General features: G+C 29.2%; 16 protein-coding genes, 1 long non-coding RNA gene and 1 pseudogene across 20 annotated transcripts; 4 read left to right on the top strand and 14 right to left on the bottom strand.

The window, feature by feature from the left end:
* Positions 1-617: 617 nt before the first annotated feature.
* Positions 618-1,175, top strand: LOC124932479 (auxin-responsive protein SAUR50-like). The gene has a single exon (XM_047473114.1). The coding sequence runs from the start codon at positions 699-701 to the stop codon at positions 1,044-1,046; it is 348 nt and encodes a 115-aa protein (XP_047329070.1). The 5' UTR covers positions 618-698; the 3' UTR covers positions 1,047-1,175.
* Positions 1,176-5,518: 4,343 nt separating this feature from the next.
* On the bottom strand, positions 5,519-9,872 carry LOC124928803 (filament-like plant protein 4). 2 transcript variants are annotated; one of them, XM_047469050.1, is made up of 7 exons: positions 9,682-9,872; positions 9,340-9,468; positions 8,868-8,998; positions 8,546-8,786; positions 6,257-8,465; positions 6,146-6,188; positions 5,519-6,069 (listed from the first exon to the last, which is right to left on the bottom strand). In XM_047469050.1, exons 3-7 carry the CDS (start codon positions 8,985-8,987, stop codon positions 5,695-5,697), a joined length of 2,988 nt encoding a protein of 995 aa, XP_047325006.1. In that variant the 5' UTR covers positions 8,988-8,998; positions 9,340-9,468; positions 9,682-9,872; the 3' UTR covers positions 5,519-5,694. The 2 variants fall into 2 exon arrangements, with proteins under 2 accessions (XP_047325006.1, XP_047325005.1); XM_047469049.1 differs by lacking the exon at positions 9,340-9,468.
* Positions 9,873-30,865: 20,993 nt separating this feature from the next.
* Positions 30,866-31,734, bottom strand: LOC124932389 (auxin-responsive protein SAUR50-like). The gene has a single exon (XM_047473006.1). The coding sequence runs from the start codon at positions 31,665-31,667 to the stop codon at positions 31,224-31,226; it is 444 nt and encodes a 147-aa protein (XP_047328962.1). The 5' UTR covers positions 31,668-31,734; the 3' UTR covers positions 30,866-31,223.
* A 29,488-nt stretch (positions 31,735-61,222) lies between these two features.
* LOC124929375 (auxin response factor 5) lies at positions 61,223-65,326 on the top strand. Of its 2 annotated transcripts, none has more exons than XM_047469722.1 (12): positions 61,223-61,736; positions 61,820-61,932; positions 62,030-62,128; positions 62,212-62,268; positions 62,355-62,507; positions 62,581-62,665; positions 62,744-62,834; positions 62,918-63,082; positions 63,190-63,530; positions 63,623-64,632; positions 64,730-64,917; positions 65,011-65,326. In XM_047469722.1, the coding sequence occupies exons 1-12, from the start codon at positions 61,631-61,633 to the stop codon at positions 65,117-65,119; spliced, it is 2,517 nt and encodes an 838-aa protein (XP_047325678.1). In that variant the 5' UTR covers positions 61,223-61,630; the 3' UTR covers positions 65,120-65,326. The 2 variants fall into 2 exon arrangements, with proteins under 2 accessions (XP_047325678.1, XP_047325677.1); XM_047469721.1 differs by having other exon boundaries at positions 61,224-61,736; positions 61,817-61,932.
* Positions 65,327-66,416: 1,090 nt separating this feature from the next.
* On the bottom strand, positions 66,417-71,803 carry LOC124928937 (zinc finger CCCH domain-containing protein 6-like). Its single transcript, XM_047469191.1, has 4 exons — positions 71,744-71,803; positions 67,601-67,810; positions 67,293-67,417; positions 66,417-67,212 (listed from the first exon to the last, which is right to left on the bottom strand). Exons 1-4 carry the CDS (start codon positions 71,801-71,803, stop codon positions 66,417-66,419), a joined length of 1,191 nt encoding a protein of 396 aa, XP_047325147.1.
* Positions 71,804-74,793: 2,990 nt separating this feature from the next.
* On the bottom strand, positions 74,794-78,260 carry LOC124930795 (protein IQ-DOMAIN 32). The gene is made up of 6 exons (XM_047471151.1): positions 77,987-78,260; positions 77,125-77,442; positions 76,856-77,044; positions 76,708-76,767; positions 75,234-76,629; positions 74,794-75,086 (listed from the first exon to the last, which is right to left on the bottom strand). The coding sequence occupies exons 1-6, from the start codon at positions 78,059-78,061 to the stop codon at positions 75,067-75,069; spliced, it is 2,058 nt and encodes a 685-aa protein (XP_047327107.1). The 5' UTR covers positions 78,062-78,260; the 3' UTR covers positions 74,794-75,066.
* Positions 78,261-80,651: 2,391 nt separating this feature from the next.
* Positions 80,652-84,719, bottom strand: LOC124931687 (protein RCC2 homolog). Its single transcript, XM_047472211.1, has 16 exons — positions 84,311-84,719; positions 84,175-84,236; positions 84,026-84,093; positions 83,805-83,926; positions 83,576-83,681; positions 83,404-83,455; positions 82,874-82,991; positions 82,753-82,783; positions 82,611-82,634; positions 82,380-82,504; positions 82,194-82,275; positions 81,926-82,048; positions 81,782-81,835; positions 81,634-81,703; positions 81,518-81,554; positions 80,652-81,177 (listed from the first exon to the last, which is right to left on the bottom strand). The coding sequence occupies exons 1-16, from the start codon at positions 84,504-84,506 to the stop codon at positions 80,834-80,836; spliced, it is 1,614 nt and encodes a 537-aa protein (XP_047328167.1). The 5' UTR covers positions 84,507-84,719; the 3' UTR covers positions 80,652-80,833.
* Positions 84,720-87,487: 2,768 nt separating this feature from the next.
* On the bottom strand, positions 87,488-88,486 carry LOC124928935 (bZIP transcription factor 29-like). The gene is made up of 2 exons (XM_047469189.1): positions 88,242-88,486; positions 87,488-88,029 (listed from the first exon to the last, which is right to left on the bottom strand). The coding sequence occupies exon 2, from the start codon at positions 88,019-88,021 to the stop codon at positions 87,488-87,490; it is 534 nt and encodes a 177-aa protein (XP_047325145.1). The 5' UTR covers positions 88,022-88,029; positions 88,242-88,486.
* A 2,856-nt stretch (positions 88,487-91,342) lies between these two features.
* Positions 91,343-93,196, bottom strand: LOC124928870 (protein BASIC PENTACYSTEINE6-like). Its single transcript, XM_047469119.1, has 3 exons — positions 92,901-93,196; positions 92,412-92,561; positions 91,343-92,329 (listed from the first exon to the last, which is right to left on the bottom strand). Exons 2-3 carry the CDS (start codon positions 92,463-92,465, stop codon positions 91,499-91,501), a joined length of 885 nt encoding a protein of 294 aa, XP_047325075.1. The 5' UTR covers positions 92,466-92,561; positions 92,901-93,196; the 3' UTR covers positions 91,343-91,498.
* Positions 93,197-98,241: 5,045 nt separating this feature from the next.
* Positions 98,242-102,852, bottom strand: LOC124928872 (annotated as a pseudogene).
* Positions 98,429-99,283, top strand: LOC124928871 (endonuclease 2). Its single transcript, XM_047469120.1, has one exon. It carries the CDS (start codon positions 98,429-98,431, stop codon positions 99,281-99,283), a length of 855 nt encoding a protein of 284 aa, XP_047325076.1.
* On the bottom strand, positions 102,821-103,619 carry LOC124928934 (SKP1-like protein 7). The gene is made up of 2 exons (XM_047469188.1): positions 103,152-103,619; positions 102,821-102,847 (listed from the first exon to the last, which is right to left on the bottom strand). The coding sequence occupies exons 1-2, from the start codon at positions 103,617-103,619 to the stop codon at positions 102,821-102,823; spliced, it is 495 nt and encodes a 164-aa protein (XP_047325144.1).
* A 2,923-nt stretch (positions 103,620-106,542) lies between these two features.
* Positions 106,543-114,284, top strand: LOC124931055 (MADS-box transcription factor 27-like). The gene is made up of 6 exons (XM_047471444.1): positions 106,543-106,741; positions 111,602-111,680; positions 112,791-112,852; positions 113,906-114,005; positions 114,095-114,136; positions 114,207-114,284. The coding sequence occupies exons 1-6, from the start codon at positions 106,560-106,562 to the stop codon at positions 114,282-114,284; spliced, it is 543 nt and encodes a 180-aa protein (XP_047327400.1). The 5' UTR covers positions 106,543-106,559.
* Positions 114,285-117,100: 2,816 nt separating this feature from the next.
* On the bottom strand, positions 117,101-119,935 carry LOC124931056. 2 transcript variants are annotated; one of them, XR_007098690.1, is made up of 4 exons: positions 119,672-119,935; positions 119,460-119,536; positions 119,271-119,367; positions 117,101-118,501 (listed from the first exon to the last, which is right to left on the bottom strand). It is a non-coding gene; the product is annotated as an uncharacterized LOC124931056 (long non-coding RNA). The 2 variants fall into 2 exon arrangements; XR_007098689.1 differs by lacking the exon at positions 117,101-118,501 and having other exon boundaries at positions 119,123-119,367.
* Positions 119,936-120,657: 722 nt separating this feature from the next.
* On the bottom strand, positions 120,658-123,308 carry LOC124928933 (oligopeptide transporter 4-like). Its single transcript, XM_047469187.1, has 6 exons — positions 122,832-123,308; positions 122,612-122,709; positions 121,948-122,511; positions 121,623-121,875; positions 121,354-121,536; positions 120,658-121,281 (listed from the first exon to the last, which is right to left on the bottom strand). Exons 1-6 carry the CDS (start codon positions 123,306-123,308, stop codon positions 120,658-120,660), a joined length of 2,199 nt encoding a protein of 732 aa, XP_047325143.1.
* A 516-nt stretch (positions 123,309-123,824) lies between these two features.
* On the bottom strand, positions 123,825-125,538 carry LOC124928932 (amino acid permease 3-like). Its single transcript, XM_047469185.1, has 5 exons — positions 125,457-125,538; positions 125,158-125,391; positions 124,982-125,075; positions 124,541-124,904; positions 123,825-124,457 (listed from the first exon to the last, which is right to left on the bottom strand). Exons 1-5 carry the CDS (start codon positions 125,536-125,538, stop codon positions 123,825-123,827), a joined length of 1,407 nt encoding a protein of 468 aa, XP_047325141.1.
* Positions 125,539-127,139: 1,601 nt separating this feature from the next.
* On the bottom strand, positions 127,140-130,875 carry LOC124929215 (beta-galactosidase 16-like). The gene is given in 16 exon segments (XM_047469516.1): positions 127,140-127,282; positions 127,350-127,701; positions 127,796-127,941; positions 128,094-128,195; positions 128,258-128,362; positions 128,470-128,576; positions 128,670-128,761; positions 128,855-129,392; positions 129,473-129,557; positions 129,659-129,767; positions 129,854-129,948; positions 130,030-130,173; positions 130,274-130,366; positions 130,452-130,518; positions 130,587-130,699; positions 130,778-130,875. Coding segments are annotated over 16 exon segments (2,358 nt in total). The 5' UTR covers positions 130,874-130,875; the 3' UTR covers positions 127,140-127,168.
* A 7,939-nt stretch (positions 130,876-138,814) lies between these two features.
* On the bottom strand, positions 138,815-143,718 carry LOC124928931 (beta-galactosidase 16-like). The gene is made up of 17 exons (XM_047469184.1): positions 143,554-143,718; positions 142,214-142,309; positions 142,025-142,137; positions 141,887-141,953; positions 141,565-141,801; positions 141,387-141,481; positions 141,205-141,319; positions 141,047-141,131; positions 140,849-140,967; positions 140,408-140,751; positions 140,229-140,323; positions 140,045-140,151; positions 139,851-139,955; positions 139,689-139,790; positions 139,456-139,601; positions 139,015-139,369; positions 138,815-138,925 (listed from the first exon to the last, which is right to left on the bottom strand). Exons 1-17 carry the CDS (start codon positions 143,716-143,718, stop codon positions 138,815-138,817), a joined length of 2,457 nt encoding a protein of 818 aa, XP_047325140.1.
* Between the last annotated feature and the right edge of the window lie 461 nt (positions 143,719-144,179).

Here is a 144,179-nt window from a genome sequence, read left to right as displayed (position 1 = left end):
CAACTTTGAATTGTAATTAATGTTTAGAGAAAAAAAATAAAGAAAAAAAGGAGGAAGATGGGACCCGATGTCCAATGAGGGAGCAACACGCTATAGAGTAAACACCTTTTTTTTCCCTTATTTATTTATTTTTATATATATATAAGATAGAGAATATATATATATATATATCATTTTAAATATAATTCCTTAATTTATAAACTAAAATATTATTATTTTATTTTTATAAAAAATATAATATTATAGTAATTCTACCGATTAAAAACCCAAATAATTTTGTTATAATACAATTTTACTGTTTTCCAAAAAAAATCCCAAATGAAAACATGTTCTTTGAAGCTTCATACTATACTTTGGTCCTTGTTTAATCTGAAGATTAATCTCATTCAATATATATTAGTAATCAATTAAAATACAAGATTTATATAGTTTAGAATGTTTTAGAATATATTTAGAATCTTAAATTAAATCTAAATGTCAATCCGATATAGCCTCTCTTTTTCTTGTCCCCACAAGCCCACATGCCTTTGTTCTTCTCTCTTTCTCCCTTAAAACTCTCAAACATTTCTATATATATGTTCTTCACCCTCACTTCATCATTTACCACCAAATTAATATCCATCGATCATCAATCAACAAGTAGAGCTTTTTTTCTCACAGACACAAAAGAAAAGGATCGGAAGAAGAAAGAGAGAGTGATGGGGATGAAGAACAAGACAATGTTGAAGCAGATTGTGAAGAGATGTTCGAGTCTGAGAATTAAGAAGCAGGAAGAAGATGAAGAAGAAGAAGAATGTCTGCAACTTCCCGATGACGTACCAAAAGGTCATTTCGCTGTTTATGTTGGAGAGAATCGAAGCAGACACATAATCCCCATCTCCTTCTTGTCTTATCCACAGTTTCAGTCTCTTCTCCATCAAGCAGAGGAAGAATTTGGCTTTAATTATCTCGACAATGGCATCACCATTCCCTGTCAAGAACATGTCTTTCAGGCCCTAACTAATTCACTCATCTCATCCCACCACCTGCATACAACAAATTCATGATCTTCTTAATTAATTTATAATATCTAGCTAGCTAGCTAACCAGGTTCAGTTTCAGCTGATCGATCGATCATATGAAAACCCATGATCAATATTATTGTAATCTCGTGGCTTTCTTATATGCACGTGTCAGTGATCGATCGATATACTATCTGTCTTCCTTTCTTTTTCATACTTCACTTGTGATGATGAGATAAATACTTCTATATATATATAAATGCATTTTGCAGATTTTAATTTGTGTCTTGTATGCAAGCAATTACTATATATATCTATCTATATAATTTTAATTAATATTGTCCCAAAACCATGCTTATAAGAATATTGAATTAGTTATTAATTAACGGTTTTAAAGTCTTTACACAAACACTTATAAAAAAAAAATGAATTTAAATGGTCTCTACATTCAACTATGATTTTAATTTCACTCATTTGCAACCATTCATGTATTGCTTTTGACTCATTTTCATCCACTTATAAATATTTATATTTTATTTTTATATTTTGGTTTGAAAGAGAGTAAAATGATTGGTTTAACTTTGACTCATATAAAAAAATTCTATCATCATTTTCATTTTAACTTAAAAACAGATTTGTAAAAATAAAATTATAATGTTTAATTTGTTTAATAGACTTACTTTTATCAAATTAAAGTAAGAGGAGATAATTAACCAATAAAAAGTAAAGTAGGATTCTTCACTTTATTTTTATTTGAAAATATTATAAATCGTTATATTTAACAGAAACTAATATTTTTAGTATTTATATAGGCTAGTGGAGGTGGAATTATATGAAGTCATCGATCGGATGGATCAAATAGAGAAAAAACATATTTGTAGTACGAAGACATATATACCATATAAATTAACACCACTTATTATATATAGATTATAATTTGATTCCAGTTTATTCTCTCCACCGCTTTTGGTCAACCATATTCGATTAATCATTTTTTAAAGCTCTAGTTTATTTTTATAAATAATATATAGACTTTAATATGTAATATTTTGATTTTTAATCTACGTTCAATAATTATAGTGCTAACATTTATATTTGCATTTATTATATATATATATGTATATTTATTTTTAAAAGATGAAACCAATTCTATTAACCATTTTTTTTTCAAGATAGATGATAAAAATGTAAAAAATCATTCAAAAATATTTTGATATAATTTTCTTATAAAAAAAAACATTAATTCCAAAAAGAAAAATAGAAAGAAAGTAAAGAAAAAACTAACATGATGAAATAAGTTTGTGCTTCCTAAAATAGAAATTATTATGCTAGCTTCTTTAAGGAATTTTCCATAAGATAAATAAAATATTAGGGTTGATAACTAAGAGCTTGTTTGATCTTGGATTTTATTTCAAATGTTTTTTCCATTATATTACTATTTTTTTAATCATTAATTAATCAAAACATTTTTATTAAATTTTAAATATACAAGATTTTTTTGAAATATATTTTTTTTAAATGTTTAAATTTATTAAAAAAAATAATAGACCAAAGCTTACGTTGATTGAACAAAACTGTGAATATTTTCCCCCACAAGAGGGAAAAAAAGTGGAAATTCCTTGGGAGGAATCGAAGTACTTGTGGCCCCAAAATTATGGATGGTTGAGGAGTTTTGGGAATCCTTTTTTTTAATTGATTTTTTTACTTAATTATTTATATTTTCAAACATTTTTATCTAGTTTAAAAATACACACATATATATTACTTGTAATCTTTGAAATATTCAGTTTTATTTAACCTTTTTTCCTTAAAAATATATATTATACCAAATATTTTGTAACTAGCTTTAATTTTTTCATTAGGGGAGAGTAATGCTATATAAGTGAGTAAGTGACATGTCCTTTTTTAAGAATAATAATAATTCATTGAAAACTAATTGTAGTGACTAGATATATAATTAAACATATACTTTACAGTTCATTCAGAATTGTAATCTTAGCAATATTAGCAAAATTCTCAATGGTGCATGACAAGCAAATAATTTACATATAAAGATGCTATTGCCGCGTTTAATAAATAAGTTATAACATGTCAATTGACGCGTTAAAGTTGCATATTGAAAAGAAAACACATAAAAATGATTGCCTATATATGGGTACTCTACACACATCATTATTTGGTAAATTTTTACCACTTTTAGGATTGAATAAAAACATATTTTATTATAAGAACTATCAAAGATTAATTATTCAAAACATTGATTGATTTTCAATGTAATGTTCTTAAATGATTGCCTTTGTTACTTATTCAGTTTCAAATTTTATTTTTAAATATTTTGTTCTATAATTATATGGATCAATTAAGTCACATTTAATCTATTTTCCTTAAAAAGGAATTTAATTAATAGCCGTCCGACATGATAAAATTAAATTTGTTTTAATTAATTAATTAAGGTATGAACTCAAGACCCATTCAAGTTCACATTAGGCTCAATGGTTTCTCTGACCATGCACCCTTAATTACTCCTCATATAATCACCGTCATTTTCATTTTCATTTTATTTGAGTCAAGATTTGAATTTGGATGTTTCAAGAACTTTCCAGATCAGTGGGATAAATATTTGACAAAAAGAAAAAATTAATACAAATATTTAAAAAAAATATAATTTCAAATAAATTTATTGACAAAGTTTTAAATCTAAATTCATAACAGATCTGACTCGAGCTATGTTCATTATCTATAATTTATATGCACAAATAATTAATTTTAAAATATAATAGTGTCAAAATTTTAGACATGTACTAATGTGGATTTTTTTATTTATTTTAGTGTAACATATAAATTAAATGAAACAGTTATGAGGAGAAAAGATCCGTAACCCGATCCACAACCCGACCTGACCACATCCACTCTCGCCCTTCCAGCTTTTCTTCTCTAGTATAGCTAGCCTATTTATTACTTTCGGGTAAAATATAACTTGTAAATATTATGATTCTAAAATCTAAATAGACTTTCATATATTTTTATAAGCCCATTTCTTTTGGATTTACTAATATAATTTGATTTTTCTTTAAACCCAAAATACTTTGTATTGGACTTGACTCACATGGTCCATTAACGGGCCATATAAAATAAATTGTTGTTATTTGAAGGTCTTGAATCTTGATAGATATTTTGATTATTTTGAAATTATCCGGTTAATTTGAAAATGTAAAGATTTTATAAAATATTATAAAAAATAAAAAATTCATTTGACTATTAAATAGTTTGATGAAAAGAAAGTTATAACAAGATTTTTGATTTATTTTGAAAAGATTAACTCTTTTATTAATTATTAAGGTGTTAGAGTATTTTATTTTTCTCAAAAAATAAAGAAGGTGTTGGAGTATTTCAATTTATGTTTTCTTTTATTTAATATTCAACTAATCTAATCTTACCGTTGAAAATATCTAGGTTTGAGCAATAAAAAAAGAAAAAATAATATGAGTCTATTATTATTATTTGCTTATTAAATAAGAATTAATTGGGTTAGGACATGCTTGGGGACAAACAGATATAGTCAGTGCAGAAATCTTTTATCAACTATCTTGTACGAACTCTTTGAAAATTAGGTCCATTTTTAATACCAATTTTTATTTATTATTATTTTTTACTCAGCTTGTTTAAGGTCTTATTCAGTTCAAATTATTTAAATAATCTTAAAGGAAAGAAAAAATAATTATTAGTGATGATTTTGAGGAGAGATATATTTTTTGGTAAAAAAACTTAAAAGGTATTGATATATTTAATAAAATAAATAATAATAATTTAAAATAAAGGGTATTTTAGTATTTTGGTTAATGAATTGACGAATAAATAGAGAGTGAAATGATACTTGTTTTAGTTGAATTATTTGAAAAATCCAAATTTGAACAAGGTCTAAAACTTTAAAATCATCTTCCATATCAATTATAGTTATCTATCAATCAAATATAATTATGAGTGAAAAAGTGTTAGAATTTGATATTTTAATCCTTACTAAAAATTAAAAACAAGATATATATGAATAAGTGTATGAGTAAATATTGGAGGCATTTGTTCATGTGGAAGATAATTATTCATTATTAATTTTTTTATATTTATACAAATAATTATATTTAAATGACTCGTATGGAGAAATTTAACTCTTAGTAGTCATAAGTTAATGTCTTCATAGCGCACCCAGAACATTTAATAAATTTTGTTTTTGAAATATGGTATAAATAAAATGAACGGCCATTATCGATGAGTTGAAGAAGCAATGGTCCAGTTTGAGTAATGGAGTTTTGATGCCATGGGCCCATCCCTTCCAATCACCATCATCATCAAGTCCTCCTCCTGCAGCCTACCTTTTCATCATTAATTAATTATATAACATTATTCTACTTTCTATTTTTTATCCCACGCCGACAATTGCACTTTTTTATTTCTTTCTTTCTTCCTTCAGAATAAGACCATCAATCACCTCAATTTTATAATAATAATAATAATAATAACAAAACAAACGAATACAGATTTGTGTATTTATTATTATTATTATTATTATGCGCACCTAAATTAAACACATTCCCATAATTGTTAGCCTCTTCCCCACAACTTGTTCAAATTACATTACACAACAAACACTCCATCATCATCATACAATACTGAGAGAGATCTTTATTCATTCATTCATTCATTCACCACTCTTACCACCTTTCGAATTGGAGCCGGAGCTGGAAAAGAATCTGCTGAACCCTCGAGAATGCTTCTCGGGGGTTGGCGTACCAGACTTGTTACCCGAATGTTTGGGTGACCTGATAGTAGGTGTGGTTGTTTCGGCATCTGAATGCCATGTTTCGTCTATGCTTCCACTCTCTATAATAACGGACGGGTCCATCTCATGTTGCACTGACTCCCCCCCTTCTTCTTGTTTTTCATTTTTATCTTGAAATGGCCAGCCAACATATTCAGTTTGTGGGGGACGCATTGCTTTCAGTTGCTTTCCCAGTAGAAATATGTTTTCTTGACATTCTACCAACTTCTCCGCTGCTGCAGCCAACTCTTTTTCCTGTCGTCAATTTCAACTCAACATTAACAAATTAAAATAAATTAAATTCTGCAAACCAAAACTAACATTCACTTACCTGTTGATTATTGCTTTCAGCTTCAGCTGCAGAATTCTCCATCCTTTTTACAAAAAAAACAAAACAATTAAAATATGTTTGACTAACTAAATAAACAACCAACCAACCAACCTCTGTAATTCATCCTGAAGGTCTTTGCACATGGCCAATGCATCCTGATGATTTCTCTTTTCCTCTTGAAGCTCCATATCTATATTCTCTATCTTCGTTTGTAAAAGGTTCACCTCCGTCTGTAACTCCTCCCCACGTTTCTCAAGTGAATTGTAAGACTCTGCCATACATTTCAGTTGTGTCTCGGCCAATCCATTCGTTTTCTGAGCAGATGATAATTGAGATTTAACTTCCGCCAGAATCTGTTCCACTTCGTGTAACTGGTTTTTCGTGGTTTCTAGATTTTGAGTACATCTCTCTAGTTCGACAAACAGTTTCTCCTTTTCGAGTTTCAACTGTTCAAACTCCTCAAACGAGCATTTCCATGGCAAAGCCTTTGATTCAGAGGTTGGAACAAAGCTTCCTTCGTGGGGAACATCGGGGTCAGATGTCGAGTCAGAAGAAAAGTCACCACTTCCGTTGGGGTATTCTTGAACAGGCTTGTTTTCGGGTAATGCAACCTTGTCTATGTAATCGGAAACAATTGATTCCACTTCATTGTCTTTGTAACCAAGGACATTAACTTGAAGGTTGCTGCTAGCCTTCAGCAGAACATGTGATAGGTCAATTAAAAAATCAATCAAGCTTGATTTACAGTTAATAACCTTATCGTAGGTGTAAGAGAATTCATCAATTTTTTTGCTCAATCCATCGGCACCATCAGATGATCTTCCCTGAACAGACATGGCTTCCTTCCCCAGAACCAACACAAATTCATGAATCTGAGAAATTGCAGATACTGTTTCTTCAGTTATTACACAACCCTTGTCGCTCACTGAAGAGATTTCTTCGGCTGCTGCTGCTGTATCGTGCATGCTACCTCGTGTTTCCTCTACAAGATGCTTAATGCTATCCAGAGCTTTTTCTATCTCAGCATCTTTCACTGTCGACTCGATCAGCTTGGATATTTCTGATTGGAGCTTCACCAAGGGAGACAGATCTTCACCAGATTTTGAAGAGGCTTCTGACAACCTTTCATGTGCATCTTGATTTTTGACTTCAGATGTTATATTGCTTGAAACATTCGAATCTGCAAGGTCTCCATTTGCGAGTTTCTCCATCTCCAGAAAATCATCCATTAGTTCCAAGTGTTTACTGTTTTCGACCTTGTTAGGTTTCTCAACAGTCTTTTCCTTTTTCAAATGAGAGAGTTCGGAGACCAGCAGTGCAGCATCATTATCATCTTCAGACATTGATGCAATGCTTGGTGGACTGCTGACATTTTGACCAAGGGACCCTTCATATGAAGTCCGAAGATAAGATTTTGAGGGACTTTGCTGTTGGGATTCTAACAACTGGAGCTTGGCTAATGTCTTAGCGCACATATTTCGTGTACCCTGCAACTCACTATTGCGGGTAGCTAGAGCTTCTTTCAGCATCTTTGTTTCTTCTTCCATTGTGAATAGTCTTTCAGTGAGAAAGTCATTCTCCTTTTGAAACTTTTGAATGCTGTCAAATGAAAATTCAGACGTGTGAGATGGATGTGGACTAGACGGCTTGACTGGAGACTTCTTAAGTCTAGTTTCTCCATAATCCCTTCCTCCCAAACTCTCAACTTCTAACTTCATTTGAGCCAGTGCTGCAGGACCAGGCAACTTCTTCTTCACAAGACCACGTAGCCTTTGGCATTCTGCTTCTAGCTTAGCTATTTTCTTGACTCCTTCTAGATGCTGTTTGTTTGCCACTTCTGCAGATCTTGCACTCATATTCTTTTCCTCGTTACGAATTTCAAGCTCTTTGGTAGTAACATGGAGCTCGTATTTCAGCGAGTTTATATCTTTCTCGAATATTTCGATATTGCTCTTCAGTAATTGGATTTCTGCATCTGCCCGAGACTTTTGTTCACTTATTTTCATTAACATGTTGGAACGTTCCTGTAATGACCTTGAAATTGCCCCATTCTCTGCTTCTGATTTGAGAAGTTCTTGATCCAAGTAAGATACTTTTGATTCGAATTCGGTTCTTATTTTATCCAATTGCTTTGTGTGGGCATGAACTACATCTTGCAATTCCTCTTCATGATCTTCCTTCAAGCTACGAATCTGCCTCATACATTCCTTGAGTGCACCGTCCAAATGTGATGCTCGATCTTCAGCTGTAAGTTTGAGTAATGTAACAGATTCTAGGTGGTTTTTCAGAGCCAAAGCCTCTGCCTCTGCTTTCTCCCAACCTGCAGTATAGTGGAGAGAATTCAAGCAAGAATCAGCTAAGAACATGAAAAAAATAGTAAAGAAAGATCTGACACTGAACCTGAAACAGCTTCGTCTGCAACTTTGGCATGTTGTTTCACTAGGGTTTCCTTTGTAGTTATCTCTGATTGAACTTCGGATAATTTCTCATCTAGTTCGGTTATAGTTTCTTCTAAACTCTTTACTTGATCCTCGTATCCATTTACTTGCTCCTCGTATGTCTTTACTTGTTCCTCCAATCCAGTTAGATGTGAATAGGATTCAATAGAAATTTGAACGTAGTTTGGCTTCTTATAGTTATCCTGTAGTAGTCGATGAGAGCATCAGTGTGTTCATAACAAGGAAGAACAAACATACAGCAGGCAAGTGTTTATGAAAAGTACCTGTTCGCTCTGAGAACCAGTTGATGACAAAGCACCGGCGGCCGCCTCTAACACAGCAACTGCTTTCTCAGTTCCAGATTTGTCTGACCTCTTCTTCCAAGGCCAACTCCGCCGATCCATCTCTAACTAATCTTCACATGCACAAACAAGTAAGAAAAATTGTAAAATGTTCATCAATTTCAAGATACCCTAAACCTCTGTATGATAACATGCACTGCATTTACAAGCTTCAGTCATGGACAAGGAAAATAAAATAAAATAAAAGGCAGTCATGCTTAGAAGGTCCATCCAAAGGCACGAGACTCGTCTCATATGCAGACATTTTGTCCGTAATGAACGAATCCCATACATACGGAGAAAGACGAATCTGCTCAGAAAATAAAGGAAATAAACATATGCTAAATAATCTGGAGAGAAAGAAAACAATCGTATCACTATTAGAAAGAGGAATCAAGTTGAGAAACTGTAGAACCTCCAATAAGAGCAAATGCTAGAGAAAGAAAAGCAGTTATCCAATTTCCGGAACAGCGACCGATGAGTTTCACCGTCGTCGCTGAAGATGAATTACTAAATTCGGCCGGAAAAGAAGAAAAATATAGTTCTGTAGCTGAAGAAATCAACTCGCATAAAGCACCGACAAAAGAATAAGTATGAATAAGAGGAGAGCGACAGTAGAACTAACACAAAAACAAAAGGAAACGAGTTTCATCAATATAAACAAAAGAAAGAGAGTTGGTGGATGAAAAGAGTAGTGCATCTAGTCCACTGAGCCATTGATGAACCTTCAAAAAAGACGAGATTGCAAAAAACTCACCGCCAGTCCAATGTAGGCTCTAGTGAGAAAAGCAGAAAACAGAGAAAAGTCTCCAAAATACAGAGGCGTCAGAGATATGTACTTCTCAAGGCTCAGCTCCTAGTTCATATAATCCTCTTCCTCATCTCATCTTCTTCATCAGATAGAGAGAGAAAGAGAGAATAGGTGTTGTTGATAACAGTAGAGAGAGAGTGGTAAAAATAATAGTAATTAGAAAATAAATAAATAAATAAAATCACCTTGAAGTTGTTAATTAAACTTGTGAAGGAGGATACAAATGACACATGTGACCTTGAGTTGGTTCATTCTTGAAACGTGTAGTGGGATTTGGAATTTGTATTAGCTGTTACCCCGTAACAAACTAAATTCAGGAACTGCTTACTTTTTTATATTATAATAATAATAATAAATATAATTGGTGTTAATGGGTTTTGTTACTTTGTGATGATTATTTATAGTAAGTTGAAATTGAGTATTAATATTTTTAAATAAAATTATGAAATTATAAAAACTTAATTGGGGATCATGAGGTGATATATCACAGTCTAAGAATAATACGAACTACCTTATATTAGATTATTATTATTATTTATATAGGAGGAGGCTGAGCCTACATGTAAGTTGGTGAGAGCTATATTAATTAATGATTATTGGCTAAATATGTGTGTCAATTGGGGTCATTTGCATCACTACCGACTATATATGGATACCAATATAATTAATAATCAATTCCACTAAAATAATAAAAAAATTATTTTTATTTTACTCTAAATAATTTACAGGGTAAAAGTGTGCTCTTTTGTGAAAGTAAAATAATACTTTTAAGAAAGTTGGACAAAAGTTAAACTAAAGGGAGTTTGACATTATGGGAAGAAACCAAATGAACTCAATTAACTAATGCATTATTATTATTATTAAGAATGATTATACATGATTTCTATAGTGTTTTTCTTTAAATTATATTGACTGGGTTTATTACCTTGAAATCACTAATTTAACATTAAGGTGGGTATATTTTTTTTTTAGTAATAAGTGTGAATATGTTTCCATACCCTTATTTAGTAACTTATAGTGATAGACTTTTGTTGTGTCCTTTAAAAACATAAAAATAGTAATAGGCTTCTTATTGGGATATACTAATTTTTATATAGAATGATGTAGTTGTAACCGAAAATGGTAGAAGGAGCTAAAGTATCCGATGCATTTAAATTCTAGTTGTTAATTCAATAGTCGATATTCTTGTTAGGCCAATGAACTATAAAATATCTACTCTAGTTAACAAGGAACGACGATAATGTTTCTTATAAAACTACATAATTAAAAAAGTTTTATAAATAAAGAGAAATGTGTTATGATATTTTAGCACATGAACATAAAAGTTAAATTGTTTTTTTTTTCTTAATTACAAAATATATAACCTGCTTTTCAATTTTTAACTAACTGTAATTTTATTTTGTCAAATATAGTAATGATCTCTTTCATTTGTTCTTATTTAAATAATCAACTATAAATTTTATATTCAAAAAATAAATTATACATTCAATGATGCTAATGAAATAAAAATTGTTTAACAACAAGACAATGAGATCTATGACAAACCTTTGTATCTAGCATTCTAAAAATGATATTTTTTTTATCATTTTATGTTGATATTAATATAATCTATATATTTATTTGAATAAAATTTCTGACTCTATTGTTTTATTTAAGTTTATTCCATTTTTAGACATTTCAATTTGGGTTAAATTTTTATTTAAAAAAAGGTTAACTCCAAGTTAAGTTAATTATTATGTCAATTATTTTAAAGTTTTTAATATTAAAATTTATATCATTACTATAGAAAATTTCAAATTTTATTAATATTAAAATAAAGTTAGTATACATATTCAATTGATATTTCTAAATAGAAAGATGCATATTTTAAGTTAAAATAGTATTTTAAAAAAATAATAAATTAAAATGTTGGGTTATTAAATAGGGTGATTTGAGGTTAAAATAGATATTTCTAAACCTTAGAAACAAACTTGCTGTAAAAAATAATAGAATCATATTGACATTATAGCCCTTTGTGGACAATTTAGGAGATGGCGTGAATACTGGGATGGCCCACCACTTTAGAAAGTTGAATAAGTGCTTTACAATAATTTTTAATATTAATTCGATTTAAATTAATTGTATTTTTAGTGGGGAATTAAACTTAACACATTATCTCTGAGTTAATATTAATTTATGCTACATTAGTGAGTTTTAATTAGGAATTAATTATTTTTACAAGGTTTCAAAAATAAATTAATTTGTTTAGTTGTTTGATGACGAGTCTAATCAAACAAGTCCTAACTGTTTTACTACAGTACTAACAGTTCAGATCGATCGGTTCATTAACCAATCTGCTCTGCTCTGTCACTGACTCCAATGTTTGTCTGCGTTTTCTTTGGATACTTTCTTAATTTTTTTTTTTATTTCAATTGGTATCAAATTGAATTTATTTTTAATATATCCAAATTTTAAATTAAATCAAATAACAAACATATATAAATGAGCAATTAAAATATTGATTTATATTAAAAAATCGCCATGAACACGCACTCCTCAATTTATATAACAAACGAATCACCTAAGCATTCTAATAAATTTGTAACAACCTTTTCTTATTACCAAAAAAATTATAAGAAAACAATTATTTGGTAAAATAGTTTATTAATATTTAATATTTACTTATTTTTTTAATATAATTTAATTATACTTTGATTAAATCAAATATAAAGAACATTATTTTGTTAATTTTTAAAATTAATTATAATAAAATAAGTTTACAAGGATGTAAACTTTTTGTATCATATTAAAAACATTAATTCAAATAAAAATCTATAATGAACTTTAATCTTTTAGATTAGTTGAGTAAAAAAATTAATAATCATATAAGATACAAAATATATATGAGTGGATATTTAATATAATTTGACACGGTTTAACTCGGTTTAACTCGTAAACCAACTTTTTAGAATCATTTAACAATTCCACTTAAATCCATTTATATTTACATAACAAGGAGTGAGTTTTGGTGCCTGAAATTTGTGATGCAGAGTTAAGTGTCATTATAGATATAATATCATTTAAAAAATATTAATTATTTATTTACGATAATTATTTATTTTAATTTAGAATGTTTTTTAATTAGAATAGAATATGAGCCTAAGATGGTTTTCATTTTAGTTATCATACATTTTAGTCCATTAATCAACCAAAATATATTTATTTATTTATTATAAAATAAAATTTAAAATACAAAAATATTATAATAATTGACCTATATAAAAAATCAAATAATATATTTTTTATCTATTTTTTTATAAAATATACTAAAAATTATAAATAACCGAACATCAAACTCTTAAAATATTATAATTTAATTTTAAAAAAATAATACAATCTAATCAAATATTATTTACTTTCTTTTTTATCCATAAAATTATATAATTTATTGATCAAATTAATAAAATACCTTTTATTTTAAAATATTTTAAATAGAAACATCCAAATATTTAAATAAAAAATTTATAATTACATTATTTAAGAATGGGTTCTATTATCTAAAGTTTAAAAAAATTATAAGTATATAAATGTAAAATGTATAGATTATATTGAAAATTTGAAATAGTATAACTTTATGTAAGCATAAGTAATAAATAAATGAAAATATACAAGTACAGTGGACAATGGAAGGGAGGAGGTGGTCCCACAAGGTTCTATCACATTTGTTTTGAGTCGCCTATATTACATAGCCTAGTGGTAGGCTCAGCTCGTAGCTCACAAAATAGCAGTCCATATGCTGCCGCCAGTCAGCGAGCCACCATCCTCTTTCCGTCAAAAACTGTGGCCGCAAATGGACCACTCTTATCATCATTTTTATTTATTTATTATTTTTTGTTTTTAAAAGTTGGATTTAGTTTTCAGAATACGAAACATCTATTATATCCCATTAATTCTATAACTCACATTCTTAACTATTTAATCAGACCGTCTAACTGGTTTAAACTCAACTTTTCATAATTTTCAGTTTTTTTATTTATTTTCTTCAATTTAGTAATAAAACAAAAAATGTAATTAAAATTATGATCAAATATATTGATTTACATATAAAAAATTGTTAAAAAATATAATTTTTATTTAAAAAATATTCATTTAATTCAATTGTATGTATCATACCAAATATAAATAATATAATTTCTGTATTTTCACCAAATTTTATTTTCCAAACTAAAACGATTGCTTTGTCATTTTATATTCAAATACAAATTTTTCTGTATAATTTTATATATTATTTTTATTTTATTTAAAATATATATAATGAATTAATATTTTATTTATTTATTTTGTGTTATATATATATATATATATATATATATATATATATATATATATATATATATATATATATATATATATATATATATATATATATATATATATATATATATATATATATATAATGATGCTTAATTTTTAAAGTAACCAGATTGTCGGGTCGAGTACTGTGGTTAATTTGGATATTTGGGTCGGATTGTGGGTTGACCTGCCCATAAACTTAAAACGATTAAAAATAAAATAAAAAATACTAAAGGTATGTTTCAAATTTGCAACATTACAAAACAAGTACAACCCTTTAACCAACTAGGTTATTAAGACTTTATATTTTAAATTCAACACTAAATTTGATGAAGGTGGAACGTTTTAACATTAATATAAGTTCAACTTTTTAATTAACTAATATATATATATATATATATATATATAATCATGCTTAATTTTTAAAATGTTCGGATTATCGGGTCGAGATCTGTGGTTAATTTAGATATTTGGGTCGGATTGTGGGTTGAACCGCCCATAAACTTAAAACGGTTAAAAATAAAATTAAAAATGCTAGAGGTATGTTTCGAACTTGCAACTTAACAAAACAAATACAACCCTTTAACCAACTAGGCTACTAAGACTTTATATTTTAAATTCAACACCAAATTTGATGAACTTAAGACGTTTTAACATTAATATAAGTTCAACCTTTTAACTAACTAATTTATATATATATATATATAATGATGCTTAATTTTTAAAGTGACCGAATTGCCGGGTCGATAGCTGTGGTTAATTTGGATACTTGAGTCGGATTGTGGGTCGAGAACTGTGGTTAATTTGGATACTTGGGTCGGATTGTGGGTTGACCCGCCCATAAACTTAAAACGGTTAAAAATAAAATTAAAAATGCTAGAAGTATGTTTCGAACTTGAATCCTAACAAAACAAGTACAACCCTTTAACCAACTAGATTACTAAGACTTTGTATTTTAAATTCAACACCAAATTTGATGAATGCGGGACGTTTTAACATTAATATAAGTTCAAATTTTTAATTAACTAATATATATATAATGATGTTGAGTAAATGGATACTTAAGTCGGATTGTGGGTTGACCCACCCATAAACTTAAAACGGTTAAAAATAAATATAAAAATGTTATACATAATTTTTTTAACGGTTTTTTATATTTTTACTCGTGCAAATGAACGGGTTAAATGCTAGTTAATATAATGGAGTAAATTTAATAATTTAAATGAAAAGAATAAGTTAAAAAGATGTAATCAATGCTTATAAATGTTATTTAAATAATTTATTTGCTTATTAATTAGTTTCAAATTATGAAAAATTGAAAAAATTATAATTTCATATTAATATTTAGTTAAAAATATTTTTTTTATAAACAAAAATAATGGATATTTTCGTGATAAGTTGGTAGGTTATTTGAATAACTCCTCCAAATTGTACAAGGGGAGGTAGGTACACAATTATGATATAAGTTATAAGTTATAACATATGATCCACTTAGTATAAACATAACCTTCCAAAGTTAAATATTATTTTAGTATAGGTTGTAATATTCTTTCATTTTTATAACACAACCAAGCTAAACTTATTATATATATATAAACGTTATTTATTAGCATTTATGATTTTTAAAAAATGATTTATGTATGTTAAAAATAACATTAGTTACTTATTTTACCCTATTTTAATATATATAGTTGTACATCTTCCAGCATAAGTCCAAACTTATTTATCAAATATCATGGACTTATTGTTATGTTAATTTTTTTTTGTTTCTTTTATATAATATATAAGTTAGAGGGGTTAAAGTACAATAAAATTTGCTTGCATATTTTGTATTTAAAATGAAGTCCAATGTAAGAAAACATGTAAAATATGTTTATATAATTAATTTTGTTTTATGAAATTGAGTTTAAATTATTTTTTAATAGAATAAGATTAAATTTTAATAACTATATTTGTTTTTTTTTTTTTTTTTAAGAATGTTGGGTTTTGTTTTTTTGGTGGGATGAATCCTTACCGTTAAACACATAATTTGCAAATACAATCAACAAATTTAACATGATGTGTGGACTGAAATGCTCAAATTCAGGACTGTAAGAGTGATATATTGCATATTTTGCAACTATATTAGAAAATGGAATAAATATATGAGTTTTTTCTTATTTTATTTATTTATATATATATATATTTTATTTTAATGTCATTATTTGTCATTATATTTAAATAATTTTATTTTTTATTTTTAATATACATAATTCTTTTTAAAAAAATAAAGAAATTAAAGAGGAACTAAAATTTAAATATCTAAATATATTTTGACATTATTTAGGTATATTTGACTTAACATTTAAGAAATTTTAATTTGTGTTATGAAAAATAGTATTATTTGAGTAAAAATATTAACGGATAAAATTATATATATACATATATTAAATATAAGAGTACTCTAAATATAAAGTTATTTTAAATGAGGTAGTTGGTGAGTAAAAAGCAGCTAAGCATATTTAATTATTTGGTTTGGGTTGGTTTGGTTTGGTTTGGTTTGGTTTGGGTTGGGTTATTGAAATAATTTAAAAAGAGAAAAAAATTAGATTGGTGATGATTTTGAAGAGAAGAGATATTTTTTTGATAAAAAAAATTTATGCCGGGTTTCGGTCGAGGTTATTAAAATAATCTAAATAGGAAAAAAATAATGATTAATGAAGTACTTTTGGTAAAAATACTTCGAGAATATTGATTTATATAGATAAAATAAAAAATAAGAATTTAAAAATAGATGATATTTTAGTATTTTGGTTAATAAATTAATTTATTTGATCGATTTGATTAATTAAAAAGAAAGTAAAGTGATGTTTAATTTTTGTGGGTTACTATAAATAAGGCCGAAAAAAAAAAATCAAAAAATTAAAAGTCAAGTCAAACTCAGTTTTTATTTCAAAACTCAAATATTATATCAACAATCTAATCAATACTAAAATTATCCTTTAATTTTATCATCTCTCTTTAAACCACCGTTTTCTCACCTAAACCATATCCTCTAAAGTTAAATGATAAATTAGTCTTTAAATTTTAAAAACAATTTTTTTCATACTTTTTAAATAACAAGAAAATCTAGGTAATGCAAAAAAAAAAAAAAAAATTCTCACCCAAGTCCTTATATATGATTATATCCTATTATTTAAATATATATATATATATATATATATATATATATATATATATATATATATATTATATTGTAAATTTTCAATATCTTGCCATGTTACATGGTTTAGATTGGACATTGCATCATTAAGATATAAAATTCAACTTGATTAGATTATTGTCTGTCTACGTGAACTAGTAACCCACGACCTAACTGATAAAAATAGTGAAAGTATCATACGAGTTTAATAATAAGTGCAATGCTTAATTATAAGATTATACAAGTTTATGAATTAGAGAAGGATGAGAAAAGAACTTGAGATGTCATTATTTAATTTGTTTATTTATTTAATTTAAAATCCCACACAAATTACTTTCACACTAACTTAAAGTATATATATATATTGAAAATTCAACCGATAATTTAAGTATTTTAGTCACAATTTTTTATCACTTAAACTATATATATAGTGAATTAATAAATAAAAAATGTTATATATATATATATTACACTTATTATATATTTAAAAGATGCAATTAATTCCACCCCCATCATGCCGTGTAGCAAAAAAACAATAATAATGGCCATGGCTAATTAGACATCATTGTTAACAACCGGACACTATAAAATCACATGATAATTCTCTACTAATCACCTAATAATTAATGACTTCCTAATTATATTCTTGTAATTAATGTAATGACACCAAGTTCCAAACAAAACTTTTAATCACCAACCATTTCTCTACTAATCTAATTTTATTTTGAAACCCTTCTTGAAATTTGATATAATTCATGAATGTATATGATTGAATTACAATTTTCTTTTCCATATTTATCTGCATATGTATTTCATTAAGTTATACTTTTGATACAAAGTAAATATATCTAGACTCAAAATTTTTAAAAAAAATTATAAGGATAATTAGTATTTTTCCTTTAAAGAAAATTTCAGATTATTTTCTTAATATAGTATCTGATTTTATATTTAAATACAAGATGAGAAAATGCTTAATATCTTTAATAGTTGATTTAGCCTCAATAAAATACATAAACTTTAAAGGTTACTTTTAGTTAAATATATATTTTTATTGAATGTACCTTTTTTCTACTTTTTTATGTAATAATATAATTATCATTTTTCAAAACAATAATATTAATTATAAAATAAAAAAAGTGTATCAACTATTTAAAACATATAAAATATATATAGATAAATTATTTTTTTATTTATTAATATTTTAAAATTATTAATTATTTTACAACTATTGATTATTCATATAAATATATATAAATAAATTTATGAAATATATTAATAATATTTAGATAGAGTGTTATACATAAATAGATCTTGGTGGAGGAAAAAATGATATATATAGTTTATAACCACCAAACCCAGTGAACTAGTCGTAAAATCAGACAAGGTTGATGAAAAAATCGGAAATGAAATAACCCAGTTAAATCCAACTAACTTGTCGGTTGGACCGGAAATCCGGCGGCCCGGATTAATCCAGCTGGTGTATCATATTTTTTGTAAAATAATAATTTTTTTCTCACCACCAAGGTAGCCCAGTGATAAGAGTGAGCTTAAGATACTAAAATGTCACATGCTCAATTTCATTTGGAAGCGTTTTGAGTTTAAGCGGGGAATCATGGTTGTGGGTGTTATGCTAGTTCTCTTTTAATTTTCCAATTTTTTTTATCATTATCACTCTCTCAGTTTCCCTGTCCCCATTTTTTTTATTCCCATTTGATTTATTTAATTCTAGTTCCATGTGGGCAGATTGTCGATTTCTAGTTTTAGACACTAAGAATGACAAACTCTTTCATTCATCTAAATTTTCACCTCTTACTTAAACCAGTTGATTCCGCTTTTACTAAACTAAAAAACTATTTAACGTGGCATTGTAAGTCATAACTTAAACCTAAATTTTTCTCTAGATAAAAACATAATTATCAAAAAATCGGAAGTTGTAGTTTGATATGAAGCTTTGTCTCTCACATAATCTAGTTAAGTCTCTTTTATTTCAACTTCTTTTAAATTATTGTCATCATTTTTTTAAAAAAATTGACTTATTTTGAGGATTATAATGCATATAGTTGATGAAAATAGTTTGATATTATTTTGAGGTTCATACTTCATATAGTGATTATTAGGTCTCTAGATTATCTTTTTATGTGTAGTTTGATAATTGATAGTGACTGATCTATGTAGGGTTCGGCCCACCCAAAAAATTAAAAATTATTATTTTTTATTTATTTGGGATAAAATTTGACATTACCCCATAATTCTTAAAAAAATTCACATAATTTACTATTTGTTTATCTAATTATTAAAAAAATTGTTAAACTTACATTTATTTACTTGTTTTATTCAAAATTTCCTCGTTATTTTTTAAGCTCGCCATAATTTTTTTCAAGCCCATCCCAACCCTAAATTTTGGACCGTCCTTATGGATTCTGTTGGAGAAACACCAACAGATGCAACACCAAATTCTTCAAGTATATAATCTCAAATTTCTGAAAGAGAAAAAATTGATCATGCATGGGCTCATTATAGAGAAGACTTAATAATTAACAAGTATGAAAAGAGACTCATCTGTCTCTATTACGGAAAATTAACAGGTGGAGGTATTCATTAGTTTAAACAATATATCATGGGTGTCAAATGGGATATTGCAGATTGATATATATATATATATGCAAGTTGGAGTAGAAAAGCCCACTAGTTTAACTTGTTGACCCACCGATTGAACTAGTGACCCAGTCCCTTCACCGAGTTAATGACTGAGTTGGGTTTTAAAACTACGGCAAAATGTGTTGTGAAAAGGTGAAAGTGTCACCTCATTTGATTTTACATTGCAAATGAGTGACTGTGATTTGGAGCATAATTTGGAAAATGATTGCATTGAATGAGTGATGACTAAGTGAATTATTGGTTGTTGGGATGTTTGGATAGAAACTGCAAGCTCGATTGAATTGAGTTGATGGATTTCAATCACAATTATTTTTTGGTGGACTATTTGGCTCGAACGAAACCGTATATTTAGGGATGACAATGAGGCGGTTCGGGGCAATGCATTTACCATCCCCGTCCCGTTTACTTTGAGATTTTTTTCACTACCATCCCTGTCCTGTTCAGTTTCGAGGAATTCCCATGGAGCACCGTTTATACCATATTTTCTAAACAAAATAAAAATTTATATAAACATATTTTTTTAATATAATGTATATTGTAATATATTAAAAAGGAAAAAAGCTCACTTAGACGTATGTACTTGTACAACTAGCTCACTTAAACGTATGTACTAATAAAAAGTCATTTAAACGTACGTACTATCAAAAATTGGCTCATTTAGTCTCTTTTAATAACCATGGTTAACTTTTATTTTTAAATTTATATATTTATTAATTAAATATTAATATATTTTCTCTCTCTTTCCTCTTCATTTATTATTTCATTTATTACTAATAAATGAACTCTCTATTTTTATCTTCTCTATTTTTATCTTTTTTATATGATTATTTATGATTGATTATTTTAATTTTATTTTATATATACGTTCATCCTTAATTATTTTAACTCTATATTTCTTTTTATATATATATTTTTTTATATTCACATTAATTATTAATTATTTTAAAATTGTTTGATCCCAATAATTGAATATAACAATCAAAATTCTTTCAATAAAAAAAATATTTCAACAAAAAAATAAATTAATTAAGAATTTAAGAATTGAATAATAATAAAAACTAATTCATCAAACACTAAAAGAGTAATAATCAAATATTAGACAAAACAATTCTTTTACTACTAATATAAGTCGTGAATAAAAATTAAATAAAAAATTATTAATTTCATTTTTATTTATATTAAACTAAATAAGAAAAAACCCTTTTTCATTTTTATTATATTAAATTAAATAAAAAAACCTTCAAAAAAATATTACATTGAAACATAAAATTCATAAAAAAGTTGTTAAATTTTTTTAAAAAAATGAGAATTTAAAAAATATGAGAAATGAAAACTAATAAAAAAAAAGAAGATGAAATATAAAAGAGAAATTAATATTAAAATAATAAAAAATTTAAAAATAAAATAAATTACCTAATTTAATTAATGAAAAAGAAAGAGAGAGAAAATATATTAATATTTAATTAGTAAATATATAAATTTAAAGATAAAAGTTAACCATGATTATTAAAAGAGGCTAAATGAGCCAATTTTTGATAGTACATATGTTTAAATGATCTTTTATTAGTACATACGTCTAAGTGAGCTAGTTGTACAAGTACATACGTCTAAGTGAGCTTTTTTCCTATTAAAAATTCATATTACTATAAAGAAAAAAACTTTAAAATGAGGGATATGAGAGAGAATAACGTGACATTACATTAATGGTTGAAAAAAGCAAAATATGTGAGGAAAGAAAGTATAAAGATAAATTCTTTTATTTTGTCTCTAGTAAGATTACGCTATGTCATTTTCTTTCTCATTCCTTCTTTCAAATTTTCTCTCTATCATTTCTCTAAACTTAAAACTTATATAAACTATAATTAATAAATAAATATATTGGTGATTTATTTAATTATGTTTATAGTGTTTAGGGCAAAATTAGGGTGAAATCGGGGCGGGGGACACAAATATTATTCCCGCAAAACTAGAACCATTTCCTGTCCTACCCACCTTTCAAACAATTTTTCCCAAACTACCCACCTTTTCATTCACATTCCCAAACTACCCACCTTTCTCTCTCTAAATCATTAATCAACCCATTAATTAACTCACTCTCTATCTTAACCCACTAATTAACTTCCTCTCTCTCTCAACCCATTAATTAACTCCTCTCTCTCTTTCAACTATTAATTAATATCCTCACTTTTGAACTATTAATTAATTCAATTAAAATATATTATATAAATATTAAAATAAAATAACACATATGTTTTATTTTTATTTAAATCTATAAATATAATATATATAGTTCAAATTAAATACACTAAATTAAATAATTTAAATAGCTATTATAAATTAAAATAAAATAGAATACATTACATAAACGGGAACTTGAAATAAAATATATTACATAATCATTAAAATAAAATACATTACATCACAATAAAATACATAACATAAACATTACAATAAAATAAAATACATAATAAATATTAATCACGTTCAATATACAATAAAATGCATATTTTATCTTTATAATTCAATTTTTTTTATATTTGAAACTGCGACGTTTAATGACCTTCAAAATGGTCAAACTTATTATCAAAGGTCAAACTGCGACGTTTTATTTTAATGTTTATGTAATATATTTTATTTCAAGTTTTCGTTTATGTAATGTATTTTATTTTATTTTAATTTATAATAGCTATTTAAATTATTTAATTTAGTGTATTTAATTTGAGCTATATATATTATATTTATAGATTTAAATAAAAATAAAACATATGTGTTATTTTATTTTAATATTTATATAATATATTTTAATTGAATTAATTAATAGTTTAAAAGTGAGATATTAATTAATAGTTGAAAGAGAGAAAGGAGTTAATTAATGGATTTAGAGAGAGAGAGAGAGTTAATCAGTGGGTTAAGATAGAGAGTGAGTTAATTAATGGGTTAATTAATATTGTAGAGAGAGAAGGTGGGTAGTTTGGGAATGAGAATGAAAAGGTGGGTAGTTTGGGAAAATTTGTTTGAAAGTTGGGTAGGACCGGAAAGGGTTCCGCAAAACTACTAGTCAAACCCGGAAAAAACCTCCCAAAACGGGGTAATTCGTTTCGGTTACCGCGGGATGGTTTCAAATTGTCATCCTTACGTTGACGTTTAGTGATCGCGATCGACCAATACATTTACTCCACGATGCTATTATTATGACAATATGTGAGATCCTTTCTCAAAAATTGTTGGAGACAGTCGATTAACTCATTAATCTTTTCGAGGATTTATGAGCTCATTAACATTAAATTTTATGTTATGCTTGTTCGTTAGTGACCATTTTTTTTTGCTTATGTATTCATTGTTGTTCTCAAATGATTAATCTTGTTGTGTTTTATTTGTGTTTGATTACAAGTTGAACCCTCATAATTTTGTATTATTTTTTCGTAATATTTAAACGACTATTCATTTATATTGTATTGTAATAATTTTTAAATATAATAATAATAATGAATATTATTAATATATATATATATATATATAAATAAATAACAAATAAAATAAGTAATCATACTATATTTTGATATTTTAAATAATTATTATATTAAATTAATCCAAATAGCTAGGTAGTTGATTTGTTAATAGTGATTCTTAATAGACCTATTTAGTATGTGATTCTAACTTTATACATACATATTATATATATATATATATATATATATAAATTTATAATTAAGAGTGAAATCTATGATCTTTTATAATTTAGTATAGCATTTACAATAGGTTATAAGCCATAAAAAAAAAAAAAGCATTGCTTGCTACTGCGCGCAAAACAAAGATTAGAGACTCACACCAAAAATTAATTTTATTAAGTCATATAGTACGAACCACCATGAGTGTTTTCAATTCTTTAAAAACTAGAAAATATTGAATAATCATCTACACAAGAAAAAAAATTAAATTAAAATCAGTAAATATGTTTAAAATATATAATAAAACATGAATAAAATGACAGACATATAAACGTTATGTATATAAACATATATAATGACAAAAATTACACATCACCATTAGATTCTAGGTAGTAATTATAAATTTTCCCTCATAAAAGCCTAGCTATCAAATACATAGCTAGGTAGTAATTAAGTTCTAGCTAGCTAGCTATATATAATATAATAAATGAATAAGCATAGCGTTATAATTAATGTATTATAGTTTTTAAATAAGTTTTTTTTTTGGGTTAGTAATAATGGTCCTTCTTCCATTTAAAACAGTTTAAACAGAGTGAGAATTGAACTGACATTTGTTCTTTACGTAAAACTTTAATATTTGAGTTAAAGTTTGTCTTTGTTAAATAAGTATACTAAAGGGAAGAAGAGCATAATTAGGAAAACAAAAGCATAATTAGTAGTTTTAATGGGAATCTCACCTTATTGGAAAACAGTCTGTCATTTGTTGAAAATGAGATATAATAAGAGAAATTACAAAAACAACTTAGATCACTGTATTATAATAACCATACCATAAATATTACATATTGGGTATAATTAGAATAAGACAGACATGATAATTAATTCAAATCTTATCAATCTAACTACCAATATTATTCTCAATCATTATATATTCTCCTTTCTCAAATATTGTTTTATACCTTAATACACTCCATAACACATATATATACAATTAATTAAGAAGCTTTCACTCACATCATAATTTTGATCATAGATGATTCCAAACTATCTACTCACTATGTTATAATTCACTTGAGAATATGGACCAGTAACAACAACCACAAAAAATGAAGGTAAGAATCATTTTTAATGCTTAAAATATATATATAATTATCTGAAATTAAAATATGAATAAATTATATTATAATGGGATACAGGCAGAGGGAGATAGTGGTGGATAAGAATGATTAACTTACCCATGCTTATGGGCATGCAGTCCTATTTGAGTATTTGTTTCTACCCTGGACCCTTTCTTTTCAATAATAATACATATGGCCATTTTATTTTTAACCTATGCTTTCTTTGTACGAAAACAAACATATCTACTACACTACCTACTAGCAAATAGCAATGGTGGTGGAATTTTGCTAGCTCTAGTGTGCTAGCTCATCATGTACTATAATTCGATCTTTTATTTTATGACAATAGTCGATCGATGTGTAAGAGATTAGACCGTTATAAGTTTGATTCTTATTTAGAACGTGTATACTTGTACCCAACTGAATAATAAGGTTGAAAAATAGTCAGGGTTGATTTGGTTTTTATTAGTTTTTATATATATATTATGTTATTTACTTTTTTAAAATTAGCTAGTTTGACATAGTTAAATAAATAATGTAACCTTATAATAATGTGTGGTTGTTGGGTACTGCAGAATAATGATTGTTAAAGAAAAAGGAAAGAAAAAAAAGAGAGAAGTAGGTCGATAATTGAATTAAACTGAGAAGAATGCTGATCCATTCTTGGCTATTGATGTGATCCGAACCCGTCTGCCCATACCTGACCCGGGGCCTACATCACAAATGCTAATTATTTATTTCCTTTTTTTTCACCCACAGATTAAACTGTCGGTCAATTACCATTCTTAATCTCACCCTTTGTCAACCCATCCATCCTTTTTTTTTTTCATTCACTAAGGGGTGGTGGCCTGGACTTGGAGGCTGGTGGGCACTACATTTTTACTTTCTTTAATATTTTCAAAGATTCCTTATAATTTCAATCTAAATATGACATATATATATTATATTTAGATAGTAAAACATGTGAAGTATGTCGATTAAGCTGGCGAACTCTTAAATATTGTCAAGAAAATCAAATGTATTGAATTCGAATCTTCTAATCAACACTTTAATTAAGTTGAATTGGGAATGTACCAACTATGATTGTTGATGTTTTGTTTTAATTTTCATATATTTGTCAACATTTTGTTTATTGAAGAAATAATTGTAAAAGAATAATCAAATTGTCCATAATTTGAGTATGATTTGTAGGTAAAACGTTGTTCATCAAAGTGATCACACATGTGTGGTTGTCGTGTCAAATCATTTGTAATCAATATAATATTATGTCAATTAATACTTAACATGGTAGATAAATTACCCTCAAAGAAACTAATACATGTCAATCTGTCATACCATATATATATATATATATATATATATATATATATATATATATATATATATATTAGAATAAATAAAGGAATTAAAATATTTAAAATAAAAAATAAAAAAACTCAATAAGTTAAAAGTAATAAAATGGCCGTAATTGGGGGGATATTTTGGGTATATGACATCATTGAGCTGCCAAGTGGCAGTAACGCTTAAATAGCCAATGTACCAATTTATTGTTTGTTGTTTGTCCATAACAATTATTTACACATACAGATGAGAATGACCAAAATGTCCCCCTCTTGAAAGCTGAAACAATTAGAAGCTGGGGTATCTGGAAAGACAGTTAAATTTCCCTATTTCATTAGCAAATTTGATGACCAAACAGAGCCTTTCAGTTGCAGGACTTCCAAAATAAGCATCTATTTGCTGCTTTTCTTCAGTCTGCCTGCCTTGTCTCCTTTTTAAACATATTATTAATAAAACATGGTCATTCTGTTTAGGCCTTGTTTGGATTACATTCAAAATCATCTTCAAATACTTATGTTCAAACAATAATTTTTATCTTTCTATCCATTAATTTACCCATCATCATCATCAAACTAGTTCTTTAAATTTACTGGGGGAGAAGCAATGTGGTAAAATTCACGGGACCCTCTAATTTTAACCCATCTATGATTACAACACATTCACATGTAATAAATTAACTTTACATGTGTGATGTACATCGTACATACGCTTGTCTCTTTCTTCCCAAACCATGAATTGGCCATGGCCAGTACTCATTAGTTTTGAGGGAAAAAGATAAAAAAGTGGTTTGTTGAGATAAATAGTTAAAATATTTTTAAATTTTATATATAATCATATTTTAGTTAACTATCTAAAGAAGGAATATTGAAATGTGTGATTATTAATAAGACGAAGCCGGTTCAAATTTATATTGTAAGTAAAATTAACGAGGTTTAGTTCGATTTAACTTATTTTTTAAAATTTTATTTGTTAATTTTAATTATGTTTAATCATTATTGTTATTATTGATCATACTTATTTTTTTTTCAGTTATTTTCTCAGACTTCGTAATAACGTATTAAGATTTATTTATGTATGTATATATTTAATTCAAACAAAAAAAATTGTCTTATAAATTCACATAAATATATATTTTTTTATAATTTTGTTTTTATAAACTATATAACTTTCTTATCCATAAAATCTCGTTAGTCCATTCAGAGTGATATGTACAATTAATTTCATGGTGACATAAATTGAATCCGGAATTGAGCATAAAAATAAGATAATGTCTTCGAGAATTTGAAAGATTTATAAATATAATTAATGATATATATATATATATATATAAAACAAATAAATTATTAATATTAAAATTAAAATTAAATACAAACTGTTTTACTAATTGACTATTATTTTGTATTTTTGTAATATATAGTTTTATTTTTACACAATGATTTTTCGTAACACAATCATCCTCTATATTTATTTTTATACAATGTTAGTTTTTTTTTCCACGGATAACACGAAGCAAGAGACTATTGTCATATATTTTTTCCGAAATTGTCATATATATATATATATATATATATATATATATATATATATATATATATATATATATATATATATATATATATATATATATATATATATATATATATCTTCTTAAAAATTCTTTCTAAAGAAAAACTATATTCATGTTTCCAGTATGGACTTGAATTGGGCCTTTAGAAACATCCCCCTCCAAATTTGAAAGCCCAAACGAACTATGCCAAACTCTTCATTTATTGTTTTGATAATGTTGGATTTCATTGGCTTTATCTACCCAAAGTCCAAAAAAATAGACTTAGATGATTTTTTCCTATCTGTTTTGTATTGTTTGTGTTTATTACTTTGTGTGTATAATATTTCGTATTAATGTTTTAAGTGTCTCTATCTCTTTATTTTTATTTGAATAAAAATATGTTTTTAATAAAAATCTAAATAAAAATGAAAGTAATTCCCTTATGATTGATCATGGAACAAATACTTTATGAATAGGCAAAACTAAAAATTTAATTTCACTATTTCATTTATCATATATATATTTTTTTAATTAATGAGGGACTAACATACCCCATTACAAAAGGATTCTCGTTACAAATACAAGAACTTTAAATGATTATTATTATTTTTTATCATATAACTTAATTCATTAACTCATTTATCATATTATTCAATTAATGAAAAATGTTATCGAAGTTACTATTTATCTTGGACATTTAAAAAAAATAGGTTATTTGTGTTTTAAGTTCTTTAATTAATAAATTGTCTTTTGTATTTAATAAATTAATAGTATTTTATTATTAAAATTAATAAAATAAATAATTTGATAATTAAAATTATAATAATAAAAATTTAAAAATTGTATAAAAAAACCCACATCAAAGTAGCTCATTTGAGGAGGTGTTTTTTTTTTTTTTGTTCTTCAATAAAACTCCTGTTTGATTAAAAGTATAAAAAAAAATTGATTTTTGTTTTATTTTTATCAAATTACCGTTTATATCTATATTTTAAAAAAGTGAGAAATAATTTTAGTATTTTAATAAATAAATATATTGATTAGATAAATAATAAAATTGTTAAATTTTAAGATCAATAATTAAAATTTTATCAATTTAACTGTGTAAAAACTTGTTTGATGAAGAAAATTTCTTTGATGGCCTTTGGAAAAGTAAAGAAATATTAGTCAGGTCAAGTCAGGCCTTTGGCAGAATCCCAATATATATTGCACTGTCTTTGCATGTATGAGTAGTCAGTTTGACCATCTGTACATATTGAACGTTACTATTTCTTTATTATTAATATTATTAAAATAATCATTATTTACCATCAAAATAAATATATAAAAAAAAAAGCAAACAAACTTTTGTCACCTTCCATAACTTTACCTCGATAATTTAAATAACCCCCAAAAAACTGATTCGCATGTTCATGTAGCATGTGGACATGTTTCCAAACTAAGGCCTCGTTTGATTCATTAGCAATAGTATTAATTCTTTTACAATTATTATTTTCTTTTAAACTATATTAAAAAAAAGACAATTTGATAATAGAATCCAATGACATGTTCATTTGAATGTGTACGGTAAACAAGTTAATTTTAAAGATAAAAAAAACCTAATTAATTTAGCTGCTGGTGAATGAGATTATTGATTGGTTGATAACAATGGAATTAATAAAGAAATGGTTCTAATTCGGAATAATCTAGCTAGCCAGCTACCTATAACCGTATCTACTTAAGTAATAATTAAATGGTACGTACATATAACATTTTTATTCGGTTCAATAATTTAATCAAAATTAGCAACACAATCAATATATTCATTGGGCAAACTTTGTATTCTTTTGGAAGCATTATAACGTGACAGAGACCTCATAGTCAAATTTCATTAATTTAGTGTAGAAACACCATTATTAATTCTCTAACCAAGATTTCTAACTTCCATTTATTTAGCCAATGAATATCCTCCTATTACTATAAATAATAAATAAAGTACATTTATATCTCTCAAGTTTCATTTACTTCCCCTCTTCATTATTTTGTTATAATCTAATCATTTACTTACCTAAAAGGAATGAGTAAATTTTGTGAATAGTCCATTTTTTTTTTTGAAGGTTTTAACAAACAAGGTCTTAGATTCATCTTATAATGTGTGTGGTAAGTAGATGTCTCGTGATCTTTTATTTTTATTTTTTTATTAGTGGAGGAATCTGGTGTGAAACAGAACACAATAACAGGGGAAAGAGAAAAAATGGTGGACCGTCAATTTTCAGGGGGATTGAGTTCACGTGGGGTGGGTCTTATCATAACGGTCAGCCGCTTTGCTAATTCCTGCATGACATGATCAGATTGAACCATTCTATCTTTTTATAAAAAAATATTATCTACAAATTTGTATGTTACTTGTACATTATATTAGTACCTTTAGTTGTTATATCAAATGCCCTTTGAGGTAACTTAAAAGTTTATTTATTATTATTTTAATTAATTTAAGGGTCACAAATAACTGTTTACATATAGGAAAAATTCCTGTCTTGCTCATATGTTCATTCTTAATTGTTTATATATAGTCTCATGTTTTAATTAGCAACATTAGACTATTGCATAGTGATATTATAAAAAAAAATCATACTCCTAAAATAATATGTATACTTATCTCGGTTGCTTATTCAAAAATAAAATATTTTAATTTAATTAAAATAATCAATTTATCCTTGAACTTTACTCAAGGCTATAATATTTTTTTACTCAAATAGTCACAAATGCTATATGATGATTGTTTCTACCCTGATAAGTAAGATTAAGAATGTTATTATGAATTACCATGATTACATTTACATTTTAATGTATTATTATTATTTTAAAACTAAAATTAAATTTCATGTCATTATTTAAAAATAATCTGGTAAAATAATATTGCTTGAGAAAAATAAACTTTATGTGAATTATTTAAGTAATATTACCTAAATATTATTAATTATTTAATATTCAAAATAAAATAATGACAAATGAATAGTTTAATTAATGATTTATTGGTGAGATTGAAGACATTAAATTATTTATTTCATAATGTTTATAAACAGCCTCTTCAAATAATATATAAAGCCCAATTATAAACAATGAAACTTAACCACTCAAGTATATGTAACCGTAGTAAGTGGCTAGAAATAGAAAAGGGAAAGTGTATTTTATTTTTATAATAAATATTAATATTATTCAATATAAAATAAATAATAATAGAGCAACAAATAATGTACAGAAAGTGACCATTCCCAATTAAATACTCAGGTTTAACTGCTAAAAGAGAAACCCCAAAAAATAAAATATATTATACTCTCTTAGATTCAATTTAGTTGATTCAAACCCGGATCCAGACTCGGGACGACTCAGTGTGTGCCGTCTCCCTTTTGCATTTTCCGGATTCTCCGCGGTAACTCAGTACATACTTAACCCATTTAACAGTGGGGTTAAAAAACAAATAACGTAGACAGTGAAGTCAAAAAGAGAAAAAGCAAAAAAAACCCATTAATTATCAATGGTCCCAAAAACTCACTCTTCATTCCGTGTAGATAACGATCTCGGACGAGTCAATCAGGTCTATTTTTTTTTTTCCAACCCGGTCGTCATTTGCCCTTTGAAAGATTTGCCCTTTGGAGTGTGGATCATCACCAAAAAGATTCGTTCTTGCAGCTATGGAGTAACGGCCGACATTCCGGCCATATATCGACGTTACTCCGAACACCCACGTGGCATTGCGTTTGAAACTCCTCAAGATTCAAGAACCGGGTTGATTTGCTAGAATCGGACCGGTTCAAGTGCCAGAGGATCTCCTCAAATAGTGCTTCGTCGCAGGGGATCGTCAACGGACCGGAGTTATTGAAACCGTACTCTTCTTCAGCAAGAACCAGTAGTCTAGTGAAGATGGGATGGTTCAGGTAAGCCGCCCGGACAACAAATCGACGGCCGTTGGTACCCACACAGACAGCGACGTGGCCAGCCGGAACATCGGACGGGAGGCGGCAACGGGAGGCTAAAGCTGCTTTCTTTCTCCAACGGCGGAGCATCTGGCGGAGTCTGACAATGTGACGTATCTTGCTGCAGGCCGACATCTTATTATGATGAACAACAATGGAAGATAGAGAGGTTTTTGGTTGCAGAACGATTGAAGAAGATGAAGATTGGGGTTTCCAGAAGTGCGATATGTGTTGGATTTATAAAAAGTTGGGAAAGTAAGTAACCTTCGAGTTTGAGATAATTACGTTATTGACCTCCTATTTCAAGTTTGAACGGCATCTCTTATTATAAAATGTAAGGTACTATTATTTGGTATGTAATATTATGATATTTGATTTTTATTATAATGAAATCTAAACTTATATAAATATAATAAAAATAAACATATTATTTAGATTAAGATATTAATAGAATATTATATTATAATTATTGATGTAAATAATATTTAATATAAGTGATTTTTTTTATAAAAAAAATTGCATTTTAAGTAATTTCGGAACCAAGATTCCGTACTGATAAAGCATAAAATGATATGTTGATGGCTTTGAAATTCGAATCTTTCTTTTGCAGTGCAACAGAGAAGCTTTCCGTGGTACTCAAGGCCTTGTTTGTTTTCTAGTTTAAAAAAAAAATTAAACATCATTTTCTCTATTCTATTGTAATATTTATTAACTAAAATTAAAATATTTTCTATATAAAAAAAAGTATTTAGTTTATCATTATATATTAATTTATTTTAAGGAATTTTTACATAGAAGTAAAAAAAAACTTAATTATTCAAAATAAACCCGATCACAGTTTTACCATTAATCCAAAAACTATTTAAAAAAAAAAAAATCATATGTACTGAACAAGGTCTTGATACGTGGAAACTTAATAAGTTATTTTCCAAAATTCATTTATTAAGTTAACTATTTTCAATCAAAAGTGTTTCCTATGATGAGGATTATTTAAATACTTATTTAAATAAGTAATTATTATTATTTTTTTATAGTTTTTATTAATTAATTTATCAATTAAATTACAAAAATATAAAAATAAATTATAATTTTTAATTATAAATTACTTCTCTTTCATCAAATTTCATCAATTACCCAACTTTTCAACCTTTAGGACGTAAGTTTTAACAATAAAATGAATTTGAATCCAATGTTCTCGAAACCAAGCTAGTTAGACAGAGACTCCTATCGGTTGGCTTCACTCTCTTGGGACCAGTCCATCAGAAAGAAGTTGGCTTCAGAACCGGTTTGTTGGCTTCACCTCTCCGGGACCAGTCTAGCCTGTGAAGGGAGATCAGGACCTGTGGGCGGAAGCTACCTGTGAAGGAAGAAGACCTGTGGGCGGAAGCTACTGTTATCTTGTTTTCTTCCTTCACATGAGAGATAGACAAATTGTGCACTTAAGACGATGAAATGTCATAAGAGAAATTATTTAAATAATCTTAATCCAAAAATATTTTTTTTCCTCTTTCTTTAATAATTTTTTTTCTCTTATCTTACCCTTAAAATATAATAAATCTATATTTATTTATATGTTGACCCGTCCATAACTTAAAACGGTTAAAAATAAAATAAAAAATGCTATAAATATGTTTCAAACTCGCAACCTAACAAAAACAAGTACAACTCTTTAACCAACTAAGTTAATAACACGTTATACTTTAAATTTAACACCAAATTTGATGAATACATGTCATTTTTAACTAACTAATCTATATATGTATATATAATTATGCTTAATTTTGAAAATGTCCGGATTGCCGGGTCAAAAACTGTGCTTAATTTGAATATATATATATATATATATATATAAGAGTAAATGGATATTTGAGTCGGATTCTGAGTTGACCCACCCATAAACTTAAAACGGTTAAAAATAAAATAAAAAATGCTATAAATATGTTTCAAACTCGCAACCTAACAAAACAAATAAACTCTTTAACCAACTAGGCTAATAACACTTTATATTTTAAATTCAACATCAAATTTGATGAACGCGGAATGTTGTAACTAGGGGTGGGTCGGTACGGTATACCTTAGTGTTTTATCCATATCTTATACCTTACCTAAAATTTTGGTATGCAAAAAATGCACCTTTACCTTACTTTGATTTCGGTATACCTTAATTTCGATATACCTTAATTTTGGTATACAAAAATTTTATACTTTTACCTTATCTTGATTTCGGTATACCTTAATTTCGGTACGGTATCGGTATTATACCTTTGATACCTAAAAAATATATTAACTTTAAAAAAATCAATTTCATCGATAAGGTAGAGATGACATATATTGAATAATATTTCAGTATAATTATATTTTGATATTATTCAAAAAAAAATTATATTTCTATAATTAAATTAATATCAAATATATTTAATTATTTTCTTATAAGTATTATATATATCTATATATATTTGAACTTATAAATACTATTTCGGCATTTCGATATATATCGATATACCAAAATTTTAAAATTCTCATACATTTACCGTACCAATAATTTCGGTATAGTATCATACCTAACCTTATTTTTTTGTATACCTTAAAAATCGATATTTTCGATATATTACATTACGGTATTTTCGATATATCTTTAATATCAGTAATTTTTCTCACCCCTAGTTGTAACAATATATTTTTATCCGTGTGCATCGGATAAATTAAATAGACTTAATTATTTTATATTTCTAATTTATTATATTATTAGAGGTCGGTAATGTTTGAGATTATTTAAATAATTTTAACATTATTAATTTTTATTTTATTTTACTATTTTATTTATTATATTACTTAATTTATTAATTAAAATATATTTGATTTTAAATCATTATTATTTATTTTATCTTTATATATTTTTTAAAATAGTCCATATATATTAATATATGATGAAAATTAGCTTAACAAAAAAAAAGTAGGACATGATAAAATATAAAATTTCAAAAATATGAAATTATAAAATATATACAAACACGCTATTTAATATTCGGGTCACAAATCAGATTGGACACGGGTCTAAGTAAGATTTTGCTCGGGCTCAATAGATTTAGGCGCACTTGGTCAACACGAATAGGAGATTCTCAATCGCGCATGTTGCTTCTCGATCGTAGACCGTGTCTGAATGGTTTTCTCGGTCGAAAACTAGGCTAGACTAAAATCTTCGATCGGATTTCAAGATTCCTCGATAGGAAGGAGGGGTTGACTTGGTTTTCTTGGTTGAAAATCAGACTAAAGCAAAATCATTGGTCGAACTCCAAGAACACTCTCAGAATTTGAGATTTTGATTGGAGATTCCATCCTTCGATATGAGGCATGTGAAGTTTTTATCTAATAACAATGATTATTTGTAACATTATCCCGATCGATGTATTAATCAATCGAAAAGATGTTCCATTTGATTCGAATAGTTTTTTTACAAAAAAATGGAATTTTAGTTTTTAAGATTCAATTGGGTATAAGAGCTTAACAATAGTTTGCTTATACATATTAAGATCAAATAAAACCAAACATGAATATTAACTATTTGTTCAGACCAATTTAAGAACTCAATTTTTTCATATTTTTGTATTTTTTTAGTTTTTAAACTAGATCCAATACTCTTAACATCACTATTCAAGTTTTTTAAACCGCAATTCTTGATCTATAGCTCAAGAATAAAAATCCGATTTTGAAAATTTTCAAAATCAAATTTGATTGTTTTTTATTTAGATTTATTTATTCAAATTGGCTTCAACAGAAAGTTTCGAAATGATCTTATAATCGTTTTCAAATCAAGTAGTATTCAAACCTGGTCGAACTAAATTAATGTAAAAATTTCAATTTAAATATGTAATTGGAGTTGAAGAACACTCATTAACTCTTTATGAAGCCGAGATAATCTAGAAACAAACCTAAGAGCCTTAACAAAGTTTCTAAAATTAAAAAAAAAAACCTTAAAAAATTTATTGTGGATTTGATAAGTATTGGATTAGAGGGCCAGGGTTCATCTCCTCTAATTCGTCTTGGTCGGAGAAAGCTATTTATAGCCTCATTAAATCGAATGTGGATACAAGACTATTAATTGTTAATCTGTTCTTGATCAACTTCATCCGTTTAGGCAATGATCAGGTCTATGATCATATGTGAAATGATCATCAAGTTTGAATCATCCAATTTGTTTGAGCATTGACGTAGTTCTATATTTGAAAAATCAAAAATTACAGCGGATCATTATTCTGTTTGTCGTGATGAAGAAGACGATCCAGGGTTGAAAACGATGTCATTAAGGGCTAATGCGTGAACGCTTGGGCGTTCCGTCAACGTTGGGCACTCCATTTTCATTATGGCTAACGACGTTGAGGCGTGTTAATATATTCGGTGTTGCACGAAAGCTTTTTCGTACTCTTGTGGCGGGCAAAGCGGCTTAATGATGTTCGTTGGCTAAGGTTTAGGCGCCTTTGTGGTCTGTTGCAACTGTTTTCTTTATTTTCGAATGTACTGGATCACGTCCCTTTTCTAGCCTTGTAGTTTGTTTGAGATTGATTTTTTCTTTATTCTATTGTTTTTTTTTTCAATCTAACAAATATTTAAATTGACACAAATATTTATTTTAATACTTTTAGGACTTTATAAATAATTAATTTGGATTTAAATTAATACAATATTTATCTCAAATTATTTATTTAATTTATTTGTGTCCTTAAAATTAATTTGACATAAAATAAAAATAACATTTATCTCAAATAATTTTATTTTTCTTGCCCTATGTTTTAATTAATTGAGATTAATTAATATAATAATTAATTCAATTAATCATTTCATCTCTGTTTGGTTTTGATTTGAATTATTTTGAATTTATTTATTTAAAATAATTATTTTAATATTTATAAATTGAGTAGGTACAATTGTTAATCAGAAAATAAACGAGATATTAACAGAAATATGTATTTCTATCAAATATGTATTTCTATCATATTAGTAGTCTCAATCCATATTTCACATGAATTACTCAAAAACTCGAACATCATCCCCTAATAAATCACAATCATACTTCACAAAAAATAAAAACTCTAGATACTAGTAAATAGATAATGTAAAAATAAATGAGTGGATCACCTATTTATTATTTTATTATTTTAATGTTTTATATTAATAACATTTAAATATTCTATCAAAACATAGTTTACTTTAGACCATAACTTTTTAAATAATTGATTGTAATTGATTTCCCAATGTCTCATTTATTATTTATATACATAGAAATGTTGGTAAAGGGGATGATTTGACCTAATTTGATTTTGGAAAAATAATAATTTTTTTCTCTTTTTACTCTCCTCAACTTTATCATTTTTCCATTTAATGATGTAGTGACACGTTATTCTTTCTTCCAAATTCTCTACTTGGGAAAGAAAATTGGGAAGGAAATGATGTGACTACATCACTGGTTGTAAAAAAATAAGGAAGAAGAGAGAAAAAATTTATTAATTTTTTAGTCAATCAGATCACTTAATTTCCTCTCAAATTCTCTTCCTCAATTATTTATTTATTTATTTATATACATATATATATATTTAATAAAAAAATATTATTTGAGTTTGATTAAAATAATTTATTATAGTATTATTTTATATTTGAATTTTAATAAGATATTTTTGTATTATATTTGATTATTTTACGATTAAATGGTTATAATGATACTAATGTAGTAAAAAATTCATAAAACTAAAAAAAAAATTGAATCCAAGATCAAACGAGCTATAGATTGAGTGAATAAATTAAAAGGATTATTTGACTCAATATTATTCGAAAGTACCTAACCAATTAGTTAATGAGCTAAATAAGTTGAAATTGGGTTTCGGTGTGAAATAGTACAAACTTTTTAAATTTAATAAAAAAATATATATTTGTTGATAAGTTTGACCATAAAGCTGTAAATAAAATCTGAATCAAACTAACCTTTACTTGGATTTTATTTTCCCTTATTAAATATTAGTATATATATAATAATATTTTAATAATATAAAGGCCAATAATTTGAAGTATTTCGCTCACATTAATAGTAATTTATGTACTTTTTAATACTTGATTATTTAATCTAAGCTAATTTGATTTTCTAAATCTCTTTTTAGACGGAATTGTGAGGAATTTTGTGATGAGTTGTTTGTATAGTTTGAGATTATTGAACTACTTTGTTGCAATTAATGAAGGAGGTTAATATTTCCTTAACTTATCTTTAATCTCTTATAAATCATTCTTGTATTGTGTTTTAATCGTTTGACTAAGTTTATAAGCTTATTGTCTTTAAGTGATCGGAAATATCTTGTGATGCCTTTTATTAGGCTGGGTAATGCTAGAAGCTTAATTTTGTTTCCTTTCGATTTCATTGTTTGTTATGAATTTTTATGATTGACCTAGTTGAAATTTGATTGGTAACTTTTTACAAACATTATAATAATTTGTTTGTATTAGATTCAGTTTCAAAAGGCTATAGGTATATGCGGACTCCACAATATCCACTAATAATACAAAAGACTCTTCTCTTCAATTCAAAATCATTTTAAATTAAAACAACATCAATTATATCTCTTTCTCAAACTTCTCCTAATAAATGTCATATACTCATATATTTCATAATGAATAATAATTAATATTGTTTTTCAAAGACTGTGCTCCATTTATTTTTAAATATTAAAATATTATACACTGTCATTTGATTGGTAATTAAGTAGACTAATAAAGCGCACATGCCTGTAAATATATTATAATATTAAAAACGAATAAATTTGAGAATATATAACATATATTCCTATATTATAGAAAATTTAAGAATATATAATTAATAGTTCTATAGTATAATAAAATATTAATAATATTTTTATAATTAAATATATAATTAATATTATTATAATTTAATATATAATTAATATCCTATCTTATAGTAAACTTTCGATATATATTTATTTAATGTTATTATATTGTTACTTAAAAATAGACTTTAGAATATATTTATTTAATGTTATTATATTGTTACTAAAAATAGTATGAAAAAAATATTATAATTAAATATATAACTAATATTCCTATATTATATAATATATTATATTATATAATGATGAAAAAGTCAGAGGAGGGCATGACCGGCATAGAGGGCACTGCCCTCTTTTTGCTTCTATCTCTAATGCAAAAAATGAAAAAAACCAATGACCTGCCCTTTTTCCACGCTGTCCCATGCGGGCACAGGTCATGCGTTATATATAACTATCACATTTCTCTTTCTCATTTATTGAAGTTGGAGAGGGTTGAGATTAATATTAGCCTTCCATTTTTTTTTTTTCAAATTTGTTTTCATATCTTAATTTATCATTTTGTTATAATTATATAAGGAGATTGAATATGTAATCATATTTTAGTTTTCAAGATTACTAAAAATCTAGAGATGAATTTCATTTTAATATATAACAGATCAGCTAGTAAAACTATATAGTAATTACATAGTACACTTTTAAAATTGCTGCATGGACATTAACTATTAAGTTTATATATATATATGCTTAGTTAAAATAAGTAATTAAAAAATAATAATAATAATAAAATATAGAGAATTTCATCATCATCTGTCAGCACACGAAGTGGATGTTCAATCTCTATAAACCCTACCACATGGTTTACAAGTGAAAACACGTTACTTATTTTGTTTTTTATATAAATATATTGAATATATAATATTATAACCCATGTGAAATGATGCTTTTTTCTCTTTTATAAGAAAATGTCACAATGCAGCCAAAGGTAGTTAGTTATATATAACTGATTAATTACACTTAATCACTTCGTATAATCAAGCACTAACCAAATATATCAATTTTAAACTTGTTTAATTAATTAATTCATCTCTAGTCTTTCTGGGAACAACAATATCTTAATTGTCTGATTAGCAAAATCTAAATGTCCCTGATACAATTAATTGATACTGTCTAATTTTTGTATTAATTATAATTAGATACATATATGTTTAAATTCAACCTCATTTTTAGATCCCTTGTATAGCGGTGATTTGGAGTACATTTATCTTAGATTGTATGAGGCTATAATTTATATATTCTCCTTACATAAGAAATTACTTATCTTTAGTATTGTTTTTAATTAATCAATGTATAATAAAAATGATATAATTCGTTTAAGCAAGCATAATAAAAAATAAAATAAAAATAAAACACTACTAAACAGATTATCAATCATGTACATTCTCAAGAAATAAATGAGTTCTAATTTTATTTATCTATTGACGAACTAACTGACTATATTGACTTCTTTTTTTAAATGATTCATGTATTAATTATAAAATATGAAAGTCCTTTAAAACGCTAAATAAATAGATTTTCATGAGATTTTTTTTATTTTTTGATATTCTTGTAAGTAGTCTGGATTATTGAGAAACTATGTCATTGTCAAAAGACGTGATATGGAGAACATAATCCTTCTTGTACCTCACTCCACTCTCCGGATAAGCATTTTTTTTTTTAAAAAAGCTTCAATGGTGATAAGAAAAAGGGTAGAAAAAGTAAATCACCTTGTCTAATTTGTGAGCCTCTAAAAAAACATAAGAACTCTCCTTCACAATAATTACAAATTTGGACATTGAGAGACGCAAAAATATATCCATCCAATCCACTTTTTAATCTGTTAATGATATTAAACAAAAATTCACAATTGACTTGATCATAACAAAAACAATTTATGTCTTTTGAATTAGCCAAAACGCATAAAAAAAATCTATCGTTCTGTGATAACAATATCTTCTCCTTAGAAAGATATAATCCTATAGAAGAACAAAACCAAACTGATAAACTTGAAATTCTTCAAATCAATATCTATGAGAATACAATAAGACTAATCAACGTAATGTTACCACCTTTATTTGTATATAAGAATTTACATTAATTAAATTTAAAAAATAATGATTCCGAATAAGTTAAATATTATATTGAACTAAATTCTTTTACAATTCGGCAGTAAAAGTCCCCCAGCACTAATAGTCCCCCAGTTGTTAGGATTTAAGGATCACAGTACCATTTATGGGCATGTGCATGGAAACATAGAAGATTGAATGGGATTCTTGTTGTCCAACTCGAACATGATTGGTGGATAATAATGGATCTTTAATCTCAACATAAACAAACAAATTTTGTGGGCTCGACATAATTTCTTGTGTTGCTTTTTCTGTTTTGTTTTTCAAGGGCTAATGTATCTAAAAAAGATTTGAGGAATATAATCTATATCTAATGTTGCATCAATATTCTCAATGAATACAAAGCATCTACTCGTTTTGCTTAATTGGGACTGCCCAACAACTAAAAACACTCAGAGAATCCAAGATAGTTTAAATGAAGAAAGAAAGAAAAATCTTGACACAAATTATTTAATATTCGGTGTTATGTTCGATTTACATTGAAAAATATATATTCAACCGAAAATAAAGAACAATTTCCACATTTGACTACAACTATCTCTTAATCTAATCTAAGTCTGTTGTTCGTATCATCAATTTATCATTTTGTTCTAAAAAAAATGATTTGAGCGTAGATCTAATCATTGATATTAACAAGATAAAGAATTATCTCATTGTTAACTTGTTCGCATTTAAATAAAGGGAATTAAGAAAACGACTACACATAGTTGGATAACTTGATCTCATGCAAAGAACTAGATATTTAGCATTGAAGGAAGGACATAATGGTTACGTAAAAACAAATTTGAATCACCATTATGGACCTCCTTAATGGTGTGAGCGATTCGATTTCGTAAGTTTATTGATCGAAATGCACATCTAAATCGTTGACGTTGTTTGATCGGTTAAAAAATCGGTTTCAAACTGTCGATTTAATTCATTGACAAATTTATTAAAATAAATTAAATATATGTCAATAACAACTCATATATATTTTCACAAATACAAATATTAGGAAAAATTCAGTAACAATTAATAATTCAATATCATAATTTAAAAAACATAAAGCATTACACTAATTTTTTTTACTAAACATCGTATTAAAAATAGTCAACAATTATAAAATTAAATTTATCTATTATTAATAATATTTAATATTTTTTATAGTCTATTAACAAATTTTTAAGTTCATAATATTCTCATCATTGAGGATTTAAAGTTTGATTTTTGTTCTCGCCTTATTTAAATATATTACTTTTTAAATATTTGGTCGGTTGAAACGGTTTGAGTTGTTTAATAACGTTAAACCGACAAACCGAACCGTTGAAATCGATTTGATAAAATGATAACCGTAATGAATTTGATTTGGCTGATTTATTGATATTTGGTTTAGTTTGAGCAATTTCGGTTTGGTTTGAATTGTTTGATTGGTTTATTTAACCCTCCCATAAGAATTTTGAACTGCACGTTGATTTAATCACTTTTGAGAATCTCGATTTGAATGAGGTTCGAAGTTATTTTAAGACTTGTTTAATTTAGCATATATTTTCATAAATTTTAAGACTTGTTTAGAGTTTAGGATTTTAAGTAAATTTATTAAAACACAATTATACATTTTTCATGTTACCTAGAATAATCAAAATATGCTACTTAAGTAAGTCACCTAACATCATCATGATTAAAATCAGAATCTGATATTTGGATGGTCGAATTATTCTCAAATTATTATTGATGCTTTTAAAAAGGAAATAAAAATAAAAATCAATAAAGCAGGAACATCTCCCCTATAATTGACATGATATAATAAAAATAAAAAATAACATTATATATAAGCCACTAATATATCAACCCTAAAAACTTTATTTATTATTGAATCCCCTTGTCTCTTTTACAAATTTTGAAATAATAGCTCAATTTTCTTTCTTACATCACTTACTTGAAGGAATCCCTATTATGTTACAAAATCTCTCTATATAAAATTTATTTATTACTGTTTAAAATAAATATACGGTTTTTAACTGTAATTAATTAGATTACAAACCCTTAAAATGCCATTTTCGATATCTAAAAAACAAAACAATCATATATCTCATAAATTTAATTCTTTAGATATATGCAGGATTTGTTGAGCATTAAGACTTTTTTTCATAATTAAGATAAATTCGTCTATTTGGCTAAATTATTATTTAACAAAAGAAATCCATATATATTGACAAATTTAGGACTCAGTTGAAGACAAACCTTTAAAGTTTAAAATAGTTCAGAGCTATTTTGACGAAGGGTACTTTGATATTTTTTTTTATATTCTATTCTAACAATTAAATTACTTAATTAATAAATTAACTAAAATGTTAAAATACTCTTATTTAATTATATTAATTTTAAATATAAAATGATATTTTAATAATTCTATCTTAAACAAATTTCAAATAATCTATTTTTTTTTTGTATCAAATTAAAAACAAATCATAGAAGATTAAATAACTTAAAAATTATTTAAACAGTTGTATCCACCTTGATAAAAAGAAAAAGAAAATAAAAATAAGAAATGCCAGTCACTGTTTCCAAAGTCGATATCCGTGGGGGTACACGGTTTTAAAACCGTACTGCCCTAAATCAACGGTTTCGTTTCGGCGCATTTAACGGAACATTACCGCCGTTAGCTAACGTCAACAAAGTAAATGCTGACCTGGCATCCCATGTGGACTATCCCCTTCCGCCTGCAATTGGGTCCCCAATATTAAGACCAGTTTGGACTAAACTAAAAATTAATTCAAAATATAAACCAAAAACGATTTAGAATATAAGAGAAATCTAAACCCTAGACTAAAAATGAGAAAATATTCTATCAATTTAAATTTAAATTTAAGGTAACTAAAATTTTATAAAAAAGGTAAATTGTTGAATTATATATAAAAAAATATAATTATTAAAAGAAGATATGATATGATAAAAGTTACTGTTCTTAAAAATGTTTCCATGCGCTCATTATTAATAAAGCTAAAGGTGGACCACCATGCGTAACGCGGGACCCAATAATTCCAGCCTGTCAATTAGCACTTTACAGTTTTATTCATAAATATATTAATTGATGATCAATGGGATATCTTTAATATTATAAATACAAAATAATAAATTAATTTGTGTTAATATATGTATTATCATGTTCAGTTTTATTTTTGAAAGATAAGTACAATTTATATTTTCCAAAAAAAATTAATTGAGATTTATTTTTGAACAATATTCTTTTCAAATCGAACTATTTTAGTGAATATTTTTTATATACAAATGAAATTGATAGAGATTCAAATGTCAAGCTACTGCTATAGTAAGAGTAAATTTTCACATATTTAATGAAATGTGTATATATACATAGTTGAGAACTCAAATTTTATAAATTTGTGCATTTTTATTTATTTAAAACATTAAAATGTAGTTGTAAAAATACTTAACTGTATAGGAAAATCTAATATTTTCACATATTATAACATCAAAGTAAATGTAATAACCAAACATTATTGTTTCCTTTAACAAAACTTGATTTATTGTATTGAGAAACTGGTGATTTCAAAATAGAGTGTTGCAAAACAATTAGTTGATCAATGACACTGTTATTTTATTGAAAATATATATTATAAAAAAAAAAATTAGTAAACTAATAATAGTACTGTTGTAATTTATTTATATATTAATTTATTAAAAAAATATTTTAAATCCTAGGATAACTTCATTGACGAGATTTTATGCAGTGACTTGATCTCAATAACTTTCATAAGGGACATTATTACATTTTTTTTTTAATAAGGTTAGGCCGATTGATCTTTATTGAAAAAATTTATGGGAATCTAAGATGCCTAATAAAATCTCTTTTTTTGGTTGGAGTGTTATTAACGGCGTAATTGTCATTGACGTTGATGTATGAAAAAAAAGCATGATTATTGTGAGTCGTTGTCGTATTTGTTATAAAGAGGTTGAGACAACTTCTCATCTACTTTTACATTGTATGTTGTTGCAATTATATGGAATTTTTTTATGGAATTTGACTAGAATACAATGAGTTATGTCGGAAACTGTTAGTGGTTATTGGGAGGCATAGATTGGGGCGACTAAAAATGCGAGACTTAGAAGATGTGTCTTTGTTCCCGTAATTTTCTGGTGGATTATCTAGTTGAAAAAAATTGAAGAACTTTTAACATAAAAAGTAAGCCGTTAAGGATTATTCACAATGTCATTATCATGACGATGTCGGAGATTAGATCCAGAAAACATGTGAATTCGTGTTGAGATCTTATTGTCATTCTTGAAGATTTTCGAGTCAATTAATTATTATAATGTAATCAATTTGTACATAACTTTTTAATGTCATTCTTTTATCGTTGTGCTTAAATATGTAAAAAAACATTATAGAGACTTTGTTTCATAATCAAGTTTTACTTTTCTAAACAAAACGTTATGCGTTGACAAAATATGGATAATGTTTATGTGAAGAATTACTACAAGTTGTTCACTAAAATTATTCCATATAATTTTTGCTGTGAACAACTTTGGATTCAAAGATTACATCAAATATCTCGTTTTTTAGATTAAGCGTTATTCACGATGAAATTGTTACGAATGCTATTTAAATGAAAAAATATTGTATTATGGTTAGTCGTATGTTACGAATATGTTGAATCGTCAACTCACTTACTTTTGTATTGTTGAGAGGTGACTAGTATTTAAAGTCTTTTGTGAAGTATATTGTTATTCATTAGGTGTTGATTGAGTCTTTGGATAGTTGCTGAGAAGTTTCGATTAGTGCGGCTGATATGACATACCTACATATTTGAGTTACCATCCCAAATATTTTTTGTGAACTATCTGGTTGAAGAGAAATCGTCGAATTTTCAATGACCGTAGTCGTCTAATTCGTATCATGAATAATACTATTATTTTGACGCTTTCTGAGATTCGTTCAGAAAAGTTAGTAGAGTCTGTCGAAGAGTTAATGGTTTTTTTCGAAGATTTACGAGTTCGATAACTTATTCAGTACCATTTTTTTCATATCAATTTTTTTTATCGTTGTGCTTAAACAATTTTTATTAAATATATACCGACTTTTTTAAAACAAAAATTAATTACATAAAATAGATTGGACTTGTTCAACTAAGCTAAAAGCATATTGAAAGAATAGAAGAAGTCATTCTTAATTAAAATAATAAAGACTTAATAATAAAAAATTAAAGGGATAGTAATGGGTAGAATAATAGTTTATTTTTTAATTAAAAAATTAGTTTATTTAATAATAAAAAACTTAAAAGAGACTAACTAGTCTGTTCTAGGTTCAGATTTTTATACTTTTAAATGAGTTGTACAATCTAACTTATTCTATATAATATTTGCTTCAACTATTTTGATCTCTCTATCATTGCTCACAACAAATATAAATATAGTAACATTAATAAGAATAAACTAGTTGTATCATTTTTGTTTAATTTGTAGATTAAGTGCCAAAAAATATATAATAGTTGTAATCAATAAGAGGACAATTTGAACTTTTGTAAGTGTAAGACATGATTAAGAGTATAGTATATTTTTCTCTCTGCGAAGAAAAATTATATTATTTTTACTTAATTAAACCTATATATTAAGTTATTTTTATATATGGAATGGTATGGGCTAGGGGCAAGCCATTAGGCATGGTGTTTGTGTTTTATTCGATCCTTCCCAAGAAAAATGTGTACTATAACTTAAGCCATACTCCTTTTCTATATCTCAACTTTCAATTTTTTATTATGTTTGAGGATAAGTTTATTTTAATGCGTTCTCTGTTTTCTTAAAAAAAAAAAGGCAAAAAATCTTAAAAATCAATTGTTCGAAGTCATAGTAGCTTAAAAGTTGAATATTAGAGATTCTAGTTTACATTTAACTTAAAATGCCAATTAATTAAGAATGTATCAAAATATATATTAAGAAAAATGATTCTATGAAAATTTTAAATTGAAGTGTGTGAAAAGGGTTTAGACGGCCACATTTAACATTTTGTTAATGAAAATAAAGGATTTGTCAAAAGTTAGTTAATTAGCATTGAAAAATGAACAAAGTAGCTTGTACGTAACAATTTAATGGGGAGTTGTAGTCATTACTCACTTGTAGTAGTAATTAAAACACCACCGTAATTAAGACTTTTCCGACCACTCCAGATTCTAAGCACGTTGGATTTATAATTGTTCTCATCTAATTTTTATTTTATAAAGAGTTTTTTCATTATTCCAATAATATTTTAAATATAAAATATTCATTTACAAATAATACAAATTACAAATAATAAAAAATTCCGTCTAAAAAATTGGAAAGATAATCTATATATTAAATTGTATACAGCAAATTTGTAAAACTTAAAATTTCAATAAAGAAAATCAATCCATCTTAATTTTCTTTAAACTAATTCTAACGATTAGTGAAAAAATAAAGTAAGCCGAACAAACCAATCATTCGGTGTCGAAAAAATCTCTACTGAAATTCAGAACGACAATGAAAATTTTCATTACCCGTTTATTAGTAATCCACACCAAAAAAATGTTATATAATTTGATAATTGAATATATATATATATATATATATATATATATATATATATATATATATATATATATATATATATATATATATATTTATTATTAATATATAGTCAAAATAAAGAGAAATTTGTAAATTTAAGGAAGGATACATGTAAGGGCTTCCAAATTAAAAACTAACTTAAAAGCTCTTTATTTACCAAAGAGAAAACAACTTTATTTACTTTAGTGCTAAGAAAAAGATGTACTACTTAAAAAAAACATGACTAAGATAATTTAAAGATGTGAGCCACAACAATAAAAAAAAAAAACTAATAATATTATTTAGATTATAAAATTTTGGGACGAAAAATTAAATCCGAATAAATAAAACGTGGAACCGAATAAAATATAACACTAACTCAAATTTGAGTGATAAAAGAAAAACGAAGCACCCTCAAATGTTAGAAAAAACATGAGGACCCAATAACAAAATGATTTTTAATATTTTTAAAGACGATTTTTAAATTGTGAAATAAGAAATATAAAATGGTTAGATTTTTTAACTTAAATTAACCATTATTCTAAGTTACAAGAATATCATTGCTTAATTTTATTGGTTCAATTTTACCTTAAAACCTTTTACATTTTAGAAAATGTCATCATTATGGAATATATAATTTTTTTTTTAAAATGTTCATGTATATTAAAATTAAAATAAATCGTTTAAACACATGGAGCATGACATTAAAAGGAAAAAATAAGAAAAAACGGTACTATAAATAAGTTATCAAACTCGTAAATCCTCGAAAAAAATAATTAACTTTACTCTACTAACTTTCCAGAATGAATTTTAGAAAGCGTCATAATAATAAAATGATAAATATACGAATCGGACGACTACGATCATTGAAAGTTCAACGATTTTTCTCCAACTAGATAATCCACCAAGAATTAATTGGGATGATAATCTCAAATATATATGTTTGTCATATCAGTCGCAATAATTCAAACTTCTCAACAACTACTAAAAAATTTGAGCATCACTCAATGAATTCTAGTAATATTTCACAAAAAAAATTATAAATACTAGTCACCCTCGACAATGCAAAAGTAATGAGTTGTGGATTCAACTTTTTCGTGACACATACGACTAATCATAATACAACATTTTTAATGCACATATAATCCGTAAGAATTTCAGCGTGGATTACGTTAATCCAAAAAATGAGATATTGGATGAAAACTTTGGCTCCTAAATTTTTTCCAAACAAAAATTATATGAAACTATTTTGTTTAGACGGGAACACTAGTCCCATAATTTTATTATGGGACGAATTCTCCATGATTAATTAATCTATTTTTATATCTAATTTGGTTAGAAAAATCACTAAAAATAAATATTAATGAACACAAACTCAAAATGGATTGTGATTAAAAATAATGAACTTTAGTGACATTTTTCAGCTATGGTTACAAATTTTACTTAAAAAATAAATAATAATGTAGTAATCAATTGAGTATGGGTTCGTCAAAGTGTAATTAATATCTATTAAGAGGACACTTAATTATTGCCTTTCAATGAGATCAATTCAGGGACGTGATAAGGAAGATGAAAGTTAATTAACATATAGATTATTGCTAGTAATTAATCTCATTAATTGAAGATGAAATTTGTTTGGTAGTTAGCGTGGCCTTAATTAATAATTGACCTACTTTTTCTTATCTTTCTTAATATATTTTAAATATGAATTAAATAAATAAAAAAAACAGCTGGTTTAATTAATATAATAATATTAATATGTTTAATTAATTAATAATGACTAACCTATTTAGTTATTTAAACACAATAAAGAAGTGCACTATGATTGGCTAGCTAATTAGAAATTTAAGATTCACATAAGCAGCCATTAATTAATTAATTAATAATTAGTAGCCTTAGACTTAGTTGAGAGAGTGGTTACTCTTACTGGTGATAGAAGCATAATAATAATAATAATAAAGACTGAAAATAAGGTGAGTTTTGTCACTAAGTGTGTCTGAATTATTGCGATTATAAAATTGAGAGCTGCACATGGGAGGAAGATGAAACTTTCATAGAATCATTCACCAACTTGAACTAATTAGTGGGAAATCGAATCATTAAGACTTACTAACTTCAACATCTTTAGAGAAGTAGTAGTAGCTATTAGGTATTCAAATCATTTAGAACAACCAACCGCCCTCTCGATTTATTGACACTTATTCAAATTGAATACTCGGATGATCGAGTATAATAACTAATGTCTTAATGGTTATGAATTCAAGTCTTATTACTCAAACTATTTAAAAAAGAAAGAAAAAAGAAGTTGATTCTTTATCAACATCTGTTAACTTTCATCATCATTCCTATTTTTCTTAAGAAATTGAATGTGCATATGTACACTACAAAATAACTCAATTGTTGGTTATGTGGGTTCCCAAAATAATATTTCAAAAGCCCAAATGAAAACCAAACATGAATCAGGATGAGTATGGGCCATACTGGACTTCAATCAAGCATCTAGTTTGGACAATAACATTTTCATGCTAATGGGCTGTACTTTTATTTGTTATATGTTAAATTTAATTTTTAGGTAAACTGATTTAAGATAACTTTATTTATTTCCAATAATAGACTAAAGAAACTTAAGATATGTAAGTGTTAAAAATAATACTTAAAGTCTCTAATTCAATTTCTAAGAAGAGATCACATTTCCTACATGTCTGTTCTTTCAAGAAACAAAGGTAGTTTAGTTGTCACACTCGCTTGCTTTAAACAAGTGCGGAATTAATCTATGGGCAGAAACAGATATAATAAAATAAGAAAGTTCAATATGATATAAATAAGAAACAACCCTTTTTTTTTACCACGGCACTAAAGAATGGCGAATCTGAAATAACTCATAATAAGAGTGGTGCTTAGCGGTTGAGGGCGTTTGAAAAAATGAGTCAAAAAGCTACATAACGATTTTATATTGTGGATCATTCTCGTTATTAAACAAAATCAATCCATTAAAACAGTTTATTTCTATAACTTCTCTCAATTCTAGTATTTTTGTGCTTAAGCACCTGGCACGAAGTAGGCGTATCCACAGTTGGGTAGCCGTTTGGCAGTTTCTCAAACAAGATGTCGCAATTGTCCGAACTCATTTTCACTTAGTTCTTTTTATGTATTTTATTAATGCCCTTAAATGAGAGTGGAGTTATAATGGTGACCAGCTCTTTATACTAAACTAAAAATAAATAAAATTCTCAAATGGGCACACCATTAACATAAAATAGCTTACATTGTTTTCATTTTCACTTTTTACTTCCTAAAGTTTACTAAGCCATAGAGAGACACAAATAATTGTATATGAACATTTGGTATGTGAACATGGGTTGTTATTTTGGTTGTTATTTCACTGTCTTTGTTTCTTTTTAGTTTGAAAAATTGCAAGATGGGGAAAAAGTGAGTGGAAAAGAGGTGATGGCCTGGTTTGATTCCAAAAGTCAATAGAGGGATAAAGTCATGGTTCCGTTCGAACCACTAACAAGTAACAACAACAAAAATGGTCACAAATTTTTAAGGTCATTATAGTATTAGCTAGGTGTAACACAATAAACCAATTACATGTTAGAAACGAAACCAAACAAAGAGTAGTTGATAAAAATGAAATAAAAAAAGGAATTATACTTTACTCATTCTGATGAACTGGTAAAGCTGCCTAGAATTCCGGCCAATAGAATGGAATTGGATTTTAATATCATTAATTAATTGAAATTATAACATGTCTTTTTCTACTGCTGAAAGCAATTTCTCACCCATCATCATCAGGTCCATCCCCTACTACTACTAGCTATAAATCATACATATGTACCACTAATTTCATAAAAGTAACAAAACATTTTATATATTTTATTTTCATTTTAATAATATAACCAAATATTAAGAATAGAGATAAATGTAGAGACCTAATTGATGCATGAAATGATAAATGTATATATTTTACAAGTATATACTTTTTTATTTTTTTGGTTAAGTTCGATAAGAATATATAATAGATATGAGTTCTGTTTTAAGTTAGTATATATTAAATTAAAATAATATTATTATTTGGAAGAATAGAAGAAACAAAGTGTAAGGGGATGTCCCCATAGAAACCAACATTGTAATACTATTTGCAGTGTCCCCTCGCACCACGCCGAATTTCAATGGCCCCCACACAAATAAATTAATACAAAATCAATAATTCTCTTTTTGTCCATTTTCAAATTAATGCTTCACTTTTTCTTTTCTTTTTCTAATGTATTAATTAAATAAACCAATGGCAATATACGAGATAATAATAATAATAATCTCAATCATTTGTGTGTTCCTTCGTAATAATCATTTTGTTTGATATTAATTAATAGGCAATAGATTTAAGGCCTTGATTTGTTGTATTTTTGTAAATAAATTTGAATATATTTTTTTTAAAATAAATATTTTATTATTATATATTAATACCTGTTAACCTATTTTATAGAAAACTTACCTCCTAAAAATTGATTTATAATTTTTTTTCAATTTAATTCTCTAATTCTAAAAAGAAAGAAAAAAAAGACAAAACTCACATTCACCCACATTTATTTTATTTATATTTTATTTTCTTCAAACTCATTCTAAAATAATTTGAAGTGCACCCAACTCTAATTCATTGATCAATTGTTTCGCTGAATTTAATAAAAGGCTTATAATAATTTCAGTTTTAATGACTTTTTTTAGTTCAAGTTGCGAACTACATTGAAATTACACACATTCATATATATATATATATATATTTGATGTGTATTTTAAGCAAAACATTTTTTCTATCTTGTCAATTAAAACTATAATATAACTGAAATGTTTTCAAATGATTTCCCATTAAACAAGCTCTTAAAGATAGATCTTTCCGTCATATTTTTTTTCTTTTCCAAAAATCATTATTTCGTTCAAAGTGGAGAGCATACTATAGTATAGTAGTGGATGTAAAATGTCAATGTCACAATAAGAAGAAGTCAAATGATTCATGATCCCTATCATTATGATTCATGATATATATCTCATGCTGTGGGGGCCACACTTTAACATTCTCTCGTTTGGTCCTACAATCCTCCGCTTTACGGGACCATTGGATTTGGATGATCTTTCACACCTCTCTTCACTTTCCTCTAACATGTTTTTCTAGGTCTGCTCAAATTTACCTATTTATTCAAAAGGAATTTGTAATTTGTCTTCTTCTATTTACTACTATTATTTATTTGAAATCCAAAATATTCGATATTCTATAAGACTATATTAGATTTATCTAACATTTGGTTTTTAATGGGCATTAGATGTTTGGGACTCTTCCTTGATTATACAATATCATAGAAAATGACAATGTGTCATTTTTAGTCTTTTGATTAAGTGCCAAGTTTTAAGGATTCTCTATGATGGGCACCTTTTTTTTACTCACTTTTCAACCAACCAAAGTATGAAATACAAAAAGAGCAAGATGCATATATATTGCCCTTAACATGCTTGAATGCTATAAATTTAATATTCCTTATTTATTTTTTGAAAATAATCTGAAATGTAAGAGTTCAAAAAATAAATTTGATCTGTCTTACAAAAAAAAAAATAGAGTTGCTTTATTAAAGAGAGAGGGAAAATAACACATTTGGTTATAAGCGTGTGTCAAGTCTTACAATTTTTCAATCACTAGCCAAATGTGGAGAAGTGCAAGTTTCTCATTTAAAAATAAATAAATATAAATGAAGTAACACATTGATAGAGTACAATATTTTGCCTTATAATTTAAAGATACTTAAATTTTGACAAATTATGTGAAGACTTGTTTTAAAGGTTTTTTTCTTAGATATATCATAATTTAATTGTGTCATTCAATAGGATTTATTTTTATAAACAGGACATCACTGGTGGACTGAATTATAAGGAAATGTCCAAGCAAATTGAACAATTAAGTGTAAAAAAATAGTGACAACAAGTCTAAGGTAAAAAATATTAAAGCATTAAAGGTTGAAGGACAACTTTATGTATATTTAGTAAATAATCTTTTACTATAATTACAATTCACACAATTTTAAGTATATATATTTTTTTTTTGCAAACTAGACTATTTTTGTTTCTTACATTTGCTTACACGGATATTTGTTGAAATTTTCACATTGAGGTAGAATTTCATATAGACACAATTTCTAATAATTTTATTGATTGTTTGAAGTATTGTGACTAGATTTTCAATTGCAATGAAATTCAAAATTGCATTTCAAAATATTCTAGTTCCTTATTTAATAGTTGAAATTATAATTCTATTAAATTTTCAAATTCTACAAAAAAAAAAATATTTAATTTAGAATAAGCCTAATAAAAATATTTTTACTTATTCAATAAAATACATCTTACTTTTTGAAAAAGTATTATTATTAATTATTATGTTTTGAAATATTATTTTATTATCACTGAAATCAATATTAAAAGTAAAATATGTATAATTACCCATTACAAGGATCTTATGTCTCTATTAACCTGAAGGATTGATTGATATTGGATTATTTGGAATTTTTTAGTAAAGTAATAATTTATTTTATTATCTATTACCTCATTATTCAAAACTTTAAAATTATTAATAAGCATATGTATAATTATCAATTGAAGTATTTTATGTCACTATTAACCTCCAACTTATTTGATTTTGGGTAATTTGTATTTTTTTTTATAAAATAATAATTTATTTTATTATCAAACACCTTATTATTCAAATCAACAAAAATAATGTAACAACAAATTGAAAGGATTTTATTTCTCTATTGACCTCCAACTTGTTTGATCTTGAATTATTTGAATTTTGTATAAAGTAATAATTTATTTTATTATCAAGCATCTCATTATTCAAAAAATTTAAATCATTAATAAAATGTCAAATTATTTATGCTTTATTTTTTAGAAAATTTAAATATATATTTAAAAAAAACTAACTAAAATAATCATAAAAAGACCTAGTTTTTCATTAAACAATAATTTTATTTATAATTTTTCAAAATAAGTCATATAAATCTTTTTTAAATAATCTCAGATAAAACAAGCTTATTTTTTTAATATATATTCTAGTATGTATAATTGATGATATAATTTCTGTATGTGAAACCTATAATTAATTATAAACAATGTTTATAAATAAATATTATATGATTATTATTTTCATGATAAAATTAAACATATGTAAAATGAAAACTAATACTTAAAATTGTTTTACATAAATTATTTTATGAATTCAATATAAAATTATTTATTTATTATAATGTTTAATTATTTTTTTAAAACATTAAAATAACTTAGTTGATCAATATAATATTAAGATATTTTTTGTTCATATTTTTGTAAAAAAAAACATATTTTTTTAAACATATATAAAATATTGTACTAATTTTACTCAAATAATCTAAAATAAAAAACAAACAATTTTTTATACAATAATATTTTACTTATTTTAGATTTATTTTTTACAAATAGTCGCAACAACTTATTTAAATAATCACATTAATATAAAAAATAAATAAATTAAAGGTAATAGGGGAAATGGTAAAGAAGTGATTCTTGATTAGACCAAAAATAGCTGCACAGATCAATGTGCTCTCCTTGACTCAATAACCTGAGATTACGGCTACTTGTATTTCCAATGCAATTGGACGATCCCTTGCTAAGCGCAACATTGGATTTTAGCTCCCATCAAAAAGATATTATATGTATTAAAAAGTATTTATTTTTATAAGTTTAATAAAAATATTTTAAATAATTAATAATTTATAACCAGTGTAAATTAATTTTCAAATAATTAACTAAATAAAATGTAATACAAATAAAATGTGAATATAAGCCACCAGGGTTGGCATATTAGAAAAAGTCGACTTAAAATAGACAAAAATAAAAAATAAAAAATCACATTTTAATTTTTATTAAAAACACTTTAACACCGAATTAGCAATTTAGCATAACTAGAGGGAATTATTTCAGTTATTTAAAAAAACATTATATATCCAACCTAATGTATGATTTTTTTGATGTCAAAACAATATATGATCTTAATCTTTCTCAAATTAATTAACTAAAAGTTTTGTTTTTAAAAGTAACAAAATCTAAGTCATAGTCAATATTTTATTTAAAAGACTTTTTCATTAATAATCGAAGTTGATATCTAATTTTTAATTGTTATTTGAGTTTTCTTAGTAACTTATCTAATGACATGTTTTTGTAATGTTTAAAAAGTAATTACTAATATTAATTTTTTACATTTTTCAAAACATATTTAAATTGAGTATATAATTTTGGTAAGATAAAATTTTAATTAATAATGACCTAATATTATGATAAAATTTAATAAAATAATTTTAAAATGTTAAAATTTTAGAAATTTATCACAATTTTTGTAATCATGACTTTAGTTTAAAATATTTTTAGTAGAGATTAAATCTGAAAGTTATAGTATATGTGTAATAAAAATATGAAAACTTATCATAGTCCTCTTTTACATTTAATATATTTATGTAAATAGAAGAATACATCATTTATTCTAGTTTAGCGCCAATAAAAAGTTAATATTAACCATAAGTTCTTGGGTTTTGGGTTTGAGTATGTCAGACGTCAAATTTTACGCGTTTACGGCTACCTACATAAGCAAAAATTGAGCCACTTATTATTTGTATTTGAAATTTTATATTCTTCTACTTATTAATTACAGTATATTAATTTATTCCATTTTCAACTGAAACTATTAAGAATATAAATATTTTAATTTCATAACTCCAATAAAATCATATGTTAATTATTTGTCTTTGTTTGGATTTGGTTACTTAATTAATTCATTTATGTTATTTAGATGATTTTATTTTTTTGTGAGTTATTAAGAATGAATTATTAGGTTAATATTTTTAAATAATATTAATACTTAATAATAAAAAATAAATAGAGAAAAAATAAATAAAGAATAATTTAATTGAAGATTATTTGATAAAAGAATAAGTTAAGAATGGTGAGTTATTAAAACATTATTTAAATAATTCTTAAAAAGAAATTCAATAAAATTTAGAAAAAAATGTAACTTTTTTTTATTCCACATAGAGGCTTGTAGTTGCAGTAAGCCGATGAGAATATCTTATGTTATATTTAATAAGATTTGGTTGTACTGTTTTTATTCTTGTAAAGGCTGCCATTCTTATCTATTATTATTTTTATTCATGAATATCTTAATTCATTTGTTTTCACCCAAGTTATTCCAATCTAGTTCACGCTGAAAATTAGTATCATTAATATTATTTTTTATTTTTAAATAATGGTTCACACATATTTAAAATCATTAAAAAATATTTAAACACAATAACAAAACATGGTATAAGAAAAAATAAAAGAAATATAAAAAGAAAAATAATATAATACAACTATGTTATCGAGTTTGTAGGTACTCGAAAAAATAATTAACAGTTCGATCGACTTTACCGGATTTTCAAAACAAATCTTAAATATGTCATAATAATAACATTATGAATGATATAAATCGACTATGATAATTAAAAGTTCGACGATTTATCTCAAACTAGATAATACACTATAAAATAATTAGGATGATAACTCAAATATGTAGGCATGTCATATTGGCTATATCAATCAAACTTTTTAACAATTATCTATAGACTCAGACATCACCTAGTGAATCCTAGTAATATTCCATAAAAACATTTCAGATATTAGTCATCCATTGACAATACAAAAGGAAGTGATAAAATCTTTAACTCTCAAAGATTCTCATAAGAAAATCATACAAAATCATCTTAACGAATAAATTGTAGCAATGTATTATATGAAAATTATTTATGTCTTGCCAGCGCATAACGTTTTGTTTAGACGGGGACACTTATCCTCTCAAAAAATGATCGAAGATTCATCCCTCACAATAAATCTGTAGTGTTCGCGAAAACTTTTCTGCATAGAATATATTTAATTCCAAATCATACACCCCGCTAGATAATTAGATATTCTGGTAAACCAGTCCAATATTGACCATAGCTTAATCTAATCAGCAATGCTCAAAGACTATTTGACTCCGTTGCAAGTTTTACTACACAATTTCGATAGAATAACATTATTAAAAAAAACTAAAAGATTCTCGTGCGATACACACGGATAAAAATATAAAAAAATAACAATAATATGTATTCAATATTTAAAACTATTAATAAATCACGAATAATATATTAAAATAAAAACTAGAACACTCTCATTCCACATTTTATTTATTTCCGTAAAACAACTTCTATTCTCACGTATTATTTTCAAATAAACCTCTCATTTCGTGACATTAAATTTTCATTTTCATCAATCAAATATTTGATTCATATTTTTTAATATTTAACATCGTGATCTCACACTTTGGTCAATCAAATATTTGATTCATATTTTTTAATCATTTTCAATTGATACCGGTCTATTATCTCTCGATAAACCACATCACAATCACACTTGGTTAAAAGAGTTGTACTTGTTTTATTATGTTGCAAGTTCGAAACATACATATAACATTTTTAATTTTATTTTTAACTGTTTTAAGTTTATGAGCTGGTCAACCCACACTCCGATCTAAGTATCCATTTACTCTCACATATGTATCCAAATTAAGCACAGATATCGACCCAGCATTCCAGACATTTTAAAAATTAAGCATCATTATATATATAGAGTAGTTAGTTAAAAAGTTGAACTTATATTGTTAAAATATTCCGCGTTCATCTAATTTAGTGTTGAATTTAAAATATTAAGTGTTATTAGCCTAGTTGGTTAAAATGTTGTACTTGTTTTTGTTAGATAGCAAATTTGAAACATACATATATCATTTTTAATTTTATTTTTAACCGTTTTAAGTTTATGGGCGGGTCAACCCATAATCCGACCCAAGTATCTATTAACTCTCACATATATATCCAAATTAACCACATCTCTCAATCCAACAATCCGAACAATTTAAAAATTAAGCATCATTATATATGTATAGACAAGGACTCTAATATACCGACCTCTTCATCTTTAAAACCTTTAGCATTAGCATTATGTCAATTAACTTAAAGACAAAACGATTAGTTAAAAAATTATCATTTTTACAGATTATTCTCTAAATTTTCAGTGACACACTTTTGGGGATAATGAATAAAATATATGTGGACATAGATAACAACACATTCGATTAACCGTTCCACAAATAAAAATTTTATTTTTTTTTATCTGTATAACTTACCTTCTATTTTATTGATATTCGGGTACCAATAGATATTGAATCATAATTTATAACCAAAATCAATTTTACTTTGTATTTTTTAAAAAAAAAATTATTTGCATTATGATATAAATTGTAATTTATTTTTTTTACTGAATAATATATAAAAATATTGTCAGAATAACTCGTTATATATTAACAATGATCTCAACCTTGCCTTAATATTAATGTAAAAAAAATGTTAAAATGGACAAGTTCATAATTTATGTACAGAATAATAATAATAATATATATATAAAATACTAAAAGCTATGACTGCTATGTACAGCAAGTGGTAAATGGTAAAAGGTAATGAAAATTGACAAAGGCACTACAAAGAAACGGCTTTTTTACTTTGGGTAAAAAAAGTCCAGGTGAATAAGACTGATCAACGACGGTTTCCTTTATTGCCATAATGTCCAGTTTTTGCTTAGTTACCTTTCAACTTTTTCTTATATATTTTTTTAGATAGATGTTTTTTTTAAGTTAAATTATGAAGATCCAAACACAATAATGAATAAAATCAATGGAAAAATATCATAAACATCACATATGTATTAAAAAAAATCAATCTAAAAAACCCAATGAATTCGTGAAAGTAGATAATATCTTTAATGTTTCTTATGATCTTTTCAGATCATAGTTAATGCTTCCCTGCCAATCTATAATTTATATACCTTTTATTTTAATTTGGCAAAAAAGTTTTTTACCATATACTTTTCCTTATGCTATTGAAACAAGGGGTTCAATTTATGTTTTTCATAAAATATTTCACTTAACAAGGCCTAATTTCCACCATAGAAGAATAAGGAGTATCAGTCCTAACTTTTTGAGAGAATTATAAATGAATATTGGTTAGTCTTATTTTATTTTCAAATGTTCTAGTATTTTTATACATCCAGAATTGTACATATATACTTTTAAGAATTTGTTTACATGTTTGTTTCTAAGTTCAAACAACCTTAAATTTGGATTTCTGGGATATAAACTCATTAATTACATGAAAACAAAAATAGTATGACTCTTTCGGTTTCTTATTTTCTGTGAATTGATACTTAAAATTTCTTCATAGACGTCAATTTAATTATAAGTACTCACTTTGTTTTTTCAGTTTTCACCATTAGCGAATAAAAAAGATATATAATAGCATGTTCTCCTTCAATTGAGGATCATTATAATTTTTTTTGAATGAATGAGGATAAATCCAATAATGAATTTATTGTATATGATTGCACATTTCTATGTACATAAAAAGAGAATAGTGTAAAACGTGACCATTTTAAGGTGAAAGTATGGGACAATGTTATGGAGTATAAACCTTTAGTATATCTATTCCAGCCCAACAAATATGTTTGCAAATATCCATAAAAGAAAAGAGTATTAGTAAGCATCTCCATATGTTACAATGAATATCAAATAAATGAAATGCAAGACTACTGTTAATTAGTTTAGTACAATAAGAAAAAAGCTAGATCAACTTGTAATTATTAAAGTAAAAATGAATAATTATGCAAATAAATAGATTAAATAATTCAATATTGTTTTTTTGTTTTTTTTAATGTTAAGAAACTGACGAGGTTCTCAAAATAATAGTTTCTTTGAAAATCTTGTTAATTTGACATACACAATGAGAACATTACAATTGATAAGATGAAAAAAGAAATGGTGTATTATATTGAGTAGATGGAAAGAGTGTTATAAAATAACACGTCACTTGTTTTTCAGTTTAAAGATCGATAATGATGTGAAACTTATTTCGAAACATTATAGGTATTTTATGAGTAATATTAGAGTCAATCATTATAAGCTTCTGAAAATTTTGGATTGAGGCCACTTACTCAGTTGGTTTGAATCGATGTGTTTATATCGATTTTAAAAAAAATATTTATTTATTTTTTATTGAAAATAAAAACAAAAAAATATTAATCTAACTATTATATTTGAAGAATAATAGAATAAATTAAAGTTGAATATTTAAAAAAATTGAAGAATAAACTAATTGAAAAGATTATAAAAAAGAAAGAAGCCGGAGTACCAAATAAAAAAGAAGAGAATAATAAATTAATGGAAGATTGTTGAGAATTGTGATATTCCAAAATTGATTATTCTTTCGAAATAACATCAGAAAAGACAAAAAGACAATTCAAAGATTATAAATAAATAAATAAAATATAGAAACAGCAAAAAAGAAAAAGGCATAATAGAAAGGGAATTTCTTTTTTGATATTTCTTTAGGCCGAGAAAGGAAAGAAAAGGAGAGAGTCTTTGAAGAGGAGAGACCTCGTAAGTCACGTGCTAAAATGCGCCACCACCCATATATATTCATCTTCATTCTTCCCTAGAAATGAAAAAGACCATTTTGCCCCGCTTCTATTTTCTGGGTATACGTACGCATATTTCGTGTTTGCGTGGGTTTTCTTTCTCTGTTTGATTATATTATTATTATTATTATTATTATTATTATTATTAATTTCTGAGTTGGTCGTCTGATTTCTTTTTATTTATAATTTTTCGTATCTTGAAGTCTGAGAAATTTTCAGAGAGTTTAAAGCTGCCATGGAATCACCATACGCAGAAAGTGCAAAGCAAAGGAGCAGGTCCAGCAGGATAAGAGCATGCACTTCATTTTCTGTTCCAAGCAAACGCCACCCACAGGAGAAAGAGAAAACCCACAGTGTAGACCTCTGTTCTTTTCTTTTCTTTTCTTTTCAGTTTTGCCTTCAACGAGGCAAGGCTAGGCTAGGCTGCTGGTGGTGGTGGTGGTGGTGGGAGAAGAAGAAGAAGAATCATCATCTCTATAATCTTATATAATATATGACCACTTCCATTGAAAGGTCGGTTTCTTTTCTTATCAAGGATTGATTTTTCTTGAAAAGGGGCCTATAAAAAAACAAAAGCACTCGATAATCCGACCGCTCATGCTTCGGTCCGCGTGCTTCAATGCAAACCGGCCCCATTTTTCTTTTCATACCCTTTTGCTGCTGCTGCTGCTGATGGAGTGTGTTTGATGGTATTAGCCCCACCTCAGATCTCAGTAACTTTTTGCAGGTTTTGTTCCTCTGTTTTGGATTATTATTATTATTATTAAGACCATTCTTCCTTCTTCATTCTCCCCCCTCTCTCTCTCTCTTGATCAAACTCAACATCTCTTCCATTAGCTTATGTAATCGCTAAGCTAAGGTGATATTTGATTGATGGGTTTTCTTCAAATTGGGGATTCCTCCATCTGGTTTTAGAAAAGTTCAAACGAAAGGAAGGGGTTTTCGCTATATGGGTTCTCTCGACGACAAAGTCAAATCTGGAGTAGGAGTAGGACGTGGGGGAAATAATCTTCTTGACGAAATGAAACTGCTTAAAGATATCCAAGATCAAAATGGTGACTTTAATTTTTCTTCTTTTTATTTAGTCTACTCCTCCATCTTTCAATCCATTAATTTCCCCCTTTTTTTCCCACAGCAGTTGTAAGGAAGACGATAAACTCGGAGCTATGGCATGCTTGTGCCGGCCCATTAGTGACCTTACCTCAAGTTGGAAGCCTCGTATATTACTTCCCTCAAGGACACAGCGAACAGGTTTCTTTTTTCTCTTCCTTAAATCTTCTTCAGCTCGTTTGTTTATTTTTCTTTCTGAAATTGGAAAGCTCAATTTTCGTGTACACAACAAAAACAGGTTGCAGTTTCCACGAATCGAACAGCAACTTCTCAGATTCCTAATAATCCTAATCTACAGCCGCAATTACTCTGCCAAGTCCATAATGTCACATTGCATGTACACATTCTTCTTCCTTCCCTTTCTTTCACATTATTACATTACTATTTGGTTATAATTAACGTTAATGGTGATGTTTTTAGGCAGACAAAGAGACTGATGAGATATATGCCCAGATGAGCCTACAGCCTGTCCACTCTGTAAGTAACACCCGCCTCCTTTGAGCCTTCTTCTAAAATTTAATCAAATTCATTGATGAATCTGTGATTTGTGAATGTTGATTCAGGAAAAAGATGTTTTCCCTATACCAGATTTCGGGATAAAAGCCAGTAAACATCCGAGTGAATTCTTTTGCAAGACCTTGACAGCAAGTGATACAAGCACCCATGGAGGATTCTCTGTTCCTCGTAGAGCAGCTGAGAAGCTTTTCCCACCTCTGGTAACACTCATATCTTCATCTTCTCCATTCGATATACATTAAACACAGACTGATGTTTTGTTTTTTTTCAAAGGATTATTCGATGCAACCGCCGACTCAGGAGCTTGTTGTTAAAGATTTACACGACAATACATGGACGTTTCGTCATATATACCGAGGTTAGAATTTTTGTGGATTTGTTTTTTCTACTGATTATTAGTTTCATTAACGTTGTTTGTCATTGTTAATGAATATAGGACAGCCAAAGAGACACCTTCTTACAACTGGTTGGAGCATGTTTGTTGGAGCAAAGAGACTGAGAGCCGGTGACTCTGTTTTATTCATTAGGTTGGTTTTGTTTCATTTTGTTATAAAAAAAATGTATCACCTTTTAATAAGAGGATATGTGACAATTTATAATCATCCAAAAGGGATGAGAAATCGCAGCTTATGCTGGGTGTGAGGCGAGCTAACAGACAACAAGCAGCTTTGCTTTCGTCTGTTCTATCTGCCGATAGCATGCACATTGGAGTTCTTGCGGCTGCAGCCCATGCTGCAGCTAACCGAAGCCCGTTCACAATTTTCTACAATCCTAGGTAGGTAATTCTTAGTTGGTTTCATAGTTTATGCCCATCCGAGTCTCCATAAAGAATTTTTTTTTTTAAATTGTCCAAAAAATTGATTGATTGTATAAAAACTACAGGGCATGTCCTTCGGAATTTGTCATTTCCTTGGCGAAATATCGAAAGGCGGTTTACAACACGCAGCTCTCGGTTGGTATGAGGTTTGGAATGATGTTTGAAACGGAGGATTCGAGCAAGCGTAGGTACATGGGGACTATTGTTGGTATGAGCGATTTAGATCCGTTGAGATGGGCTGGGTCGAAATGGCGCAGTCTTCAGGTCGAATGGGACGAGAGTGGCTGCGCGGAAAAGGCTAAAAGAGTTAGTCCATGGGAAGTTGAGACTCCTGAAAGTCTCTTCATATTTCCTTCTCTTACTTCTTGCTTTAAAAGACCTTTGCAGGAACAACATGTTTCTTTTGGTAAGTAAAAAAGTCATTCAGTTTCTATATAATCCAAAACATTTGATTTGATATGATATGACATGAAATGAATGACGATGATGATCCAGCAGGTGATCAACCGGAATGGGGAGCGATGATCAAGAGACCATTTGTTCGAATTCCCGAAAATATTAACGGGAATCTCCCTTATCCTCCTCCGGTTTCAAGTCTATGGTCTGAAGATCTAATCAAGATGCTTATGAAATCCCAGACTGTAAACAATGAAGCTAATAATCATAATATTCAGAAGCCAGAGAACACAAATTTCATCAACTCTGATTATTCGGGATTGCAACCACCACCACCGCCACCACCCGAGAAGCTCTCCAACCATTCTGAAGCTGGCTCGATGAAACTAGAGCCTACTATTTCAACCACAGATCATCAAAGCCAGCTAATTTCTTCCATGGTGGAGCCAAGTTCGGTTAATCAATCTTTCGTGAATCAAAACAACTCGAATTTACTGCCAATTAGCTCGTGGGCATCTCAGTCGCAGCTAGAATCGCTAATCCTCCATCAGCAACAGATTGACGTGAATCAGTTGGACATCACTAATACTAATAATGGCTTACAGACATTTCCCGACAATTCTTCGCTAAACTTTGGCCGACAAGATCCGTTTATGTACAACGAAATATGGGATCATCAAATGAACAACAATGTAAGGAGCTTCTCCCAAACAGATCATCATCAACATCATCAATTACCCATTTTATCGGAAGAAGGTTGTTGTCGTAACCAAAGCGATCTTTACTATGAAAGTAGCAACGGGGGTAGTAGCGTTGTGGTGGATCCTTCTGTTTCGAGCACTCTTCTGGACGATCTTTGCGTATCGAAAGACCAGACCTTTCAAAATCCTTCGGATTATTTGTTGGGTAACTTGAATTGTAGCCAGGACATTCAATCCCAGATTACATCGGCTGCTGCAGGGTTAATAGACTCTCACGTTTTCCCTCTTCAAGAGTTTCCCGATAGTTCGGGTGGTGCGTCTTCTAGCAACGTGGAATTGGACGATACTAGTCTACTGCAACAGACTAATTCGTGGCAACAAGTTGCTGCTCCAATGAGAACTTACACTAAGGTGCCCATTTGAAATATATGAAGTTTTCAAATATGGAACACACTTGAGTTTTGGTTTTGGTTTTGGTTTTAATTTGGATTGTTATTGGCTATTGCAGATACAAAAGACTGGATCGGTTGGAAGGTCGATTGATGTATCGGGTTATAAGAATTATGAAGAGCTTTGCTCGGCTATTGAGTGCATGTTTGGACTGGAGGGAGTGCTGAATGATCGAACTTCGGGATGGAAACTTGTTTACGTCGATTTTGAGAATGACGTATTGCTCGTAGGAGACGATCCGTGGGAGTGAGGCTCCAAACATATACATTTAACTATTTTTTCTTTGTAGGAGGATGGGATTTCAATTAAAAGATTGAACATGATTTGATTTTTGTGCAGGGAGTTTGTGGGATGCGTTAGGTGCATTAGGATCTTATCACCTACAGAGGTACAGAAGATGAGTGAAGAGGGTATGCAGCTTCTTAATAACGCCATGATGCAGGCCTAGCAACTCAGCAACAAGATCAAGAACAACAAGAAGAACAGTTGGATGGAGATGGATTCTAATTGTCTGCAAATTTTAATTTAGCTTATTGTTTTATGTTTTAGAGTTATGTATGTACGATACTAATTAAGTTGTTTCCACTTTTTTTTTTTTTTTAATGTAACAAAAAATATCTAGTGGCTTGACTCTTTTTAAGTTATTGCTCTTCTTTTTCGACAAAGTTTTTATGAGCTCTAAAATCATTTAAAGAATTGTCATTGAAACTAAATTGAAACAAAAGTAAGTCATTAAGTTCATTTTTTCTTCTAAACTAGTGTGTTTCCCTACCCTTGTAAACTTTATATTATATAAAAAAGTGAAAATTAAAATTAATGAAAACAAGATATTAATAATCAAAGGGCTGAACGAATTCTAGTTTTACATTTAACCACATATAACCACCTCCAATTGCTATTCACAAAAAATAAGTTTTTGGTGATAAATCTACAATCTTTATCTTTACAAGAAAATTAGCCAACTCATCAATTATCTACGTCAAATAAGGAAAATAATATCAAATAATGTGAATATGAGATTTGTTCAGGAATGATTGAAAAATAAGAAAACAATCTTTACTTCTTATAATTTTATTCTTTCCTTAATTGAGAAATTCTGATTTTTTTTTCTTTCTTTTTTTCTAACCTCTATGCATACCTAATAATTATGAAAAATGATTGGGAGCACTACTTTGAGGGACGATTCTTACTCGCTATTATACGAAAGTGACCTCGTTGTTATACAAAAAAGACCTCGTTGTTATACAAAAAGGACGAAGTCTCTTTTGTATAATAGTGATGTCACTTTCGTATAACAACGAGGTCACTTTCGCTGTACGAGTCGCTCCCCAAAATAGTGCTCCCTATCATTCAACGAGGTCACTTTCACTTTTGTATATATATATTCAAATAGTTCTTAACTATGCATATACATATACATATATATGTGATTTGTTTCTCTATACAAATAACACTTGATACAAGATTTGATGCAAGGTGATTATTTTGAAGCTGATTAGTAGTTGTGTGAGAACTGAGAAGGTAACATTGTAAGAAATTTTCAAACAAGTTATTTCAATGTTATACATAAAAAAAAAACAATTATGTTTTGACACCACAAAACAACATCATTAAGGCTGTCACCAAATAACGTTTTAATCTCGTTATCAATTTATTTCACGAACAAGTATCGATCAACACAATCAATTCTTCTTTGGGGTCAAGGAGAATAGAAGCACAAGTCATTTTGTAAATTCCCTGTCCAACTACGTTCGATCTTTGGATGAGGAGTCGTGCTTAAAATTACAATTATCTCCATTCCGGCATCCCACGAGAGTGTTGTAAAAGGAACATGATTTTGTGCCCCGCCGCCTGTAGTCGTTGTCGTTTGAAGAAGACGATTCTCTACGACGCCCACCATACCGACCACCACCACCATTATCATTCCTTCTTCTTTCACCACCATTATCATATCTTCTTCTTTCACCACCATTATCATTCCTTCTTCTTCTTCTCCTTCTTTCACCACCATTACCATATCTTCTTCTTTCACCACCATTATCATATCTTCTTTCACCACCATTATCATACCTTCTTTCACCACCATATTTCTCAACACCATTATCATACTTTCTTTCACCACCATTATCATCTCTTCTTTCACCACCATGTTTCTCAACAAAAGTCTTATAGTCATTATCATCTTTCCTCTTAGATAGAGGCCTCACATTAGTAAGAGGTTCCCCCATTCTCTTTTGAGAATGATTAGTAATTTGATCAGAGGAAACAACCAAACTAGTTGATGTTGCTTCATTTAGTTTAATCAAATTTCCCACAATTATCGGATTAGTCAGGGCCTTAAAAAGCTCATCAGGGTCCATATTACTATCTTCATCACCACTTGGCACTATGGAAGTCAGGACCTTACATGCAGCTGTTGCAAAGTCAATAAGGTTGGTTGAATCCATATGATCGAGTTCTTCATCTTCTATCAGATTAATGGGGATCTCGAAAGGTGAGTTTTGATTGTCCTCATTGTCTATGTCCATTAACATAGAAGGGCTGGCAGTACAAATTGTTACAAGTTAATAGATTATCAAAAAAATTAAAGTCTCCCCTTCAAGAAAAGTATATTAACATACTTGGAAGGAACGATGGATCCTGGATAATATATTGTTTCGGGAATCCCACTCTCGCGCTGATATTGTTCTTCGACTTCTAAACTTTCTTCTCCCGATCCCACTCGCCATATCCGCTCCAACATTAACTGAAAATTTCACATATACATACATAGATGTAACATTTTGTTATAAAACTAAGCTAATAATTATCTTTCCCCTATGTCTCACAATTAAATAAGAATATAGTTTTCCAAAAAGAAATCATCAAGTAGTTAACTAAAATGATTCTAAGATAATTACACCAAAAATCATAGCATTAAGCTACATACCTTGGGAGGACAACTCCATTTAATAAGAGGAATTTGAGAGATTTTATTCTTTAAAAAGCTTATAGAATGAAATTCATCAATTTTAGGAGGAAAATTCAAATCAATTCCTGTTTCAACTGATTGTTGATCCCATAGTGTCTGAACTTGGAGATCATCTTCTCCACTTAGCCCTATTCGGGATGGAGATTCGTCAGTGAAATAAAACTTGACCTGCGTGGATGGAAATCATAACGAGATCAAACATCGTTACAAGATATAAACTACAATATGGTTATATGTAAGAATCAGTCATCTCTTTCAAATTTACGAAACATTGAACAATATGACAATTTAATAAACCAATTTTCAAATTTAAAAGTATAACAAATTATAATACGAAATAAATATCAGTGCAAACATCAATTCGAATATAACACTTGGTTAAACTATTTGAATTAGATCACTATAAATATAATTATTTAACTAGTTAGAAATGATCATACTTTAAATAGAATTAATTGATTACACAATAAATAATCAATTCAAATTAGAATAAGCTAGCTGCCACTATTATTTATAATGATACATTTTTTTTTCTCATTTCCATTCTATCTTAGAGTTTCTTTTGGTATCCATAAACCTGAATTGGGGCTTGGAGATCAAAAACACAATGGGATAAGTCCCCAATTATTTGTACCATAATGACAATAATGTCATACTAATAATAATGAAACAACAAATAAAAACTATCATATTGCTCAATCCTCAAACTAAACATGTGTTTCACACAAACTTTGCAGTTCTAGCCCTCGTTTGGTTGCGTTTCCATCACGAAGAAGATCGACTACGCTTATAGCCATCAATTTTTTTTTTCTACATACATTAATTAAATAGACACATATAGTTGTAAGTAATTAAAATTTCAGTCTATATAATTAAATATCCACACTCATTTCATAATAAACAGTAAAAACTATTATTAATTTATTACATTTATCAAAAATAAAACAATAAAAAACACTAAAAAATAAAGTCACAACAAATTATTCTAATTCAATAATTAAAAACACCATCCTTGATTCTTTGATTTGACACCACCATTCAATCCTGTCACAATAGAATTGAGCCAAATCAAATAGATTGGGCTATAATTTATTTTATTTCACAACTATTTGAGCAATGGATGAAGTGGGTATGTTATTTACATGGCCCATTCACTGTACATCTCAATGGATAAAATTGAGAGCTTGGAAGGCCCATTATCAGAAGAGAAGATTTGGAAGTAATATTATAAAGTTATTTCTCCACTTTAAATTAAATCTTCTAAAGCTATATCTCTTTACTTTAAACTAAACAGGCCGAAATCATGTTGTGGTATGTAATGGTAACATAGGCTTGGACATCCTAGTTTTGTGTACTTAGGACAAATTGTTTCCAATTATTAATGAATGAATCTATCTCTCATTCATTTTCATTGTGACATATATCAATTGGTCATGTATTTTTTCTCACTAATTGACAGTGATGTTTGGAGACACTATCTTGTAAGAATATTGATTGTGGACCAAATTTTCATTATCATCCAAATTAACTACCATATCTAAGCATTTAAAACAAACAACCCAAAAGACTACCTACCTCAAACTTATAATCTTATCAATTCCAAATACACCAACTATCTAACTCTTGCAGTCTTGCACTGGACAAAACAAAGTCAATGAACAAAAAAAATTGACACATTTACAACCAACTATTTTCTCATATTTGCCTCAAACAGACCAAAATTACATTCTGGGTGAAGGTTTGTATACTCCACTTATCCGATAAATCTTATTTCAGTATTACTTTGCCTCAAACAAACCAAAATCACATTGAGTGAAGGGTTCTATACCCCACTTATCCGATAAATCTTACTTTAGTGATAAATTTTACACAAAAGTCTCTCAAAATGTATCCCGTAAAATTATTAGGATGTGTATATTTAATAAATCTTACTACAAGACTATCTTTATACAAAAGTCTCTCAAAATGTATGATGTGTACCTCATTTGTACATATTCACAATCATAATCATAGTCACAAACCCATAACCATTAGATGCATCATTATAGTTCAAAACCATCCTGATTATCCTTTTACTAGTTGCTAACAAAAATTGACAGCTACACCAAATTAAATGATCATCTCCAAGAAGTATATATTCTAAATGGAATTATTGCTCAACCAAATTAAGTATGCAAACTCAAACATCTCTATACTCACTCAAACAATCACCAGCTCCGTAAGAATGAATACTCCAAGTGTCAAGTTTATCCCACACCATGTTCGTTTAAACATCATCAAACACGAGCAATGAAAATGAAGTTACAAAACCTTATGTCTCTCAAATACATTCTCAAAACAAACTAGAACTAGCTTGAAAAAGAACATATAACACTATCTCAAAAGATTTACAATATGCTAAAGCAAACTGGTCGGTTGCAGTCCCACCTAGAATCCTAATGGACACCTTCACGAACTAGGAGCAAACAAGAATGATGTTCCAACACATAATGGGAGATACCATCGATCGATACTCTGATGGACTCTTTTACTAATATGAATTGTCATTCCATATGAATTTCTTGTATAAAATCTTAAGATATCTTTAAAACTCCATCAGAAATGGTCTCTTATTCAAACAAAATAATACAAGATCTATTCAAGTTTACTTTTAGGTAGGAGAGACTAATGATATGCCAATATACAATCTATCTTTCAAACAAAATAATACAAGATCTATTCAAGTTTACTTTTAGGTAGGCGAGACTAATGATATGCCAATATACAATCTATCTTTCTATTGTTCGTTTGTATGAGAAACTCACTTTTTTGGTAAACAAAGAAAACACATATTTATCTTACGATCACTTGAAAAAAAAAAGCAATTTTTATTGTGTAAACAAGTCAAATATTGTAATATGATAATAATATTTTCACAATATTTAAGATTTTAGTATATTATCACAATACTTAATCTACTTAATAATATTGTGATAATATTTATAATATGTTAGTTAACATTCATTCATTCAAGGTAGAAAAAAGCTCATAATTAATATGATGCAATTGAGAAGTAGATGCAGCAAAAGTGGGTCACCAATTTTGATGGTGATAGACATAAAATGAAGTTTGAAACAACTACAATGTTATATTAAAAAAATGTTACATATATAAAAGTTGACTTTTCAACAAAGAAAGTAATGTTGAAGATCTAATGACATACTTAGAAAAGAAATGATAGATGAGAAGACCAAAATAATGGTGAATAAGAATAAGAATAAAAATAAAAATAAGAATAAGAATGATAAATTTTTATTTCTTTATTTTTATTTTTAGAGTGAAGTCATAGATCTTACATTTTTTTATGGCCCAATATTACAGTAAGTTAGGATACTCTGTTCCCCTTTAGGGAAGGGAAAACAATTATATTTAAAAACAAAAAATAAATCAACTGTTTTGTCTCCATCATCCATGTGAGGGAGGGGATCTAATTGCATTGTAGTTGAGCCATTCATATTTTATTAGTTTACTTAACATCTTTTTTAAATAATACTTTTTACATTTAAGTTACATTACTTTTATCATTTTGGTTTTAATTCCAGTTAAGCTACATGAAATTTTCCCTAATCTTAATTTTTTCTATATTCTATCTTTGAAAATGATTTGTATTTCCATCATAAGAATAAATAGATAAATCTTGATTTAATTAGATCCTCTTTCATATCTATTTTAGAAAGTAAATAATATGATAAATACTCAAAATATGATATCCCTACAAAATCAACATCTATAACTGACTTAATTTCCTTGATTTTAGCCATAAAACAACAATTTTGCTCAACAAATTAAGGTTTGCAAAGACCAATTTTTGCCATTGCCACATAAGCACTAAATCTTTATTTATTAAAATTTGCAATTTTATTTAAATGTAAAAAATAAAATTTTTATATCTCGATATCTATTTTAGTTATTCAGGTTCAATAACTAAACAACTTAATATTTATAAAATTGACTTCAAAATAGTAAGATGTTTAAATATTTACCTTAGAAACTTTTCAAGTTCAAACAACAAGATATTTATAAAATTGATATTTCAACATAGTAAGATCTTTAAATATTTACCTCAGAAAGATTAATGTCGGAAGCCCAAGAAACGCGTTTTGACTTCTGTAATCCTTCCATATCTACAAAATAATGATTTGAACATTAAATTAGATTAGTTTTATGAAAAATATTACTAAACATACAAATAGATATAAAAAATACAACTTTTTTAATGGGTTCCATTGTGTCTACTACCACTACCACGATGGAAGAGCATAAAGGGAACTAGATATCGTTTTCTGCATCCATTAAACAACTATATAATTAAAATGGGGCGACACTAGAAAGAAACAAATTTCAAGTTTCTCCAGATTTCTCTATCTCCGATTTTGACATTCAATATCATTTGTGTCTAATAACTAACTTTTCCAACTCAACCTGATTTTGATATGTTTACTTATCATGTAAACATGGATTTCGACTAGAATCCAAAAACAAATGACCAAGAGCTAATTTTTTTTATATTCAATTTAGGTTGTGTTTTCGTGTATCTGGTCAAAAATTGCTATCATAAAATGAACTATACACTTTCTAGTCATTCTTTCCTTAAAATATACATTTATTCTCTATATCTCCATACATTTATTCTCTATATCTCCTTGTAAAGTCAACTTCTCTCTGAGGGGTATTTCTTTTTATCTAGTTTTCTCCTTGGGGTCACTTCACTTTTTCTCAAATTTAGAATTTTAAAATAGGCACATTAAATTGTCAAAAAAATGATTGATTGTATAAAAACACTAAGGCATGTCCTTCGGAATTTTGCATTTCCTTGGCAAAGTTTCAGTTCAAGATGCAGCTTTCGATTGGTAAGGGGTTTTGAATGGTGTTTGAAACGGATGACTCGAGCAAGAGAATCTAATGGGGGCAAGAGTGGCTGTGCATAAAAGGTTAAAAGGAAGCTGAATCCCCCAAAGTCTCTTCATATTTCCTTCTCTCAATTCTTGTTTTGGTAAGTAAAATATCATTCAATTTCTATATATTTGTTTATATGAATGATGATCAAGTAAACAATCATTCAAATTCCTGAAAATGTTAACTGGAATCTCCCTTATCCTCCTCCAGCTTCAAGTCTATGATCTGAAGATCTAATCAAGATGTTGTAAACATTCAAGCTAATACTCAGAAGCCAGAGAACACAAATTTCATCAACTCAGGATTACAACCACCACCTCCACCCTCCTAAAAGTTCTCCAGCCATTTGCTTCACCATTCTTAAGCTGTCTCGGTTAAACTAGAGCCTCAGAGTGCAAAGCCAGCTAATTTCATCACATAATCACTCGAGTTTGCTGCCGTGGGCATCTCAATAGCAGCTAGAATCGATAATCCTCCATCAACAACAGATTGATGTGAATCAATTGGACATCTCTAATACTAATACTGGCTTACACAGACATTTCCTGACAGTTCTTGTTTCTTAAGCTTTGGCCCACACGATCCGTTTATGTATACCAATGTAAGGAGTCTCTCCCAAACAGATCATCATCAGCAGCAATTACCCATTTTATGAGATTGGCAAGGCAGAGACTGGCTGAACAGGAGAAAAGAAGCACCCGTTTCACAAATTGGCAGATGGTTGGTTAGTTGGATAGCTTATTTGATGTTTTAGAGTATGTATTACTAGGATTGTTTCCTTTTCTTTAATGTAAGAAAGAAATGTAGGGTCTTGAGTCTTTTTATCTTATTGATGTCTTTTTCATTAAAGTTTTTTATTAGCTCTTAAACAGATTGAGCTCGCCTCACTTCATCATTCACCAAATTGACCAGCCGGCCCTGAGATTATGTCTTCCCTAGACCCCTTTTTTTTATTACTTTTTAAAAACATTTATACTAGTTAATCTATTTTTTCAACAACTAAAATCATTAAGAAATCATCTTCCCAAAGTTTATAATGACCAGCAATTTCAGATTCTTGAACAGGAATGACTAACCGGATCAAGATACTTGATGCAATGCTGCAAAAGTTTTGTAAACGGTTATCTACAAGATTCACCTATTTTCATTCCCCAATATCCAGCCTTCAATCGTTTCCCGTTGGAGAGTCGAGGAGTTCCGGTCTGAGAGGTAGAAATGGAGTAGTAGAAGAAAATGAAAAAAACCCTTTTTTTTCTACGGCTAGCCTATTTTAGTCTCGGAAGAGAAGAGAAAAAATTAAAATAGATGGGTTCTCAATTTTTTTGTTTTTTAGGGTTGCTCATTGGGCTGGGCCTGCTGGATTTATGAAAAAGAAATAAATAAAAATTATAATATTCTTTTAGAAGAATGTGATTCTGTCCATAGGATAAGTGCAAATTTGACTAAATTATAATATTGTATTTTAAAAGTATGTCATTGCAGCACAAGATAAGTCAAATTTGGGTTATTTGAGTTAAGGCAGTCAAAATCGAAAGTTTACATTGATAAATTATAAATTCGTAAAATATAGATAAAATCGTAATAGTTTAATTTGAAAAATAATAATTATAAATATATAATTAAATATTTTATATTTAATTAATTTTAAAATTTTATATATTTAAATATAAAATTAATTAAAATTTAAATAAATAAATAATACTATACAAAAATTATACTTACAAAATTAATTATATTAATTAATTAATTTGAATAAATAATAACTTTATTTTTCAATTTTTAAATATAATTTTTTTTTTAAAATAAAATCGTATAAAATCTTAAAATCGAAATTATTTATACACTCGTAAAATCGTAAAATTTTATTATCGTAAATTTAAAATCGTTAAGAGTTTACTTATTTAAGAGTTTACTTAACATCAGATTCGTTAATCAGGTGTAAAATCGTAAAATTTTGAGAGTCAACTCGAGAGCTTACTCACAGCATGATGAATGCAAATTTTATTTGGGCGTTAAATGCTTCAAATCCATCCAAATGATTTTGTTGAGTGTTTAGGTATATTATGAGGATTAGAGCTGGTTTGAATTCGGCTTATTTAGAAATAATCTTATGTTTGGAGGAAAATGTATTGTTTCATGAAATTCATTTGAGTTAAATTACCAAAATATTAAAATTTTGATATTTATCAACCTAAAACAAAAAAATCTTTAACCAATTGGGATAGAAAATGAACATATATATTGATTGAGATGACTGTAAATGGTTTATAAGCAGCTGTGTGCATTAATTAATATACAGAAGAATATGAATCACTCCATAATATCAAATTCAAATTAAAGCTTCTTCACCGATTGTTTTGCTCTGGGCGAAAAACAAAGAAGAAAAAAATCTTATGGCTAGTTCTTAAAGATCATCAACTCCAATTTATGTTGTGCTTACCTTACTTATTACTGCAGTTCAATCACTGTTCATGGCACCTCACACTTCTTCACCTTTGCCATTTTCTCTCTGAAATAAGCAAGTTTGAACAAATGAACAACAAACAATAAGACCAGACATTCTGGACAGAAATTCTGACCAGGACTGGAGGATTCCAAACAAGTTAAATATCCTAGTTTAAATCAAATATAAGAGCATGAGACTATGTAAAAATACCAGGTGGATGGCCGTTCCCCTTAGAAGGCTGTTGTGCCTGAGATGTGGTGCGTTGAATAATGGGAGATCCAAAACGTCCATTTGCAGTGGTGGGTAAGGAATGTCTTTTCTTGATAGTTATGTCTTGTACATCTGGACTAGATCTTGGGGAGCTATTTGCGAGCGCTTTGGCTCTTGCAGATTCTGTGGCTTGCATGTAGCTGGGAAGAGAATTGCTGCTACTACTATCTCTTGGTTCCTGATCAACTAAGACATCAGTCTTGCCTAAGCCAGAAGAAAAAGAAGCAGAATTGTGCTTCTTCCCACTTTTACGCTCCTTCGTGGTCAACTGCTCAGAACTACCTTTCGAACCAGAATCATGGTTAGAATTCATAGGAGATCTCTTACCTGATGATAATGATCTACGTTTCAGGTCACCCATATTTCTATCAATTCTACCCTTCTTACTGCTCACCGATACTTGACTAGAAGGTGTTCCATTTGATTCAGTGACGGTTATGAGGCTTCTGGGAGATGCTTCAACTGATGACTTGCACATCTGATGACCCATATCGGATCTCAACTCTATTTCCAGATAGGATGATGTGTTTGTCTCGTTTTTGGAATCAATAGGGTGGCTGGATGCTGAAATCAGGTCGTTTTCATCTGAAATTTTGATTTCCTCCTTAACAAAAGTTTCAGTTGGTACAAACTCAGGTCTGATAGGCGAATCAAGGGTAGAGGTAATTGAAAGTTCTGTTCCACATTCTGAACCACTATGTTGATCTGTAGGGTTATGTGAAATAGAGTTTTCCACAAATCTTGAGGAATTTAAAACAGAAGAAGCCAGTTCTTCAAATTTTGTCTGGGCAGCAATAAAGGCTGCGTTTGTCACCTTTCTTGAGCCAAATGCTAACTTTGTATCATCCACTGGATGTTTAATTACAGAATTCTCCAGCTGTGAGAGTGATTCCAGTTCAGATTTTTCAGGAACAGAGATAAGCTCTATTTGTGAAGATGGATTTGGTTGCTCAAGCTGAATTTGAATAAAATCTGAGTCCTTGACTAATCTATCATCAGCAGATGAGGTTGGTTTACATGCAAGAAATTCGAAATCGTCAGCATCATAAGTTATCAAGTTCTCTTCACTTTCAATGACATAACTGTCTATCCCGGGGTTCAAATCTGTCGCGGGTTCTCCATTCACAACCTTTGAATCAATCAAACTGGAATCTTGATGTAGAGATTCGGGATTCAATGAAGAAGGAGATTTCTCAGATTCATTAATAACCGATTCAGGTTTAACTCCTCTCGACGAAACAGACATCCATCTCTCCAACCATCTCCAAGCTGAATCTGCTTTTGAAGAATCACACTTCAGGTAAATTCTTTTGGTCCTAGGCGTCGACTCCAATAGCTTAAGAAGAAACAATTACCAGTTAACATTTTTATTAGAAAGGAAAACCTCCCGAAATTAGTATGTCATCTCCTTTACCTTACAAACAAATTTGTTGCTACAGAAATTGTTTGGTCTTGTTTCCATATTTCCATTCTTCTAAACAATAGAATGATCAATAAACAAAGAAAAAAAAATAGAATTATCAAAATACAGCAAAAAAAGAAGAGAAAAAGTAGAGCATTACCGGAAGCATTGAACTGTCATTGTTCTTCCCTGAAAGACCACGAGCCTGATGTGCACGAACAAGAGACTGCATTTTGATAATTGCTTGAATACATCGTAATGTTTCCACAGCATTTCTTCTGACCAAATGTCCACGTACCATAGCTTGCAGCTTCACTACATGCCTGAGCTTCAGCAACTCTTCCTGGGCCTGATAAAATACTTATGATTTAGCATGACCACCTTAAATCCTAAAACCTCTAATATCAAATGTGCAAGAAAAAATTATACCAAAATAGCTCTGATAGAAGCCTGAACTGAAACTACAGCAGATTCATCCAGGTTGACAATGGTCAATGCCATATCTTTCTCCACAGCAGATTCTTGCAATTTCATTGGAGCAGATAAGGCAGGTTTCTCTTCTATCCATGTTATGGAAGAGGACTTATCTGGAACAATAAGGTCAGATTGCGACTTGAAGTCCAAATTGACAGTTTCAGGAATCTCCTTGTTTAAAGATGGTTCTGTTTCCGCAGGGACGGTATTACTCAACACTCGATCTCTAGCGGATCTCTTCCTAAAACTCCAACCACGTTTATCACTTGGAACCTAAAGTGAAGCAAAAGAAAAGATCAATACAAAATATAATTAATAAAAAAAACTGCCAATCAAACTCAACTCCAAAATCTGTAGAAGATTAGGAGCATACATCTGTCACACTTTTCCCATTCTTCTGGAGGTCCTTAAGATTTGAATTCCTGACCTCCTATTTAAGAATAAGATTTATGTCCTTCCTAAGTAGTTCACAAAGCCTTATTTCAACATCTCAACCGTAATGCCCAATGCCAAAAATCTTGTGAGCAGATATAAATACTAACCATTACATCATTTACATGTATTACTCGGCTGCTTTAATCTATATGAATCAAAGTAGATCAACCTAACGGGAATAGATTTGATTTGTCTATAACACTAAAAAGTAAAGATGAATTAGTTAGGTGGCTCACTCAATTCACCAATTACTTAGCACAATGACTAAGAACATATAGCTTAACAAGTATGCATAAATCAATTAATTAGGTGAATCTTCAAAGCTGAGAGTTAGCTTCCAGGTAAGACAATGCAGGAAGATAAACGTCGCTATTTGTATTACCTGGTGAGCTTCTTTGTTGACGGGATCACAACCACAAGCAATGATCTTCAAGCATGAAGCTGCTGATCCCCCCATTTCTCCTTCTCTCTCTCTCTCTCTGCTCAGCTCCTTTTAGCCACACTCTCCAGAGAACAAAATGTAGTTTATTTTGGTTGAAAGAAGAAGAAGAGCGGACGCCAACACGATTATAAAATCGAACTAATCTTGGGTTTGAGGTCCACTACGTTTTTAAGACAAAATCCGTTTCCTGCTACTGCTGCTGCTGCATCATTTTGTAGTAGTAACGGAGGAGGAGGAGGAGAGCCAATTAAATATCTATACCTGCCTGCCAGTCTATTTATTAAACTAAATAAATAGAAAAACGAAGAGACAAACAAAATAAATATATTCGAAGCAATAAGATTGGATTCAGCTGTCTAAACAAATGCTTCGTAAGACTAATAGTATTAGTTAATGTCGGCAACAGTGGGTTTTGACAGCTTTGTTTGTTTGTCTCTCTCTCTCTCTCTTCCAGGAAACTGTCAAATTAATTAATGTTTCTTCACTCTTCAGTAATAAGGTTAAGGGCATGTTTGGGTCCACATAGAAAAAATTAAGCTTATATTAATTGTCAATTGCTGTTATATAATTAACTAGATATGGTTAGGGTTAGAGTGAGAGTGAATTAATATACTTGTTTTTCTTTTTGAAATAATATATATTTATAAGAAATAGATCGAATTTATGAGTTTGAAAAGATGCCCATATATACACGGTGAGTTGTACATATGATGAGGGGGAGGGGGAGTAGATCCAGAACCACTATTTGACAACTATTTTGTCAACATTTACACATGGGAGCTTCTAAGAGGGACACGTCATCTTTCCACATTTCGGAACATGTGTATCATCAAATTACGACAACTTTCCCCACGTTATGCTGCCGCAACTTGTTTTTAGTTTTTACCCACAAATTTAATCATTTAATTACTCAAATAATTTTGTGACTATATAAGAATCCTTTCATTTTTTTTACTATTTTAGGTGTTAATAAAAAAAATCATTTATAATATTTTATTTTTTGAAAAAATTTATAAATTATTTAACTATATTGACAAAAACATTAGAAAATGAAGTTATTCAAATAATACCAAACACTCGAAATTGTGTGAAAACAAGAAATAAAACAAAATATTTACTAACTAACCATATAAAAAAGTGAGTTCGAAAATCCTGAAGAGGACCGACAGCTTCCATCAATTTTCTGATAAAAAATTATTTTAAGAAATTCATCACCTTAAATTTATCTTTAATAATAAGCCTTTACTTGAAAACAAATATTTTGATCAATACAAGTATGTTAAAGTGACACAGCTATTTTCTGGAAAATGAGCATATATATAACATAGAGATGATGATATATATATATGTATAGTTAATATTCTCACACATTTGAATAATTGTAAGTTACTATTATTAACAATTAAAAAATTTAAGAGGTTTGTTTAATAGTGTTGTCCACTTTAATTTAAAGCTTTCAACAATAAAATAATAATTAGTGAGATTATAACTCAAAATCTTTGTCTCTTAAACAATCTTAATTGATAATTTTCAAATATTTGTTGTTAAATTTATAATTTAACTATTAAACATATATATGAATTAATAATTAGATGCATATTTATGTGAAAATCAAACAATTTAGTTGTTTGCAAGCTCTATCTAATTAAATAGACCATTGATTGGTTTCCTCCTTTTGTATGATAGAGAATATGTTATTTATAGATATAAAGAAAAAGAAAGATCACATGAATATTTAAGTATAGTATGATGAAAAAGTCCATGAGAAGTTGAATTTGTATAAAATTATAATAATAATTATTAGCAAGAAGAATAAGAAGTATTAATAATTTTCCTACACAAATGATAATAGTACGAGAAATTATAAAGGCATGTTATCCACTCCATGATTGTTCGCAATGGACCACACCACGTACGTTCGTTCATAATTATTGGATGGATGGATGGGTTGCATTGTCAAAAGTCTACCCAAGGTATCATGATGATGGACTACTTATTAATATACCTACTTATAAAAATTAAAATGCGTTTATTTGTTCTAAAATATTGCAAAAAAAATCTAATGAAAACTAGTAACTCCGGTTGTTTTCGCACCAAATTTGAGGTTTTGGCAAAAATCTTACTGTTTAATGGCTTCATCTTTTAAAACAAAAAAAAAAATTATCTAAATTAAATAAAAATATTTTCAATTATAACATATTATTGTTTTTGCAAAGTTATGAGAAAGAAAAATTATTCATGTGGTGGCAAAATATTTTAACTAAATGGTTTTATTTCACAAAATAAATAAATAAAATGCACCTTTCAATCATTCACAATAATATTAAAGAAGAAAGTAACATGACCTAATATACAACACTAAGTAGGAGACAAAAAGTCAAAACTTTCTTTTTCTTCACAACTCACAATTTCTGACATAAAACAATACATGTCCAATTCCATTACCATTTCTATAAAAAAATTCTATTTCACTCATCAAATTAACCTCAATTCTAACTCATAAAAAGGTAAATAAATTAAGCAAAAACATGCAAGTAGTGAGCCACAGGTCTAAAATTCATGCCTTTCAAAAGGGGCCATAGAAAGAATACTCATTTAATCTTGAAAATTAAAAGTCTAGAAACAAACCTTGTTGCTTGCTGCTCTCTCTTTAGTCTCTAAGCTCTTGAATTAAACATTTGATTAAAGGGTTTCAGACAGTTTTCCCGCAATATCGAGTTACAATTATCTCCAACAAATGAGGTGATAATAAATGAAGTCATGATGAAAACAATTCCAGGCATATCATTATTGCTTCTTTGGCCTTCCTCTCCTACCTGTATTCCCTTTAGCTGCTGGCGGTGAATTCTCTGCCTTTTTTGCCCTGCCTCCTCCTTTCGCCGTTTTTCCTTTACTAGCAGCAGCATTTCCCCTCCCGGCCTTTCCTCCTCTTTGTTTCTTCTTTGTTGATGACCGCCCATTTGCTTGCTCCTCACTGTCATCGCTCTCAGCCTCAATATCATCATCATCATCCTCCTCCTCTTCTTCTTCAGAATCAGATGATTCTTTTGAAGCTTTCCTCTTCTTTGAGCTTTCAGTTTTTTTAGCAGGAGCCTTTTTGGGAGCAGGACTTTTACCTTTTGGTTCTTTCTCTGAAATAAAGTATAATAATACAAAAATCAGTATCTTCTGCAGTTTTTAGGCATTTCTAATGAATTTCACCACCAAACACATGAAAGCATCAATGTGAACCTATCCAACCTATTTGGAAACTAGTAATTTATTGCAATCGCATTGTAAAATTAAAAGTTATTTTTTCATTTGGTATAATCAGATTACAGCATGATTTTGTCTGAAGTTTACAAATCATTCTCTAGATTATGATCCAAATTATAGTGTAATTTGTTATCCAATCATTGTGATTTTTGGGAACAGTAACAAGTGTGGAGTATTTTGAACTTCAACCAACATAAAAAAACACTGATATGATACCTTCGACCGCGGCAGCTTTCCCATCATAGACTTCAAGCTGTCACAAAGTGAAATGCATAAAATTAGCAAGCTTAAAAAAACACAGGTCAGTGACGAGTGAATCCAGAAACACTTACTTGATCAAGTCTGTCCTTGACATTGGAAGGATCAACTACCACCATAGAATGAGCAAGTCCACATGCAGTGCTGTGTAGAAAATACTATATTCAGATAAAGCAGCCTTCGAAGGTAGACTCAACAACAAAATATTAAAAAACTAAAAACCTGATGACATGCATGCCTTCAAGAAGGTCAACTTTTTTGGGAACCGCTGAAGATCTATACAAGCATATACAACCCACACAACGTGAATAGACGGACAAGAAAAAAGTGAAATCGATAATATGGGCAAATGGGAGATTTACTCACTTCTGGGCGTTGGGTCCATAGCCTAGTTCACCAGACTGAGCATGACCCCAACTTATACATGAGTTATCTGCACCAACAAAATGGTGCATATAGCCTGAATTCATGCAACGGATATTCCAACCACTACATGAAGATAAAGATAACAATCATATTCCAACAATCAGGTCAAATTTTCAACATAAATAATGAGGGAAACCAGAATATACATTTATAAATTACATAATGTCACTGAACTTAGTACACTAGTGACATCATTTGGAAATCCAACCTTAAATCCAGAAGAGGTTTAGGGTACATCCAATCATCTCCGGTGCTTTTTATTTTTCCCCACATATACAATTGTCCACCACCTGAACAAATTCAAAACAAGGAATAATCATGATGAGTAAGAGGAAAAAAGAAAGCCACTTCAATCACAGTTTATAAGATCAATAAAAGAATCCTCTTCACATACCAGCAGTACATGAAGAGTTAACTGAGCCAGCTGAAACCACAGCATTAGGAGGTAAAACATTTTGCTTAGTGAAAATGTCAATTCGGCGAGGAGCCCACTCATCTTTCTGTTCTCTATGCCCAAGCCTAAACTCAAAATTTAACAATGGTCAATAATAATATCGAAGGCAGATCAAAAGCCTCAAAAGTTCAATAACTGGTATGAAACCAAGGTTAAGCAGTTTTTACTTACCTTCCATAACCACCAAAGCCCCACCTAAAGATACACACATAAGGACCAATCACTCACATTTTTTATATAACAAAGAAAACACTAGAAGGAAATAACATATATAACTGTTATAGACAAAAATAAGTCACTTTTAAGGACTTACGTGTAAACATATCCATTTTTATCCACAGCAACTGGAGGCCAAATAAGAGAAAGAAGAAAACAGAGTGTTAGTAAATTGCAGAAAAGGATGGAATAGTGGGGAAGAGGAAGACAAACAAAACCTGTATGGTTATTTCCACAAGCAACTTTAACTATAGTTTCTCCTGAAAAAGAAGCTATAGCTTTAGGACGTGGCTGAGCTTCATAAGCCAGCCTCACAGAGCTATCTTTGGTATTGTACTGCAAGGCCAAAGAAAATATTGCAAGCTCAGTAAATAACATAGTTAGATCTAGATTTGTATCTACAGTCATATATATCATCATGAAGCATATTCAATTTCATTTCTTGAAGTTGAACACATCATATCATAGGACACAGACAAGATGGAAGTGGCCCTATTTTATTATCCTTATCTTTTGTATCTTGATCCATTTTAGAAACCACCAACTTGTATTCTGAAGTTGTGTAAGCCAGTTCATATAATAAATGTGATCCCATCATAAAATAAAACTGACGAAAATAATGCTCGAGTTGTTTACTTAACATATCTTAAGTATTTTCAGAGTCAATGTTCAATACAGAGACTACATGTTAAGATTGTGATGCAGCAAAGAAAATCACTAACTTCACATCTTTTATAATCTGACATACCTCATTGTCTGTTCCATGACCAAGTTGGCCATACTGTGGAAGACCACAAGTCCTGGAAAATAAAAAACAAAGGCTATATATATAAACAGAAGCAGAACAAAATCATATCTAAAGAAGACTAGAAGGTGAAGCCACAAAAGTAAAATAGATACAACAGAAGGCAAACCCATACATTATAGAAGATCCTTCAGTAGAAGTCAACCATACAGTGAAATCAGCTCCACAAGCAATACTTTTTACTTCAGAAACAGGACAACGGACAGGAGATGATTCGATTTCTGAAATGAAAAAATATATGAACAATGTCAAAAACACTTAATAAAGAAGATAAATTAAACAGACAAAGCAATTGTGAACTAAATCTCAGTTGGGCAGACCCCAGACACAAATGCAGCACTTACCGTTCTTTGCAGAACCTGAACCAAGCTGCCCATGTTTGTTCCAACCAAAGGCTAATGTTAGCCCTTCATTGGTTACTACCAAAGTGTGGCTCCTCCCTGCAGCTGCTCCAACTATTTTATGCCTACAGGTACAAAATATGAGAGTAAATTAGTAAGGAAAACGAAGAAACACCTAATATCAGATAACATCCAACATAGTTCTGTTATTATCAAGATCATACTTTGATAATTCTGAAACAATGGTGGGTCTGTCGCGTTGGATGGTATCTCCATGACCGAGTTGCCCCTTCTGCAACACACAAATGCTTCATAAGTTAGTAAATGAGGCAGCAAGCAGACAAAATATTAAAACTGGTATATGATAACTTGCCTCGTTTCTTCCCCAGGTAAAGCATCTACCATCAACATCCATTGCCACACAATGACAAGAAGCTACATGAACATGAAAAAAATAACCACATTGCTCAAGATAAAAAGAAAGTAACTTAAAGAATGGGTAGACTTACCACAGCCAGAGACGACCTGACGAATACTAACGCCGACGAGTGGCCGGAGCCTAGTCGGAGCAGGCAAGTTGCCTTCCTGCCCAGTTTTCTTGCGACCAGCGGTATCCCAGTTGGTCGAACCACAGAACAAAAGCTCCCCACCTTTTACCTCCTCCGTCTGGTCATCCTTAGTCCCTCCCGCCTCCGATGCAGACATTGACAGGTCAGCGGACGACTAAATACGTTTGAAAAATAACGGCTATGTAAGCAAATCGGCGGCAAGGCTATAGATCGAAGAGAAACTAAGGAAACCCTACTGTGGTTGCTGCAATACAGTGGTGGGTATATATTGAAGGGGAAAAGGGATTTGGGGGTATTGGAGAGAACGGGACTCTTATTATTATTATTAATTAGGCAGAATTTTAAGGAAACCGAAGATAGATAGTTGAAAAGATTTTGTTTCAAGCGCCATTGTTTTTTCCAATAAATCTTTTTATTCTTGTACGATTATGGATAATATTATTCACAAGCAGGTCTTTTCTATTTAAAGTTTTTTTTATTTTTTTATTTTTTTATTTATTTATTTAGTCATTGTCAATAAGATTTTCGTTCTTTAACGTTTGGAGACTGCTAAAACTTTTGATTCTACGAGATTCCCATTCACACTGTTTTTTGAATTGTTTCTACTTTTCTTTAAAAAAAAATTATCATAAAATAAACCAAAATGGATGGGTACCAATAATTCATTTTGAAATGAAGAAATAGGTCGATCTTAGAACTATTTTTTATCTATTTTAGAGCATCTAAAAAGGAATGAGATTGAGACCAAAAAAAATTGGCCAGTATTTGGTGTTTTTTTAGTGAAAAAAAAATAGATTAATAGAAATATTCTCACTATATATTAAAATGGATCCAAACATCTTTAATTTCAATAAAAGCATTTGCTTGAAAATGAGTAATAGCAATGTGTTGCTTCAAATCATCTATCTCAACTTTTCATTATATTAAATTAAAATATATAATATTTTATTACAATTAAATACCGTTATTTATCCATCACTAATGTTCTCATCCTATTACTATTATTATTATTATTTATATTATTATTAGGTCTAATTAGTTTTTTTAAATTCAGCCTTAATTAAAATCATTTTATACATATAATTATACTATTTAATTCATTAATTAAAATATTAAATATTTTTATTTTATTTAAAATATATATTTTAATATTATATATTAATACATTTTAAATTTATTTATTAAAAAAATATTAATCTTTTCAAAATTAACTACTCATTCATTTTTTAAATAAACTTAAATTATTTAAATAAATACTAAAACATGTTGAAACAGGCTCTAATATTATTTCTCTCTTATTTATATTGCCATGTTTGAAAATCGTTAGTATTAATCAATAATCACATTCACTTGTAGGATATATTTTATTTTATTTTTATCACTAATTAAGAATAAGAAAGGAGTAGTTTTGTTTTCATTTGATATCAAATATTTTGAGTATAGTAGATAAAAAATATATATATATTTGAAGGTAAAATTTAATAAATATTTTGATTGAGTACAAATAAAAAATTTATAAACTTTCTTAACCAATATAATTAATTTTAATAAATAATAATAATAATTTGTAGCCAATCATCATAATGTGTCATTTAATTAGAGAGTTGGTAGAGAATATGGAGGAGTAGAAGAACCGGAGCCATAATGTAATTTTCTTCTTCAGAAGTTATGAAGACATTTTTGTCCACTTTCTCTACTAAATTATTTTTCAATTATTTTTCAACTCATTTATGGAGTTTCAATAGATACTATCGTTTAATACAAGATTAAATATTAAAAAAATCATTAGATTGCATGGAATTATATTTATATATATTTTTTATAATTAAGAAGAACCCATAACACTATACTGTAATGCCTGTTTCCACTCAAAACATTCTCTTATAAAATTGAACCCGTGACTATGCCTGCGTCAACTCAAAACATTTTCATATGAAATCGAACTCGTGACCGACTCTTACTACTAAACTACCTTAGTGTTAATTATATTTATATTATTAAAATTATAAAGTAAAAATATATTATTTAAATAATTATGGTACCTTTTATCCTATAACATTTTTTTGGCTTATATTTGATTTTTCTTAGTGTAAAAAGAGAACAATTTTTAATAGTGATTATTTCACTTCAATTTAAAGTAATTTTTTCAAGTGAAAATCAAAATATTTTACACCTTTATTGTGTGTAATAAATACAAACCATGTCTAATAGTCTATATCAAATGTTGAATATATGATGTAACCAATGAATTAACACATTTTAGAATGTATTATCAATAACATATGATTAGTTGTGTTACAATATCTCAAAGTCCAAAGTAGAATAAATATGCCCAAAATGTGAGCAAGCAAAGGAATACAATGACAAGAGGATGATAGAGTCAATAATTAAGTAAAATAAAAAATGGAAATTGTATTCTTTAGATTAATTTCAGATGATTATTTTAGAGCAACACAAGGACCTTTAAATAAAATGTAATCCCAATGATCAATTGAGCAGAATAAGAACACTCTTTTTTGTTGTTTCTGTATATAAAAACCCAAGTATCTAATGCATTGGAAACACCTGAAGACTTATAATATTATTTTGTTGTGGATTGCCTAGCGAAGGCACGACAACTTTGTCCCTCAATTCTTCAGCCGCGATCTTTAATCTCTGAACTTCTGCACTTAAGGCTTCATGGAAAGCTGTCAAACAACATTATTAGGTTAATATTGGATCATTTTAAAGTGGCCAAGAAGTAAATTATACCATAGCTTAGCTGTGTTCGCTGCTGCATGGCTTGAAGTCGAAGTTTTAACTCTCTGTTTAGACTATTAAGTTCGCTCGATTCCTTCTGCAAACAATCATTCGAGTTAAGTTCATCTTCAAGAGAAGCATAATGAAATGATGATCAATACAAGCTCTTCAATAATACATGTAAATTTGTAAGCTGTGTAGACAATGTGGCAGTTTCTGTTTGCAGAGACTGCACTTTATACTCCAATTCAGATATGTAAAGTGTTCTTCGCTCCTTAGACCGTGCAGCTGATTGGCGATTCGCCAATATCCTGCGAGAAAGAAAGATATTTCAAATCATTAATGAGGAAAATCACTGATTCACAGTGTATTAGTTAGTTAGTTAGTGCACCTTTTAGCACGTTTTGGATCAATTACAGCAATTTCAGCGAGCTTGTTGTCTGCTATAATCTTTTTCAGATCAGCTCCACTGAATTCACCGTTTCCAAACTCCAAACTAAACTTAGTTGAATTATCTTCATCTTTGGAGTTGAAGTTTTCTAAGAAACTATCCATGGAAACACTTCTAGAATGTTTCATTGTCCCTTCAGCGTTCCTTTTCACCCCTTCTCTTCTTCCACTTGAAGAATTGAAAGCATAACCATACGTGTTATCAATGTCACTATCAGAAGATGCCAATGTAACAACATTGTCTAAATTCATGCTCGAACTGAGAACTTCATCTGAGAATTTTCTATCTAAATCTTGCTTGACAGATCCAAATAAACAATTTTCTGCAGGTACAAATTTGTTCCAAGTGGATTGACCACTTATGGGCATCAACTGCGGTGAGGATTGAATCATAGCAGAGAATCCTAATGGGATATCGCTGATAGAACGCCTGTGTCCTTTACGAGCTTGAATAGCATCCATGGACGAATCTGCGAAAACCCTCATTTGTAATCAATACCGGTTGATGTACAGAACGAAAAAAAGAAGAAAAGAAGAAGAAACAAAACGGAATTCATGATAGGAGCAGCTAAAGTACATGCTTACAATTAGGGATTACAGATTAATATGAATTGGCATATAGATTAATCTGGGTTTTCATCAATCATGATCAGTAAACACATTTTCTACATGAAAAACGTACTTGAATCTATGGTATTATGAACTGACGAAGAGGAACAGAAGGAGAAGTTCTCTTTCCCGCGAAATGTAGGCGATGATTACTCTGTATGTTTAAGAAAAATGTCGCTGGAAGAAGACAAGACCGTTGCGTGAATTTCCAAAATGATTATCAAATTCGTTTTCTATCTTAGTACCGGCCTCCGGCAAGGCCTGCTTTCCGACAAAAGCTGTTGAGAGAGACGGCGGGGGAATTAACAAGAAGGATTTCAAGAACCTTCGCAAACTATTATTTTGACGCTTATATTTAAATAAGATATTCAAATTACGACTCAAAGTTATTTTTAAGTAAGAAATTCAATGGTATTTAAGAAATTGACAAGCCTATTTTCGATCTCTAATAATAACTGAATTTATCAACTTATAAAAGATATAAAAATTTATATCTCAAAGTTATATAAATATCTATAAATTTTGGAAGTCTAAATTTGAATGATTGAAACTTATACCATAACAAAGTTCAAGGGTTAAAATAGAAGAAACAGGTTATGCCAACTCACCAATGTCTGAAACGCGCTTAGAATCCTTAGTTTAAAATTATCTACAATTCCACCAATCAATTATTTAATATATTTATAAAATTCATTTAATTGTTTAAACAAATTTAGATTTTATTTTTTTACTAGAACATTAAACAAATTTGAGAGTATGGATTGAATTTTAAATGGTTAATTTTATTTAGAATTGAGAACTTAATTTATTAAATTACTCTTAAAATAGATTTTTATAATTTTTCTAAATTTTAACAAACAAGCAAAAAAAAACATTTATATTTATTTTTATATAATAATTTGATAAATAATACCTAAAAGTCCACCAACCCCAAAAGATAATAATATTTTAAAAAATAATCATATTTTTTTCTTATATTTTATGTTAGACTAATTCCATCTGAATCATGAAGACATGTTAAACATAAAGTAAATTTAAGAAGAAATCACAAATCCTCAAACTATTCACAAATTTTGATTACACCTTTAAACTATTATTTTTTTTATATATATATACTCTTTATTTATTTCAAAATCAATAAACAATTAGATATACCCTTCAACTATGAAACATATTTAAAATGCCTCATTTATAATAATAATAATATTATAAAAAAACATTTTTTTATTAAATTTTAAAAATCTAACATGTATAACTCAATACCATAAATTATTTACTAGTGAAATCTCGTATTTAATTCTCAATTTAATCAAAATACGTGGTTATTTAAGTTATTGCGTAAATATTTTCGTGAATTAAATGAAATGCATTTTTTCGTTACAATAATTATGTTATTAATTCTTGTTAAAAATGTATATTTAAATAATTTTTCATCATTTAAGACCTAAAAAAATTGATATAATTGATATCACAATTTAAAAGTAAATTTAATCTTAATTTTGAATTTGAATTTTCTCTAAATTTAAGAATAAAGACTTAGAGAATTTATATAAAATATAAATAACATTAACAAACAAAAGATCAATTGTAATTGTGTTATGAGATATCGATAAAGCTTCTAACTGGTTGGACACTACACACTCGCCACGACACAAGTTATTCAGCGTGTATCATAATATTTAACTTGAGTTAAACAATTAACAAATAATTACCATCCATAAGTTCAAATATATAATAAATAATACTAATAAACTAAATATTAGATATTCAAGAATCTTTTTGAGCTATTTAACCATTTTAAGGAAAACTCATTTCTATAGTCTTAGAAATATCATAATCACACATAATAATATCAAAAACATTTTAATAATTTTTAAATCTCACATTAGAATAGTTTTTTGAGCATTTATTTTTATTAATATTTATCATCTAATAACTAATAGACCTTACACTACATGTATAAAATGTCTAACAATAAGTAAAAAAAATGAAATGTTTTTTGAATATTTTTAAGAAAATAATAAAATCACTTTTATTTATTTATTAAAACAACATTTATTACAAAATTTGTTTTACACATATCTAAAAAAAAGCCTAACTAGTAGATGTAAATAATTGAAATCTAAATACCTATTTATGAAACATGGGGAGAAAATATGAGAGCCAAATGATTGACTACAAAGCTGAAAAATCATATTAAATATTAAATTTTCAATCTCAGGCTCCAAAACAAAATAATCAATCAACACGTCTCTGTTTCAGGTTAAGATGAAAAGAACTCAAAATAGGTAATTGTAATTCAAAAGGATATCCTCCAAGATACTAGTAAAATTCTGGTTCAAAGGCTGAAGTTTCAAGAAATTTACAATTGTTTGGCACGTACTAAGATCTTGACTAGTTATTGTTTGAAATTTTTAATATATATTGAGAACATTTAGAATCATTTACTAGAAGTGCAAATTATTAGCTTCTTGACATTAATTCCAAATTAATATATATATTCACATTTATAAACTTTGACACCTACTATCAATCCACAAGGCTATGGCCTTTTGTAAAATAAGAAAAAAAATAGTTTAAACTTTTTGTTTTCTTAATAAATTTCAAAATTATAATTAAGGTTTAAAAAAATAACATTTTTAATTTAACTTTCATTTTTTAAATATTTTATCTATATAAATCAAACATACTTTGGTCGTGTGTCGTGCAAAACTATTAAAAAATGACAAATCTCACACAATACATGGCTAAGTGCAACTAGAATTCCGAAAATTAAAAAAATGTGAGACATGAATAAAATTATCTTCAATATTATGACATTTATTTTAAATGTTAAAGTGAGTTAATAATTTGGTGTGATAAGCCCAATTTTAATACAAAAGTTAAAAAATAATAAATGAATTATTTTGAAAGATTTTTCACCATTTTTTAAGAACAGTCATATATTTAATAAATGAGATAAAACATTTTTTTACAAATTATTGCAACAAATTATATACAACCTAAATGATAATATATTGCTTCATATTTTTTTACCTGATCATAAGCTAATTTGAGTTAATCTAGTACAAAGTTTAAAGACAATCAATCATTCATTCCTAGATCAATTGAAACATACAATAATACTAATAATATTTCTAACAAACACAATAACAGAAGTTACACTACTAGATCTAATGAAAACTACAATGTCAATAAATTTGGAAGGATAAATAAGGCAAAATTACACTACTTTTAATGATTTCGGTTTATTCCATTTCTGCAAAGAAGAAATCATTTTTTTTTCTTCGTCCAACAGGTTGAAAGAAAATACCTTTGTTTTGATTGAGTCTACTTGATGGTAATGTAACGATTTGTCCCATGTTTGGCCCAATGTTCCTTCAAATCAACCGTATTTGCTAGATCAAATCCTTCACCTGCCAGGCGACTCAATAGCTTTGTATACGCACTTCCACTCATCTTCCTCCCTCCAACCCGAGCATGACGCTTATTCGGAACAGCTGGAAGTGGATACATAGACAATGTCATTGTACAACACGAAGATTGCCAACCTCCATTACCCCATTTGTAGCATGGCCTTAGAACACCTGTGCAAGAACAAACTGGGACAGGCATCGTTGTTTCATCATAAGCAATCTGGTTCAGCCCCAGATTCTGATCCTTCCAGTTCGGTTTTGGCTTAGTTATCATCTTGTTCAAATCTTCTCCTTCCCTCTTCACCTTTCTAGATGATTTTGAAGGTTTCTTATTGGTCGTTGTTGTTTTAGCCTCCTTAGTTCGTTTATTACCGCGTTTAGGTTTGGCAGGCTGCACCTCATCAATATGGAGGTCCTTGGAAGAAGAAGAACACACATATGCAGTTGAATTGGAAGAATCCTGATGAGGATGGTGCATGTGTTTTACTACAGGTGGGCATAAATGAGAAATGTTTCCACTCCCTCCGCTTTCTCTGTACTGAAGAGCTGCGATTGCATTGTCGCGTTCCATGATCGCGTTGTTGCGTTCTGTTATTGCTGAATCGCGTTGCATTATAGCCATGTCGCGTTCTGCAAGTGCCTGTTTTTTCTCAGATATGGCCATGTTTCTTTCTTGAACGGCTGCATCTCTTTCAGCCATAATTGCCATTATTTGCTTCATTGATGGCTGATGATGCACCATCCACTGAAATCAACAATAATAATGATAACTCAGTTACTAACTTACTCTCTATATATGTATAAACACAACTTCTAATTATAGGTACCTGATTTGGCGGCTGTTTAGGCCTTCCGTTCTCTCTATGTGTACTGTCATCCATCTTCTAAACTGGATGGGATGATAAATAATGGGATAGACAGGAATTGGATCGATCAAACAGCTGGTTTCAAACCCATCTTCAACCAGAGCAAAAACTCTATAAACATCACATCAAAATATCAAGATCTGCCCTTGACATTCTTCAAAGACATGAATGCTGTTGATTTCCCTTCAGCAAAACACAATCAAACAAGCTATACTAGACAAAAGGGGCTAACAAAACCAAAAAAGAAGTCCATTTCCAGAACAAAATCAAGATACCCATAAACGATCTCAGCCGCAGAAAGCAAGGAAATAGCAAAATCGACAAGCAGAAAGCAGGATTACTAAGAATAGGTATAACTTATAAGCTATAAGAAGCTGATTGATGAAAAGAGAAGAATTTCATACAAATAATTCTTAAATTTCAGAACTTGATAGGAGATCGGGAGCTTACCGTAGAGCCCGAACGAGAGAGAGAGAGAATCAAAACCCCAAATTGATGACGGAAATCTGTGGAGACAGGAAGATGAATAGCGAGGAAGGGGCAAAGAAAGTAAACCCACTTTTGTTGTTCAGTTTAATTGCTTTTCCCCCCTCCCTCACCTTTTCTCGTAATTTTTTTTTCTTTCACACCATTTTTACTACTGGGTTTCTCTTTCACGATAATCAGCTTCTTCCATACTTTTTTATGGATACAACTCTATCAAAAAAACGTTTTCAAGCAAGCGGGTCAGCCGTCAAAAGACTAGAGAGAGAACACTCAGACTTTTGCATCCATCAGGAAGAAAGAATCCTGGACCGTCCATCTTGTAAACTTCTTGAGATCCGGGCCAAAAAGAGAGTCATTTTCATCACTTATTGATTGGCAATACGTCACCACAAGTGTAGATTAAACGGTTTGTTCTACTATTAAATCAGGATTAGGACAACGAAAGACAGAGAATTACTGAATGAGTAAAACCAGATTAGTATTAAAACAATTGATGATAGTTTGCATCCAATGGTTATAGTCAAAATTGAATGTCTTTGTTCAAATTTTGATTGGGCTTTTTTTTTTTTTTCTTGTATAAATATATATTTTTACAATTTATCAATTATAATAAAATATTTTTAAAATATATAAGTGATTTTTAAGAAAAAAAATATAATTAAATAAAATTTTAGAGTGTATCATTTAACTTTTATTTACCTTTTGATTGCATTTTCTTAAAATACAATTAATTTAAAATATGTTTTTACATGTGTTTTTACTCTAATTAATTTTAATATGTAATTAAATTTTATTTAGAAAATTAATATTACCCCATAATAATAATTAATATTTTTTTATTTGAGATATATTTATTGAAAATTGAACAGCGACGTTTATTATTATAGGCACAAATGTGGTGTCATTCAAACTACTTTTAAAAGATTAATATATAGTAAACTATAAATTTTTATTAATGTATTAACAAAGTTAATTTGTGCAGATGCTAAATTAAGTGTTTTTTTATTTTTTAAAATTAAATTATTTGTTTCATAAATAGATTAATGTGCTTGGCTCAAATTAAGGATATAAAATTTTACAATTAATAAATTAATTTATTTCGTTGAGTTGAATTAATTGACTATATGAGTGTTTCTACATATACATTAATTATTCAAAAAGAAATAAGAAATCAAACTTGATTATTAACTTTATCTTTCAAAAGAAATGATCATGTAAAAGATTTCTATAATTTAGATTTATTGTTCAAAAAGATTAATGTAAAACTTTATTACAAGATTTTTCCATTAAAAATAGTGGCCAAACCATATATGTGTAGATATATTTCCCTTGTTCACATATATATAGATTAGTTGTAGAGATATTTTTATTTATCAGTAATATTAATTTTAAATTGAAAAAAAAATCAAACAGAACCAATAAATTGACCAATTTACAAATTACCTCATAGATTTTTATTTAAAATATCTTAAATAAAAATAAAAAACATGATGGTAAAATAATATTAACTTGTTATATTAAAAAAATGATTTCATCATTTTGTGCTCTATACATATTAATAATCACTTTATTTTAGTGATTATAGAACTAATTTATTTATTTATATTAATATTTTTTATTGAAAAATTACCATTAAGTTGCATCATATTTTGAGTTTAACTTAAAACAATCAAAGTAGTGACATATGATATCTCAGTTACGGATTTAATTGTAAATAACATTCAATTATTATAAAATATAAATTATAATTCACTCTTATAGTGAGTTAAATAAGTTAAATAATTAGTTATTTGTTTATGAATTTTAAAGAAAATTATATTATATTATATTATTATCTTTCTAACAATTAATTCACTTTATTTATTAATTAAATATCAAAAGAATTTTATTTCTATTAATTTTAAATATTTTTTAAATAATTCAATTTCTTTTATCAAGTTTTTTAAAAAAGAATCCATAAAAAAACTCAAAATCAAACAAGCCCTTAATATTTTAGCAACCATTTTCTTAAATCTGACCAATTAAAATTAAGTTGCAAAAATATGAAAGTGATCATGGATAGATTTTTTTTTGTAAGACCAAAATTTATTAGTATGCATTCTCTTCCTTTTAACTTATGATTTTGATAGCTAAAATAAAAGGTTTAATATGTAAAAACTGGTCAACAAATAAAAATTGCGATAATAAAATTTGAATACCAAGCATTTTTAATAATATATTACATTTGAACAAAAGTATTATTAATTAATACAATAAATTAATTACAAGGAACAACATACAATTTATTGATTACACAACAAAGTCATGAGCTATGAACATTAGATTATTTAATTAAATTTATTAATTATTTTAACATAAAGTTGTGTAGTATGGTAACTTATGATGGTAAATAAATATTTTATTTAGTTATAAGTTCAAATCTTACTAAAAATATTTAAAAAATAAATAAAATTAGGACAACTAAATTCTTTTTCAAGTTTTTCTACTCTAGAGTTGAGGCAGTTCAATTTTTGAGGCCGACATAAGTACACATAATTAAATATAAAGACAAAGTTAGTAATTGTGAACACGAAATAAAGAAGGTGGATTATCTATCTATATATAATGATGCTTAATTTTTAAAGTGTTCGGATTGTCGGATCGAGAGCTGTGGTTAATTTGAATATATAAGTGAGAGTAAATGGATACTTGGGTCGGATTGTGGGTTGACCCACCCATAAATTTAAAACGGTTAAAAATAAAATAAAATTAAAAATACTATAGGTATGGTTCGAACTTATAACATAACAAAAACAAATATAACCCTTTAACCAACTAGGTTAATAACACTTTATATTTTAAATTCTAACACAAAATTTGATGAACGCGAGATATTTTAATAATATAAGTTCAACTTTTTAATTAACTAATATATATATATATATATAATATATAATGATGTTTAATTTTTAAAATGTCCGGATTGCCGGGTCGAGAGCTGTGGTTAATTTGGATATATATGTGAGAGTAAATGAATATTTGGGTCGGATTGTGGGTTGACCCGTCCATAAATTTAAAACGGTTAAAAATAAAATAAAAAATGCTATAGGTATGGTTTAAACTTTCAACTTAATAAAACAAGTACAACCCTTTATCCAACTAGGCTAATAACACTTTATATTTTAAATTAATACTAAATTTGATGAACGCGGGACATTTTAATAATATAAGTTCAAATTTTTAACTAACTAATCTATTTATATATATATATATATAATGCTTAATTTTTAAAGTGTCCGAATTACCGGATCGAGAGCTGTGGTTAATTTGGATGTGAGAGTAAATGGATACTTGGGTCGGATTGTGGGTTGACCTGCCCATAAACATAAAACGGATAAAAATAAAATTAAAAATGGAATAATTCAACACCAAATTTGATGAACGCGGTTCATCAATAGTTTTTAATCGGTCATAATTCTCTTTTGACTCTGCGCTATAGATTTCACTATTATTAGTGAACAATAATGGAATAATTTCGTCATATTTATTGAGATAGGGGACATAATTCATATGGATATAGTAAGTCTTTCCTAGGCTACTTTAATGATAGTTTTTACATTTTTTCTTTCATTCGTAGTATGAGAAAGAAGTAGACTCTAAAGGTTAAACTAATTGAATTGAGGAATTAAACTATATCAATTGTTTTAGAGATCGTTCTGCAATGTGAGAGTAAATGGATACTTGAGTCAGATTATGGGTTAACCCGTCCATAAACTTAAAACGATTAAAAATAAAAATAAAAATGCTATCACATTTTTACCGTAATATTTTTTTCACGTTTTTTATATTATTACTCGTGCAAATGCAAGAGATACATACTAGATATCATAAGAATACAATTTGAAAATGCTTGTTTTTAATTTTTTTTTATTAATTTCATAAATAGATTAATGTGCTTTGCTAAATTATAGGATATAAAATTTTACAATTAATAAGTTAATTTATTTTGTTTCTATAAATACATATGATTATGTAGAAGATTTTATAATTTGGATTCACAAACTCTAAATTTAACAGAAATATTACAAAAAAATTCTATTAAAATCAAAATCAAACAAACTATTATCTTGTAAGAACCATTTTCTTAAATCTGAGCCAATAAAATTAAGTTGCAAAAATATGAAAGTGATCATGGATAGTTTTATTTTTATTATTAAGACCAAAATTTATTAATACGAATTCTATTCCTTTAACTTATGATTTTGATAATGATAATAAAAAGTTAAACATGTAAAAGAAATGTCAATAAATAATAATTGCCATAATAGTATTTAGTAATAAAATTTGAAGACCAAATATTATTAATAATATATTCCATTTGAAGAGAAGTATTATTAATTAATACAATAAATTATTTACCAAGAACAACATACAATATATTGAGTACACATTATTAAATGTGAAGACTGAGTTGGTCAACATTATATAACTGTGATCACAAAAACAAAGAATGTGGTTTATTAGCATAATAATACAATTTGAAAATTATGTGCTAAATTATTTGCTTGTTTAATTTAGTTTTATTAATTTCATAAATAAATTAATGTGCTTGGTTCAAATTATAGGATATAAATTTGTACAACTAATAAGTTAATTTATTTTATTGAAATTGATCGATTAACTATATCAATGTTTCTACGTATACATTAATTATAAAAAAAAAAAAAAAAATTCAACGCGATCAATAACTTAACTTTCAAAAGGAATGATTATGCAGAAGATTTTATAATTTGGATTTATTATTCAAAAACTTTTGATTTAAATTACACTTTCTATTAAAAATAATTGGAACATATATGTGTAGAGATATTTTTCCTTGTTCACATATAACTAATATATATATATATATATATATATATATATATATATATATATATATATATATATATATATATATATATATATATATATATATATTAGTTATAGAGATATTTTATTTATTTTTCAGTAATGTCAATTTTATAAATAAAAAAATCAAGCAGAACCAATATAAAAAGATCAATTTACAAATGACAACAAATAATATGATCACTTTCTTTTAGTGTTTACAAATTTAACTTTTTATTTTATTTATTATGATTAATTTTTAATTTAGAAAATTATCCTAATCATATTATCTTGATTTTATTTAGGTATCAAACTCTTACCATTGGTGTGAACACGAAAAAAAGAATGTGGACTATTAGCATAATAGTACGATTTGAATACCAAGCATTGTCAATAATCTATTCATTTTGATTTTTTGAGGATAATTAAATTGATTACCAAGAACAATATACAATATAAAATGGGAAATTGACAGGATATAATAAAATCTGTAGGATATTTTATTCTGATTTTCTTAACTTTTACGAGAGATTCCATTTTTCAGGCCCGGTCTGGGTCAGCCTCTTCTTCTTCTTCAATTCCTTATATATTAGAGAGTATTATTGAAGCAATTAGATAGAGTAAAAATGGAGAAATTGGTTTTATCAGTAGTGATTATTTCTTTGTTTCTTTCTCCAGCAGTACATGGGTGGGGGATTGATGGGCATCTCACAATTTGCAGGATTGCTCAGGGGAGATTGAATAAAGCGGCGGCGGCGGCAGTGAAGGAGCTGCTACCGGAATCTGCAGGAGGGGATCTTGGAAGTGAATGTTCATGGGCAGATAAAGTGAAGTTTCGTTATCATTGGTCATCTCCTCTTCATTACATTGACACTCCTGATGAAGCTTGTACGTATCAATACAAGAGAGATTGTATTGATCATGAGACTGGAGAAGTAGACAGGTGCGTTGCTGGCGCCATTAACAACTACACCACTCAGCTTCAAACTTACAACACCAATTCCAACTATAATCTGACGGAAGCACTTCTCTTCCTGTCTCATTATATGGGTGATATTCATCAGCCATTGCACGTTGGTTTTACATCAGACAGGGGAGGCAACACTATTGATGTCCATTGGTACACCAGGAAATCCGAGCTCCATCATGTTTGGGATGCCAGTATAATCGAAACTGCGGAAACCAGGTTTTATGATTCGAATGTAGATGATATGATTGAAGCCATCCAAAGAAACATATCGGGTGTTTGGGCAGACGAAGTTGATTCATGGGAGACTTGCAGTGGTAAAAGCACGACAACTTGCCCAGACAAATATGCAAGCGAAGGTATTAAGGCGGCATGTGCATGGGCATACAAGGGTGTAAGCGAAGACTCTCTTCTTGAAGATGACTATTTCCTCTCCCGTTTGCCAACAGTCTATCTCCGCCTAGCTCAGGGAGGAGTTCGTTTAGCTGCTGCTCTTAATCGCATATTCTCTTAATCAACATGAAAACTCAATGTAATCTTTGAAAAATATATTAAAAAATTCAATCTCTACTTATTATCAGTTTAATTAATAATGATTCTAGTGTGGTGGACTCTCCATACGAATGTAGTCATACATTATCCCATTGAAAGGGATCTTCATTGTAGGTTGGGTTAGAAATATGGTGTTCATTTCACCTCCTCTCAACTTCGCGTTTGGTATGTCGATGCTAAACAGATGGTACAACCCGTGTATTCCATGACGAGCAATCGCGTTGTCTGATCCTATCACTCCTGTCGAGAAACTTGGAGGATTCTCTTTCTCATCGTTAATCCGAACCTTCTCTCCCCGGAAAAAGAATAGGAAAAAATATGATTACAAGAAATAAATAGATAGGCAAGACAAGACAATCTCTTAAGCACCTCTAATTCGGAACGAGTCGCGGATGCTAAAGCAATTCTTAGTTTGTGAAATCCTGTTGGGGATATGTTAATAATATCAAGTTGGAATCTGATTTGCCATGTTGTCCCCTTTAATGTTCCATCACTTGTCTTCCTACAATAAATAAAAACAAGAATCCAATTGTTATTTTAGTATTATTGTTTGTCTCCTTATATTGTATTTATTGGCAAGAAGAACAAGACCTGTTTACTTGGGCAAAGAACCAGTCTTTACTATAATGGCTAACGCCAACGGTATAAACCAGTCTGTGTATCTTTCCCACAAACCATACTGTCTGAACCTGCAACCAATACACAAAAATAAAAAAGACAGTGATACCCTTTTCCTTTTTCATCAATCAATAGAAAAACCTAAACAAACCTGTCAGCAGGGTGATTAACAAAGAGTTTATTTATGTACTTGGGATTTGGATCAGGAATTAAGAACTCAGCAGCAGAGCGATCGGGTAAGCCAATTTCCCACAATGTTGGCCCATATCTTGGAGGCTCGTAAACGATCTCCCCTACATCTATTTTCTCCCCTGGATTACTCAAAAACCACTGTTAGAAGTTAGGAACATTTTGGAAAAGAACAAACAATTCACCTGAAGTTATGGTATAATTGGAAACCCAATGGCAATCTCCTATAAATCCTGGAACCCAACCATAGAGGTCGTAATTGCCAGGACGGACGTTGGCTATGGTAAAAAAGCCTTCTTCATCTGTTATAGTCCAGAATTGGTAACCCTGAGGGAAAGAAAGAAATTAAGCTGCTGCTATTATAAGTTAAAAAAATTAATCTATCATCACCTTGTTCTCCACTTGCCATGATCCTGTCTCTCCAGGCAAGGCTAGTCCCAAGTAAGCACATTTTGCTGTTATAATCATTTCTTCACCACTAGTATACTTTTCTTGAACCAACAATCTTCCAATAACTGTTGATCTTAGATCAGAAGGAGGGAAATCGTCCGAATTAGGAAATTCGTATGGCCAGCTCTCGACTTGTTTATTCAACTGAACAAGATTCACGACGATAACAACAAAAATGAGGAAGAAAATAAACATTATTATAGTTATATTAATCATGTAAGAACCTGTTCTTTGGCATTGTTCCAAAGAGAATTAATTGCATCATTTCTGTCACTTGCGCTATTGAGATAAATGAAAACAGGTCCAAAAACTTTCTTCCACGGTTCATCTGATTCGAATTTTAGAACCACATCCTCACCACCGTAATGAGTACTCACAAACATCTGGATAACAAATTTAAGTTGTGGATATTGAAAGACCAAAACATCAATTTTAAGGTTTTCATGTCAACAACGTACAGAAAGTGTGGTGGGATTAACATGGGAAGTAAGATCCTGTTTCAAAGGCCCCGCTGTTCTGTACTCATTACTTGGTGATATTTGCCAGAACCCAACAGAAGATGATGAACATGAATCATTGTCAAAAGATATCCACCCATGAACACCATTCTCCTTATTCTCAGAAGAGTATTGGTACTTATCATCCACCTGATATCAATGAACATTAATTAATTATTAAAGTTATAACAAAAAATATTTCTTGGTCAGGTTTAGGAACAACCTCTCCTTTAAATTCTTGTTCTATTGGATTTACTAGAAGAACTGCTTCTGGATATGCAAGTTGTTCGCCTCTTCCAGGTAACCGATCTTCAGGCAAAGGCATGAATCTTTGTCTATCATCTGAAATTGCCATGTAGTGAAACCTGAAAAAGACATGTAATATTATTATTAATTAATTAATGTTGTTGATTTGTTTTTCTTTAAGATATTATGAATTGATTACTTGTCAACTTTGAGCATAAAAGCAATGCGAGTCTCGTATAGATAGAAAGCAGGCATTCCGTTAAGATGCTCGTAAATAGCGTAAGAATAGAACCCCGAGGAGCCACGCAGCATAATGAATCTGCGAATAAAAGGTTATAAAAAATCTCCACTATTGAAGAAATTAAAAAAAAAATTCAAACCTTTTGTCTATGTTTAAGGGAACGTGTAGGCCCTCCAGAAAGGAAGAACTGTCCCATGTTCTTGTGAATGAGAGCTCTACTTGATCTTTGTTTCCCATTATAACTTTTACAGCTGTTCCATCAAGCCTGCCTCATTACAATATTTAGCGACGGTAATTTAAACAGTCGCTTAAAGCTTCATTCAACATACAAATCAAACTAGTCTTTAATCAATATAAACCTCTGTTTTTCTATTTACAAATGTCAATACCTTCATTATTGTTAGTAACAACTGTATTTAACTAAAACAAACATTTTCCTACGATTGTTTTACCTACTGTTTCTATTTAGTAATGGATAGAAAGGAGAGAGTGGTAAGAGATTTATACACATCAAATTTTCCTTTTGTCCCAGAATTCCCTGGTACAGACCAATTAAGATCCCAGAACCTGCAAAAAAAAATAAAAATGATTTTCATTGAAGGCTTGAAGCTGATGAACAGATATCTAAGAAAAAGATAAACGATGTCATACCCTCCATTTAGTTCAGGATTGTTAGTTTCAAGCAAGTTTTCAATTCCATTATACTGAATAGCAATAACAGTTCCACCTGGGTTCGATAAAGTCAGTTGGAGAATTCCATTATCAACTATCACCTGCAATTTTTGAAATTTCCAGTCACTGGTATATATACTAAATGCATGGTATATTGAAAAGAAATTAAAGACAAAACATCTTACTATGTTATCATTTATGTTCAACTGAACATCATGATCAATATTCCCCATCGGTGGTTCAACGAAATTGTTAAAGCTGGTTCCTGAAGATGCTGATTTTGATCCAAATTTGCTAGAAAGAACAACAATGGTTATGAAAAAAGCTATGGCTTTTGGGTTTTTTAAAAGCATCCTTACATTTTTTTCTTTCCTTAAGGATAACAAATAACTTTGCTCCCAATTTTAAAACTCTTTCAGCCAATTACTATATATCTTGGAATGTAAGTTAAGTTACCTTCTCAAGAAATGTCCACTTCAGCCAAAGCTCCGAAAGATGTGAGTTTCAAATTGTATTAATAAACTAATGTAGTCTGTCTGATTTAAGGAATTGGACCTATTCACCTCAATCTAATCCATGTTTTATTTTATAAACTGGGAGGATTAACAGTGATCTGACAAAGAGAAGAATCCAAAAAGAAATCCAGTAGAGAGGTTCACGGGTTAGCTTTCTCTTCTCAGCATGTGATGGCTCAGGGCCTCAGACATGATTTTAGTATTAACAAGGAAAGAAAGAAGACCCATTAATGTAAAAAGAAAGAATTTTATTATACTATCAAGAACTGAAAGAAATCAAACTACAGTGAAAATGAAGAATTAAGGAACAGAAGTTGAAGAAGAAGAAGAAGAGGGTTGATGTACGTTTTTGATAATATAATTTCGGATGTGGGTTTCACACAAATGTGATAGTCCAGGCACCTGCAGATCATTTGCGGCACATAGTAGAGGAAAAAGGTGATACGGTGTAATGTTGTTGAAGAATTCATAATCGAATTTCTTCAATTTGTCCTGCTTCAACTTGATGCTCTCCATCTCCGCATTCCTCAAGGCCAGGGGATCGGAAGTTTTCAATTTCTTGCGAGAAATGGGGTTATGGGGACGGGAATGATGATCGCAGTACTTGAGCACCAAAATGAGGTTCTTCTGATCAACGTTTTCAAGAGGAATCACTTCTCCCGCCGCCGGCGCAAATGCAGGGTGTTGCACGACATGCTTTAGACTGTTCATCATTAAAATCACGCGCTCTAAAATACTAAACTGAACACCGTCGGAGCTCCTTACCACTACCACTTTTGAATTTTCAAACTCCGGCGAAGAAGTAGAATCGGAGACTATCCTCATTCTTGATCTTTCAAACTCCGGCGAAGAAGTAGAATCGGAGGCCATCTTCAATCTTGATCTTCTTTGATTTAACGCAATGGGCCGCCACTTGCATATATACTTGGGCCTTGTTTTTATCTAAATAACTCTACACTATAGTTTCAAATAACTGAATAAACAAACTATTTTATTATTATTATTATTTTAACTTATAACCTATATCATTATTGAGTAAAACTTGTTTTATCGTTCATTAGATTTTGTTTCTCAACCACTTATGTTTTTCATGCTTTGTATCGAAACTCAAATTGTTTTACGTGAAGACTCATAACTTAATAGAGTAATTTATAATTTTGATGTCATGAGTTTAATCATTACAACACACTACTAATTAACTTATTTTCTTTTAATTTTAAATGCTATAATATTGTATTTAGTGTGGTTAGCTTAAATAATGATTCTCATAAATGCATCAACTAGATCTATGAGCAAATTTATATTAGGGCTTAGATGAGTTGAAATGTGATATGAACTCCATCATATTTTTTTTAATTTAATTCTATAATTCATATAAAAAATGGGACAAAACCTATGATTTTGTTCGGTTTTTTGGTTATTTAAATAATCTAAAAAATTAAATATCATTTTACTCCCTTTCATCAATCAAATCAATCAATTCATTAACTAAAATACTCTATATTTTAATTATTATTATTTATTTATTTATATATCAATACCTTTTAAATATTTTTATAAAAAAAATATTCTCTCTAATTATTATTTTTTTCTTCTTTAGTTATTTCAATAACTCCATCTGAACATGCCTATCTTTATTCATGTTTTTTAAATATCTGTAATTTCCTTATTAAAAAAAATATTGTGAAAAATAACAATGAATTGACCATAACTTGTTTCTTTTGTACTTAAAGAGTAATTAAAGAAACAAAATTTCACAGTAATTAAGAAAGGAACTCCACTAATATATACAAACCTTTTTTTTTATATTATCCAAACAAATTAAGATAGTTAGATGTAGGTTAAGATTATAATTATAATTAAAATAATATTAATGACCCGTGAAATGTGGTGTCAATCATGTTAACAGACAATTAACAAATAAAATTGAGTGGTGGGTGGGTGAGGGTGGTTTCCATTTTGATGCTTGTCCGATGTAGTATTTAGCTGATGATTGACACTTGTCCAATTCTTATTTTTTAGTGGAAAGCAGTACGAAGGATTTGCATAATTTAATCCTATTCATTAATTTAATTTAATTTTTCTTTAATCTCAAAGGACCCATTATTAATAAATACTCTTATTGCCACAAAATTGCCACAGCACGTGGGCTCAGCCAATCAAAACTAGTCCCACAACATTTGTTTTAATTAGTCTATCATATTGATCGGTACATGTTACATATACTAATATATATATATATATATAAGAATTGTCTTGGATTTAATATCCTAGGATGCATGTTAATTAAATATATAAAGTACTTTTAACGAGACCTAGGTTATAAGCTACATGTTAATTAATATCCTTAGAAGGTCATAAGTGTACTTTTCTAAAAAAAAATTCAAAACAATTTTCTTTATTAAAATATCCTTTGATCGAGATCATTATGTTTATTATTATTATTTTTTAATAATTTTGTATCTAAAATTTAACTATTTATTATATTTCTTTTTAATCATTTAATTTATTAATTAAAATATTAAAATATTTTTACTTTATTTTTATAAAATTTAAATATAAAAATTATAATAATTTAACCAATTAAAAACTTAAATAACTTACTTTTTTTTTTATTAAACCAATTTATATATATATAAAACAATCAAATAATCACATCAAACAAGCTGTTTATTTATTTGTATTTTACAATAGAATTAAAACACAATTATTTAATTCTACGTCTTAAAAAAAATTATAACTTGATTAGAGTTTATCAAATTTTATATTATAAATTTAAAATATAAAATTTTATTAATTTATTTAGTTTAAGTGTTTATTTTTGTTTGGTTAGGTGGTAAATTTGATATAAATTTTTTAATTACTCTTATATATATATATATATAAACTACTTTAACCTGACAAATTAAAATGGAGTGAGTTTATATATAAAAAAAATGAAATATATATAATATTATTATAATTGAATTAAATAAGCTGAAATTTGAACATTATTAAATATGTTCAGGGTTAACAATTAAAATAAGTTAAATATATGATCTCTTAATAAATAATAAAGTGAAAATAGACATTATATAAATTGTATAAAACTAACCCACCCACCCAAAGTTGTAGGAGGGAGTATGCAGAGGAATCACCCAACCCGACAGAGACAAAACGAGGAAAGGAACATTATTAACAAAAAAAATTGGCTTGATTTGGTTTCCCATTATGGTAATCTCAAACTAAAGGGTAATTAATTAACTTTAATTAACCATTCTTACTCTCTCACACTGACACGTGGCTCTCACTAACTCGGTTGACGGAGCCGTCCACTTGCTAGTTAATTACCCCCTTCATTATTATTAGATATTACCATACTGACATTTTCATTTTCATTTTCATTTTTTAAAAATAATAATTGTCATTAGTACTTTTCAAATACGATGATGTCAGAATCTAGGTGTTGATTGGTCCACCTGTCTTCTTACTAAATTGTCTGAAACCGGTAGTGGTTTTATAGAACACTGATTTATCATCCTTCCTTCAAAATGACCTGACTCTCTCTCTCTCTCTCTCTACCTTGTTCACTGGTGTTTGTCTTTGGTCTCGATCGATCCACAACCCTCAACTTTCATTCTCCACAGATTAAGGTAACGTACTAGGTTCTTTCCTTTTCGATTATGTATATGTTAAATCTCTCATCTAATATATACCCCATAAACTAACTAACTAACTAAAAAGTTTTCAATTAATCTTGATGATTCTTCATGTCTAATAATTTAACAGTAGTAATTAAGGACTTATAAGGAGGAGGAGTAAAAAGAAGAAATGGGGAGAGGTAAGATCGTGATAAGGAGGATCGATAATTCGACAAGCAGACAAGTGACATTCTCGAAGAGAAGGAATGGATTGCTGAAAAAGGCCAAAGAACTTTCCATCCTTTGTGATGCCGAGGTCGGAGTTATGATCTTCTCCAGCACCGGCAAGCTTCACGATTTCTCCAGCTCCAGGTCTAGTCTTTCTTTCAATTCTAGCTCTACCTCCTTTTACCCCGGCCCCCTTCATCAATCAATTAATTCATTTCACATATATATTCCTGCTTCTTCCCATGATTATTTATACATACATGCCTTGTCAATTGTCATGAGAAACCTAGGACTATATATGGATCTTAATTTCTTTTCTTGCAGCTGGTGCTATATACTTTACAGGTCATAGATATTTTTAATTGTTTTTACAACCCTCAGGTGCAAGTTAGGAATTAACTTAAGTACTATCTATATAATTATGGTTTTATTAATTTCTAAAAAGAAAATTTAAGCATAACATCGATGATATTGATTGAAGAAGATCAAGAACCAGAATAAGACTATACTATATAAGCTTAATTTGGTTGTTGTATATCATAAAATAACACTAACAATGATTAATTAAATAAGAGTTTCATTTTAATTATATGTTCAAACATGCAATTACATTATAAATCTATTAATTGTGATAATTTGTAGTACTGAATCATTTTTTGGGGTCTTCACAAAAAATTGGATCAATTAATTAAATTTATGGTTTAATTTATGCTTTCAATGTTCTTTAATTTGGCGAGGTAGTTAACTTGGACAAAAATTCTTGAGACTCTCTATATTCATACTTAATCCTGATTACATTCAACCAAGACACCATTCCAAATATCTATATCTAGATTCTATCTTTTCCAAGACACCATTCCAAATATCCATATCTGGATTCTCTCTTTTCCATGACACCATTCCAAATGTCTCTAGCTAGCTAGATCGTGTTTATGTAATACTTACTAAAATATATAGACTTATAAACAAGTTTTTTCATATCTCAGTCTCTATATGCATGCACCTTCCTTTAGAATTCAAATGGCAGTTCCAATCTAGAGTTCTTCGACAGATGTGTTCTTCGAGATCGAGCCTATTGTAGAAAGGGAACTCGGGACTGAGTGATGAGAGATTGACCTTTAGAGAACCGTCCTTATAAAAGTTATTCCCACCTACTTACACCCCATCACACCTCTTAGGGTCACCCACAACTCTGCCTTTGGTGATGATGTATCTCAATAAAAGGATACACAAGTGATGTTGTTGTTGAGGCACCATACTAAGGTGGTCCAATGAAAATAATCGACTTAAGATACCAAAATGTCACGGGTTCGATTCCTCGAGGTGTAAGGTTAGTTCTTCTTAATTAAAAGAAAAACATGTCGTTGTGGAGACCATCAATGAAGAGGAAGAGAGCAACGGTGGTTTTGAAGAAACTTTTGATGAGGCTGGAGACGATGATAATGTATGAGTAGACGGGCATAACTATTTGTACCACGCCATGGCGACCATGTCATGTCACGACGACATTTACAAATTAGTCAATGAGCATTGTCTCCTTAACTCAAAGACTTGCTACTTTTAACTGGAACACAAATAAAACCGATGGTAGACAAAATCATGAATAACAAGAACTGCTTATAAGCAAAATTATATTAGTTTCTTTTAAATTATTTTTCATAAATTCGTCACCCATGAATATCATAGATACTAGATACGCTCGAATGATTTCTTCTCAAAATGAAAATATATATAAACCTATTCCGGTCTAGCCCGACATGGAATGAACTTATAATCATAGAATTGACTTGATCATCCGATTCTATATTATAAGTTCATAACAAAAGCATTATATAAGGCATACCTAGTAATACTTACCGGTAAACCTGAAAATTATAGTATAGACAACATATAGAATATAAAAAGAAAATAACATATTTCTTATCTGTGTAATAATTTTGATTATGGGGTGTTTACATCACATCACAAGTATCAATGTCACGTATTACCACAAGTTTGTCATAATAAAGCTAAAAAATAAAATGAAATTTCAAAAGCTCTACAATTACGAAATATCCAAATAAAAACAAGATATAGAAAAAAAAAATCAATGTTAATCATAATCCTCTCATTGATCATAATATTTGTCTCCTTTTATTTCACCACTGAAATTTATGCGTTTCTTTCTAATTTGAATTTATTATTCTTTGCAGTTTTCTATAATTTCTTTAAAAAATTCCACCTAATCTTATGTTGAATTCATTTATTCAAGTTCTTTGAAGTAAGTAAAGAAGTTAGAGTCTTTAATTTAAATATTTATACTTATAATTTCTCTATTTTAATACTCTACAATAAATTGGGACAAATTATAGTTGTGAAAATATACTCAGATATGTTCATGAAGATCATTCGGATCTTGAATCTCTCAATTTAAATTTTGTTGAAACGATTTTGAAATGTCTGTGGTAAGATTTAGATATTTCAAACCTCTCTATCAATAGCTTGAAGTGTTTTTTTTCGAGAGCAAACAAGTTTTTACCTTTTGTATGAGATTAACATAATAATAAGTAGGCTACCTATATGTCGAATACTTATCCTTAATATACAAATTTATTATTCTGCTGTTGACGAAATAGCAAATGATATTCCTACTTCTACACAATATTTATTATAAATATCTTAACTAATATTTACAATTAATTACACTACACCATAGTAACAATCCATTGCAACGTAATTTCATCGAAAGATTCTTGAATCTTCATGCTTTTCTGCCTTCATAAGGACCTCCTCCAATAGGGTAGGCGAAAAACAACCTCAATAAGACAATCTATTTCGTCATCACCATCATTTACATCTCATCCCCACATCAATTTGGAGCTTCCACTATACCCAAACCATCCACAACTTCTTGAGTATATATATGAGGAATCCATTTGGAGGGTTGCAGTAACATAACTGGCTTAACAACCACCAAGTGTCGTTCTCTCTACTCTTCATATGCCCTTCCATTCAGTTGGCACTTCTGCCTCACCTGTAAACTAGGGTGACATTCAACGTGGTGACTCCAGTTGAATTCAACAATTACGAATTCGGCGTGCAGTTGGTCGAGAGGGACGGGGAATGAATTACAATTATAAAGTGCAAGTGAAAAGCAAAATCTCAACATAAAAATGAGAAATAAAATACAAACAACAATATCAATAATTATAGTAGAACAAAATGTTCGAAACCAAGATTCATGTTGAGTTGGCTGAAAATCTTGACATTTGATGTTTCTTGTTCTTCTTTTGATGCTGTATTTTTCACAATTTGGTATGTAGTTATCAAAACGACGAGCTCTTCGTTCCAAAGGTGCACAAATAAATTTTTTTAATTGACAATCATGATCTATTTTTTCTTTTATGGATATTGTTTTTTTTTTAGTACGCTGGGTTTCGCTTCTCCATTAGAGTGCAACTAATCCTCGCGGGTTAAGCATATAGCCCGTAAACCTTAACCAATAAACCATGCGCAGAACTTACCACCTGATGGGTTCGAACTCAGGACTTTAGAGAAGCGGGAGATATCCAACTTTTACTGCTGTTATTGTTATTTTATATAACTTGTGCATGATCCTTTTTAGTACCTAGATTCACACTCTTAAGAGTAAGTAAGTGTGATCTAATTTCAAAATTTTATTAAGTTTGTTAAATTTATTTCATGAGAATATCAAAACACTAAAACTGACAATTCAATGAAAAGAGAAATATTTTCATAAATCACAATTAATGTAACTTATTTGTCTACTACAAGTGATGAAATGAATTATAGTGAGTTAATCAACTAAAATATAGTGGTTCTTAATCTACAAGTGATGGTTTTAGAATGACTCTCCATAGTTTACCTGTTTTCCTTCAGGACTCTTTAGTTCGCTCACAAAGGCTCCTGAATAGAATGCACTTCAGTCAGGTGGTACTTCTAAATCTGGGATGAGATAATTTCTTTTGAGATATTGACAATCCACACATTTTAACATGATCCAAAAATAGTCTTGAGAACCTTAGTTTGTGCCACAAGAGATGGATGGATTGTTTCTTGTAGATGGCAATGCTCTTTATCAAAATATTATTTATCCTTGTGAGAAGGAGAAAAGCTGAAGTCTGAATTTTAATATAAACAATTGAGTAGTGGGCTTATAAGATATCTTTGAACTTGGATGGATGATGTTTTTTTTCCAGGAAGAGAGGTCATGATTTCGTATTGAGCCTAAAGTTGCTTTGTGTTTAGAAATTGGTGTATTTTCTGGTCTACCTATGTTTGATATTATTGACATAATGCCCTCATATTATATGGTTCTTTTATTCACAACAAACTAGTCATATTTAATCAAATTACAGTGTTTATTTTCTTTGGGGTCAACGTGTGATGTTTAACTCTTTCAATTTTCATATAAATATTGTCAAAAACAGAATAACTTTCAGTTACATATGCGTTGAAAGTCCCGGATAGATCATGTATGTGAAAAAGAAGCCAAACAATACATAAACTTCTTTGTTGAAAGGAGAAACATTAATGCAAAACAGCCTAGATTTCTCAAACACCAGATATTAAACAGAAATTTGACTCGAGAATTATATTAACAATGCTCTGACTCTATGAAAACTAACCAGCTAAAGGAGGAGGTTAATTTGTGGGAACAACCATCTTTCGCCAATTCATGCCAAACTTATTTTGACACCCATTCCAGAACTCATAATATATTGTGTAAAATAAATTATGTTACAAACTAAACATATCATAAAATTTTGAGTGACAGCATCAGATATTACACTTTTTAATTACCATACTGCTACTAAGCTTTTGGATATCTTTATCTTGTACAATTCAATAAAGGCATTAAAATGTTCTCTATTAAGTAAGACAAATCCTCAATAACATAAATTCTCCTCAAACTTTTAACAAGACTTGATAGACTCTGCATATAATTTTGCTAGTTAGTTTTCAAGCTTATTGCATCTAATGGGTTGACACAACTTTTCTCAGCATGAAGGCAAACATAGAAAGGTACAACAAAATGAAGGAGGATGATCAACAGTTAACAACTCAAACTTCTGAGGCTAAGGTAACATTTGAAAACCTTCCCATCCACCTCTCTTCTTCTTCTTCTTCTCAAAGACATAGGCTTTTACCTTATTGTTAGCTAAGTAAACTCTAGATGCATCTTCTATTAACATAGAACACATACATGCAACATATATTGAAAAGAATAACTCATTCACACCATCAAATTATCAAGTGTGGTAGTTTGAGAAATAGTTGTGGACAAACATGTATGAGTTTTATACCGTTCTTGCAACCTATGTACTAAAATAACACAACATAGTCATTCCACATATGAAAGGACTTGGAAGTCTAATGTTTAGCATTATCAATTTATTTGGATTTTCTTAAGGTGATTTCCTAATAATGATCTAGAAGAACTAAAGTAAATGTCAAAAACTTATCTATCGATATAATTAATATAGTTGGCAATGTGAAAAAAATTCACCTCTCATGTTCCCATGATGAGAACAAACATATTTTAAACAAGACTGGCTCAATAACCTCCTATTAGGGGCATCTAGAACACAAGACATATAAAGAATTGGATTTAGATCACTATTGAAAAAGCACTAGTGCACTGCTATAGAAAAGTTAAGTTAGATTAGATGCATAAAGGGCTTCATTTGATGAAGCAAGATATTGCTTTCTGTCTCAAATGGGAAATGGGAAAAGAAATTCAAGGCAATATGTTCCCAGTTTGGGTCTCCAACTATATGAATCTGACTGACTGGAAAATCTATCCTCACATCTCAACATTGTATTTCATTGTCTGAAATGCTCTTTTTGCAACTGTCTTAACTATAATTTATTGAGGAAAAAATAACAAGTTTTCTACATTAATTGACTTCTATATACATCATCAATAATGATGTGAAAGATGGATGGTATGGTTACATTCAATTTGCAAAAAATTATTTATATTAAGAAACAAATCACCGTGTCAATTTTCATGGAAATAACATTTTGGTGCTAACTTTTTGGATGATTATGGGTAAATATTTACAATTAGAACTTAATTCAGAATTTTGTAAACCCTCCAATGATTTACTTTCAGTACCATGCTTGTGATGGTACTTACTGACCTTGTATTTAGATGCTTCTAATTTTCAACAACTACTCTTTTTGATAGTTCTGGCAAAGGGAGGCTTCCATGCTGAGGCAACAGCTAGAAATTCTACAACAGAGTCATCGGTAAATCCTTCTCAACATAAAATTTTATGATCATGTTGAGTATTATTTAATTAATAGGGCTAATTCAGCTTTTTAAATGAATGATAATAAGTATAATCCTTACTGGGGTATATTAAGAGGATTAATCAAATTTTTACTAGCATCAGATGAAATCCCTTTTCAGTAATTATCAAACTAAATGTCTGTGCTAACTAAGGACAAGTTTGATCAAACCATGCCCATAACAAAAATCTTATTTCAGTAATCATTAAACTAAATGCCTGTAACTAATGACAAGTTGACCAAACCATGCCAATAACAAAATCTCCAAATGCAGATATTTTGACCATCTTTATATCATATTAGGAAGCTTAGAATAATGCAATACTGCTTTCAATTAGCATTTTAACTTTTAAGAAAAGAAAACAAATTCAAATAATTTGAACAAATACAAGGTTGTACCTGAGTGTTAAGTAATACATATGAAGATGAGACTGGTATCAATCTTTCAAGATCGTAAGCATGACAGCTATAAGACGTAGTTTGAGAAAACATACACAACTCTGTTAGTGTCATATTTACATGCCTTAGCAAAATCCTGTGAAAAACATGTCTATAAAGATTTGAACAGATATGTGAATGATTGACTCATTTACTCAAATAAATTTTGGACACACTTGATTCATGTAAATCCAACCAAATACCATTGTTTCACTAGGGTTAGGTATAATAGAGGGGAATAGTTCTTGAAGATAGAATATGTAAAGTAATCCAGTTAGGAGATAAATAAAGTACACAAGTTAGTTAAAGATACAATTGATATTCTTGATTAATAATGTGCATAAATAGATTATTAGCCCAATACAGTATTGTATGCATGAAATATTGAAATGAAATGATGACTTACTGACTTAGATAGTCTAGTTCTTTATCCCAAATCTCTCGTTTACGATATTGAATCATAAGATGATCTTGAGAAGAATTGCACACATTCTCATGGAGTAAAGAAAATAGAGATAACTAATGGGGGAAGAATTATGACACAAAAAATTGCTACTTTTTTAACTGTTGCAGGCAGATGATGGGTGAAGAGCTTTCTGGTATAAGTGTTAGAGACCTGCAGAATTTGGAAAACCAACTGGAGACAAGTCTGCGATGTGTTCGTAATAGAAAGGTGGGTACATCCAAGACCATTGGGTCCTTGACATGGATTCCTAGATTTTACATCATGACATATAATAACTTACACACTGATATCTGTAGGAAAAATTCATGCTAGATGAAATTCAAGAACTAAACCGTAAGGTATGAATATTTCCCACTGGTTCTATCAAATGTCCAATTAAGGGGCTAAATTTTGTTGGATTTATTGCAGGTAAACATCATTCATCAAGAAAATCTGGAACAGTATAAGAAGGTAAACCTTATATATCGAGAATATATGGAACTCTAAGAAATCATTCCTATTGACGACAAATGCAAGCCAACCATTCCTTACCATACTATCTTCCTGAACCTGAGAACAAAATCTAGATCTTCTGGCTCAATCTCATCATAGAGCTTTTTTCCAAACCAGGTTTATGGAACAAGGGAAAATAATGGAATAAGTATGGATGTTATTCCTCCAAACAGTCCAAATCTTGAAGAGGGCTCGCATACACCAGTAACTCTCAAGCTTTACCAGCCTCAACCACAAAGCTGTGATACAACAGAGGAAGCCACAAAGTTGAGGTAACTTTGCAACAAAGAACCTCAATAATTTCATAAAAGAAAAAATAGGAATCTATTGCAAGGTCTATAACCACAATTTGCATTTGAAATGAAACAGATTAAGGTGGCATTAGAAGAGATGCAAAGATCATAGCTGGGAGGAAACAGATACTCATGGTCCCAATTATTGATCACAACTTGAGTTTCTACTGAAAGAAGTGATGTAAGACAACAAACCATCAAGGATAATTGTCCATTTTATAGCATTTTGGATTTCTAGTGTGAATTCTGCTATTATGATGTAACATTGGCACAACTATAATAAAGATCAAACTATCCAGTGCAACAGGTGAGTTTCAGCAAACATAACTGTATTCCGAGTAATGACTGGCTGCACAATCACTAAATTAACCATAAAACACAATCCTAAATTTGTTATGAGTAGTATAGAAACATGTTGTGAAAGAGTACAGTCCAAGTGTCCGGTTACAAAATGCTTTGTCTGGGTCAGAGGTACCCCAAGTGAAAAAGTGTCAATTTTAATGTTCAACATATGCACACCATGAAAATTTCAAATACATAAATCAACCTATTTGTAATTTTAGAAACAGTAAGTACCTAGTCACATTGGCAAGAGTTTGACATCTCATGAAAAAGCTCTATCATTATTAATACCCCATCTTTGTCTACATTTCATTATGGGAATCCATATTCAACCGATGGATGCAACATACACCCCCTTAAAATTTTAATGTTTAACATATGCACACCATGAAAATTTTCAAATACATAAATCAACCTATTTGTAATTTTTGAAAGAGTAAGTACCTAGTCACATTGGACATGGTAACATAACAAATCTTGAAGTAAGAGATCAACCCCCATCAACTGCTGAAGAAAATTCTAAGAAGTCACCATGAAAAAGCAAGAGGATTAGACACACAACAGAACCAAAGGACCATAATATTACTCCCATCCCTGTAAAACTTCATTGATTTTACATGACAACGAAAATTTGAGATTGGGTTCACATGAAGAGGATTAATGAAGCATTTAAGAAAATCAAACATAAGAAATTATAATGGACCATTCAACCCCACCTACCTCCCACCAAAACAAGTAGATATTATATACTCCAGCCCGATATGACAGCATCATACAAAGCTATTCAATCTGCAGAATACACTAAACCACTAACAGTAGATATAAAAGTTTCTGCATATAGCTTGAAAATGAATTTCATGCAAAGTTTCAGAAAGGTTTTGTTTTCATAACTATGATTATGCATTAACTCTGCCTCTAAAAAGGAAGTCCATCTTATCTCAGTTTGAACTCATAAATTTCTAAAAAAAATTGGGAGATTGTCTATAATTTTAATCCAAAATTATGTGTTAGACATGGTAACATAACAAATCTTGGAAACACAAGAAAACAGAGTAAAACGATGCATCTTCTAAAGCAGAAAAAGAAACAAGGATTCATCTTAGGCCTTGTTTGATGTAGGCTATTTGAGATTATTTCCAAATATCCCACTATCTAATCTACCATCACATCATTCAAATCATAAATAACAAATGAGAAATGATAGGGAGCAGAAAAAATATTGACAAAAAAAAGTGTAGGGAATGATGTGGCATGGATTGAAAATTTAATAGGAGTGAGAATTTCCAATCCACTCAATCAATGCCACGTCATTCCCTACACTCTTGTCAATTTTTCCCTGCTCCCTATCATTTCTCATAACAAATTACCCTCCATTTTTTTGTCCATTATATATTTTTACCCTTAACGTATTTTTACTATAACCTTCATCAAAACGGGAATATTTGAAATAACCACTTAGTTATTAAACCCCGAATCAATCAAGGCCTTAGTAACCAGGATTTCAGGATATCTAAAATATGTGCAGATAACCAATGTTCCTGTTGAGGAAATGGCGGAGATTTGGAAAATTAAATTATCTTTGTTACCAACATATTATCTTGGTTTGCCACTTGAACCTAAAAGTCAAAAAGATGGTTACATGATACAGTCACTAAAAATATGGATAAAAGACTCAAGCAAACTGTTTCTCACAAGGGGGAATGTTAGTTTTGTTAAAGAACAGTTGAAGTACCATTCCAGCGTGTTTAAGGTACTGTCAAGTGTTTTGGATAAATTTGAATGAATACAAAGTAAGTTCTTTTGGGAAACAAAAGGAATAATGGTATAGGTTGTCTTGTGGCATGGGAAATATGTCAATACACCTATGGCTTGTCGTGGGCTAAAATTCCATTGATCTCAAATTGTGGAACATTGTTATTGAGCCAAATTTTTGGGTTGAAAAAGGGCGTAGTCTACCCGGAAAGGGCATATTTTCCCATACTCAAGTCCATGTGTGAAGATCTTACTAATTCTTTTTTTCAGAACGCTGGAATATTGAAGAGTTTTTCAAAGGTATATCAATGTGATTAAGCATGTTGTTTCAATTCAATAGAGTTTCCTTGTTATGTTTCTGTTCATGTTTCTACAAAATGATTGACGATTGTTTTTTTAGACTAGAGTTTTCGTGTTATGTTTCTACAAAATGATTGGCAATTGTTGTTTTCAAAATCGAAATTGGTGATACTTCAATTTATATGAGCAATAAATTTTCAAATAATAAAGAAATGTCAACGTTCTAGTGACACCATTAGAACCACAGATAAAAATAACCAGTATAAACATCAACCTAGGTAATTTCCCTCAAAGAGAACAACTTGTTTAATCTGATATACATATATAAATATCTATATGAACATGGCTATCCATTGTCCAGTTAAAACATTATATAAGGTAAAGAAAAATAAAAGTGAAAAGGTTACTAGAAAACCAAGATTCTTCTAGTAGCTTCTTATATCCAAATACTTGATGTCTACAGGTAAATTCTGGTTGTAAGGTTTGATCTACACGTAATCATTCAACTATCAAATTCTAGCATTAACAAGATAAACTGTGAAATCGAGATGACCAAACTATCAGGTTTAGCCACTCATGCATGCTTCTTAGAAGTTAAATTTCTCACTTGTTTTTTTCTAACTTCCAGTCACACATATTGGCAATGTAATCAAAATGCCTATGAGCATTTTTGCACATCTCAGAAAAACTTCTATGTTCAGATACCTTCTTTAATCCTAGAATTCTTGCCTTTTTCTATCATTTCTATGTTCCAGAAATATAACAATTTCAAACCAATTTGGTTACTGGCATAAACAATGAAAAAGAACCATATCCAAAGATATGGAAGAGAGATTTGAGGCTCCTATCTCTAGTTTAATCCACCACTTAATACATGTCCCTTGTGCAATCAATCTATTAGTAATAACATCATGTACCCTAAAATCAATCAAATAAAGACATACTACGAAGGTATTTTAGTTTTAACTGGCCGTTGGCCAAATACATATGAAGTTGTTAAAGATAATTATCAACTAATTATTAATATTTATTTATTATCAGTATTTAATTTATTGTTTCCTATATTTATTAAAGTAGTTAGGTTTAAATGATTATAAAAGTGATATTGGGTAATCATTCAATACGCTCTGATTTATTTCAATGATTCAATAAACTACTATGTTGTTTTAGTGTTTCTCTTCAACTCTCTTCTCTTTCATACACATCTCCGCAAGTGCCAGGCTATAGCCACTGGCGGATGGCATTATTTTAATTTCAGTAGTTATATATTATATATTCTTTCACCAGTGATTCTTTCTTACTCATTTTTCTTATTTAAAGTGTAAACAGCTAGAGTTTAAGGAATTTAACCAGAGTTGCAAGTTATCTTAGCAGAATACCCAGATTTATGTTCATGCAACGTTCTAAAACATTTAAGTGATAACACAATGAAAAACAGTATCAGCAATCTTACAGAACCAATTATCATAAGGAAGTAGTGGCAAATGGAGAATAACATTTTCACGGAGGTGGTAGTACTCCAAACTCCAAAGCCAAAATGCCACATTTCATGGACTGGATCTAAAAAGCTTGCAACTCTCCAACTAACCATTTTACTAGAAGCAAATCATGGAAAATAAGTAGAATTTATTAGACAAATTCTTGTGAAAAAGGATTACAAATTAATGACCCTATTTTGAAACACCTCCTTTTGATTTCTCAAATTTCCAAATTGAAGCTCACACATATTAACATTACTAATGCAACTCTTTCGCAATGAAATAAAACATTGACATATAAGTGTATCTAGAAGCACTTCAAATTACTTTTAACCATTTCAAAGCAGTCATGAGCTTTGGTATGCAAATGATTATTGGAAAAACAATAACAAAATCATTGCTATGGACATCAATTCTTAAAAATTTCAAGCAGATCATGAACATGATAGCTAAAGGTGCCCAAAATAGAAGAACAAAGATGAAGAACCACATATCCTTAGTACAAGAACAAATTTGTACATGATGAAAGCACAAACAACAGTTATTCGATTAGAAAAAAAAAAGTGAAATATAACCAAATAAAATGCAAGGTGCAAAATTTAACAAAATGGATTCTGGCAAGAATCTGCATTTTAAAGCCTCTCCTCAAAAATTGAAGCTCAATATAAAATGTTAAAAAGTAATTTCCTATGATGATCCAATGGCAACAAATATCCACGTGAAGTGCGCTCATGCACTGATTAGGTTTAAAATGTGACTGAGCCTTCAAGGATGCTACATTAAAAAACGTATGCTGAAAAAAACGATGTATATACCTGTGGGCTGCGGCTTCTGCAATTCTCAACATGCCTCTGGCATCCTTTTGGCTTTAAAAAACGCTAAAGCTAAAGAGAGTGTTGCGTAAACATAGAGCTGCCAAGACAAACAACTAGGTTAGCATACCACATAAAAGCATTTAAGGCATGATTCATGAATAAAATGAGCTGAAATAACTAGGAGATTACCAGTAAAGAATCATATGAAGTCAGTGCCGTTCTAATATTCACTGAGAACGCTGGAGATCCAGTGTGTAAACATACAACTGCAGACAAGTTGACATAAAAAAGCATATTACTTTAAGAACGATAAGAGATAACACGATTCGCGTGCAGCAAACCGATAGTTTCAAATCGCAACTAACAATTTCTTTAATCAAACAGCGATATAAGAAAATTACCAGCTGGCGGATCACATCAACAGGCTTCAGTAAAATCCTAACGTGAAAAACACGATTCTTCCAGCTTTCATGAAGGTGAAATGCTTTAGTACGGAAGCGCATATTAGTGCTAAACGGTAAACAAGAAGATCGAAAGCAGCGGTAAACGGATGAGAGAGAGAGAGAAGGTGTAGAATGGAAAAATCAAGAACGAAACTGATTTGTTTCTTTCTTCTCCAACAACACTTACTTTGGCCAAGAATTTCTTTCTAGGGTTTCGAATTTGGGCACAGTTTCATGGAAAATGAGTAGGATGTGTCAACCATAGAAACGTCCACGTATAGCAAATGATTTTTTTTAATATTAGTACAGAAATTATATAGAAGAAAATAAATGTGTTAAATAATCAAACTCATCCTGAATCTTCTTAAACTTTTAAATTACAATAAAATATTACAAGCTGCTTTATTTTATAATTAATTAAATATTACAAGCTGCTTTATTTTATAATTAATTACTACAACAGTCGACGTGTCAGAACATGAATTACAAATTAAATACTTAAACAAAATGATTGACCAATAAACAACTAGAAGGGAATCTTGTAAATGATTAAACTGCACTAGTAAGGCCTTTTCCATTTGAATTATTTTAACACAATCAAAATTAAATTATCATTTTATATTTACTAATCTCTCCACTCAATTCATTAATAAAAATATTAAAATATTATTTAATTTAAATTATTATATTTTATTTTATTTATATATATCAATACTTTATAATTTTTTCTTATAAAAAATAATCATTTAATTTCTCAAATTTATTTTTTCACTCCAATCTGAACAAGCCGCTTTTTAAAATATTTTGTTTTAACATTCCACGGCCACGTAAAAAAAAAAGGTTGAAAAATGAGAAATGAAGTAAAATTGGGTGATACCAATTGCATAGTATCCTAATTAAGGAGTCGTTTGTACAAGAAAGAAAATGAAAAGAAAAATACCTAACTAATTAAGTTGGATGAAAGGGCAACCATCAACGTGAATGCCTTTTGCAGTTGGACAGTCAGCCAAATCGCAATGTTCACCGGCGGTTCCCCACCAGTCGAGGCCTTTATGTTCCATACTCAATGTAAAGTAAAGCAACACTCCCATGAAAGCCAATCCGGCATCCAATGCAGCCGACAATACGTAATTGTACTTCTGCCACCACTTCTTCCTGTACCTAAATACAAAGAACTGGAAAACCGCCCCCACTACGATCCAACTGTTGAAATTCAATGTAGTTGCCGGAGGCATGATCCCAACAGTGCCCAGGATCACGGGTAGGTTGATTTTCTCTATCCATTTCTGACTAGGGAATAGTTTGTGAAGCATCCAAAACAGAGCAGGAGACAGAATTCCCCCAAGGAAAAACCAGTTCAATGCGCTATAGTTTCCTGATTTACCGAATATCCTTATTGGACCCACCAGCCCCCAGATCACAGACGCGTCGTAGAATACCCTATCCCCCGGGCATGTCCAAGGACTGTTTGCTGGAAGCAAGTTGTCTTGGCATATGTTTTCCACCGTTGTCAATAGCCACCATGCCGTTGCAATGTTTATCGTTCCAGCCAACACAGTCCCAATAAGCTGAAGAGGAAGAAGAAGATTAACTCATCATCATCATCAATTCATCACCATCTGAACAAAAAACATGTTTACCTGAACTAAGAACATGGACCTTGGTGGAATCTTCATGTAATGCCCAAGCTTGAAATCATTCAGGAAAGACACGGCCTGGCTCATGCTAATGTAACCATATGTCTTAAAACATACGTTTGCAATGGGATTCCCTGGCAATATAACACCCATCAAGTACTCCGTGATCACATTCAATCCTGGCGTCTAATTAAGAAATCAACAATACAATAATTATATATAAGCATTTATTGAAGAAAACTAGTAATAATAACGGTGGGTCTGTTGAATACTATATTGGTGGTGGCGGTGATGACGCTGATGGGAAGGGTGAAGGAGAGGGCGAGCCCACAGGCAAGGATAAGTCCCCACCATGGCATCTGAACTTGATCATTCATGTAGATACATAGAAACAGCGCTAAAACCATTGCCACCACAAGAACCAGGTAGAACCACCAACCAGGTACGTCCTTGTAGTTTTTCATTAACCTCGTGTGAATGTCCATCTTCTTTTCGTATGTCTTTCTGAATCTACCCCATATCTCCCTACACATCACAAATTATTAACCATATATTTACTTCACTTCATCATATACTTTTATTTCTGTTCATACTTACTTGCCATTGAACAAACCCACGTGTGTGAGGGTAGCGACAACAGAAGCAAAGCCAACGCCATAACTCAAAGCAAAGAACATGCTAAGGTGGAGCTGTCCCTGTCTCTCATAAGCCGGGATGTCAATCTTAAACTGGTCGTTAACAATAGAGTTTACATCATAGGATTGGCCGTCGTAAGTGAAGAGATGAGACGAGAAGAGGGGGAAAGTCCTTGCATTGTAAAGGTTTGTTCCCCAATAAGCAATCGGAATGGCACCGTAAATTAGGATAACGTAACCAACGAAAACGTTGGCAATTGTGGAGAAGGGGGAGACGAGGGGGCTGCCCAGGTAGGAAGCGATGACGGACCAATCGAGCGTGAATGAGCCGAGGCCAAGTCCTCTCATGCCGGAGCCAAGCTGCTGGGCGGTTACGTTTTTTGAGAATGCCCAACAGAGTAATGATAAGTTTGATAATGTTGGGAAGAGGTAACCTGGGAAAATATACCATGAGAAGCTACAGACTAGTGCGATCATGAAGAACTTTCCTCGTGTCATTCGGTTGTTGTCTTTTTCATGAAGAGCCCTGAAATTTCAACATTAAGTTCATTTCATATTATCATTGTAAAAGAAGAAGATGAAGATTGAAGAAGAAGAAGACGAAGATTAAGATACCTCAGTTGTACCTGAACAATGAAACTTGAACGAGTGTAGAAGGCCACCACATATGAGCAGGATCCACCACGTACTGTCTTAGCAATCCGGCCCAACCATAGCCGAGAACCTTTTAAAACGGTTATCATGAATGAAGATCATAATTAAGATCCTATTACAACTAATTAATTCTCTGAAAACTAGGGTTTAGTCTTCCTCTTCCTCGAAGAGAATTGCATGAAAATTAATTACCTGAGTAGTGATGACGAGAATCCAACTAGCTATGAAGGTGATTTCCCTGTGATAAAATGCCTTAATAATATCCACAATACTAACCGCATATGCCGCACCACTCCCGAATCCAGAGCCAGCATTAGCAAATATAGAAATCAAAACATGCTCTTTCACGTTGAATGGACCGGGATTAAGCGAAAACGTCCACGATCCAATACTAACCTTCCATTTCGGAAGCACATTGGCCATAAATCGTCCAATCGGAAGCGTAGCAACCTGAACCGACACCATTGTGATGAGAAGCGGTTCAGTTCTATAACCGAAAAACGTATTGAGAAATGAAAGCAAAACGCAAGATATTATCCCCAAAAACCACATCCTGAAGGTATAAACCGGAAGAGTTGGATCGTCGGTATTAGGAACCGTTAGCCGAACCTCCTCCACCGGAGACTCCTCATCTTCTTCAATCTTATCATGTTCTACTTTTTGACTCATCGGAGGATAACCGTCGGAGCGCATGGAAGACGTTGATACGATCTCTATTTCTACTGATGCCATATCATGATCTTTATTTGTAAATCAGGATTTCCATGAATCAGTGTATATATATGATATGAAATACACTACTTAATTAGTTGATCAATATGGTTAGAGAGAGAGAAGTGAGCTTCAATGGACTAACAGAATTCCGATTGCATTTAAATATTCCCATAACAAACGGAAGATTCTGTCAACCATATTTTATTAAATTTATTTTCATACAAAATACAAAATAAATGAAAACTAATATTTACCTAAAAATCGAGAAAAACATTTTTTATTTATTTTTAACAATGAACTCAAATAATTGACAATTTAAAAATAGATAACAAACATATAAAACACATAGAAGGAATAATAATACTTTATTAATTTTTTGCTTTAAGTAAATAAAAATGTCAAACACTAACAACTAATTAATTAATTAATGAAATGGAAAATAAATAAAGAACGAACTAATTAATTAATTAATTAAGCCTTGAAATTGGCTATAAGTATGACGATGGACCCGGCCGCAGCAGCCCCAGCAATGAGAAGAAAAACAGCACTTAAAACCTTAAGACCAATCCATTTTGGGCTCCATTTAGGTACTCTCATATGAACTATATACATCTCAATTGGGAAATAAACAGTCAACGGCCAATAAGCAAAGGCACCCAATAGTCCGAGGATGGAGCCAAAATAAGGGATCAATTTTGCTAGGAATGTGGTCGAGATCACGTACAGAGTCCTAAAAACAATCCTGAAGAGGTTGAGTTTGTAACTAGTTTTCATTAAACATGGTATTCTTATCTCAATCTCATTGTTGATGAACTTGTTCTTGGGGAATGATGATGCCATTTTTTTCTCAACAATGAAGAAGATTGGCTGACAGTATATTTGGTACGCCCCGAACATGTGTATCAATACGGCAAAGTTGGCGACGTGGATAACCCAGTAGGGTTTCAGGAATCCGTCTCCGATGAGGTTTTCCGGAGCGTGGTCTCCGAACGCCGCGTAGCCGAAGCAGCCCGTGAGCAAGTAGAAGAAGGATGTTATTGAGACGCCAATAAGTGTTGCCTTCTTCATTGTCTTGGTTTCTGATGGTGGAGATCTAACCGTGTTCTGTCACATTATTGTAAACATCAATCAGAAGATGCATGTTTAAAAATTATTAATGGGTTGTTTGTGTCAGACAGAGATATTACCTGAATTTCGATTAGGATATTGGAGAAAGTATAAGCGAATGCGATATTTCCAAGAGCTTGACAACATTGCCATATCTTATCATTCATTGTAAGACCATTGTCGCCTACCCTTACTCCGGTGAGACTTCCCTTGATTACTCCGGTAGCTGCAACCTTGGCGATTCCGAGGATAAGACCAATGGAGGAATAAGTGAAGGACATGATAGTAGCAATAATAGATAGCCACCATATCTGATCTAAGCCTGGGATCTGAGAAAGTAATATCTGCACCACCCCAAACCCAATCATGAGCGGCGTGTTTGATACATTACATGGATCCGATCCACCTCCCCTCCTCTGTAAGCACATCCCCTTTTGTATCGCCCTGTTTTTTTTTATTTTATTCAAATCGCCATTATCAGATCATCATCTGCTCCAATAAATAAATCAATTGAAACTTACACTAAGCTAGATGCCGCAGCAATTGTGTATCCAACGGAGAGCCCGTAGAGATTTAGGTATTGAAAAAACCCGCACAACTTCACATTGAACCCACCTGCGTGCGTGTGACATTATTAAGATATATATAAGATAGAACCGTAAGTTAAAGAATTAGAAGAAAGAAAGAAAGAACGTACCAAGGTTGGATCGGATGGCGTCCACGTAAGTGTAGTTCCTTGTGCCGGTGAGCGGATCTCCGTTGCGGTAACAGTCGGCAAGAAGGGTGGATGTGTAATAGGTTGCAAAGGAGAACATGATCATCATGATTGGACCGACGATCCAGCCTAACTGAGCCACCGCCCAAGCCAGGGCCAAGACTCCAGCCCCTATAACAGCCGTTATTATGTGGGCACTTGCCGTCCAAACATTCCCTGTTGTATTGTATCAAATTATAACTCAATATAAGATGAAATTGATCAAATCAATGGAGTCTTACCAGTTCGTTTTGGGCGGCCATCGTCGTCCAATAACTCGGGGTCTTGATGATTATGGTTCTTGTTTGAATAATAATCGGCCATCTTTTTTATTTTCTTGAATGTACGTATGCAAGAACTAGTATTTCAAACAAGAATCAACGAACCCTAATTGTGATAAAGGAGTGTATATGTTGATTTAGGTTAAATTCAATTAGTGCATGAGAATGAGAAGAAGCAAAAAAGGAATATAGGCGGCTAAACTATTAAGAGTCTTTGACCGTTTATATAATGTTGGGATCAAATTTTGAACAGCCTAAAATATCTCAAACTTTAATATCTTTTGTAACGGCTAGCAGATTTTTTCTCTAACAAACTCCTACGTAAAAAAAAATAATTCTTCGCGTGAATATTTAAGTTCAGATTAAGACTTCAAAATCGATAATTTATTTAAACTTTAATTAAATAACAATATTTTTTTGATTACTGATTACACGAAATTAATTATAGGTAAATATAAATAAATAATGTGAACTCTTTTTTCTCTAGAACAAAATTTTGATTACGAAGATTGAGCTTATCAATTGTATATATATAAAAATCTCTCCTAACTTAATCAATTTAAAATATATTTAATTTTGAGAAAATGTATTAGTGACTTTCTATAATATTTGTTTATTGATTTTGAGAAAATGTTGACTTGATCTTCATATTATCTCATTTAATTTACTTTTATCTACTTTGATTATTTAACTATATTTAAAATATTTCCAATAAAAGTGTAGGGATTGAATGAGTTTGAACTATGATTAAAATTAGCAAACAAAGTATAAAAATTTGAAAATACTAATTTTTTTTCTCTTTATTAGTTATTTCTATTATTTTCTCATTATTATTATTATTATTATTATTATTATTTCTATTAATTTTTAAATATAAATTTAGTATTAATTAATTACTTTATATATATAAAATAATAATAGAAGATAAATAAATCAAATTAACAAAATATATAATTATATATTTTAAAAAATATATACTATATTTGATATATATATATAAAGAAAGAATAAAAATTAAATATACAATTTTTTTTTATTCCAACTCATTATTTCTCTATTTCCTTATCTATTCATTTTAATTATATATATACTGCATCAATCAAAATAATAATATTTAGTAGATAGTTATTAATTTTTTTTTTTTTAAATATGTAGAAATATTTTCTCTATAGGTTCTGTATATCATTTCTCATAATAATAATAATAATAATAATAATAATAATAATAATAATATATATATATATAAAATAAATAATTAAATATAAAAATTATTATTATTTTTTTAATCCAGTTAGTTACTCTCTTTTTTCATCTCTGTTAGTTTTATTATATATATAATTAAATAATTAAAAAAATTAAAAGAAAATAATAGTTTAAATTTTGTATTTGTTTAACTAAAATATCAAATAATTTAATAATAACAAAAATTAATGAGGGAGAAATTGTTTAATATTTAATGATCGGGTAAATTTGAATTTTATAATTCTCACCTTAAACTCTCAGGAATTTTATAATTTTGAGACTGTCTTCCTTTTTAGTCGTTAAGTTGTTGCAGATCTCCTTTGAATATTTTTATGCTGAAACATATATGTTCATCCATTTAACTTCTGTACATAAACCCTAAAATCCAATCCTTTTCTTCTGATTCATCTTCTTCTTCTTCTTCTTCATCTTCAATACTCACATCGTACATCCACTAACAAAGATTTTGAAACGCCGGGACATGGGTCGCCTCCAAAAAGTTTTCTTGATTGAGCAATCGTGCATCTTCCCTTGCCCAAGCAAGCCTGCCAAAGTGTTGTTTCTTATATATTTGATTCAATCATACAAAGAAATATACATTTGTGTTGTTACCTTCTCCACAGTGGCTTTGGAACTTGGTAAATGACATCTTCCAATTGAATAATTATCACAATTTCCTAATGGTGTTCCATAACTTGCAAACAGAATCTCTGAAATCTTCTTCTTACTAGGACAATTGAGATGAAACTTAGGTCTTCTCCCTAGATGTTTTTTATCCCCCGAAATGGTTTTGTTCTGTCCCCTCCAAGAAACAACAAGTGGGGGATGAGTTTCAGACACATGCCCACATACTTTCGCGATTGAGACAGTTTCAATAGAAATGCCAAGTGGATTCCCAGATTCTTCATCCACTAAAACCAATACATTATCCTTAGACTTGAGGAAAGATCGAGGAACATTGTACCTATAGATATATCAATAAATGATCAACTGTCAATTCAATTACTTAGTTTAATTAAGAATACTTGTTTTACTTTGATTTTCTTATATTCTTTTACCATGTTTGAGAAGGGGTTCCAGAAGGTGCAAGGAAAGAGATCCAATATCGACCTATACTTTGACCATTAACCCAAGCTTCTCCTTTCCCCATCGAGCCAAGATTTAGCACCACAGGCTCGGTACCCTCTGGAGCATCAAACATAGTCTGTAAGAAAAAATCGTTCATTAACAACAACATTACCACTAAAATCCAATTATTTGTTGATACATAAGTTAATTAGCTTAACAACAGCATATAGGAAGTGGGATTAAACCAGGTTTTCTCGAAATAAAGTTAGCCAACTGCTACTTCAATACCTTATACCACGAGAGTGGCTGAGGAGAATTGAATGAATTCCATTGAAAACTTTGGGATCTTTCATCTGTGTACACTTGGAGGCTCTCTCCCACCAGACCAACCTTCACACAAAAAAATGATTCTTTAAATTTTTTCTTAATTTGAGTCAAAAGGAAGAGTTTACCTGATATCCCCATGAGTAATTGGTGAAGTCTTGTACATTCTGGTTCTCCATAAACCTTACACTACGAAGCCCAGTAAATCGATGTTCCAGATGTGGCCCCGAGTCCTTGACATAAGAAATTAAACTAATTTGATTACAAAGAAGAAGAAGGCATTAATGATCTTTTAGTTGATGGTCTAAAAATTCCAATATATTTGAGATAAAAGAAGTACCGGCAATCCAACCATTACACTTAATATGGAGATATTATTCAACCCGCCATTTAAAGAAATTGCAGTTTCTAGGTTTGCACTTGTATTACGACTCCCATGTGCAGAACCTGAAGCAGCATTAAAAGAATGAATATTTCAGCAATGTGAAGTTGCTACAACAAAAGTGATATAAATAGATAATTAATTACACTAATGCATACCAACAAGTAGACCATTGACAAAGGCGTGTACAACATGTCCTAGAGAGTAAACACTGAGATTTGTCTGAGAATTGGAACTATCTTGTTGATAGCTACAACAACATCACAATTCACAAGTACAAGTTTAAATGTATAGTAAGAATATCGAAGAAGTATTTATGAGCTCGTTGTAAAACTTCAAGTACCTGAAGGTGTACCAAAGATAATCGGATACATCCTTGGTAGTGCTCATTTGCTCTAACAGTGTATTTGATCTCAATGAGGTCTCATCAAATTTTGGGATTGTTTCTTTGAATTGTTCCCATCTTTCAGCTGAATCAAGCTTGATTCTTGGAAGGAATGATCTTGTACTGTGTTGTGAGCTTACCTTTGCTGTGTTAAAGGCTACAGTCTTGCAGTCAGGTAATATGCTTATCGACACTGGAGGCAAGTCGAATGATAAATTATTGAATTTGACTGTAACGTTTTGGCCATTAGAGTTCACCAGAAAAGCAATGCATTCATCATTATCTCCACGGAAAACATATGCCTGATAGATCAACAACGAGTATACTTGATCAGGGCTTTATAAAAAAAATTATGGATTTTTATAGAAACTCCTTACTTCTTGTTGTGGACCTAAATAGGACGAAGATGGTAATCCAGAAAGCAATGGTTGTGAACCGAGCTTCACTGCAGCGTGCAACTCTTTTAGATGACCCCATTTTGGTTGGTTAATTTGACCTGAAATTTTAGCCAGATTCATGATTAGAGTACACATTTATTTAAAGTTGGAAGTTTTTCAGGAAAATGAAGACACAGACCATATTCATCAAGAGGAGCTAGATCGTAATAACTAGGTGGTGTAAAAGCAGAGCCTGTTCTTCCGAAATTGGTTCCACCATGGTACTTGAATGTTAAACAACAGAATCATGTCACTTAACATGTAAATACAAAAAGTGCTTGATTCTTTATTCCACTAGAAAAAGAAAACAGGTTTGTTTAATTACCATATAGTAATTGATAAAGCTCCCATTCTTCTTAGCGATGAATAATGCGACGTGGTATGCAAGGTCCTCGACAGATCTTGCTCTTTTATCCTCGCCGAATACTTGAAAGCTTCATGATAAACACATTCTTGTTATTGTATTACATGAAATGTTGCTGGCATTTAATAAAAAAAAAACACATGGTGTAAGACATACTAAGTTGTCCAATTCTCTGTCCATATTGATGGCTTAGAAGGAGAGTTTGGGCCTATAAATGTCTCTCCACATTTCATACCATTGCATGCGTTTATCTGCAGATCAACAAATAGCATCATCATGCATTCATGGCATTAGAATACAGATGAATAATGCAAATGAATTAGGTGTTTTACCACTGGATCGGGAGCATCGTCTTGCTTGCACATCATCCACGGTACGCCAGTCTGAAGACCCACGGCCATTTGTGCCGCCCAACGAACATAGGGCGGCCCGTCTTCATGAAAAGCGTTTTCTACATTCTTGTATTCGTTCTCAATCTGCACCAGAAAAGAAATGCTCTCGATATCACTCAAAACATGCAAGTATACATATAGAAAGCAGCAAGGGGGGACAGGGAGGGAGGGAGGGAGGCCTAACCTGTGACAGTATGATTGGACCGCCCTGTGATGCAAACAAGCCTTCCGACTTCATCATGTTGACTATCATCGTTGTGAAGTTTTGCATGTAAAACTGCAAAAAGGGTTTCCAAAAGTAGTTAAGTTCATATATAACTGAAACAGAGGAATTGATTCAATAGAGTTCGTGCACGCATTACCTTAAACGGGTCGTTATTTGAACGGAATACAATACCGGGAACATCGCGAAGCCAGATGGGTAGGCCTCTGAAACAACGTTGTTGTTATTAACATTAACAGATAGATAGATGCATGAAGAAGAAGAAGAAGAGTACCCGTAATTCCATTCGCTTTCAATGAAGGGTCCAATTCGGAGGCTGACGAACAGACCTTGTGATTGGATTTCTTTGATAAATCTTACAATGTCACGTCTTCCACTGAAATCATACTGAAAAAGAAAGAATTCAGTATGATTGAAATGCATTTCTGAGAAATGAAGAGAATGAGAAACAGAGATATATCTGACTTGGCCAGGTTGTGGCTCGTGAAGGTTCCAGAATATATAAGTCTGTATGACGTCTAATCCACCATTTTTGGCGTTGGATATTAAAGACGGCCACATCTGCAAAAAAAAAAAAAAAACATATCATCTTCATTCTTAATTCCAACAATCTTATTTGACAATTTTAAACAACAGTTATTGTGAAATGGTGTTAATTAGCATTAGCCAGGTAACAACAAAAGAACTGTTTGAAGGGGGTTGTTTAAATACCTTATTTTGTTTTTATGTTATGAAAAAATGAATTCGTATTAAAATATTATTATTTAAGATTATTAAAATGTACTTGATTTTGAAAAGAATATTATTGAATTTTATTAGACAGTTTTTAGTAATGATGAGTCGACAGTTATAGATGTTTCCAAACTTGTTAATTTCCTCCCAACAAACAAACAGCTTTGCATAATGAGGAAAACAATGGCAACTTTGTACTCATCTACAACCGATTTCTGTCCCATTAATAGAGCTAGTTTAATATACTGCACCTTTAGTATTTTTTTAATAAAAAAATTAATTACTTAAATTATTATTTTAATCATTAAATCATTTAATTTATCAACTAAAATATCAAAATAATTTTACTTAATTTATTATAAAAAAATCACAAATAAGACATTCTTTAAAAAAAAAAAAAAAAAAAAAACAAGTTAGAAATGAAACGACCAAAACAAGTGTATTATTGTTGCGTGACACAAATTAAGTAGAAAGGATGGATATAGCTAGGAAGGAGTGTTCTTTAGTTTGTTGGACGGAAGCATTTAATTTAATTTTACCTATATATGCAAGTTAAGGAATCTTAAACTTTATATGTATTATTAACAATAATTATATATGTTTCCATATCAAATTTATTATTATTATTATTTTACAAATAATTTGCTGTGTCAAAACTAGAACATGAGATATTGCGTCAATCTACTATTGAACAATAAGTCTCTATTTAATTAGGAGAACTTGAATCGAAATTTGAATTTATGTTTGTTTGAAAACATTTGAAACTAAAATTATCATTATTATTATTATGACATTAAATAATAATATATTTAAAAAACAATAATTACTATTTTATTTTTATTCAATCAATTATAATATTAAAAACAGTTTTAATAAAAATAGTTTGATTAACATAACATATTTTAATAAAAAACTTTTAAATATTAATTGAAATTATACTTTTTCTTTTTCTTTTTCTTTTTTTTATACTTTAAACAATACATATAACATTGTTAATTTCTTTTTAATTAATTAAAAAATTAACAAATTTTTCAAAATTCATGTCTTTCACTTCGTCTTAATAAGTTTGAGTTGAAACAAGACATATTTTTTACCCAAAAAGTATTACAATTTATAATCTATATAACAAGCTCATATATATATTATGACTTGTTATCAACTTTGGTCTTTGAGATGAGTTATTAACACATTTCTGTATATAATTTGTTGCATTTAATTTATAAAAGAAAATGGTATATACTATATATCCGAATCATTAATTATGTTGTTGAAATGTTATGAATCATATGTTTAAAAACAGAAACTTCTAGAATTTTAAGGAGTTAGAGAAGAAGCTTAATTACGTGAGGAGTGCTTCGTGGATAATGAATAGAGCCGGAAAATAGAATCGTCCGTTCACCGTTGATAATCAGCGATCTGCCGTCGTAGGTTACATCTCCTCTGCTGCGGCGGCCGACGGCGGTTAATACTAGAAACAAACACCACCACCACCACCACCATTTCTCCATCTCCGGCGCCGGTGAACTTCCAAACCAGAGATTATTATTAATTATCTATTCCTTCTCTCGCTCTATCTATCTGAATTTAATTTCATTTCATTTCATTTCTAAGGGGGGACAGATAATGTCATATTTATAGTTCAACCCTGACGGAGATAGACATGATGTCAATAATTTATTCATTATTCCGTCAATATTATGCAGTTTAATTACGCTTTATATATATTTTTAAAAATGTTAATTCATAATTCAAATTATTTTTTATTTAAAAAATAATCAACGTCAAATATTCTCTGATAAAAATTATAATTAATTTCTTTATTCATCATTTCCTCTTTACCTTCAAGTATTATTTAGCTTTTTCTAGTAAACGGACGTTTTAACTCTATTTTCTATTTTATGCTTCTGATTTAATAGGAATCCACTTTTTTAATTTTTATTTATTATTACTTTTAAATGTTTGAAACGTATAAAAAAAAGACTTGCATTAAAAGACAGTTTGCTTTCTAAACAGATTAACTATATTTATGTAAAATACAATTAACAAAATAATTTTAATAAAAAGTAATTTTTAAATATTAAGGAGAAAAGGAGTCATTATGGATCAGCTTTGGCATAATATTGATCAAATCTAAATTTGTAAATATGATCAGTAATAATCGTTGGATTAAGAAAAAATTATAATATTGGGACCGTATATATACATTTAAATTTTAAATAATGGAGAGAGAGATTGAGATTATTTGCACGTAAATTAGCTGTTGATGAATAACATATGAGGGCGTTGGACGGTTCTTTCACCGTGACGATAAAGTTTATTTAGACTTGTTTGGTTTCCGAAATATATATTACCTCAATTTTGAGCAGTTTTGCTAAAAAAAATTGCAGATTCTTGAAATCTCACTTCCCATATTGAAATTTTGGGTATTTAGAATTGCTCTTATTATACAGAACATTAACATTATAAACATTTTTTTAAAATAATATAATTATACAGAATTAACGATGTAAAATTGTCACGATTAGACACTAAATAAGTTGTCGATAACTAATTAAATTTTAGACATACAAAATGACCAAATTTAACTACTCCGAGCTTTGTTTTCACTTATACCATCATCACTCTCCCGTTAAAAATGACGAGATTTATCGTCATATGTATACAAATATTTGGTTAAATTTAAAAGTTAAGTAAGTTAGTTGGTTAGAGTGTTCCACATATAATATATATGTTTCATATCATTTATTTTATTTTATTTTCTTAAATTAATCCCTTTAAGTTTCGAGAACGGGTTAACCTATAAATCAATTTGTCGCGTTTACATTAATATAACAAATTGTGCGTTGTTGCGAAAGAATCCGATATTTTTTAGTTAAGTGTTATTATATATAAATAATTAATTAATCGATTTAACGAACAGGCTCCTCTAAAAATATATATGATCCTCTAAAAATATATATGATCTTTTCCCTCAACAATCCAATAAGTTCTCGTGAAATTATTTTTACTAATTATCTTATATTAACATAAAATCTGTATAAACTAAGTCACGAGGTACATTAAATTACAACAAATTTAATTGATAAAAAAATTACAAATAAAAACTATTGGATAAACCCCCAAGCCACAAAAATTTACAATATATACCAATATTGTACCATATATATATATACTTGTACATAATTTTTTTCTTATCTTCTCCTACTTTTTCTCTATATAAATTTGTCAAAATATTATTATCTACTTAAACTCAAATTCATCTACATTAATTTTTATTATTTATTTTTTTAAAAAGATCCATGTATATTAAAAATAAAAATAAAATTGTTTAAGCAAAACGATAAAACATGACATGAAAATAAAAAATAAAAAATAAAAAATAAGAAAATAATACTTAAAAAGTTATCGAGCTCGTAAATCCTTAAAAAGAACGATTAACTCTCTAACTTTACTGGTTTTCCTTGAGATTCCTTAACGAATCTCAGAAAACATTATAATAATTATATTATGAATAATACGCATTAAACGACTACGATCATTGAAAGTTCGACGATTTCTTTTCAACTAGATAGTCCACCAAAGAATAATTAGAATGATAATTCAAATATATAGGTATGCCATATCAGTCATATCAATACATCTACATTATTTATGATCATATATATAGTAGAATTCCAGGCTCAGCCTTTGTAATAAACAGTTTTAGCAAAAGAAGAAAAAATTAATACTAAAACTCATAAGACAAGAACTCCAAACACAGCCTAAACTGGAATGAGAAAAAAAAATCAATTTTGCAAACTGTTAATAGAAATTAATGTATCATTCATTGCATTTGTAAATAAAATTAGCTTATTAGAAAGAAAAAAAAAGAAGCTTAAATTAGTCTCTCTTTTTTTAATCTCAACAATTTGCAATCGTAAATTATGAAGCTATAAACATATATAGTAACATGTACTAAGTCAATGAACCATTAATTAGAATTTAGAGAAAATGAAAATAGTAAATTACAAATGTTATGTACTTGACTATGATTTTCTCAAAAGAATATGGATAAACGTTATAATTCCTTTCAAATTAGAAGATTATAAATGTCATTTATGTATATTTAATAGTTATATACAGTAAACTTTGTATATAAAAATTAACCATAATAATAAAATTATAATATATATTTAATTTTTCTAATAATATTATAATAATTTCTATAATTCTCTTTTACTCTAAGAAAATTTAATGTCTTGAGATTGAAAAAATGACTTGTGACGGAAAATCATGAATAAAAATAATAAACAATTGAAAGATAGGCATTTTCCACGGTAGCAAGCTTAAAAATTTATCATACTTATTCTTTGATTTTTTATGGAAGATTTTCACATTTGTTAATAATATATTATTATATACCTATTATATTACTAAATTAACTCAATTTTAAATATATATTACACAATATTATTATGTTTCATTCTTTTTATAACAGCCTATCAGACTTTAGGCTCTAGATTTGTTTGACCGTCTATAATTTATGTATTTATTTTTGAATATGGATGTTCACATTCATTTAACTTTAATTGATAAGTCTTTTAAATTTACATTATTTATCGTTATTACGCTATTGCCACATGTACTTCATTAGAGAAAACTTTTTCAAATTCTCTCTTAAAGACTTTCAATCACTTTTATAAAAATTTCAATCAGATCATGGTACAACATCTTCTTCAATCTTATCTTCTTTAGTCTTATCTAACACACCGATACTTCCACCTCATGGTCTTTTGATTTAAGATATTGTAATCAAATTACTTTTAATCCTCTTTTTTACATCCACTAGAAAACTTATTATTCCGCATATTGTTCATACTGTTGATAATACTACTTTAAATGTTCAAACTATTGGTACCGCTCAAACTTTTATATTGTCCTTACCTCAAACATTTTTTTATTCCAAAACTTTTGTTAAATCTTATTTATGTTGGACAACTATGTGATCTCGGTTTTAACATAATTTTTTCGAGTAATGGTTGTGTTATTCAAAATCCTCAAACAAAGAAAATCATTAGAACATGACGTAAGATTGAATGATTGCTTGAACTCACTTCTCTATCTCTTTCATCACAATTTTTTTGTTGGAGCTATCACTTCTCAAATTTGACACTCTCGATTAGGTCACCATTCTATAGATCGTTTGAGTTCTTTAATTTTCAATGGTTTTTAAGGCATATTAAAACCGAAACTTTTGATTGTGTTTCTTGTGAGCTTTCTAAAGGACACACTACCTTTTTTCCTTAATGATTCTAATTTTTAGCACCTTTTGATATGATTCACTATCATATTGGGGTCATTCACCACATAATACTATGAGTGGTTTAAAATATTATGTGATAGTTATTGACGATTTTTCTCGTTATATAATGCATACTAGGTCTGAATTATCCTTAATTTACATTCGTTTTGGCAATATGATTCAGACTTAGGTTGTAACTTGACTTATCACTTAATTGAATATATTAAGAACTTATTTAAAATAAGTAGGTTTGATAACAAATATTTATAATCACTTATTATTATAAACTTAAGTGAAAACACGTTATAAATAATAAGCTCAAATTTGAAACTTATTTTAAAAGATGAAAAAAGCTTAATGCATTACTCTAAAAAAATTATCAAAAAACCAATATATCCTTTTAAATTTAATAAAATTATTGTTATATATTATAAATTCTTATTACTTTTTCATTTTTCTTTTCTTTATCATAATTCATTTAATTATTTTTTACAAGATTATTTTCAAACATCTTAAATAGGATTAAGTTATATTAATTTTTTAATTTATTATTATTATTATAAGTAAACAAACTTTCTTCTAGATAAATATATATATTATATTATCTCTTATATACATATATTCGTTAGTCTTTTTTATTTATTTATATATATATATATATATATATTTATTACGTTAATAAATTATAATTTAATATATACTAGTTAATCAAATATAATATTTTTTTATTTTTTTTATTTAATATATTAAATTATATATTTCAATATATTATATTAAGTTTATTAATTAATATGAGTAATATATAAGGGTATAATATAATAGTCTAGATGTATTTGTTCATATATTAGTTTTTAGATATTATCAAAATAACTGAAATATTGAATACTTAAATTTTAAATGTTCATAATTATTAATTTAATTTTTTATCTTTTAATATTTAAGTTATTAAGTACTTAAAATTTAGTATTCAGATCTTAATTTTAAGTTTTATCAAACACAGACTTAGTTTTTTTCAAAAATTAAAATTTTGCGCACTGTTATGTAATATAGAGACACAAAATTCATAGAGTTTCTAGCACAAGAGAGTACAATTATTCAAAGATCTTGTCCTAAAACTTTTCAACAAAATGGTCGGGTAAAACGAAAACATAAACACATTCTTAATGTTGTTCGAGCCTTTCTCATCTCGTCTTTTTGTCCCGATAACTTTTGTGAAGAAGCAACTTTCACCGTTGTTTATACTATGAATTGTATTCCTTCTCATGTCATAAGTAACATCTCTCATTATGAACGTCTTGTTAATCGAGCTCCAAATTATCAAATTATCAAACTCTCAAAAATTTTGTATGTGTTTGTTTTGTTTTATTACAACCTCATGAGTACACCAAATTAGAACCTCGAATTCGATTATGTTGTTTCTTAGGTTATGGAATCAAACACAAATGATATAGGTGTTGAGATCCATTGTCTCAACAGTTTCGTATCTCCCGTCATGTATCGTTTTGGAAATATAAGATGATTTCAACTCTATCTATCATTTTGGGAACATAAGATGTTTTCAACTCTATCTAAATTTATAATCAATGAACCTTCTATTCAATTTTTTCGTGATACTACCATACCTTTGTTTCATGACATTTCTTATGTAGGACCATTTAACAACTAATGCGACTCAACTCCAAATACATTTCATACATCGACATCTTCATTTCAAAATCTTGCACATACCTCATCTGATCATATCATTCAAGAATTTCTTTATTTGTCACCATCGCATATTTCATCTGATCATATCATCTAAAAATCTTCTTATCTACCATCACCACCACATACTTCATCTCATCCTATTATCCAAAAATCTCATCTATAATCCTTCCTATAATAATTTTTTTAACAGTCCAATTACTCTATATATTCATCCATCAAAATAAAGAATATAATAATTAAATAATTAAATAATTCAAATAATATATTTTTTTAATAAAGCAATTCATTTTTAAAAAATCCTAAATAACCCAATTACATTAATCAAAATCTTTGTGAAATATATCTTTGACGTCTCTTTAAACCAAATTAAAAATATTCCCCATGTTCTATCCCGGTCATTCAATGTTGTATTAATTAGTAGACAAGAAGAAACTCATGTTGTAATGTTCCTTAATCCTTATTATCCTTACGTTGAGCTTAACCCAAATTGAAGCAATTTCTTTAATTAAGATTTCCATTGCGTGCATGCAAACATTTTTCTTAAGAAATCCTTGGAATTGTAAATAATCCAACACCATGTTTTCAGGAATACTAAACAACATATTATTATCCTCTTCCAAGAAATAAACAACATTTGATTCTATCTGCAGAAAATATGTCAATCCATTATGTCTTGAATTGATTTCTACCTACATCCAACATTTCTTTAATGAATATATTTTCCCATGCACAATCGAAAAAGGTATTCATTCACGAATAAACAACGAAAATACACTCTTTGTTCAATCACATCGTGCTTGGACCAACAAAGATTTGGAAACTCCTGAACATGGGTCGGGTTTAAAAAGCTTATTTGATTGTGGAACGGTACATTTCCATTTCCCTATACAAGCCTGCCAACAAAACAATTGTCATATTTTTATCATGTTATATATACTTATTAGATATGAAAATTTATAAAGTAATAATGTTACTTAATTACCTTCTCCACAATGGCTTTGGAACTTGGTAAATGACATCTTCCTATTGAAAAATTCTTGCAATTCCCTTTAGGTGTTCCATAGCTTGCAAACAGAATCTGAGAAATCCTCTTCTTACTAGGACATCGAAGATGAAACTTGGGTCTTCTCCCATGTTGATGTTTATCAAAATCCGAAATGGTTTTGTTCTGTCCCCTCCATGAAACAACAAATGGAGGATGAATATCTGACACATGCCCACATACTTTTGTGATTGAGACTGTATCTATTGAAATGCCTAGCGGGTTCCCAGATTCTTCATCTACTAAAACCAACTGATTATCCTTAGACTTGAGGAAAGATCTAGGAACATTGTACCTATATAAATCAACCTGTCATCATTAAAACCATTGCTGTTTTGTTTGTTAATATGAATACTTTATTAAGGAAATGATGGTGATTACCATGTCTGAGTAGAGTTTCCAAAAGGTGAAAGGAAAGAGATCCAATATCGACCTATACTTTGACCATTAATCCAAGCTTCTCCTTTCCCCATCGAGCCCAGATTTAGCACCACAGGGCCGCTACCTTCTGGAGCATCAAACTTGGTCTGTAACAGAGCCAACATTAACAAAAAAACAAAAACAAAAACAAAAACAAAACCTTAAGTAGATGTCCAATACTATTAGATACATACCTTATACCATGAGAGTGGCTGAGGACTATTGAATGCATTCCATTGAACACCTTGGGATTTCTCATCTCTGTACACCTTGAGCTTCTCTCCCACCAAACCAACCTTCAAAAAATTGATTCCATTAATGACAAATTAAAGGGAAAAAAACAAAGAAAAATTTACCTGATTTCCCCATGAGTGATTGGTGAAGTCTTGTACAAGCTGCTTCCCTACAATCCTGACTCTTCTAAGCCCAGAAAACCGACGCTCTAGATATGGGCCAGAATCCTTCAGATTTTAAAAAAATCATAAAATTTGATGCTTTCATTCAAATTGTGACTACGAAAACTATGAAGGCTGAGAGTATAAAGTAATACCGGCAATCCAACCATAACACTTAATATTGAGATGTTATTCAATCCCCTGTTTAAAGAAATTGTAGTTGTCAAGATAGTATTTGTAATCTTAGTCCCATGTGCAGAACCTAATCAAAAGATCAATTAAAATTTTCAGCATTATAAGATGAATTCACTAGCTATTGAAAAGTTTTATATACCATACCTACAAGTAATCCGTTGACATAAGCATGTACAACATGTCCTAACGAGTCAACACTGAGATGTGCTCGAGAATCTGAACTACCACCTTGTTCAAAGCTACGATAATAAAATCATAAGTACAAGTTTTTTTTTTTAAAATGTATAGTAAGTATTGAATTTGCATATTCTAACATCAAGTACCTGAAAGTGTACCAAAGATAATCGGAAGCATCCTTCGTGGTGTTCAATTGGTCTAACAATGTATTTGATCTCAATGAGGTTTCGTCAAATATTGGAATTGTTTCTTTGAATTGTTCCCATCTTTTAGCTGAATCAAGCTTGATTATTGGAAGGAATGATCTTGTACTGTGTTGTGAGTTTACCGTTGCTGTGTTGAAGGCTACAGTCTTACAGTCAGGTAAAATGCTTATTGACAATGGAGGCAAGTGAAATGGTAGATTGTTGAAGGTGACTCTCATAGTTTTTTTGCGATTAGAGTTCACTAGAAAAGCAATGCATTCATGCTTTCGGCGAAAAATATATGCCTGGTCATAGATCAACAATAGAGTATACTTACCAAGATCAGAACTTTATTTGTGGGTATAAGCAAATGTAGTGTTTTCTTTATAAGAAACTCCTTACATCTTGTTTTCGACCTAACTTTAACAAAGATTGTTTTCCAGAAAGCAATGGTTGTGAACCGAGCTTCACTGCAGCGTGCAACTCTTTTAGATGACCCCATTTTGGTTGGTTAATTTGACCTGAAATTTTAGCCAGATTCATGATTAGAGTACACATTTAAGGTTGAAGTTTTTCAGAAAAATGGAGACACATTGATACCATATTCATCAAGAGGAGCTAGATCGTAATAACTCGGCGGTGTAAAAGCAGAGCCTGTTCTTCCAAAATTGGTTCCACCATGGTACTTAAAAGTTGAAACAACAGAATCAAGTCAGTTAACCTATAAAAATGAAGAAGAAAGAGATTTATTTAGTTACCATATAGTAATTGATAAAGCTCCCATTCTTTTTAGCGATGAACAAAGCGGTATGGTAAGCAATATCCTCTGCAGTTCTTACTCTCGATCGAATATCCCCGCCGAATACTTGATATCTTCATGATAAAGAATAAACATAACTATGAATTGTTTTTTTAGCATCCTATATTTTAATGATCTTACCGAGTTGTCCAATTTTCTGTCCACATTGCTGGTTTAGACGGCGAATTTGGTCCTACAAATGTCTCTCCACATTGCCTACCATTGCATGTGTTGATCTGCCATATCAAAGAATAATCATCAGTTGGATTTTATCAGTCTGTCTGATTACAGTGTTGATGGCATAAAGATCTTGATTTACCATAGGATCAGGGGCATTGTCTTGCGCACACATCATCCACGGCACGCCAGTGTGTTGGCTAACCGCCATTTGTGACGCCCAATGAACATAGGGACGGCCGTCTTCAACAAAAGCCTTTTCTATATTCTGATATTCGTTTTCAATTTGTGACAGTATAATTGGACCTCCCTGTGATGCAAACAATCTTTCCGATTTCATCATGTTGACTATCTTCGTTGTGAATTTTTGCATGTAAAACTGCAAAAAGGGTTTCCAAAAGTAGTTAAGTTCATATATAACTGAAACAGAGGAATTGATTCAATAGAGTTCGTGCACGCGTTACCTTAAATGGGTCGTTATTTGAACGGAAGACAATGCCGGGAACATCACGAAGCCAGATGGGTAGACCTCTGAAACAACATTGTTGTTATTAACATTAACAGATAGATAGATGCGTGAAGAAGAAGAAGAAGAAGAGTACCCGTAATTCCATTCGCTTTCAATGAAGGGTCCAATTCGGAGGCTGACAAACAGACCTTGTGAATGTATTTCTTTGAGAAATCTTACAATGTCACTTCTTCCACTGAAATCATACTGAAAAAGAAAGAATTCAGTACGATTGAAATGCAATTCGAAGATATGAAGAGAATGAGAAAGAGTGATATCTAACTTGGTCAGGTTGGGGCTCATGAAGGTTCCAGAATACATAAGTCTGTATGACGTCTAATCCACCTTGTTTGGCTTTAGATATTATAGACGGCCACATCTGCAAGAACACATCTTTCTTTTTTAGTTTGTTGATAAACTTTAGCGTCTGTATGTATTAACGTCGTCCTAAGCGCCGGCCCGAATTATCTTTCTTATTTTGTATGTTGATAATAAAATTATTAACTAATGAAAAATTACACAAAATTCTCCTTTTTAAGAGCATCACAACTTCAACTTGATAAAAACGACAATAAATGTCCATCTCTAACTCATACTTTCATTTTCACGCCCATTCCGTATCAAACAATCTTTAACTTAAAAGTTCATTTTTAAACTAAAAAAAATATTCTCACAATATTCTATTTCTTACCAACTTTTTAACATTTTCAATAATATCTATATCCAATATTTTTTCTATTGAGTTAAAATCTTGAATCAATTATTTTTATCTTGAAATTTTTATCGATGTAGTCTAAAATGTCTTTTATTTTTAATTTGTAGTTTGTAATGTTATTTTCCTACTTTTGTATTTTATTTTAAAGTATTTTTTAACTTTTTTTAATTTTATTAATTATTAAAAATTTAAGATACATGTAAAAAAATATATAAGAAAGAATAATTAAATATATATATATATATAAATAAATTATATAAATATATATAAAAAAATTAATATATTAAAAAATTATCTAAAAAATAAAATAAATTATATAAACACGATTAATATATAAAAGAAATTATATAAAAAAAGAAAATTAAACATATAACTTTAATTTCAGTTTGTAAATATTAAAATAATTAATGACTGAAATATATATAAAATAGTATTTTGGTAATGAAAAGAGAAATTGATAAAAATTCATTATGTCAAATAAGTTTGATGGAAGTTTCCAAATCCAAAATAAGTTTGTATATGCAGTTGGATTAGAGAAAAACTCACTAATTTTGAGGGATGGACTCCCGAAATTAACCAAAATCTCTAGAATAAAAAACTTGAATTGGGTCGGGCCTAATTTATTATGTAATAAATAATAAAAAATAAGATATATATATATATATATATATATATATCTTTTATCTTCCTCATTTTACAAGAGATATCAGTGGATTACGGCAAATAATTCAAAACAATCCTAACTTATATTCCAATTATATTTTAATTAAATTTCTGTAATTAAATTAAAATAAAATCTTGACAGTTACTTTAATTTTAATTAACTCTTGACATGTTCTTAGTTTGAACAAAAATAAATAAATTTTCACAGCGAAAAGCAGGGAGGGGGGGACAGTAAGAAAGCTTACATCAGGAGTGCTTCGTGGATAGTGAATAGAACCGGAGAAGAGAATCTTCCTTTCGCCATTGATAATCAGCGACCTACCGTCGTACGTCACTTCTCCACCGTAAACGCCGGCAATAATCGACGACGTTATTACAAACAAACACCACCACCACCGTTGCTGCGCCATCTCCGCCGTAAACCACCTTTTCCAATTATCTATCTATCGATCGATCTCTATTTACCCAGAAGAGAAGAAGCGTTACCATAAAATATTTGAATCTCTTATAATAAATTCACAACATAGATATCAAAGTCTTCTTCTACTCCCAACTGCTGAATTGATTTAACATTATAAATCAATGAAAACTAATGCCAGAGACTCTGTAATATTTATACAATTATTTTATTTACAGAATAGTACCAAATATTAAATGTTACGTCCAAATTCTATGCACAAAATCCGATAATATTCTGTAAATACGAGCAAAGTTAGTTCTCTCAATTCCCCCTTGACTCAATATTAACTTTAAATGCATTATTTTATTTCTTTTTTTTACCAATTACACATTCTTAGTATATTATTTATTATTATTAGATTTTATTGTTAAATTGGGGCTTTTTACTGAGGAAATTAGGATTTTTAATTCT

Source organism: Impatiens glandulifera, chromosome 3 (assembly GCF_907164915.1).
Source record: "Impatiens glandulifera chromosome 3, dImpGla2.1, whole genome shotgun sequence".
NCBI classification, from domain to species: Eukaryota; Viridiplantae; Streptophyta; class Magnoliopsida; order Ericales; family Balsaminaceae; genus Impatiens; species Impatiens glandulifera.
The sequence above is the reverse complement of the archived record's forward strand: the minus strand, read 5'-3'. Positions and strand labels throughout refer to the sequence as shown.

Excerpts from the sequence above, each read along its gene's own strand:
- LOC124928933 (XM_047469187.1), bottom strand. The coding sequence starts at position 123,308 with ATGAGTCAAAAAGTAGAACATGATAAGATTGAAGAAGATGAGGAGTCT. Across the intron at positions 122,710-122,831 it reads TTCTCGTCATCACTACTCAG|GTTCTCGGCTATGGTTGGGC; the intron begins GTAATTAATTTT and ends CCGTTTTAAAAG. Across the intron at positions 121,876-121,947 it reads GTGGGTTTGTTCAATGGCAA|GGAGATATGGGGTAGATTCA; the intron begins GTAAGTATGAAC and ends TGTGATGTGTAG.
- LOC124928932 (XM_047469185.1), bottom strand. The coding sequence starts at position 125,538 with ATGGCCGATTATTATTCAAACAAGAACCATAATCATCAAGACCCCGAG. Across the intron at positions 125,076-125,157 it reads CGCCATCCGATCCAACCTTG|GTGGGTTCAATGTGAAGTTG; the intron begins GTACGTTCTTTC and ends ACACGCACGCAG. Across the intron at positions 124,905-124,981 it reads GCTGCGGCATCTAGCTTAGT|GGCGATACAAAAGGGGATGT; the intron begins GTAAGTTTCAAT and ends AAAAAAAAACAG.
- LOC124931055 (XM_047471444.1), top strand. The coding sequence starts at position 106,560 with ATGGGGAGAGGTAAGATCGTGATAAGGAGGATCGATAATTCGACAAGC. Across the intron at positions 106,742-111,601 it reads CACGATTTCTCCAGCTCCAG|CATGAAGGCAAACATAGAAA; the intron begins GTCTAGTCTTTC and ends AACTTTTCTCAG. Across the intron at positions 114,006-114,094 it reads GATGTGTTCGTAATAGAAAG|GAAAAATTCATGCTAGATGA; the intron begins GTGGGTACATCC and ends TGATATCTGTAG.
- LOC124928935 (XM_047469189.1), bottom strand. The coding sequence starts at position 88,021 with ATGGATGCTATTCAAGCTCGTAAAGGACACAGGCGTTCTATCAGCGAT.
- LOC124932389 (XM_047473006.1), bottom strand. The coding sequence starts at position 31,667 with ATGTCGGCCTGCAGCAAGATACGTCACATTGTCAGACTCCGCCAGATG.
- LOC124932479 (XM_047473114.1), top strand. The coding sequence starts at position 699 with ATGGGGATGAAGAACAAGACAATGTTGAAGCAGATTGTGAAGAGATGT.
- LOC124928934 (XM_047469188.1), bottom strand. The coding sequence starts at position 103,619 with ATGGCCTCCGATTCTACTTCTTCGCCGGAGTTTGAAAGATCAAGAATG. Across the intron at positions 102,848-103,151 it reads GTGCCGCAAATGATCTGCAG|ATCACTGTTAATCCTCCCAG; the intron begins GTGCCTGGACTA and ends TCTCTTTGTCAG.
- LOC124931687 (XM_047472211.1), bottom strand. The coding sequence starts at position 84,506 with ATGTCTGCATCGGAGGCGGGAGGGACTAAGGATGACCAGACGGAGGAG. Across the intron at positions 82,635-82,752 it reads AAAAATGGATATGTTTACAC|GTGGGGCTTTGGTGGTTATG; the intron begins GTAAGTCCTTAA and ends GTGTATCTTTAG. Across the intron at positions 81,704-81,781 it reads GAAGGCATGCATGTCATCAG|CACTGCATGTGGACTTGCTC; the intron begins GTTTTTAGTTTT and ends TTTTCTACACAG.
- LOC124928803 (XM_047469050.1), bottom strand. The coding sequence starts at position 8,987 with ATGGATCGGCGGAGTTGGCCTTGGAAGAAGAGGTCAGACAAATCTGGA. Across the intron at positions 8,466-8,545 it reads TGCAGACGAAGCTGTTTCAG|GTTGGGAGAAAGCAGAGGCA; the intron begins GTTCAGTGTCAG and ends ACTATACTGCAG. Across the intron at positions 6,070-6,145 it reads CTGAAAGCAATAATCAACAG|GAAAAAGAGTTGGCTGCAGC; the intron begins GTAAGTGAATGT and ends AATTGACGACAG.
- LOC124928937 (XM_047469191.1), bottom strand. The coding sequence starts at position 71,803 with ATGGAAGGATTACAGAAGTCAAAACGCGTTTCTTGGGCTTCCGACATT. Across the intron at positions 67,418-67,600 it reads AATGGAGTTGTCCTCCCAAG|TTAATGTTGGAGCGGATATG; the intron begins GTATGTAGCTTA and ends TGAAATTTTCAG. Across the intron at positions 67,213-67,292 it reads GGATCCATCGTTCCTTCCAA|CCCTTCTATGTTAATGGACA; the intron begins GTATGTTAATAT and ends TTGTACTGCCAG.
- LOC124928870 (XM_047469119.1), bottom strand. The coding sequence starts at position 92,465 with ATGGATGACAGTACACATAGAGAGAACGGAAGGCCTAAACAGCCGCCA. Across the intron at positions 92,330-92,411 it reads CTAAACAGCCGCCAAATCAG|TGGATGGTGCATCATCAGCC; the intron begins GTACCTATAATT and ends TGTTGATTTCAG.
- LOC124928871 (XM_047469120.1), top strand. The coding sequence starts at position 98,429 with ATGGAGAAATTGGTTTTATCAGTAGTGATTATTTCTTTGTTTCTTTCT.
- LOC124928931 (XM_047469184.1), bottom strand. The coding sequence starts at position 143,718 with ATGGCGCAGCAACGGTGGTGGTGGTGTTTGTTTGTAATAACGTCGTCG. Across the intron at positions 139,956-140,044 it reads GTGTTATGGTTGGATTGCCG|GATTCTGGCCCATATCTAGA; the intron begins GTATTACTTTAT and ends TAAAATCTGAAG. Across the intron at positions 138,926-139,014 it reads CCAAAGCCATTGTGGAGAAG|GCTTGTATAGGGAAATGGAA; the intron begins GTAATTAAGTAA and ends TTTTGTTGGCAG.
- LOC124930795 (XM_047471151.1), bottom strand. The coding sequence starts at position 78,061 with ATGGGGGGATCAGCAGCTTCATGCTTGAAGATCATTGCTTGTGGTTGT. Across the intron at positions 76,630-76,707 it reads GCAACAAATTTGTTTGTAAG|CTATTGGAGTCGACGCCTAG; the intron begins GTAAAGGAGATG and ends TTTCTTCTTAAG. Across the intron at positions 75,087-75,233 it reads GGGGAACGGCCATCCACCTG|AGAGAAAATGGCAAAGGTGA; the intron begins GTATTTTTACAT and ends TGCTTATTTCAG.
- LOC124929375 (XM_047469721.1), top strand. The coding sequence starts at position 61,631 with ATGGGTTCTCTCGACGACAAAGTCAAATCTGGAGTAGGAGTAGGACGT. Across the intron at positions 62,508-62,580 it reads AGAAGCTTTTCCCACCTCTG|GATTATTCGATGCAACCGCC; the intron begins GTAACACTCATA and ends TTTTTTTCAAAG. Across the intron at positions 64,918-65,010 it reads GTAGGAGACGATCCGTGGGA|GGAGTTTGTGGGATGCGTTA; the intron begins GTGAGGCTCCAA and ends ATTTTTGTGCAG.